Source organism: Lepisma saccharinum, chromosome 1, assembly GCF_977018435.1.
Source record: "Lepisma saccharinum chromosome 1, izLepSacc3.1, whole genome shotgun sequence".
In the NCBI taxonomy this organism is placed as follows: Eukaryota; Metazoa; Arthropoda; class Insecta; order Zygentoma; family Lepismatidae; genus Lepisma; species Lepisma saccharinum.
In genome coordinates, this window is record NC_139229.1 from 8,617,206 (window position 1) to 8,761,384 (window position 144,179).

The 144,179-nt window shown below is 39.8% G+C and overlaps 3 protein-coding genes across 5 annotated transcripts; 1 reads left to right on the forward strand and 2 right to left on the reverse strand.

The window, feature by feature from the left end:
* Positions 1–2,701: 2,701 nt before the first annotated feature.
* On the reverse strand, positions 2,702–93,826 carry LOC145983703 (uncharacterized). Of its 2 annotated transcripts, none has more exons than XM_083116777.1 (4): positions 93,736–93,826; positions 86,505–88,041; positions 84,441–84,730; positions 2,702–2,805 (listed from the first exon to the last, which is right to left on the reverse strand). In XM_083116777.1, exons 2-4 carry the CDS (start codon positions 87,958–87,960, stop codon positions 2,740–2,742), a joined length of 1,812 nt encoding a protein of 603 aa, XP_082972903.1. In that variant the 5' UTR covers positions 87,961–88,041; positions 93,736–93,826; the 3' UTR covers positions 2,702–2,739. The 2 variants fall into 2 exon arrangements, with proteins under 2 accessions (XP_082972903.1, XP_082972935.1); XM_083116809.1 differs by lacking the exon at positions 93,736–93,826 and adding an exon at positions 93,296–93,353.
* Positions 93,827–112,050: 18,224 nt separating this feature from the next.
* Positions 112,051–113,620, forward strand: LOC145982734 (uncharacterized). Its single transcript, XM_083116283.1, has one exon. It carries the CDS (start codon positions 112,123–112,125, stop codon positions 113,455–113,457), a length of 1,335 nt encoding a protein of 444 aa, XP_082972409.1. The 5' UTR covers positions 112,051–112,122; the 3' UTR covers positions 113,458–113,620.
* Positions 113,621–115,575: 1,955 nt separating this feature from the next.
* On the reverse strand, positions 115,576–137,459 carry LOC145992517 (putative acyl-CoA dehydrogenase 6). Of its 2 annotated transcripts, none has more exons than XM_083128886.1 (8): positions 137,231–137,459; positions 134,416–134,536; positions 132,202–132,331; positions 130,874–130,988; positions 127,354–127,513; positions 126,124–126,263; positions 122,105–122,297; positions 115,576–117,228 (listed from the first exon to the last, which is right to left on the reverse strand). In XM_083128886.1, the coding sequence occupies exons 1-8, from the start codon at positions 137,234–137,236 to the stop codon at positions 116,948–116,950; spliced, it is 1,146 nt and encodes a 381-aa protein (XP_082985012.1). In that variant the 5' UTR covers positions 137,237–137,459; the 3' UTR covers positions 115,576–116,947. The 2 variants fall into 2 exon arrangements, with proteins under 2 accessions (XP_082985012.1, XP_082985011.1); XM_083128885.1 differs by having other exon boundaries at positions 115,578–117,228; positions 137,235–137,459.
* Between the last annotated feature and the right edge of the window lie 6,720 nt (positions 137,460–144,179).

Here is a 144,179-nt window from a genome sequence, read left to right on the forward strand (position 1 = left end):
CTCACGGGGCAATAATGATAACACTGAAGCAAACGGGGGGAGCTTGGGGGATGTGTCTCCCGTAAACCTCCAGCACAGATTTGAGGTTAAGTAGCTGTAAATTCCTTTAAGCAAGTTGGAGCTAGGTTTAATAAATTATATCCGTAATATAAGTGGAACGAGTTGTAATGTACAGGGTGCGGCACGTAAAACCAGCCCGCTGTAATCCCGATGTAATTGCTTTGGTAATGAACATGTAAAACATCTAAATGAACATGTCAACAGAAGATGGCGTTGCATGAGTTACTAATTCTGTTTCTCACCAACAGGTGGCTTGTGAACCCGTGGTCGAGTGAAAGCAGTTGAGAATCAGGCCTTGTTGGGTGAAGCCGTGATAATGCCGTATTTGATTCCTGAGCGTGTTGCAATTGTTGAAGCTTTTGTGCGCACCGGATCCTTTGTGCAAACAAGGAAGTTGTTTCAGGAGAAATTTCCAGGACGTCCTGTCCCAGCAAAACGCACAATACAGGATTTGATTGGGAAATGGAGGCGTACAGGATCTGTTGCAAATGCTCCCAGGGACAGACGACCATCTGTCTGCACACCTGAATTACAGAGGCAGGTGCAGAACATAATGGCGAGAAGTCCTCGTAAATCAACGAGAAAATTAAGTCAACAGGTTCCAGCTAGTGAGCGAAGTTGTAGACGTGTGTTAAGGGCGCTGAAGTTAAAACCTTACCGGATAAGTGTAGTGCAACAACTGAGGGAGCTTGACCCGGGGAAGAGGGTGGAGTTTTGTTCATGGCTATTGACGAATGTTGCCAGTGGTGTTTTGGATCCATTGATGCTCATCATGAGTGACGAGGCGTGGTTTCACCTGTCGGGATACGTAAATTCCCAAAACAATCGCTATTGGTCGTCACAGAATCCACACGTAATCCACGAGCAGCCATTGCATGACGAAAAGATTGGTGTTTGGTGTGCCATTTCCGTACAACGCGTTATGGGGCCCGTATTTTTTGAAACCACAGTAGACAGTAGCGTGTATTTGGGAATTCTGGAAGAGTTTTATGAACAATTGACAGAAGAGGAGCGTCAGTTCTGTTACTTTCAGCAGGACGGATCAACAAGCCACACATCAAATGCTTCACTATCCCGTGCGCATGAAATGTTTACTCCAGAGAGGACAATTAGCAAAGGCCTGTGGCCTCCTCGGTCACCCGACTTGTCAACTTGTGACTTTTACTTGTGGGGAATGTTAAAGGGGAAAGTATTCGAAACAAATCCACACACAATTGAAGAACTCAAGACCTCCATCCAGAATATCATGAACAGCATCACCACTCAAGAATTAACAAAGGTGTACATGAATCTCCTGAAACGTGCTCAGACGTGTGTTGAAGTGGGTGGAGGACACTTTCAGCATCTATTGTGAAGGTGAGAAATCTTAACACACAACATTAAATTTCATTTGGTGTATTGCTTTTGTTTGATTTTGTTTTAATTTCACTTAATCATTCAAATTGTTCATCTAATGATATCTTATGAAGGGACGGGCTGGTTTTAAGTGCCGCACCCTGTATTTATCGGTCTACAATTAAAGTGTGTTTGGGTACGATCCCTGGAGGTGGCCCATTTTGAGGGTTCGGATCCTACTACAAGGTTTAGTTGCGATCAACCTGTCTGCATAAAGTGGCATGAAAACACATTATTTTGACATATTTGCTCGAATATTTAGAACAAGTTCTCTTCAAGTCCACATTATGTACATAAACGCTAATCGAAACTAAAGAAGTTTGAAATAAGATATGATTAGTCAAATGGAATCTAGAACACATTTGATTTCAAGGGAGTAGCGTTAACCGGTAAGCTATCAAGGAGGCCCTTGCACAGGCTGAAACATTACTAGTGATACTTTACACTATAATTTGCTAACGAATCCACCAAATTTTGTAGCAATAGTAGTAGTTATTGAATAGTCGATAGGTGTCTACAGTGGCGTGCCAAAGAAGGTTGGTGGGGGTCATAACCCTCTTCTTCGTTTGTCCCAGTAACGTCAAAGTCAGGAAAAGATGGCAAAATGAGGACTGACTTCTAAAAAGAAGTATATATATATATATATATATATATCCCCACGCCCCTTTCCGAAAATCCTGGGCACGCTACTGAGTCTCAATGATGTGACTATCGATTTTACTATCTGTAATGAACAATCAGTACCGATTATAAATATTAACTGTATTTTGAGTTTTATAAGTCCATGTACAGTTCATGTACAGATAGGCTAAACCGAAAAGGACCTCCAGTTTTAAAGTGCTATCTGATTAACCTTTCGCTTCCGTTAGGTATCGATCCAGGGAACCTTTGGTTACAAAGCACGATATTGCCAGATTGACGACAATGTTCTTATTAACACCCTTGGAGCAAATCGTGGTGGCGATTAGGTGGGGGAGTAGCCCCCCACTTTTCGCCACTATTGTCTCCGTACTATGCTAAACCTTATCTACAAAGGGAAATATACTGCCTTTGCCCCCCTCTCCACAGTTTTGGAACTTTGCCCCCCCCCCCCTGGTTTTGGAACCCAATCGCCGTCACTGGTAAGTAAACTAAGCTTCACCTTGTGTTGCAGATAGTTTCTCCGTTTACATGTAATTATACCTTAGATTATGAAGTAATGAAATTAAAGAAAATAGCAAACTGTTATAGTGTGTATATACACACACATTTATTAGTCCAGAAATTCTAGTTCTTTCTTGATATTTAACTGAACCTCCCTTTATCCGCTAATCTTCGTTTCTCGCCTTCAATTTGAAGTTTCTCACTCAACTGCAAAAGAAGAAAATTACGGATGTGAAACTAGTAAACACAATGTGATTACTTTAGAGTAACGTAAGAGCCGAGTTACAGCCGTGAGGAACATTGGTTGCGATTGGAAATGAGAAATAGATGTGTGTAGGCTTCCTGTGCTGGGAACTGTAGAACGGAAGATGCATGTACTTTGATTTGCAGTAGGAATGGAGAGAAAGTGTTGGTTAAAGCCATCTGAAAACCGAAGCTGTATTTAACAAGGGAATTAGACTTGCTTCATCTATTAATGCACGCTGGACTGCAATTGGCAGACTAGTGAGTCTCTGGCATCTGGATTCACAGTCAATATAATCTTATGTGGTGCTCGTGTTGTCGTCCTTATATATTAGTGATTATCCTTTCATCCATCTTATCTTTGCCACCGTTCATCCTCATATTCGCGATTAGTCAAAGGGACAAAAAAGTGAAGTAAAATAAACTAAATCAATGAAGCAGTCATTGTGATAGAAACATTCTTGACAAGAAGTATAATTTCTTGACGTCTTCACCTACATGTTGATTTCTTTACTTTCTCACGACTTTCACGACTGCTAGCAGTGGCGGCGATTGGGGGCAGTTGCCCCCACTTTTCGCCACTTTTTCCCCCGCACTATGCTAAACCTTATCTACAAAGAGAAATATACTCTCTTTGCCCCTCCAGTTTTGGTACCTTACACTTCTCCGGTTATGGAACCCAATCGCCGCCACTGACTGCTAGACACCCTGTGTGCATGTATACAGGGTGTATCATAAGTAATACCGCAAACTGACACAGTTGAAAGTACACGATAATAGAAGCAAAAAAGTCTCAGTAAACATTGGTCCGCAAACGAGCCATTTTCGAGATAATTGCGAATGTGTGTTTACAAGCCGCCACTGACCTCATTGTTTGTAAACGTCGTCCTAATGCTAATATGTGTGCGAATATGTGGTTGGAAGCCGTCACTGATTTCATTTTGTAAACACAGAGTGCTTTACTCCTTGCGCGTTCCGAGGTTTGCTCTTTGTTTACAAAACAGAAGATTTCCGAGAGGTGGCGTTGTAATCAAACAGGATGGATACAATCAGTACAGAGAATTGTACATGCTGAATGTTCAATAAAAGCAATGAGATCTTCAATGACTTTTCTTACTGTATTATTAGCATTTTACCAACTAGGAGGACGTTTACAAACAATGAAGCCAGTGGCGGCTTGTAACCACACATACGCAATTATCTCGAAAACGGCTCGTTTGCGGACTCATGTTTACTGAGACTTTTTTGCTTCTATTATCGTGTACTTTCAACTATGTCAGTTTGCGCTATTACTTATGATACACCCTGTATATGTATGTAAAAAATGGAAAATAACTTAGCATTGTTCGAGTTGCAAAGATAATACAAAGTAATTGTTTTTACCATAATATATGAGCATATGTATTTACATATAAATCCGTTCCTTGGACACAAGCTAAGGAAGGAGCATGTTGTGTGTGAGAGAGAGAAACAAAAGATAGAATAGAACAGGGAGGGGGAAATGAAGCAGAGGGGGGAAAGATTCATGAGTGATAAAGGGAGAATAGGTGAATCTTAGCAGTTATGCAAACCGAAGCAAAGCCCGTCTAGAAACAACTTGGATCCACACAAAATAAATTTCTACCTACACTGTTACGACAAATCGTCCTAGTGCAAGGTACTGCGAGTCTTAATGTTCAGGCAAAGAGCGTGCAAAGAACGAGCCAAGTGCCTGTTAGGATTTACTTCAGCGGACAAGAACACAAGAGTCCTGGAAGTGTTTTGTCGTTCAGTTGCCAAGGATACCACAAGTGCGGGAGGAACCGGGTCAAGCCTCTTCGAAGCTTGTTGGTGACCTTTGTGTGGCGGCAACGATATGAGGCGTCAAAGATATGAGCGCAATCTGTTCTCGTTATACTGCTTGCAGATCGAGGAGAGTAGGTATCCATTTACTAAGATTTTTACCTCCCAGGCTCTTATTATATTACGCCAATTCATTAAAGTTGCATAAAAAGTATAGTGATTTTTCATGCTTTTATTTCATCGACCTGCAAATTAAAAGTTAAATTCCTTTTAAAGAAATATGTTCCACATGCGTAAAGCAACTTACAAAACGCCTTCCACCCGACGTTAAGACAGAATACTCCTTCCTCGCATTTTTTGTTTTATTTTTTATACAACGTAATTGTCAAAGTAGCTTTTTTACATAAGGACGAAAAGTTGTAAGTTATACATCGTGATTGATTCCGTGCAAAATTGATTTTATACACAGTTTTACTACAACTCAACAGGCAAACTCTCAAGCAATTGCAGTAAAATATGGCGGAGGGGGAAGTCCACCAAGTCATACAGACGAAACGTGTGAGAATACTTAATTGGTTATTCGAATGTCAGGTTGAAACGTTCTTTAGTCAAAAGAACATGATTTAACTAAAAGAACAAATAATAAGTTCACATGAAAGACTCGAAAGCATACACGTGATGCCTCTCAGGGTATGGGGTAATATCTCTCTTCGTTCGTTGGTCAAAACAAATCAAAGTCAAGTTTTCGCTAAGAGAAAATAATTATATTTTACGTCTTAGCAAAATAAATACTTATGTGCATAAAATCCACTTCAGTCAAAGAAATAACAGCTTCTTACAATTAACTTAACCACTCTTTAAAACTCGAAGCCCGAACTCCTAAGTCAAGACAAAAGACACTCGTAATTCCCATGGCAACAGCTCTTAACAAGATAATTATATGCAGGTTAGTCACTATCCTGACATTATCAGTGATAGGTAAATTACAGAAATTAATATTAAAGAACAATAAACATTTGCACAAGAAAAGATAATTAATAACAATAAATATTAACAATAAATATTTGTGCAGTGGGAAAGGACGTGTCAATTGCCCCCTCCGAAGAAAAATCAAAATCGACGACGAACTGGAAAACTTTCAACAGTCTAGGAGATTTTGGTTTCAATCTCTGGAAAACAGTTTACAATTCTTCATGTATTTAGTTCACAAGTTCTGACATAAAACTGGACGTTTGAAGAAAGATTCATTTTTTTAGTACAGCATGGGACTTCTGGTCCATCATAAATAAACTATGACACTTCATACAACTAAGAAGACCAGATCAAATAAACATTCAGCAGCCTATTCAAATATGCTCTTGTTCTACAACATGTCGTAACCACAAACTCATAGAAAACGTTTCCAGTGCCAGGCCTTTCCAAAGACACCTTCCTATTGATCGTGAAGATTTCAACTTAAATCGGTACTTCGTTCCATTTTCAGTAATTTTACTGGAATAGTAGTGTAGTGTCCCCGGTTCACAGCCCGAAAATGGCGCTCGGTGGCGCTCGCAGTGTTACCAACTCCTCACTTGAAAAAATCACCAAGGTTTTTGTTTTTGGGTCTAACCTAACCTAAAGCAAGGAGCTGGCAATCTTGCTTGAGGTATTTTCTCGCAGTGTTGCCAGCTCCTCACTCGAAAAAATCACCAAGGTTTGTTTTTGGGTCTAACCTAACCTAAAGCAAGGAGCTGGCAATCTTGCTTGAGGCTTGCCTTACAGTGCATAAAGCAAGGTTGCCAACCTATTGGTACTTTTGCCATAGCCTTTTACAAGAAAAAAAAGAGAAAGGGAAGAGTTAAACAACTGACAGCTTACCCACAGCTTTTTTACTCTAACCTAACCTAAAGCAAGGAGCTGGCAACTTTGCTTGTGCAATCAACCCGGTTGACCGCCCTCAAGTAAAAATCAGCGTTGCCAACTCCTCACTCGAAAAAAAAATCACCAAGATTTTTTTGGTCTAACCTAACCTAAAGCAAGGAGCTGACAACTTTGCTTGTGCAATCAACCCGGTTGACCGCCCTCAAGTAAAAATCAACGTTGCCAACTCCTCACTCGAAAAAAAAATCACCAAGATTTTTTTTGGTCTAACCTAACCTAAAGCAAGGAGCTGGCAATTTTGCTTGAGGCTTGCCTTACAGCGCATAAAGCAATTTTTGCCAACCTACATATACTAAACAAGGAGAGCCGACACTGCTGTAAAAGAGAGAGAGATGGGTAGATGGCAAGTGTGTTGGCAATTTACTTACAACTAAAAAAAAAAATAGAGATGCCAACGTTGGTGTAAGATGAAGAGAGAGAGAGAGAGATTTATGGCTGGCAACAGTAACGAGCGAATGCGCCATATCGTAATTTTCCAACTCCGTATATCGCGACCTTTGTAAACCTCTCTCTCTCGGTGGAACGACGTGCCGCGCACACACACACACGCACGCACGCACACACATACACACGCGCGCGCGCACATATGTATTGTAACACAAACAAACAAACAAAATAATAATTGTTGTTTTTAGGATGCCTGGCCCCTATAACCTCGCCAGGGTGCGTGGTGCCCAACCAAAAATGTAAAAGTTTTCTAATGGCTGCGGTTATAGATTACCGCACCTCTGTAGAGTTTCACGTGTTTTTTTTTTCCCCCAAACTTCCATGAAACCCTACAGAGGACCTCCGTAATGCATGCAACGTGTACTAACGACTCTAGTGTTATTTGATGTTGTGATATTTTTGGATATAGAGTTTTATTGTGAGATATAGATAAAAATAATTATGTTTATTATAATATTTTCTTGATGAAGATGGAGAATGTATGTGTGTGTTACAAATAAAGTTGCATGCTTATTTTCTAGTGTGTGTGTATATGTTTTTGATGTTTCGACAGCATCTGAAACGATAAAAAAAATTTATTGTTAATTTTCACGTGTAAAAACAACAACAAATTTTTTTGTGCAAATTTTCTGATTGTCTCTCGTGCTATAGTGCAAAAAAGATATTGTGACTGATAACTAATGAAATTAACATTTGTAAGTGATCTGAACTAGTGAAATTCGTATTGTGCTATTGTAACTGATTGTGCTAGTGCAGAAAATTTCTTATTGTGCAAGAAAATAGATGTTAAAAAACTTGTTAAAACTGCTCTGTGACCCTCTCGTTCTTCACGTCGTAGGCGAAGGACTTCTCTGCAATCAGGATGACACTGCATAGGGTATCCTCGGGCAAGGCATCGTGGAACTCGCAGACGACCTTGATGTTGGTTCGATCGTTGACCACAACCTTCTTCCTCTTAGATGTGTTGATGACGGTCATGGGTCTCCGGGCTTTGAATTCGCTGGGCGTGTAGTACATGTCCACGCTTCCCTCGGTCACGCGTTTGTAAGCCGAAAACGCTTCGTAAAGTTTGAGGTAATCGTTTTTGGTCACGTCGAGGTTGTAATTCTCGCGCGGGAACACTTCGTTGCGTCCATTCTTCAGATAAACGTTCTTGATTTTGCAGTCGTCGAACTTGCTGGAATCTTTCTCCTGATTGTTATCGCGCCCGGTCTGAAAAAGCACTACGACGAAATCTGGCATGTCGAACTGTATGTTGTTGAACTGCGTCGTCACGTCGAATTCCATGTGACTTCCCGACGCCATCTTCTGCACGCACTGGTAACCGTGAAAGTGAATCAGCACCTGCGGACTTTTCAAGATCTCCGCTTTGTACTTGAGGGCGTAGTTTGTTTCGTATTCCACCACCGGCATTCTCAATTCCATGCTTCGGATGACGCATTTCGCCGCTTCGGGTAAAGTGTTGGCTATCGGCGTGGTGCCGTCCGGACCTAAAGTAGCGTATCGCATTAGTGCGTCGTTGTCGTTGGCTGCTCTTCGAAACGTGACCCTCAGTCCTCCCTTCCACATGATCTCCTTGTAGTCCGAGAAGAAACCAGGCAGCAGACGCATGGGAAAGAGCACCGTGTGACTTCTCGTCGATATTTTGGTCCCGGCTTCGAATCCCCCGGCCTGGTAGTACGCTGCGTCCGTTTTGGATAATTTCAACGTTCCCACTGCCGTCGACGTGATGCCTGGATAATCTATTCTGTCGATGACGGTGTTGTGTTTCCTCACCTCCACCTGGGAGAACAGGTGAGGCACGAAGTTGTCCACGAGTATCAAGTTTGCTGCTGCGGGAAACGCGTCTCCGCTTTCCTTCTTCACCACGTCGAATTGAAGGTAGAGGTCTGCTCTGTGAGGATGAACGAACCCATCGCCTACGTCCACGTCGTATTCGATCTCCCTGTTCGCTTCGTTCAGATTGGCGAACGTGCGACGGTTGGGAGGGAAAGATTGCAATTCGTAACTTTCGATTTGCTCCATTTTACATGTATGGTTATTTATTATACGTTGATCTCCACGATGGCCGTCGTAGTGGCACCTGCGAAATCCACCACGTCTCCTTTCTCGTTCGTCACCACCAACTCTATGTCGTCTATGCGGTTGCGACATACTGGAAAATAGATCGGCGAAGAGGGCGTGTAGATGATCGGTTCCATGAACTCGGAACTTGGTTTGAAAGTGGCTATGATTCCCGTCTGCTTGTGACTTCCTAACAATCCGTCCGAAGATTTTGTGATCATGCCTTCCGCCACGTTGCAGTGTACGTTCAGAGTCTCTATGGCCAAGAATTTAGGAATGTTGGTTGCCACGTGCTTGATGCCAGCTTCGAGTTTGGTGTCGTTCTCGAAACCTAAAAGTTCTCCCATGGTGCCCAGGTCCACGGTCTCCGTCGCGGATAGGATTTCCACTCTGTGCGTGACCGAATTTTGAGAAAGATATGTGCCTTTGGGTAATTGAGCTTGCAAAGTGGAAAGATTGTATTGTCCTGGCGTGACGACGATGTGTTCGCTTCCGACGCTAATTTTGTTGTTGTGCTGCGTAACATTGGGTATGAGGTACATGCTGTAGAATGCACGCAGAGCCACGGATTTAGGATAGACGATGTCGTCGTGCAGCGTGAGTTTCAAGATTGAAGATTCGCTCGTGAGATGGAACACGCCCATCCTAGTGATGCTGTTTGAGGTTCCACAATGCTTTCTGGAAATCCTCGATCGTAGGGTTATTTATTTTAGAGAGAAAAGCGAGCACGGAGAGGCAGAGATGACCGCAGTTCACGTCTCCGAAATCTTGAATGCGTTCGTCGTTGTAGTATATGGAGGTTTTGCTTGTTTTCAGATAATGAACTAAATTTGTAGGTGGAACACCTCCGAAAGAATCGAAAACGAATGCTTTATTATCGTTTTTGTGGTAACATATCCAATGCGTGCCTGGATTTTCTTGGTCGTCCAAGTTGACTACTCCGCATTCTCTTTTTTTCACGCTTGAAGGTAACGAGTCGGACATGAAAACTCCTCTGAAGTGTTTGATTTGTAACGGTTCAATCAGAGATTCAATGTCTCGGTTGGTGAGTGCTTCTGTTTCTTTTTTTTATATTTCTTCAAAGCATCGAGGTTGCTTTTTTGTTTTTTTTGTTATACCTTTCCCCTTCTTCTCCATGGCCAGGTTGTGACGTTTCTGTTCTTCCAATTCCGCCTTGTTCTTCTTCGAGTCGATGACGGTTTTCGCAATGGCGGCACTTCCGCCGGCCAAACTTCCAACGGCCCCCAATGCTGCCAGGATGGCCGGGATGCTGAATATGAAACCTCCGATTTTTTGCTGTTTCCGCGAACGCTGCAACCTTTTCAATTGAGGTGTACTGAGCAGCAATTTCATTCCATGTCCTTTCGACAAGCAAGAACGTTTCTTCTCGCGTTGTTTCTTGGTGAGTAACCCATCGATGGTACCTAGATTTTTTAGATTCGAATATGGTATCTGGTACACGACACCCTTGGGCTTCATGTTGATGCTCTATGTGTTATTTTCACGGTATGTTATTTATATATATATTCTGAGATTTTTTCTTGTGTAGTTTTTTACGGTATGTTATTTATATATTTTCAAGGCCTCGCAGTCGTTACACAAATTCTATTACGTGCTTTGTTTTCTTGCCAAGAAGTTCCTTTGTCCCCTTGTACACGATTCGAGTTTTGTTCTCGATTAAAATAGATAGCTTCTCGTCGGATAACATGTTAGCGTATCGATCTGGTAAAAATAGACTGTATTGTGCGTTGAGCAACAGGCGTACCTTGGGACCATACTGGGTAGAAACGATTGAACCGGAAGTTATCGTGTAAGATTTGTCGACTTCCAATTCCCGAATTTTTACATACTCAAATGACAAATTTAGCATTTGTTTTAATGCTTGGAGCTCACTTATTTTTTCAGTCGTCATATCAAAAAATTTCAGAGTGTTAGAGAGAAATTTAATTGTTTTTCACGATGTGTATTATTTATATATACCGAAGATTATTTTTTTCACGATGTGTGTTATTTATATATCAAGTTTTTTTGATACGTATATATCTTATTATTTTTTTAACACAGGAAGAAAGTTCGTGCTTCGGAAAACGCGAGGATGTGCGTAGTGATATCTTCCGTCTCCTGCATAGACTTGTACCAATCATCAGTATACCATCTTCTTCCCTGCCTTGCCTCGTGCAATTTGTCCAACCTCTCGTTTAATTTTTCCCCTGCAGCCGAAAGCAGAATGTTGAGATCACCATACCTCAGGCCGCTGATCTCCCGAAGAAGGTCCTTGAGAACCATTTCACAAGGGATGCGAAATTCCGGCGTCGTTCTTGCTATGATTACAAGTTTATTAACATCTCCGTTTACTATCTTTTTGAATATTTTAGATAGTAGCTCGGGTGGCAAATCAGTTATACGAGACATGTTTATTTTTTACGGTATGTTATTTATATACCCCACCCCAATTTTTGTTTCGTGTTCATGGCGATGGTGGTACCCAGTGCGGCGACCCGTTCACCCAGCGATGCGTCTCTGCTGACGAATCTTTCGAAAGCTGCGTGCTCTAACTTTCTGTCTGCTTCGTGACGTGCATCCAGATCCGTCTGCGTGGTGTTGTAGGCGATGTCGTGATCTTTGCATGCGGCGTCTAACGGATTCACACCCTTGTCTCCTCTCTCCAATCTTTTCTCGAGTTTGGTACCCGGTCCGCAGTACTGGTAGCCTGGTAAATGCATCTCGAAAGGTAACTTGTTGATGATGTCGTTTACGAGTCCCTTTCCTTCGGCCACGTTCCAGAATTTCGGAGGCAGCGTGTTGATGATTTTGATCAGGTAACCTATGCCCTTGTCGTCGTTCACGATGAAGTTGGAAAGTTTCGTGCTGATCATGTCCACGATGCCAACCTTCTCGTTGTAGAAATTACGGTTGCCTGCATTCTCTTCGCCGGCTATCACCAACAATCGGTCCACGAGTTTCCTCACGTCGTCCACCCAAACGAATTCTTTGGGTAACGTGTTGTAGCGTTTGACCCCGCTGCCTGTTTTGACCTGGTTCCAAATCGGTTTGATGAGATTCCTGTACTTCTCGCCGCTGCTCGATTTCACCCTATTCTGCGAGGCGTCGTTGTTCTGGTACAAGGCATCCGTCATGATCAGAATTTCCTTGTAACTTTGGTAATCTTCGTCGGTGTAATCTTTCGGCTGCTTTTTGGCGACGAGTTCCCACAGTCCCACCGTACCGGGATACCTGTTCCAACTATCCTTGTCGCCTAAATTGACTTTAATGTCGTTGCCTTCGAAGGTCACCTTCGATTTCCCAATCTTCCACACCACACCACCGCCTTCGTTGGTTTCCATGCTAGGATACAATCCGAACACTTCATCCTTGTCGAATTTCCCCGTGCTCAGGTAGTCTCGTGCCAAAGGTCCCAACTCGATTTTATCCGAAGACGACGACGTGCTGCCTATGGCTCGACGTCGTGCCGGTGCATCCTTCAGTTCGAACGGCGTCGAAGGAATGCTCGAAATGGGCGTGGGTACAGCGTAACTTTTAGCTGCGAGCGGTACGAGTTCATTGATCAAATTTTTATTTTGTTCCGTGACACTTTTAATTTCTTTACCTAGACCGCTGATGGCATCAATCACAGGTTGATCCTGACGTTTCTTCTCTTCGTAGAATCCGCGATTTTCGGATTTCCAACCTTTGAAGCGTTTCGCGAGGTAATCGCGAAGCTTGAGATTTTCGTCTTCAATTTTTCGTTTCCTCATGACGTTATTTATATACGTCGTTTCTCACAACGTTGCAACGTTTAGAAAGTCGTTGATTTTGTTTCTGTATTTTCCGTCGTTGGGTTTCCTCGTCATGTCGATCGTCACGAATCCGAAATCGTCAGCGTTCCAGCAAGAAGAGCAGCCTTCCGAAAATTGATTGTAGTTCATGTCTCCCCCTACGTAGTCATCGTACGCGTGCTTGAGGTTGGTGTGATCTTGACGAAACAAACATATGAAATTAGCATTGTCGCGTACTAACTGTTTTGGAATTTTGGAAAACGTTTGAGCTAGGTAGAAGCAATCCATTCCTTTGTGACGACCTTGCGTGAAAAAGTTGCGAATTTCATTTTGATTTTCCAGGATGGCGTCGTCGAACACAACGACTGAATTTTCACGACAATCGTCAAGTGGTTTTATTTCCGAGGCGAACGTTGCAATGTCCAGACCATCGTACAGTTTCATCAGTTGCTGGTATTTGGATTGCTCCAAACTTTTCGAGAACACGTACAGGTGCCTGTTCTTCCAATCTAACCAATTCGGTGCGAGGAGAAAATTGTCCACGAGCAGTGTCGTTTTCCCACACCCCGAAGGACCTACGATCAGACAGCGGATGCTGTCGGGAAGCAACTCGCCGTTCTTTTTCTTTGTTTGACTTTCCGGATCCGGTAGACGCTTCACCACGTTCCACGTACTCACAAGATCACTTCGTCCGCGTCGATCCAACTCTTTTCCGGAAGTCCCAGCCATTTGACAAACAGTTTGTCACCTTTCCTACGCAATACTTTCTCGATGAGGTACGTGTCGGGGTGTTTCGTTTTAGAGAGTTCCTCTTCGTAAAATCTTCCTTTCAAAATCTCGCCGCTACTATCTTTTATTATATACGTGTGTCGGTTTCCGGGTAGAACTCGAACCACCGTAAAGAGTTCCGTGCTCCAATTTTTTGTGAATCCCTTCTCGAAGGTGCGTTTGAATTTGCTGATCCTCACCTGGTCTCTAATTTTGTATTTAGCTTTTTTTGTCGTGGGTGTGTACTTTGGACAGTAAACTGTAGAAATTAAACGCTGCTCGTCGGACTTGGTAACGTCGGCTGGCTTCATGCCTATCGTTCTGTGTACCGTATCATTATAGGTGTCGACGAGTTCCGGCAGGATGTCGACCCATTTGTAATTTCCCCGAAGCGTGAATCGTTTCCACATGTGTGTTTTCAAGGTTCGATTGAATCTTTCCACGATGCTGGCTTTGATGTGACTGAAGCTCGAATAATGTCGAATCTTGTGTTTTTGAATAAACTTTTGGAATACGGCGTTGTAAAATTCTTTACCGTTGTCCGTTTGCAGAAACCGTGGTCGTCTGCCGCCGCTTTCGCGAAAAATTAATTTGAATGCTTCCGTGACGCATGTTCCTGTTTTCGCCTTCAAAGGTAGAGCCCATGCGAATTTCGAAAACGTGTCTATGACGGTGAGGAGGTACTTGTTGCCCTTGTTCAATTTATGTACGTTTTTCAAATTGCCGCTACTCATCTCCACGAGGTCACTTTGCCAGAGGTCGTCGATGCCCTTGGTTACCACAGCCAAACGTTCGTAGTTGCGGCGTGCAGGTTTATGCAATTCTTCGACGATGGCTTGCCTAGACATTTTTTTAGAGATTACGTTTCAAAAGAAGCACAAGCGTGATGGGATTCAAAGAGGGTGGCACTTCGCTCGTGTTTTGAATGATCAGCTTATCGCCGGCACTCACGTCGAAAACAGTGAGATCTTCGTCTTCGTGTATTTCATATATGTTGCGCGTTTCGTTCCAACGTGCCAGAGGAATGTTTCCTGCTTTCTGGACACCACGATTCGATATCAAAGTCATGGTGGGAACGCTAGCTTTTCTGCCGTGAGACCAGTACGAAAATTCGTTTATCTGAATCGTGCCATCGAGGAGAAACTTGTAGTACGGATGATAAGGATGTAACATGTACAGTTTGTTACCTTCGACGAACGTGGAGATTCTCTGTTGATTGGGTACGCTGTTGATTTCGATGGCATGCAGAGAATGCAGTTTAGCGAATTTAGTATCGACGCTAACGAGGTTGCTGTGAAGCTGTCCCAGTGTATTTTGTACGGGCAACAAATGTTCGACGATGGTATCCGTTACTGTAGAAAATGACGGTTTGATTTTCACTTCCACGTTCAACTGCTTGAAGTTTTCGTTGAGTTCTTGCAACTTGGCACCGAAAGAGGCCAGCGTCGATTCCTGCGTGGATTCCAGCACTCCAACTTGATCTCTGATGTTGACGACGATACTCTGAAGGTTCTCGACTTGATTCAATTTCGAGCTCTTCTCGGTAAGATCGTTCACGATGCTTCGCATCTCTGTAAACTGCGTGTGAAGGTCGGCGACGCTCTGCGAAGTGGGCAGCGTCGACACCAGCGAAGTAAGTTCGTCTCGAATCTGTTCCACGTTCGCCGTTTCCGTTTCTAGTCGTTTCAGCATTCGAGATATGTTCCTTTTCAAAGCGTGTAATTCTTTGGAGGTGGGGAGATTGGCCACTTTACTCTCGAGATCGCTCAATGAATTTTTGATGTCGTTCGAATCGGATAGTGCCGTCACCGCCGTTTTCAATTTTTCCAAATCTTCGCTCGAAGGCACGCTCGTCCGTAACGATTCCAAGTCACCCTGTATGTTGTCCAGTACGTGATGAAAATGAGCGAGATTCGTTTCGACGTTCAAATTTTCTAAATATTCGATCTTCTGCTGAACCGTGCTCAACGTGTCTTGAATGCTCGTCAACGCTCTCGCTTCAGCGTGAATATTTTTAATTTCTTCGTTGATCAATTCCAAGGACGCCTGAAGCGTAGCGATGGTGGTTTGAATGTGTTCGAAATCTTGATAGGCCTCCAATTGAATTTTTATGTTCGCGACGCTTTTACCGATGACCTGCAGTTCGTCCGACGATGGTAGGTTCGTCATTGTATCTTCCAAAGTCTGCAACTTGGATTTAATTTCTTCCAACGTGCTGGCGAATTCTTCTTGTAATTTGGAAACGACGACGTGCAAGCGTTCTACATCAATATCGCTCACGACGGTTTGAAGTTCAGAGAAATTCTTTTCTATTGCGGAAGTTCGTTCTTCGATTTCGAGTTTCAATTTTTCCAAATCTTCATTTTTCGATTGAAATTGCTGTAATTTGGCCAAATCATTTTGAAGCGAATCCACGCTCAACTGTATATTTTGAACGTTGTCGTAAGAAGGTACGTCGACATAATTTTTTATGAGCGTTTTCAGTTCGGAATCGATTTTCAGAATGGGGTCGAGACATTGCGTTTGGAGCGTAGCGATTTCCGACTCTAAACTTTTGTTTAAGGTCTCCTGCAAAGCAATCAAATCGGTCCTCAACTTCTTAACTCGAATGTCCAACATGAGAATCTCTTCTGCGTGGTCCACACGCTTGGTGTTGCCGAAAATGTCGTTAGGCATTTTTGGTTAACGGTTATTTATAATAGGATAGACGATTCGTAATTCTACAAAAAGAGGAATGAGTTTGTCGTAATCTCCGAGAAGTTCCACGTACAGGTAATCTCCTGCAGAAACATCGTACGTAATGTTAGAAAGCATCTTGTCGTGCTTGATTCGAAAAATATTCTTGCCGGTAGATATTTTGATTTCGCCTGCGTTTTCCGGATTCACGGTGATTTGAAGTTTCCCGTCGATCGGAATTTCGTAAAAATGTAAATTGTTGTTGAAAATGTAAAAAGTTTTGCCGACGTCTTCATCCAATTTCGTCCAAATGCTGTTGAGGTGAATGATCAACAGACCGTTGAGTTTAGTTAACATGGAAGGTAGAAATTCATGATCTGTCGTCGTGCGGTGTACAGTCTCCATGTTGCTTTGTTTTCGGAAACCAAAGAGATTCATATTATGCTGGTTATTTAAAATACGGTCAAAGTTTTTTGTAATGACTGTCAGTGTTTTTTTTTGTTTTTTTTTTTTTTTTGTTTTTTTTTTTGTTTGTTTTGTTTTTTTATGAATCTTCTGTTGAAGATGGGCACATGTTGCAGGTTTTGCTTTCTGCTAAGCGATAGTGCCCCCACGGCAGTGTGTGGATTCCACATTGGAGAACGCACCTCTTGTCGTCGTTGGGATCCAGGGCAATCTTCCTCACTTTGTTGGTGGTCAACACATGGTCGACGCTCTGGATGCGCTGTTCTGCTCTTAGAACCGACGACCCGGTCTTGAGGCAATCCACAAAGTCCTCGAATGTGAGATGCTCCCGAACCACCTGTCTGCCGACACCCTTGGCCTTCTTGGTAACGCTGCCCTCGGCTTTGATGGTATAGGCCTTGGCGCGAAGACCTGCAAACTCGAGAATCACGTCTCCGTCCTTCTCGTCTTTGAGTTTGCCAGGCACCTTTTTGTTGCGAGCCAGGATACTGTACCGGTTCGGCTGGGGGTAGCCCGAGGTGTCAAAGAGGTTAACAAAAGATGGATCTGTGGCTATATCCCCGTATGCGTTGGCTGTGCGAACGTGGTACACCAAGCTGTCCGTGTCCGTGTAGAGAAGCGAGATGTTGTGGCCATAGTGTGGACGTAATGTGTCGTAGTACGTCTCGAACATGTGGAGCTTGCTCAGATCCAGAACAGTGGCTCCAACGTAGATGGGCTTGTTGAGCTTCACCACGCCTTGCTTCATGTGAATCAGAGCCAGCTGCTCGTTGTAGATTGTTCGAGACTTGAACAATGGACTTGCAACAAGCTGACGACATCGCTCTTTCCTCGTCACCAATTTTATGTCCACGCGATTCCGTACATTCTCCATGGTCTTGCCAAACACCGCATTATTCATGAGCTTGAAGAAATCCTTATCAAGCTCGGACGTGGCTGCGGTGCGGCGTTCAGTGTTGAGCTCGATATATGGACGCAACCATGAAGAATGTTCGAACTTGAGGATGCGGTGAACTGCGTGGACGGTGACCCCTTGCCGCATCAACCACCGGAGATTCTGGTAGTGAAGAACGTATTTCTTCTTGGGTTCGAAATCCATGACGAGCTTCTTCTGGTTGGAATCGGGTGGACACTTGAACTCGGGTGCAGGGGGGAGATCGCAGAACAAATCCTGCAGCTCCTCGGAGAACTCAAGGTCCACCTCGGCGAAGAACCCATGTTCCGAATCGTCGAAGTTTTTGATGTCGAATTCAGAAGGATCAGCCCACTCGAACCCTCTAAAGGGGAGTCGCTGCATCATAGAGTGCCCGTACAAGTTATTTACGTCCGCGTACATGATGTAGCTTGACGGTTGGGTGGAGTCGTAGCCAGTAGCCATGTGATGGTTGTTGGCGCGCGCGTGCCGTTGCGACACCTGGACCATTCCACCCCGCTTGGCACGTTCCACAAACAGCATCATGTCCACGTCCGAAAGAAGCTCCAGCTTAATTTTCGTCACCAGAAACATGGCTGACCATGCCAGTCCGGGGAGACTATAGAAGTAGGCGGGATCCAGGTGGTAGATGTTCATTGCAGTCGCCCGGAACGTCTGGAACACGTCGGCGAGGAGCGTCACATCAAGTCTGAGGTACGCATCGTGGTAGTCCCCGAGATTTTGGCAATCCAGCTCGCGCCACATGGACTGAGCATGGTTATAGTCATCCTCAGAGATGCCCGAGCCTCGCAGCTTGCTATAGAAGTTTGCTCGAGGAGGAAGCGACGTCTCCGCAAACTTGGTAGAGTCGGTGACGTATTCGTAGGGGTAGACCCCTTTACGCCTGAAGAGACTGGCGTCCAAGTTTGGAAAATTCGCAGAGGTAATAAGCATTTGTTCGTTGCTCAGCTTCCCTGCAAGGGCATCGAGGCTAGCCGAGAGGAACCTCAGGGAGTCGAGGAAGCGAAGCTCGATGCTCCTGCTTTTTGAGTTGGGGATCGGCACCCACTTGCTGACGCTAATATAACGCTCCTCGTTTTGTGGCAGGACATTGATTCTTGCATTGTCGTATCCAAGATGCTTGATCAGGTGGTGAAAATCGTACCCCGAGCCATTGTGAAAAAATACAGGGATGAAGCGCGGGTCCCGGGCCAAGCGATTGCAGTCGTCGCACCAAGGACCAACGTACCTACCGTTAAAGTGATCGTGGTGATGGACTTTACGGTTGTTGATGCTAAACTCGCAGGTGCACACAGGACAGGTAGTAGCCTCCTCGTGTCTATGTTGATCGTCGGGGGACAGTGGGAGCATAGACTTGGGGGTCAACAGCACCTTCCCTATCTCGATGGCCTCGACAACCATCCTCTCAAGAAAGTGTTTGGCTGCGTCGGGACCACGGTACACATAGGGCTCGGGGTCGATGTGTTGATCTCGTCGCACCACAACATATGCGAAACTGGATGCCTCGTGGAGTTGGTAAGGGGTGGTGGAAGAAACTTCTGGATCGGGATCGCAAGTGGACAGGGGTTTGAGAAAAGCCTCGAAATCCGCGATGATAATAGCGGGGTGCTCCACCATGGCACCGTGCATGCGAAAACACTCTACGGCGCCAGGTTCGGGCAAGTCTGCCACCCCAGGCTCGTTGGCATTGCAGTAGAGCTTGTGGTTAGCGAGCTTTTCGGCAGCGATGTTGGGACCTCTGATGCGCTGGTAATCCTGCCGTTCTCGATTACGAAATATAGACAAGCACCTGGGACAAACTTCTATGTGGTGACTATCACTGCTCAGCTGGCTCGAAACAAGCCGAGAGAGGGAACGGATGAGGGTGTAATGGTGGTGGGTCTCATCCTTGATGAGCAGAAGATGAATTTCCTGCGCACCGTCGTCGTCTACGTCGCTCACCCGGATGGGGTACACCACATTTTCGTCGGTGAGGCCATAAACGTTGATGGCCAACCGAGGGTTGCGTGTACGGGCCTCGAACTTGCGAATGTCCGAGACCTCCACCGGGTAGTCAATCCCAGCCATCGCATCTTCCAGCTCTAACTCGTACTGCATGTAGTGGTTAACTCGGTATGGGTGGTTTTTCCAGTGGACAGCGTGTAACGCTGCAAGCACACACCATATGAAGCACTTGGCGTCACTGTTCTGAATATTCAGGATGGCCTTTTTATCCTCAATCGCTTCTGGTAAGCGAACATAGCTGGAGGCGGAGAGAGGCATAAACTTGGAAAGTTTGACGCGCAGTTCGTGAGGCTCGTCGCACAGCGAACCCCCCGAACCCTTAGCTTCATGCTCCTCTTGCTTTGCCAGCAGCTCCTCGACAAACTTGTTGTAGATTACCTCTAGGTTTTCGACATCCGCCAGATGCAACGTCTTCGCCTTGGTGTTGTGGCAGAAGCTGTAAATTTCATCAGACGGCTTCTTGTACCAGCAACATAGCGATGCGTAGAATTTAGTGGAGTGCGTTGCAAGCGCATCGCCGAGGACGGAAATAATTTGTGCTTGCACGTTCTCCAAAAAGCTACGCACGTCGCATGAGCCCTCCGAAATAAAAGGAAAATCCTCTAACGAACGCTGGAAAGCAGACTGGTCTGCTTTTATCGCAGGCTTGACGCGTTTGGCGAGTGGTGTATTGATGGAGGCTGCTTCTGCCTTCCTCTTGGTTGAGCTGGTCGACGGTTGAGCCCCAGATGTACTTTTGCTTAAACAAGTAAGCTTATGTTTTTTGGCATACGCAATTGTGATGTGTTTATTGCATCCAGAACATAATTCGGTGGCAGCCAAATGCCTGCCTGGCACGCAGGTGCGACAATGTCTTGCAAAATGTTCGCTTGATATAGTTTTTTCGCACACAGGGCAACTTTTCATGGAGCGCATTTTTTTGGGGTATGTTTATTTATATATGTGTGGTGTTGCCTTCCTCAAATATATGCTTTAATCAACTCTATAAAAAAAAATATATAAGAAAAATATGATTGTAGATAGAAAAAATACAATAAATATTGTATGCATGTGTAATTCTATTTAGCTTATTTTTTGCTAGACACGAATTTTCTTCAGATTTTATTGCCCATTAGTATAGCTATTTTGAAATTCTAAAACTTTCAGGTATACTTATTTTTACATGCAAACATACATCATAAAAAATTACACAATCGTATTTTTTTCTATACGCACATTTTTTTATTTTTTTGGAAAACAAAATTATTTTCGATCTCCATTTTTTAAATCAAACAATAAACATTATTTGTGTTTATAGTATTTGTCGGGCAATAGTAGATAAAACAAAAATAGGTTTTCTACGACCTATAGTTTTTGAGTTACAAAACAACTTAGAAATTATATCTTGAAATTTTAATTTAAAATAACTCAAAAACAGTAAGCACTAATTATTATGTTTCCAATAGGTTGCAGAGTACCTTCAATTTTTTATCAAATATCATTAAAATTTTCGAATTAGAGTAAAAACTAGGCCGGCAAATCAAGTTTCTCAAAAAATAAAAAAATTGTCTGTATTTCCAAAACTTGAGGGGGTGGAATCGATTTTATTTGCTAGTCGAATAGTTTTCGTCAAATCCTATCCAACAAACCTAAAATCATCATCCTAGCTCAATTAGGAGCCGAGAAAATCAATGTCTTGGAAAACGTCTTAAGATAATTGTCTTAAGAAAATTTTCTTGACAGACCGGAAGTAACATCTTGAGATACCGGAAGTCGACTTTCTTAAAAATTAAGATATTTGTCTTAAGACGTTTTCCAAGACATTGATTTTCTCGACTCCTATGGGGGGCTAGAACCATGTAACTTTGGTTTATGTATATACCAGTACTTGCCCGACCCCGTGGCCGAGTGGTTAGCACATCGCGCTACAACGCCAAGGGTCTCGGGTTCAAATCCCGGTCAGGTATGGTTGTTTGTGAATATCCATTTTCATCAATTTCATCACTCATCCCCATCTTCGCAAATTAGCTAAGAGGCACAAAATGCGAAGTTAAAATAAACTAAATCAATCAATCATTAAGTTCGTGTTGTAATCATGAAATTAAATTTTAATTAATTTCTTCCTATCCATCTCTCAAATCTATATAGCCTGTTCATATTTGGCATGTCGACCATTTTGTTTACGTAGCAAAAAAAATCTCAAGCCATTTTTTGCGAATGCTCGTTGTAGCCATAAGTATATTTGGATATAATTGTCGGATTTTATTTAACATTAGGTTTAAAAATCAATAAGCCTGCATAAAAAAAAAAACTAAATATTTTAAATAAATTAGATTCGAATAACTATGTACTTCCATTAGTTTTTGCAATAGTGTAGTGGTAGCATTGTAATCAAAAGTTTGATATCCGCACAAGTGGTTTTTGAAACTGTAGGTCCAGTCCCGATTAACCTTACGTGCATAAAATAGACTTAAAACATCAAATCTATCAGTACTTCCACTAGCCTCTGCAATAGTACTGTAATAGTTTTGTAATTGAAAGTTTGATATCCGCACAAGTGGTTTTTGAAACTGTAGGTCCAGTCCCGATTAACCTTACGTGCATAAAATAGACTTAAAACATCAAATCTATCAGTACTTCCACTAGCCTCTGCAATAGTACTGTAATAGTTTTGTAATTGAAAGTTTGATATCCGCACAAGTGGTTTTTTGAAACTGTAGGTCCAGTCCCGATTAACCTTACGTGCATAAAAATAGACTTAAAACATCAAATCTATCAGTACTTCCACTAGCCTCTGCAATAGTACTGTAATAGTTTTGTAATTGAAAGTTTGATATCCGCACAAGTGGTTTTTGAAACTGTAGGTCCAGTCCCGATTAACCTTACGTGCATAAAATAGACTTAAAACATCAAATCTATCAGTACTTCCACTAGCCTCTGCAATAGTACTGTAATAGTTTTGTAATTGAAAGTTTGATATCCGCACAAGTGGTTTTTGAAACTGTAGGTCCAGTCCCGATTAACCTTACGTGCATAAAATGGACTTAAAACATCAAATCTATCAGTACTTCCACTAGCCTCTGCAATAGTACTGTAATAGTTTTGTAATTGAAAGTTTAATATCCGTATAAGTGGTTTTTGAAACTGTAGGTCCAGTCCCGATTAACCTTACGTGCATAAAATAGACTTAAAACATCAAATCCAACCCAGTGTACACGCGTCAATACTATCCACTATAAGTAAACTAACATGATCATAACTAACAGTTATGTTATTCGCAATGAAGAATAGTTTTTTTAAGCGCATGTTATATATGCTCATATTTTTTGTTTAGCATAATTTCGTTGTTTAATGAAGACAACACTTTCTGTTCACTGACACCACTTGCAATTATTATTAACACACACACATGTAAAAAATAATAAAAAAAAACAAAACTTACCTACAAAAAGCTGCTATCAATTTAACACACACGAAACAGTAGTATAATTGCGTAAATTTTAGTTTTATAGCTGGTCAAGCTACTTGTGTGTATATAACTTATGCTGATATGGTACTCACCTGACAGACCAAACTAATTCGGTTTCTATTACACTTGATATTCCACTTGATATAGCAAACACTTTTATACGACTATCTAGTAGCAATACTCGACTGCAACTGATGTGCGCGAGGTTTCTAATAGAAACTTATACCTGCCGGCAGCTAAACTTTCAAGGTTGGTTCGAGCTATGCGTGAACGCCCTTTCCTAGAAAAAATATCGTTGACGCCCAGCTGTATTCTACCGGAAACAAGTAGAACTTGTTTCGTGCAGAATTTATGACAGCTGTGTGAGTGATTGCTTCCTGTAGTCACCCAGTAGATTTGAATCTTGTGTGCCCTTTAGTGCAATCCAGGAAAAAAATATCGTTGAGTTTATCGCACAGTCTGGGTGCGACTGCAGGAAGCTGTCAATCACATAGCCGTCGCAAAAGCTGAGAATTTGCACAGTTTCCGGCAGTAACAAATAATCTTGATTTTTGTCGAGTAATAATACCATCAACTCGATGGACAGCTTCCTGCAGTCACACCCCAGGCGATTGACAGCTTCCTGTTGTGTGATTGATGGTTTCCCATAGTTACCCGCCCAAGTTTCCACACAACACAGTTGAGTTGACCACAGATTTTCAGCTTATCCTGTCAGTCACCCCCAACAGTCGATGAAAATTGTAGATAGGCTGTGATTGATGGCTTCCCGCAGTCACCCACCCAAAGTTTTTACATGGTTGAGTTGACTACAGATTTTCAGCTTGCCCTTCAGTCACTTCAGTAGATGAAAATACAGAAATAAAGAGAAGTACGTACGTGTGTGTGTGGCGCATCGTTGCCGCGAGAGAGGTTTGCAAAAATCATGATATACATTGGCGCTCGGGACTTGGAAATAATACGTATTCGCTCACCACTGTTGCCAGCTTAGTCTCTCTCTTTATCTTACAGCAACATTGGCATCTCTATTTTTTAGTTATAAGCGAGTTGCCAACACACTCTAGTTAATAATGCTACATATTATACACACACACACGCACACACATACTGTGCTACCATCCATCCATCCCTCTCTCTCTTTTACGGCAGTATATATTTGTTGCCGGCTCTCTTGCCCAGTGTATGTTACGCCAGTATATAAATTTGGCTAAGCCCTTGCCATGTAAAAAAAGCTGTAGGTAAATATTAGCAACACTATCGGTTGTTTAACTCTTCCCTCTCTCTCTTCTCTTTTTTTTTTTGTAAAAAGCTATGGCAAAAGTACCAGTAGGTTGGCAAATTGTTTTATGCACTGTAAAGCCTCAAGCAGTGTTGCCAGCTCCTTGCTTTAGGTTAGATTAGACCCAAAAAACAAAAACCTTGGTGACTTTTCAAATAAGATGTTGGCTACGCTGCAAGGCAAGCCTCAAGCAGCGTTGCCAGCTCCTTGCTTTAGGTTAGGTTAGACCAAATAAAAACCATAGTGATTTTTCAAATAAGATGTTGGCTACGCTGCAAGACAAGCCTCAAGCAAGATTGCCAGCTCCTTGCTTTAGGTTAGGTTAGACCCAAAAACAAACCTTGGTGATTTTTTCGAGTGAGGAGCTGGCAACACTGCGAGAAAATACCTCAAGCAAGATTGCCAGCTCCTTGCTTTAGGTTAGGTTAGACCCAAAAACAAAAACCTTGGTGATTTTTTCAAGTGAGGAGTTGGTAACACTGCGAGCGCCACCGAGCGCCATTTTCGGGCTGTGAACCGGGGACACTACACTACTTGGAATCAATCTTCTTTTTCATATCTCTTGGTGAAGGAATCCATTTCTAATGGCTAGCTTTAAATTTCCGGACCCTTATTTACTTGTCTACGGAATTATTCTCTTCTAGCTCCTTTTAAATCGACACTCCGTCCACCATTAAATATAATATTCTATGTATAAGACTGATTTCAGTTTTATACTTTCGCAGAAACGATTAACCAACAGCAGATCTTATTGTAAATCTTTTATAATTAAGATTTCCATAAGAATGGTGCTTTCAGTAGTTTCGAACACTGAGTTACGCTTGCCTACAAATTCAAGTTCTGAATTCTAGTTCTAGCTCACTGAATTTTTATACTTAACGATCTGCCTTAATTACACATAAATTCTGATTTGTTACGAATATCAGCATAATATCTTTGTCACCAGACTGTAAAATCTCTCTTCTTGCCACCAGTTCCCTCCAAGACTGCCTAACATAAGGAACGTTTCTATGTCAAGCGAGGGGTGAAATCCTGCACCTGGTCCAGATTAGATCCGGTGTCCCAACAGAAGTTCCTCGTTACTGCCACACTTCGCTGTTGCTCAACGCTGGGATATGGTTCAACAATGTCTGTCTGCACGCGACTGCTCGTCATTTGAGTTCCAGGAGCATTATTGCTATCTCTCGGTGGAGATAAACGTTGTTGACTTGGAGAAGAAAACCCGCTGTTAGGATACGGTCTATCGTAAGGATTACCTCTGGAAGCTGGATATTCTCGTCGTGATCTAAACTGACGCTGTTGACGGTAATTATTTCCATTTCTAGGGTATGGACTCTCAGCTGGGTTATTCCTATTTTGTTGCTGAACTAAGCGAATTCTAGACGTTCTTTGAACATCTCTGCTGTTTTGTTGAGAGTCAGTTTCTCGTCTCCATGTAGACCGCCAAGCATCTTGTTCCTCTGCTTGCTCATATCTCTTAACAAAATCCGCTAAGAGATCCACGGTGTTCGGAGCATGAGCCAAGCACAATTGCTTTACTCTAAAAGGTAGCTGTCCGATGATTAGGTTAACTACTTCCTGCTCGGTGTAATGATTACTCAGATTCCTATAGGCAGAGTACACAGACCAAACGTATTCCTCCACATTGTTATCATTCTGCTTATTGTACCGCCTAGTCCTCACAGACGCCAATTCTCTCTCTTTCGCTTCTGTTGAAGCAAAACGCTTCTTGAACTCTCTGCAGAAATCGGAGTAAGTGCGGAAATCGTTCTTATGCGAATAAAACCAGTGATAGGCCTTTCCAGTTAACAAACGTGGAATGATTTCAAGCCTATAATGTTGAGGAATCTGTAGAATTTCAAGGTTTGTATTCAATTCCTTTAAATATATTTCAGCTGAAGTAGCGATAATATTGCCGTCGAACTTTCTCATAGAATTGATGTCTGCCATTCTAGGAGTTACCCCAGTGTGTACCATGCGTGAAGCAGGCTCTCTTCTGTTTCTTCTGCTGCGAGCAGTTGATTCACTGTCTGAGGAGCTGGATTCGTTCATCTTCTTGTACCTCTTTTTCCGTGAGGTTTTTCCTTGTAGGTTTGAAGCTTCATCTGAACAGATGGGATAAAATGTCGATCTTCCAGAACCTTCATCAACACGGTGGATTTTAGGATGATCAGTGTTCGTCTGGATCTGTAACCTATTCAGCTGATCAGAAATATGAACAATTTCACTACAGATATGACCAACATCTGAGGAAAATTTGTCTTGTTTAGTTTCAACTGTTTTCCTCCATTCTTCGTCAGCTTTTCGGTATCCCTCGGTTTCATTTATATTCTCAGCAAGTTTCTCTGCCACTTTGTGATTAATGGTATCTTCTAACTTGTCTGTGATAACAGTTACCTGGTGATTCACATTTTCAAACACTTCCTTTCTGAAACTGGTCTGTTCTTCAGCGATTTCCTTACCAAAGTTACCCTGAGATTGTTCAACCTCTTCTCTCAACAAGGCAATTTCTTGTTGCACATTTGATTCCACTTGTAGAGAGTTTGCTTCACATGTCTGACGTAAGTTAACGATCTCTATTTGAATGCTTTCTTTTATCTTCTGTTGATTTTCTTCCATTTTTACAGTCAAATTGTCCAGTCTCCGTCCCATCTCCAAAGCAGATTCTGTGAGTTTCGAATAACCCTGTGAAAACTTCTCTTCTAAGCGCCTTTCTGATTCCACCAGATTTCTACCACTTTCCTCTAACTTTAAGTTTAAACTGCATTCCAACATGGCTACATTCTCCTGAAACTTAGCTTCCAGATTGCTGGAACTTTCTCTAATGTTTTCCTTAATTTTAGTTTCCATAGCCCTTGTACTTTCCTCCAACATAATCCGTATTGAAGAAAGCAGGTCTGCTGTAACTGGAACTGACTGCACTGGAGATTCATTTTCCTCAGCCGACGATTTACTTGCACTTCTCAACATCTTCTTATCCATATTTTTCTAGCACAGAATTTCCATCACAGTCACAAATCAATTACTCTTCACGAACACACAAAAATGAACACCACTAACGAAACAACAGATTTCGAGCCCCGCGTTGTTGCGCCAAAATATTGAAACGTTCTTTAGTCAAAAGAACATGATTTAACTAAAAGAACAAATAATAAGTTCACATGAAAGACTCGAAAGCATACACGTGATGCCTCTCAGGGTATGGGGTAATATCTCTCTTCGTTCGTTGGTCAAAACAAATCAAAGTCAAGTTTTCGCTAAGAGAAAATAATTATATTTTACGTCTTAGCAAAATAAATACTTATGTGCATAAAATCCACTTCAGTCAAAGAAATAACAGCTTCTTACAATTAACTTAACCACTCTTTAAAACTCGAAGCCCGAACTCCTAAGTCAAGACAAAAGACACTCGTAATTCCCATGGCAACAGCTCTTAACAAGATAATTATATGCAGGTTAGTCACTATCCTGACATTATCAGTGATAGGTAAATTACAGAAATTAATATTAAAGAACAATAAACATTTGCACAAGAAAAGATAATTAATAACAATAAATATTAACAATAAATATTTGTGCAGTGGGAAAGGACGTGTCAAGGTGGGCAGTTGTGCATGAATATTTCCAGTAGGAATCTAAAGTATGTGATAATGCCACATTACTCAACGTAGCTGCGACATTAAAGTTGTGGAACAGTGATTAATGCACACGGTTCCAACACATTCCTAACACCCCCTCCCAAAATTGCCTCAATACCCCATGGGGTATTCCACGAAAAGTGGTCCTAATCATGTAAATAACAAAACGGACCAATCTGGAAATTATTGGTTTTAATTTCATTGAGGTTTATACGTTTGTGAATGAATACAATTTGCATATTTCACCAACAAAAATTCTTACCATCTGGTAAGTAACGTACATACCCCACGTACTAATGAAGTCAAACTTGGACATTTTAAAGCGTCACATATGTAACACATTTTCGTTGAAACTTGTTTATGCTTTCAGACTATGTCATCATACTCAAGTTCTTTTCGTTTGTTAGCAGAAACCACAAAGCGCTTCATAATTCTATGAAATCGGTTAATTATGAACATTTTAATCCAAGTCCATGTCAGGAACCTTACATTTTCTGCGTGAATGTTATGCACGTAACGCTGGAATCCCCCTTATTTTTTTCACAAAGACGCAATTTTTGAGCATTTTGGCTTTAAATTTACACTTACATCCCTAAATACAAACTTATAGCCCCACCCCCAATTGAAAATTCTGGATAAACCCTTGGGATCTTATATTATTGAATGTACAGTCAAGCACACTTAAGGGTTACGACCCTATTGAAATATATTATTACAACCAAGAAGTGTCCGTGACTGTACAGCTACACCAACAAATAGAAAAGAACTATTTCTTAGACCAACCGCAAACCGGATCCAACACGACGCGACACGTTGCGGCAAGAGAAGTCAATTTGTTGGCTAAAATCTGATAGCAGATTTCGTCCAAGTACGCAGTAGGTCTAGCTCTGTCTTTTATAATTTGAGAAGCTGAAAACGAAACATTATAAGTGTAGCAGTTTACAGCAGAATCAATGTATCAATGTGTATGTAGAATTAATGTATCAGGTTATATGTTGTGAATTAAATATATTACTAGAAAATAATTGGTTATATAATTCTGTATTAACCATTTATTGTAAGATTCAATGACTGGCTGCAAGTTGCCCCCGTTTCTAGTCTGTGATTAGATGTCTGTGCCTGAAGTGAATGGGTTGGCGCATGCGCAGATCGTTTTTCCGCAAGCTGCTCCACGCGAGACCAAATTCCACGAGCCTTCGTTGTTTAGTCGTAAACCGTCGCAACGTGATTCGAGTCAAATGTTTCGTCTGGTGTAGGGATGGCCAGTTCCGGATCCTAGCGGATCCGAAATCCGGATCCGGTTGGTTCCGGATCCTAAAATTTTTCGGATCCGGATCCGCGGATCCGGAATTTTCAGATCGGGATCCAGAACTTTCGGATCCGGATTCAGAACTTTCGGATCCGGATTCAGAACTTTCGGATCCGGATCCGGTACTTTCGGATCCGGATCCATTACTTTCGGATCCGGATCCATTACTTTCGGATCCGGATCCAGAACTTTCGGATCCGGATCCAGAACTTTCGGATCCGGATCCAGAATTTTCGGATCCGGATCCAGAATTTTCGGATCCGGATCCAGAATTTTCGGATTCGGATCCGGTACTTTCGGATCCGCATTCGGTGCTTTTGGATCCGGATCCGGATCCGTTTTGCCATCCCACATGCGCTTCTTTGGAAAGTAAGAATGTGCTTATAAGTAGTGTATATTAGTTGTTTCTACGCAGTACTTAGTAGGTATCTCTTTTTTTTATCAATTGAATATCACTTTTTGACATATTTTGACAATTTTTTGTCGATGTTTTAGCGTTTAGCAATGTTTTTAGTACAATTTTCACTATACTCATTTTTCCCCCACTCGTACTTGGTAGGTATATTATGATCTTACGTGATACAACTTAACCTATCCTTTTTTTTACGATTATTTAATTTTTTTACGATCCTAAGTGATATAACTTAACCTATCATTTTTTTTTATTTATGCACTGTTTGAACGTCATCATTTGAGGATCATATTTTGTAGGTATTTTTTTTTATCAATCGAATATAAGTTTTTGACATATTTTGACAATTTTTTGTCGATGTTATAGCGTTTAACGATGTTTTAGTACAAATTTTTACTGCACTCATTTTTTCCATTTATACTTGGTAGGTATATCACGATCTTACGTGATACAACTTAACCTATCTTTTTTTTTTTACGATTTTTTAATTTTTTTTACGATCCTAAGTGATATAACTTAACCTATCATTTTTTTATTTACCTTTATGACCCTCTCGTTCTTCACGTCGTAGGCGAAGGACTTCTCCGCAATTAGGATGACACTGCATAGGGTATCCTCGGGCAAGGCATCGTGGAACTCGCAAACATCCCACTCTACAAAAATTCTACTATATGATCTTTCACTGGCTAAGCTAACCTACAAATAGGAATTGGCAGCACTGACTTATAAACCCACCGGGTCTTCTTGGCATGTTTTTTCATGATGTGTTGCCAGGCTATTGGGCATCTTGGCGTATACAATGTATATATTTTGAGAGGGGGGTTATAGTTTTTTATGCTGTACGAATACTAAAAACTTGACAGTGACAACCAACAGAGTAAATAAACCTACATGCAGAAACTAACAACACTAGTTTCTGACAGTGAATTTGAAATAAAATATTAAACAAAATACATGAGTAAGCACTGTGATTACAAATAATACCAGTGTTATGCCCCCAACTTTAACTGGGCAACTGAGGGAAATAATTGTACAACAATTTGTACCTAATTGTACAATACTTGTACCTAATTGTACAACATATACACAGACATAAAAGAAAGAGTCTTCCCGTAACTTACTTCATGTACAATTTAATATGATTTTACAACTGTGAAAAGAAAGCATATGTGTTCTGTATGCACACATTCATTCTTATTTTTCGTAGTTGAATGGAAGCACATGTTTTTACGCTCTCGTAATACTGACCTTGCCCCACTGATTTTAAATTGCTTCCATCCGTTTTTTTTTTTCTGTGTTATTTCCGCATGCACGCAACATTCGCTTTCAATAGACAGAAGGAGTGTTAGTATAGCAGGTTTTGAGTTTACAATTTATTAAATTAAACAATAATTTATGTAAGAATATACTTGTACTTACCGAACACAAAATAATAAAAGCACATGTGAATGTTTGCGTGTGTTCATGTTATATGACGACTGAGTACAAAATAATGTTGACTCCCCGAAAGATAAAAGTTCCCGGTTCGACATCAGATGCATGCAAATTTTATGTTTTGCTCTCCAAAATCTTGATTTTTATGTTTGTGCTATTTGTCATACAGCAGAGGAGAAGAGGGGAGAGGGGAGGGGAGGGGGTACTATTAGCGCCATCTATTAGCAAACAATAGAAATAAAAAGTAGGGTCAAACTTTTTCAACACCCAAAAATTTTAAACGTCCTCGCGTAGTAATACGATCTAGCTGAAGATGTTTGAAGGAGTACTCTTAGTCGACGAAGCTAATTGCTAGGGCCCTTATATTACTAAAATATCCTTTAATTTACATATTTCTCATACCGCCATATGTTGTTCTAGTTGACTTCTTCCAAAAAAATGCTAATTAGCGAGAGTTAATTAAGCAAGGCAAGTAAAAGAAGCAAATAGGACAATATGTGGCGGCGTGGAAATATGTAAAAAATTCGATTCAGAGGTGGATCGAATTAAAGTTGGGGGATATTTTGCATTTTTTCCTATAATGTACAAAACATTTACCGTACATAATCTTTTCCATTTACAACAGTATAAAATAAAAGCAATGTGTGACAATATCCATATTAATTAGGAAGGTATGTTGTATGCTAGGTTAGCTAATTGTGTTTTTTACAGTTTTACTGTATAGAGGGAAGATGGAAAAAGAGAGCTCTACAAAAACTAACGCTCTTAACAATATTGTACGCCCGTGAAAATTATATATAAATAAGGCATAAGCGTATTATCTGCTTTCATGTCAGATTTTCCCGACCTGTGAGCTGTAGTGTTTAGGTGACAAGCGACCTGCTCAAATATAATACCGTTGACAATATTGTACGCCCCGTGAAAATTATATATAAATAAGGCATAAGCGTATTATCTGCTTTCATGTCAGATTTTCCCGACCTGTGAGCTGTAGTGTTTAGGCGACAAGCGACGCGCTCAAATATAATACCGTTGACAATATTGTACGCCCCGTGAAAATTATATATAAATAAGGCATAAGCGTATTATCTGCTTTCATGTCAGATTTTACCGACCTGTGAGCTGTAGTGTTTAGGTGACAAGCGACCTGCTCAAATATAATACCGTTGACAATATTGTACGCCCCGTGAAAATTATATATAAATAAGGCATAAGCGTATTATCTGCTTTCATGTCAGATTTTCCCGACCTGTGAGCTGTAGTGTTTAGGCGACAACCGACCTGTTCAAATATAATACTGTTGACAATATTGTACGCCCCGTGAAAATTATATATAAATAAGGCATAAGCGTATTATCTGCTTTCATGTCAGATTTTCCCGACCTGTGAGCTGTAGTGTTTAGGCGACAACCGACCTGTTCAAATATAATACTGTTGACAATATTGTACGCCCCGTGAAAATTATATATAAATAAGGCATAAGCGTATTATCTGCTTTCATGTCAGATTTTCCCGACCTGTGAGCTGTAGTGTTTAGGCGACAAGCGGCCCGCTCAAATATGATACCGTTGACAATATATTGTACGTATATTGTATTGTATAGGAGACTAGAAGCATATAATTTGGCGAAAAAAAAAACCCAAAGTAAGGTCATAGAAAATAGTTAAAAAAAAGTGAGCAATTATATTTTGCATTGCACAGCATTTGGTATTAAATAACATACCCCCAAAAAATCTCTGCATTATGCGTTCTGAAAAAAATTGCCCTACGTGCCAAATTACTGTGTCAAGTAAACATTTTCAAAGGCACTGTCGTACTTGTGTGCCGGGAAAGCGAATATGTGCGACCAAACTGTGCTCTAAGTGTGGAAACAATTTTTCTATTGACTACTTCAAGCGACACCAGCTTACTTGCAAGAGCACTGGAACATCGCTACCGCAACCTTCCAAGCGAAAGGTAGAAGTAACCTCCCTCGATGCATCGCCACCTACCAAATGCGTCAAGCTGACGAAGAAAGCAGACCGAATTGCGTTTGAGTATTTATTAGAAGACTTTAACATAACATCAGACAGCTTCTGCGATGTGCGTAGTTTTCTGGAGAGCGAGCGAGCTAAGATAATATCCATCCTCAACGATGCATTGGCTACATACTCCACTAAATTCTATGCCGTGCTATGCTGCAAGTATAAGAAACCGTCTGATGAAATACCGGTCTTTTTTCACAATGGCTCGGGATATGATTTCCATCACTTGGTTACACATCTAGGGTACGACAATGCGAGAATCAATGTCCTGGTGTAGAACGAGGAGCGTTATATTAGCATCAGCAAGTGGGTGCCGATCCCAAACTCAAGCAACAGCATCGAGCTTCGGTTCCTCGACTCTCTGAGGTTCCTCCAGGCAAGCCTCGATGCTCTTGCTGGGAAGCTCACAGACGACCAACTAGCCATTACCACATCAAGTTTCCCGAACTTAGATGTCGCACTCATCAGGCGTAAAGGGGTCTACCCCTACGAATACGTCACAGACCCTTCCAAGTTCGAAGAAGAGTTGCTGCCTCCCCAGGATAAGTTCTACAGCCAGCTGAGAGGTTCAGGTATTACCGACGAGGAGTACAAGCATGCTCAGTCTATGTGGGTCGAGTTGGGTTGCCGAACTTTCGGTGATTACCACGATGCATACCTGAAGTTTGATGTGACGCTTCTAGCATGTGCGACGTTTGTTGTGGTGGGATCATTGGGGGAAATGTGATTCTCCCAATATGTCATCTGACTTACTAGCATATGCGATACGAAGAACAGGTGTGTATGTGACTTACTAGGATTAGGCTCATGGTAATGAGGTCCTAGTAGCTGAAACGTTGTTGGGGGATTTTGCAATTTTTTTCAAATATGAACACGTTAAACTGGACTGTCTCGGATTTTGAGTTTTCTATTCGCCCCCGAGAAAATTCTATATAAAATAACATACCTGAAAATTATATTCACAGTAGATTCATTTTTTGAGTTTTGTAATTACCCCAAGAAATTCTATATAAAATAACATACCTGAAAATTGTATTTACAGTAGATTGAATTCTTGAGTTTTTGTATTCGCACACAAGAAATTCTATATAAATAACATACCTGAAATTCTATTTACAGTAGATTGAATTTTTGAGTTTTGTAATCACTCCAAGAAATTTTATATAAAATAACATACCTGAAAATTGTGTCGCCATATACTAGACTTTTTGATTTCTGTGATTTTGGAGAAAGCAATGGCATCCACCACCAGTTTCAATCGTAAAAATGATAAAACTGAATGTGTTACTTGTGGGAAGCCAATCTCAAGGAACAATTTATCGGTACACAGGGCAAGATGTAGCGAAACAGGTTCGAGAATTAATCGTTCGTTACCTTCTAAGCCCTGTGCTCGATGCGGAAAGACGATCAGCATTACAAATTTAAGTAAACATCTCAAAATTTGCAAACCATCGATCGAACAAGCATCGAAAAGGAAAATCGATAATTTAGAAACGGAAGCTTCCACTTCCAAGCAAATTAAATTATCTAATAAAGGCAAACCAATTAGATCTGCATTTAACGACCAACTCCAGGATTTTTCAATTAAGTCAGAATCAGGTCGTGACATCCTTAGTTTCTTGGATGAAACGAAAACATCTGTACTAAATATTTTAAAAGATAAACTTGAAAACAACTCTATAAAAGTATACGTTGTTCTGTTTTCTGAATACGAGAAAGTTGATGGCACAACGAGTATTTTTTATCATCGTACAAAAAACCAGACTCTTTATTTGGCGGACGTCGAAAATTTGGACAACTTCTATTATAAAGTTTCCAACGAGCTGGTTAAGAAACATGACGATTTCGAGGCTAAAGGGTCGGGATGGTCTCTGTGTGGAAGTCCTCACACGTTAACCGTTTACGTGAACCGATTCTCGCCTCTTTGTGCATCCAGCTACGTTCCTCTTCCAGTGGATATTAAAAATAAAAAAGCTGTGCTGAATATTCAAAATATAGATGATAAATGTTTTCTTTGGTGTGTGTTGGCGGAACTTCACCCGATTCATTGGTCAAATCATCCAGAACAGGTTTATCATTACAAGCAGCATGAACCTGAACTGGAAAATGCAATGGCTGGCATCGAATACCCGGTGACCATTTCTGATATATCAAAATTCGAAACACGAGCACGAGATGCAGAAGGAAAACGCTTAATCATCAACGTGTATTCCTATACGTTGGATAAACATGTCGTGCATCCCGTCAGGATAAGCGATATCGACGATGATGATGCTCGTGTGATTAATCTCCTTCTCATTTCAAACGAGGATGTTCATCACTACACGCTAATTCGTTCACTATCACGTTTGGTCAGAAGTCAATCAACCAAGCATGCAAACAACATCGAAGTTTGTCCGAGATGCCTAACCACGTTCGACGATCAAAAACAACTCGATTATCGAAAATACACCGGACGTCAAATTGCTATCGAGAAACTTGCCGAACATAAATTTTACTGCGGCGACAACAGACCGGCTAGAATGTTGATGCCCGAAACGAACGAAGTCGAAGAATTCAAAATGCACAAGGCATTGTTGGAACATCCTGCAATCATCGTCGCAGATTTCGAGGCGTTCCTCAAACCACTCTACTACTGCGAACCGGATCCCGAACTTTCCTCCACAACGCCGTACCAGCTTCATCAACCTAATAGTTTCGGCTATGTTGTTGTGCGACGTGATAAAATAAATGAAGCATATATATACCGCGGGCCAAATGTAATCGAACACTTCCTGGAAAAAATGGTGGAGGAGGTTGAGGTAATTGGTAGCGTACTGCTTACATCAAAACCGATGGCACCTTTAACTGAAAATGAACTTCAAAATTACAATTCCACTGAGGTGTGTCCGGTATGTGATCAAAGTTTCACTGATGAGAACAAAAAAATATTCCACCACGATCATTTCAGCGGAAACTACATAGGTGGAATTTGCAACACGTGCAATCTTAAAATCCAGAAACCTAAATTCATCCCCATATTCTTTCACAACGGAAGCGGATATGATTTTCACCACCTTGTGAGACATCTTGGCTACGATCCGAAACGTATAGGTGTCTTGGCCGAGAATGAAGAACGCTACATTAGTCTCAGCAAGCAAGTGTCGATTCCGGGAACGAAAAATACAATCGAGATGCGCTTCCTGGATTCGTATAGATTTCTCTCTGCAAGTCTGGATGCTTTAGCGAACAAACTCACCGACGATCAATTTAAAATAACTAGAGCTAGTTTTCCCAACGTAGACGTAGAACTCGTTAGACGTAAAGGGATTTATCCTTACGAATATGTCAGTGATGGTTCTAAATTTAACGACGACGCTCTTCCACATCCAAGAGAATTTTACAGCAGACTCAGAGAGAAAGGAATCACGGACGAAGAATACCAACACGCGCAACTCATGTGGGAGAAATTAGAATGTAGGACACTCGGAGACTACCACGACGCATACTTAAAATTAGACGTGACGATACTCGCGGATGTTTTTCAAGCGTTCAGGAAAACGGCAACGAATATTTACAAATTAGATCCAGCGTATTTCTACAGTCTACCGGGATTAGCGTGGTCGGCAATGTTATTCCAGACAAAGGTCAAGCTGGAACTGATATCGGACGTTGACATGTTGCTATTCATCGAAAGAGGGATACGAGGTGGAATGGTGCAATGCGTACAGAGACATGCAAAAGCTAATAACGTACACATGAAAGAAGATTACGATTCAAATCGAGCATCGAATTACATCTTCTACGCCGACGTTAATAATCTCTACGGACATGCCATGGTTCAGAAACTTCCTTACGGGGGATTCGAATGGTTAGATCCCACTTCGATAGACATTATTCATTTCGACGATAGCGAGTGTGGTTTCTTCGCAGAGGTAGATCTCCAATTCTCCGACCACCTGCACGACACGTTTTCGGATTTGCCTCCGACTCCCGAAATCAAATGTCCACCCGACTCAGTTCAAGACAAGCTTTTGTTAACATTGGACCCTAAACAGAGATACGTCGTCCACTACAAGAATCTCCGGTTTTTGATTGGGAAGGGTGTTCAGATAGTAAATGTTAGAAGAATACTAAAGTTTAAACATTCCACGTGGTTAAGACCTTACATAGAAACTAACACACAACATAGAACAGCTGCCACTTCCGATTTAGACAAGGACTTCTTTAAATTAATGAACAATGCGGTGTACGGAAAGACCATGGAGAATGTTAGAAAGCACGTAGACGTGAAATTAATTTCCGATAAGAATAAATGTCGGAAGTGGATAGCCGATCCTAGATTCAAGTCGAGAAAAATTTACAACGAGAATTTAGCACTTTTCAATCTACATATAAAATCGGTGAAATTCAGAAAACCAATTTACGTTGGCGCAACGGTTCTCGACTTGTCGAAACTTTACATGTTCGAATTTCATTATGACGTGATGAAACCCTTCTACAATGATAAAATATCACTTTTGTACACGGACACCGACAGCTTCATTTACAGCATACAAACACCTAACCTATACAAAGACATAAAAAATCCTTCCATGCTTGAGTATTTCGATACTTCTGCGTACCCTCAACCCAACAGATTTGGAATTCCATCCCTCAACAAAAAAGTCCTAGGTAAACTGAAAAATGAATGTAACGGTGATATTATTGTTGAGTTCGCGGGTTTGCGTTCGAAGATGTATGCCATGAGAACAGAGAGTAGCGTCACGAAGAAAGCAAAAGGTGTGGGCAAAAATACGGTGGAGAACAAACTCACCTTCCACGATTACATCGATTGCCTTTACTCACAATCGACGATACTAAGCATAGAACAAAGAATCAAAAGTGTAGACCACGTGATTACAACAAACAAAGTTAGGAAAGTAGCATTAGATCCGCATGACGATAAAAGATGTATTTTGTCTTGTGGAATCCACACGTTGCCTTGGGGACACTATCGTTTAGAAATTAGTAAAAATTGTAGGCAATGCAAATGAAAAAAATAAACTTAAATAACTATAACTAAAATAAAAAAAATTAACTATCTCACATACACAATAAATAACTAGCAAGGACAATGAATCACTTTGGTTTCCGAAAGCAAACAATGGAGACTGTACACCGCACGGCAGATCATGAATTTCTACCTTCCATGTTATCTAAACTCAACGGTCTGTTGATCAATCAATTTTCGGAACGCTGCTCTTCTTGCTGGAACAGTGACGATTTCGGATTCGCGACGATCGACGTGACGAGGAAACCCAACGACGGAAAATACAGAAACAAAATCAACGACTTTCTAAACGTTGCAACGTTGTGAGAATAAATAACCAGCATGCCTATGAATTTGTTCGGTTTCAAAAAACAGATCATTATGGAAACCATACCAGATCATGAAGTCTTACCTTCCGTGTTACCTAAACTCAACGGTCTGTTGATCATTCACCTCAACAGCATTTGGACGAAACTGAATGACGATGTGGGCAAGATGTTTTATGTTTTTAATAACAATTTACATTTCTACGAAATTCCGATCGACGGGAAACTTCAAATCACCGTGAATCCGGAAAACGCAGGCGAAATCAAAATTTCTACCGGCAAGAACATTTTTCGAATCAAGCACGACAAGATGCTTTCTAACATTACGTACGATGTGTCTGCAGGAGATTATCTTTACGTGGAACTCCTCGGAGACTACGACAAACTTATTCCTCTTTTTGTAGAATTACGAATCGTCTATCCTATTATAAATAACCGTTAACCAAAAATGCCTAACGACATTTTCGGCAACACCAAGCGTGTAGACCATGCAGAAGAGATTCTCATGTTGGACATTCGAGTTAAGAAGTTAAGGACCGATTTGATCGCTTTGCAGGAAACCTTAAACAAAAGTTTAGAGTCGGAAATCGCTACGCTCCAAACGCAATGTCTCGACCCCATTCTGAAAATCGATTCCGAACTGAAAACGCTCATAAAAAATTATGTCGACGTACCTTCTTACGACAACGTTCAAAATATACAGTTGAGCGTGGATTCGCTTCAAAATGATTTGGCCAAATTACAACAATTTCAATCGAAAAATGAAGATTTGGAAAAATTGAAACTCGAAATCGAAGAACGAACTTCCGCAATAGAAAAGAATTTCTCTGAACTTCAAACTGTGGTGAACGATATAGACGCAGAACGCTTGCATGTCGTCGTTTCCAAATTACAAGAAGAATTCACCAGCACGTTGGAAGAAATTAAATCCAAGTTGCAGACTTTGGAAGATACAATGACGAACCTACCATCGTCGGACGAACTGCAGGTCATCGGTAAAAGCGTCGCGAACATAAAAATTCAATTGGAGGCCTATCGAGATTTCGAACACATTCAAACCACCATCGCTACGCTTCAGGCGTCCTTGGAATTGATCAACGAAGAAATTAAAAATATTCACGCTGAAGCAAGTATGTTGACGAGTATTCAGGACACGTTGAGCACGGTTCAGCAGAAGATCGAATATTTAGAAAATTTGAACGTCGAATCCAATCTTGCTCATTTTCATCACGTACTCGACAACATACAGGGTGACTTGGAATCGTTACGGACGAGCGTGCCTTCGAACGAAGATTTGGAAAAATTGAAAACGGCGGTGACGGCACTATCCGATTCGAGTGACATCAAAAGTTCGTTGAGCGATCTCGAGAGTAAAGTGGCCAATCTCCCTACCTCCAAAGAATTGCACGCTTTGAAAAGGAACATATCTCGAATGCTGAAACGACTGGAAACGGAAACGACGAACGTGGAACAGATTCGAGACGAACTTGCTTCGCTGGTGTCGACGCTACCCACTTCGCAGAGCGTCGCCGACCTTCACACGCAGTTTACAGAGATGCGAAGCATCGTGAACGATCTTACCGAGAAGAGCTCGAAATTGAATCAAGTCGAGAACCTTCAGAACATTGTGGTCAACATCAGAGATCAAGTCGGAGTGCTGGAATCCACGCAGGAATCAACGCTGGCTTCTTTCGGTGCCAAGTTACAAGAACTCAACGAAAACTACAAGCAGTTGAACGTGGAAGTGAAAATCAAACCGTCGTTGTCTGCCGTAACGGATACCATAGTCGAGCATTTGCTGCCCATCGAAAATAAACTCGGACACGTTCACAGTAATCTGCTCGGCGTCGACACTAAATTTGCTAAACTGCATTCTCTGCAAGCCATCGAAATCAACAGCGTACCCAATCAACAGAGAATCTCCACGTTCGTCGAAGGTAACAAACTGTACATGTTGCATCCTTATCATCCGTACTACAAGTTTCTCCTCGATGGCACGATTCAGATAAACGAATTTTCGTACTGGTCTCACGGTAGAAAAGCTAGCGTTCCCACCATGACTTTGATATCGAATCGTGGTGTCCAGAAAGCAGGAAACATTCCTCTGGCACGTTGGAACGAAACGCGCAACATATATGAAATACACGAAGACGAAGATCTCACCGTTTTCGACGTGAGTGCCGGCGATAAGCTGATCATTCAAAACACGAGCGAAGTGCCACCCTCTTTGAATCCCATCACGCTTGTGCTTCTCTTGAAACGTAATCTCTAAAAAAAAATGTCTAGGCAAGCCATCGTCGAAGAATTGCATAAACCTGCACGCCGTAACTACGAACGTTTGGCTGTGGTAACCAAGGGCATCGACGACCTCTGGCAAAGTGACCTCGTGGAGATGAGTAGCGGCAATTTGAAAAACGTGCATAAATTGAACAAGGGCAACAAGTACCTCCTCACCGTCATAGACACGTTTTCGAAATTCGCATGGGCTCTACCTTTGAAGGCGAAAACGGGAACATGCGTCACGGAAGCATTCAAGACAATTTTTCGCGAAAGCGGTGGGAGACAACCACGGTTTCTGCAAACGGACAACGGTAAAGAATTTTACAACGCCGTATTCCAAAAGTTTATTCAAAAACACAAGATTCGACATTATTCGAGCTTCAGTCACATCAAAGCCAGCATCGTGGAAAGATTCAATCGAACCTTGAAAACACACATGTGGAAACGATTCACGCTTCGGGGAAATTACAAATGGGTCGACATCCTGCCGGAACTCGTCGACACCTATAATGATACTGTACACAGAACGATAGGCATGAAGCCAGCCGACGTTACCAAGTCCGACGAGCAGCGTTTAATTTCTACAGTTTACTGTCCAAAGTACACACCCACGACAAAAAAAGCTAAATACAAAATTAGAGACCAGGTGAGGATCAGCAAATTCAAACGCACCTTCGAGAAGGGGTTCACAAAAAATTGGAGCACGGAACTTTTTACGGTGGTTCGAGTTTTACCTGGAAACCGACACACGTATATAATAAAAGATAGTAGCGGCGAGATTTTGAAAGGAAGATTTTACGAAGAGGAACTCTCTAAAACGAAACACCCCGACACGTACCTCATCGAGAAAGTATTGCGTAGGAAAGGTGACAAACTGTTTGTCAAATGGCTGGGACTTCCGGAAAAGAGTTGGATCGACGCGGACGAAGTGATCTTGTGAGTACGTGGAACGTGGTGAAGCGTCTACCGGATCCGGAAAGTCAAACGAAGAAAAAGAACGGCGAGTTGCTTCCCGACAGCATCCGCTGTCTGATCGTAGGTCCTTCGGGGTGTGGGAAAACGACACTGCTCGTGGACAATTTTCTCCTCGCACCGAATTGGTTAGATTGGAAGAACAGGCACCTGTACGTGTTCTCGAAAAGTTTGGAGCAATCCAAATACCAGCAACTGATGAAACTGTACGATGGCCTGGACATTGCAACGTTCGCCTCGGAAATAAAACCACTCGACGATTGTCGTGAAAATTCAGTCGTCGTGTTCGACGACGCCATCCTGGAAAATCAAAATGAAATTTGCAACTTTTTCACGCAAGGTCGTCACAAAGGAATGGATTGCTTCTACCTAGCTCAAACGTTTTCCAAAATTCCAAAACAGTTAGTACGCGACAACGCTAATTTCATATGTTTGTTTCGTCAAGATCACACCAACCTCAAGCACGCGTACGATGACTACGTAGGCGGAGACATGAACTACAATCAATTTTCGGAAGGCTGCTCTACTTGCTGGAACGGTGACGATTTCGGATTCGTGACGATCGACATGACGAGGAAACCCAACGACGGAAAATACAGAAACAAAATCAACGACTTTCTAAACGTTGCAACGTTGTGAGAAACGACGTATATAAATAACGTCATGACGAAACGAAAAATTGAAGACGAAAATCTCAAGTTGCGAGATTACCTCGCGAAACGCTTCAAAGGTTGGAAATCCGAGAATCGCGGATTCTACGAAGAGAAGAAACGTCAGGATCAACCTGTGATCGATGCCATCAGCAGTCTAGGTAAAGAAATTAAAAGTGTCACGGAACAAAATAAAAATTTGATTAATGAACTCGTACCGCTCGCAGCTAAAAGTTACGCCGTACCCACACCCATTTCGAGCATTCCTTCGACACCGTTCGAACTGAAGGATGCACCGGCACGACGTCGAGCCATAGGCAGCACGTCGTCGTCTTCGGATAAAATCGAGTTGGGACCTTTGGCACGAGACTACCTGAGCACGGGGAAATTCGACAAGGATGAAGTGTTCGGATTGTATCCCAGCATGGAAACCAGCGAAGGCGGCGGTGTGGTGTGGAAGATTGGGAAATCGAAGGTGACCTTCGAAGGCAACGACATTAAAGTCAATTTAGGCGACAAGGATAGTTGGAACAGGTATCCGGGTACGGTGGGACTGTGGGAACTCGTCGCCAAAAAGCAGCCGAAAGATTACACCGACGAAGATTACCAAAGTTACAAGGAAATTCTGATCATGACGGATGCCTTGTACCAGAACAACGACGCCTCGCAGAATAGGGTGAAATCGAGCAGCGGCGAGAAGTACAGGAATCTCATCAAACCGATTTGGAACCAGGTCAAAACGGGCAGCGGCGTCAAACGCTACAACACGTTACCCAAAGAATTCGTTTGGGTGGACGACGTTAGGAAACTCGTGGACCGATTGTTGGTGATAGCCGGCGAAGAGAATGCAGGCAACCGTAATTTCTACAACGAGAAGGTTGGCATCGTGGACATGATCAGCACGAAACTTTCCAACTTCATCGTGAACGACGACAAGGGCATAGGTTACCTGATCAAAATCATCAACACGCTGCCTCCGAAATTTTGGAACGTGGCCGAAGGAAAGGGACTCGTGAACGACATCATCAACAAGTTACCTTTCGAGATGCATCTACCTGGCTACCAGTACTGCGGACCGGGTACCAAACTCGAGAAAAGATTGGAGAGAGGAGACAAGGGTGTGAATCCGTTGGACGCGGCATGCAAAGATCACGACATCGCCTACAACACCACGCAGACGGATCTGGATGCACGTCACGAAGCAGACAGAAAGTTAGAGCACGCAGCTTTCGAAAGGTTCGTGAGCAGAGACGCATCGCTGGGTGAACGGGTCGCCGCACTAGGCACCACCATCGCCATGAACACGAAACAAAAATTGGGGTGGGGTATATAAATAACATACAGTAAAAAAAACAACATGGCTTGCATAACTGATTTGCCACCCGAGCTACTATGTAAAATATTCAAAAAAGTAGTAAACGGAGATGTTAATAAACTTGTAATCATAGCAAAAACGATGCCGGAATTTCGCATCCCTTGTGAAATGGTTCTCAAGGACCTTCTTCGGGAGATCAGCGGCCTGAGGTGCGGTGATCTCAACATTCTGCTTTCGGCTGCAGGGGAAAAATTGGAGGAGAGGTCGGACGAACTGAACGAGGCGATGCAGGGAAGAAGATGGTATACTGATGATTGGTACAAGTCTATGCAGGAGAAGGAAGATATCACTACGCACATCCTCGCGTTTTCCGAAGCACGAACTTTCTTCCTCTGTTAAAAAATAATAATATATATACGTGTCAAAAAAACTTGATATATAAATAACACACATCGTGAAAAAAATAATCTTCAGTATATATAAATAACACACATCGTGAAAAACAATTAAATTTCTTTTTAACACTTTGAAATTTTTCTTTGATATGACGACCGAAAAAATGAGTGATCTCCAAGCATTAAAACAAATGCTAAATTTGTCAGTCGAGTATGTAAAAATTCAGGAATTGGAAGTCGACAAACCTTACACGATAACTTCCGGTTCAATCGTTTCTACCCAGTATGGCCCCAAGGTACGCCTGTTGCTCAACGCACAATACAGTCTATTTTTACCAGATCGATACGCTAACATGTTATCCGACGAGAAGCTATCTATTTTAATCGAGAACAAAACTCGAATCGTGTACAAGGGGACAAAGGAACTTCTTGGCAAGAAAACGATGCACATAATAGAATTTGTGTAACGACTGCGAGGCCTTGAAAATATATAAATAACATACCGTAAAAAAACTACACAAGAAAAAATCTCAGAATATATATATAAATAACATACCGTGAAAATAACACATAGAGCATCAACATGAAGCCCAAGGGTGTCGTGTATCAGATACCATACTCCAATCTAAAAAATCTAGGTGCTCTCGATGGGTTACTCACCAAGAAACAACGCGAGAAGAAACGTTCTTGCTTGTCGAAAGGACACGGAATGAAATTGCTGCTCAGCACACCTCAATTGAAAAGGTTGCAGCGTTCGCGGAAACAGCAAAAGATCGGAGGTTTCATATTCAGCATCCCGGCCATCCTGGCAGCATTGGGGGCCGTTGGAAGTTTGGCCGGCGGAAGTGCCGCCATCGCGAAAACCGTCATCGACTCGAAGAAGAACAAGGCGGAATTGGAAGAACAGAAACGTCACAACCTGGCCATGGAGAAGAAGGGGAAAGGTATAACCAAAAAACAAAAAAGCAACCTCGATGCTTTGAAGAAGTTTAAAAAAAAGAAACAGAAGCACTCACCAACCGAGACATTGAATCTCTGATCGAACCGTTACAAATCAAACACTTCAGAGGAGTTTTCATGTCCGACTCGTTACCTTCAAGCGTTAAAAAAAGAGAATGCGGAGTAGTCAACTTGGACGGTCAAGAAAATCCAGGCACGCATTGGATATGTTACCACAAAAATGATGATAAAGCATTCGTTTTCGATTCTTTCGGAGGTGTTCCACCTACAAATTTAATTCATTATCTGAAAACGAGCAAAACCTCTATATACTACAACGACGAACGCATTCAAGATTTCGGAGACGTGAACTGCGGTCATCTCTGCCTCTCCGTGCTCGCGTTTCTCTCTAAAATAAATAACCCTACGGTCGAAGATTTCCAGAAAGCATTGTGGAACCTCAAACAGCATCACTAGGATGGGCGTGTTCCATCTCACGAGCGAATCTTCAATCTTGAAACTCACGCTGCACGACGACATCGTCTATCCTAAATCCGTGGCTCTGCGTGCATTCTACAGCATGTACCTCATACCTAACGTCACCCAGCACAACAACAAAATTAGCGTCGGAAGCGAACACATCGTCGTCACGCCAGGCCAATACAATCTTTCCACTTTGCAAGCTCAATTACCCAAAGGCGCGTACCTTTCTCAAAATTCGGTCACGCACAGAGTGGAAATCCTATCCGCGACGGAGACCGTGGACCTGGGCACCATGGGAGAACTTTTAGGTTTCGAGAACAACACAAAACTCGAAGCTGGCATCAAGCACGTAGCAACCAACATTCCTAAATTCTTGGCCATAGAGACTCTGAACGTACACTGCAACGTGGCGGAAGGTATGATCACGAAATCCTCGGACGGATTGTTAGGAAGTCACAAGCAGACGGGAATCATAGCCACTTTCAAACCAAGTTCCGAGTTCATGGAACCGATCATCTACACGCCCTCTTCGCCGATCTATTTTCCGGTATGTCGCAACCGCATAGACGACATAGAGTTGGTGGTGACGAACGAGAAAGGAGACGTGGTGGATTTTGCAGGTGCCACTACGACGGCCATCGTGGAGATCAACGTATAATAAATAACCATACATGTAAAATGGAGCAAATCGAAAGTTACGAATTGCAATCTTTCCCTCCCAACCGTCGCACGTTCGCCAATCTCAACGAGGCGAACAGGGAGATCGAATACGACGTGGACGTAGGCGATGGGTTCGTTCATCCTCACAGAGCGGACCTCTACCTTCAATTCGACGTGGTGAAGAAGGAAAGCGGAGACGCGTTTCCCGCAGCAGCAAACTTGATACTCGTGGACAACTTCGTGCCTCACCTGTTCTCGCAGGTGGAGGTGAGGAAACACAACACCGTCATCGACAGAATAGATTATCCAGGCATCACGTCGACGGCAGTGGGAACGTTGAAATTATCCAAAACGGACGCAGCGTACTACCAGGCCGGGGGATTCGAAGCCGGGACCAAAATATCGACGAAAAGTCACACGGTGCTCTTTCCCATGCGTCTGCTGCCTGGTTTCTTCTCGGACTACAAGGAGATCATGTGGAAGGGGGGACTGAGGGTCACGTTTCGAAGAGCGGCCAACGACAACGACGCACTGATGCGATACGCTACTTTGGGTCCGGACGGCACCACGCCGATAGCCAACACTTTACCCGAAGCGGCGAAATGCGTCATCCGGAGCATGGAATTGAGAATGCCGGTGGTGGAATACGAAACGAACTACGCCCTCAAGTACAAAGCGGAGATCTTGAAAAGTCCGCAGGTGTTGATTCACTTTCACGGTTACCAGTGTGTGCAGAAGATGGCGTCGGGAAGTCACATGGAATTCGACGTGACGACGCAGTTCAACAACATACAGTTCGACATGCCAGATTTCGTCGTAGTGCTTTTTCAGACCGGGCGCGATAACAATCAGGAGAAAGATTCCAGCAAGTTCGACGACTGCAAAATCAAGAACGTTTATCTGAAGAATGGACGCAACGAAGTGTTCCCGCGCGAGAATTACAACCTCGACGTGACCAAAAACGATTACCTCAAACTTTACGAAGCGTTTTCGGCTTACAAACGCGTGACCGAGGGAAGCGTGGACATGTACTACACGCCCAGCGAATTCAAAGCCCGGAGACCCATGACCGTCATCAACACATCTAAGAGGAAGAAGGTTGTGGTCAACGATCGAACCAACATCAAGGTCGTCTGCGAGTTCCACGATGCCTTGCCCGAGGATACCCTATGCAGTGTCATCCTGATTGCAGATAAGTCCTTCGCCTACGACGTGAAGAACGAGAGGGTCACGGAGCAGTTTTAAAATTCATAAAAAATTGTCACATACTAAAAATCAACATCCAACACATTTTAGGTTACATAAAATTTGTGAAAACCTTATAATACTGAAATATTAAAACAAACAGAGTCCCTTGTAGGTTAGTTCGGTGCGTAAATAAAAAAATGATAGGTTAAGTTATATCACTTAGGATCGTAAAAAAAATTAAAAAATCGTAAAAAAAAAAAGATAGGTTAAGTTGTATCACGTAAGATCGTGATATACCTACCAAGTATAAATGGAAAAAATGAGTGCAGTAAAAATTTGTACTAAAACATCGCTAAACGCTATAACATCGACAAAAAATTGTCAAAATATGTCAAAAACTTATATTCGATTGATAAAAAAAATACCTACAAAATATGATCCTCAAATGATGACGTTCAAACAGTGCATAAATAAAAAAAAATGATAGGTTAAGTTATATCACTTAGGATCGTAAAAAAATTAAATAATCGTAAAAAAAAAGGATAGGTTAAGTTGTATCACGTAAGATCATAATATACCTACCAAGTACGAGTGGGGGAAAAATGAGTATAGTGAAAATTGTACTAAAAACATTGCTAAACGCTAAAACATCGACAAAAAATTGTCAAAATATGTCAAAAAGTGATATTCAATTGATAAAAAAAAGAGATACCTACTAAGTACTGCGTAGAAACAACTAATATACACTACTCTTATAACATATTGTTACCTGCTAATATACATATATATATAATATACATACACACGTATATATATAGTGTGTGTGCGCGCGTGCGCAGTAGTGGGGTTGACTGTATTACCAGGACAACTTACAAGTGTAGAAAAGGCGAGGCTATTTGATTGAACAATCAGATTTGCTTACACTTAAAACAAAGCCAAGAGAGGCCTATACCCCAATTTTTCAGGTGTGATATGCTCTGATTTTTAAGAAATTCTGAATTTCTAGTGTAGAAAAGGCGAGGGCTCAACAGATAGATTTACCCATACTTAAGACAATGGCAAGAGGGGCCTATACCCCAATTTTTCAGGTGTGGAGGTTCGGGTTTAAGTCCTCATAAAATGTGAAGCCTCTCTTGATGGCAAAATGATAATATTGTTGCCTTGTAAACAAAAGGCTCAGGGTTCGAGTCCTGATAAAATATTTAAGATTGAAATACATGTGGCAAAATAATATGTCCACAAGTGAGATTTTGAGAATAATTACTGCTAGTTGATAGCCCCCAGATCTGAAAACCTGGTAAAAAATGTTTTACAACAATATATTGTGTAAGTGGGTAGGCATAATTAATTGCCTCCATGCCTTGCCGGCACGCAAGAGATAAAATCTACATGCTAGAAGGGAATAATAATGATTTTTCTGTGCGATTCACTGAAGAGGCCATTAATCTTTCTGTGCGTGTAACATGTCTGTAACAAGGAAAATGTAACAAAGATTGAGAGACAAAGATACATATTTTCTGACCCAGTGGCAATGAACTGCTTCTCTTCATGTTGAATGCAATTCTCTTCTGATAATATGAGCCTAGGCAGAGACTTGGAAAATATTATGACAGAAACAAAATCCAATTTTGTCTGTATTAAGGTCTTCAGAAGCCGGTAAAATGTGGGCATATTCCATTTGGAGACGTGCTAATATTGTGGCATTGTAATCAGGGGCTTTGGGTTCGAGTCCTGTATAAGATTGAAATATATACAACTGCCCACACATAAGATATTCACTGCTAGCTGATATACAGCTGAGGTTTGTGTGTTGTACAACAGGACAATAGAGCAAATATCTTCTAGAATTGCTCCGTGACCCTCTCATTTCTTACGTCATAAATATACGATTTTTCACCTATAAGAATAACACTACATATGGTGTCATCAGGTAAAGCCTCATGGAATTCACAGATAATTTTAATGTTTGTCCTGTCATTCACCACAACCTGTTTTCTTTTTGAAGTGTTGATGACAAACATGGGTCTCTGTGCTTTGAATTCATCTGGTGTGTAATACATATCAGTATTGCCCGTAGTGACACGTTTGAAGGAAGAAAAGGCTTCATATAATTTGAGAAAATCATCCTTGGAAATGTCTAAATTGTAATTTTCTCTAGGAAAGACCTCATTTCTGCCATTTTTAAGATATATGTTCTTGATGTTGCAGTTATCAAATCTGCTTGAATTTTTTTCCTGATTGTTGTGTCTTCCAGTCTGAAACAGTACCACCACAAAATCAGGCATGTCATATTGAATGCTGGAGAATGAATTTGTGGCATCAAACTCATAATAAGTACCAGATGCGGGCTTCTGTACGCATTGATATGTATAAAATTGCAGAGGAATCTGTGGATTTTTTATTATATCAGCTTTGTATTTAAGAGCATAACTGGCCTCATATTCAACAACAGGGATTCTTAGCTCCATAGTCTGAATAATGCATTTGCCTGCATCTGGTAAGGTATTAGGCAGAGCTTCCCCTGTAGGGTTTATTGTGCTGTACCTCATCAGAGCATTATTATCATTGGCAGCTCTTCTAAATGTAATTCTTAAACCACCCTTCCACATAATATCTTTGTAATCCGAGAAGAATCCTGGCAACAGGCGCATGGGAAACAGCACTGTGTGGTTCTTAGATAATATCTTATCACCAGCTTCGAATCCAGCTATTTTGTAGTAAGAAGCTTCGGTTTTGGATAATTTCAGTGTGGCCAAAGCTGTGGAGGTAATGCCGGGATAATCTATTCTGTTTATAACAACACCATGCTTTCTGATCTCAATTTCAGAGAATAGATGCGGCACAAAATTGTCCACCAATCTTATATTTGAATTTGCCGGGTAATCTGTTCCATCGAGCTTTACAACATCAAATTTGATGTATAGATCTGCTCTGTGGGGGTGTATAAAGCCATCCCCTACATCAAGATCAACCTCAATTTCTGTGTTGGGTTGATTTAAATTTGCAAATGTCCTCCTGTTTGGAGGGAATGATTGTAGCTCATAACTCTCAATATTTTCCATTGTATGTATTTTTATTTAAATGTTAATCTCTATGATAGCAGTTGTTGTGGCTCCAGCAAAATCAACTAATTCTTCTTTTTCATTAGTGACCATCAATTCAATGTAATCTATTCTGTTATGGCACACAGGAAAATATAACGTTGGGGATGGATTGTAGATGATTGGCTCCATGAATTCGGAATTAGGTTTGAATGTTGCAATGATGCCGGTTTGTTTGTGAGTGCCTATGCCATTTGATTTGGTGATCATACCCTCGGCCACATTACAGTGAATATTCAGAGTCTCTATGGCTAAGAATTTGGGTATATTCATAGCAGTGTGTTTGATGGCTGGTTCAAGTTTTGTGTTGTTCTCAAAGCCTAACAGCTCTCCTATAGTACCCAGATCCACTGTTTCTGTAGCAGATACAATCTCTACTCTGTGAGTGACAGAATTTTGACTTAACACTACACCTCTGGGTAATTGAGCATTTAGAGTGGATAGATTATATTGTCCTGGAGTGATGACAATTTTTTGATCCCCTACTGCAATTTTGTTGTTGTGGTGCGTAATATTAGGGATCAGGTACATGCCGTAAAATGCTCTGAGAGCTATTGTTTTGGGATACACTATGTCATCATGCAATTTGAGTTTCAATATTGAATTTTGGCTGGTGAGATGGAATACCCCCATGATGTTTCAGATACCACAAGGCCTTTTGAAAATTTTCAATTGATGGTTTATTTATTTGAGACATATATCTGAGAACAGATAAACACAAATGTCCGCAATTAACATCTTTGAAGTTTTGAACACGGGCATTATTGTAATAAAGATTAGCTGATTTTAGATATTTTACTAAATTTTCAGGTGGAACACCTCCAAATGAATCAAACACAAATGCCTTATTGTTTAAATATTTAAGATAACAGATCCAGTGAGTGCCCTGATTTTTGTACTCATCCAAATTAACAATGCCACACTCTTTGTTGAGTGGTTGTTCTGGCAAAGAATCAGACATGTACACACCTCTAAAATTTTTGATGCCCAGTGGCTTGATTAAAGCTTCAATATCTTGGTTTGTAAGCGGCTCTTGTTTTTTTTAAACTTATTCATGGCTCTCTTAACACCTTTGCCTTTTTTCTCCATGGCCAGGTTATGGCGCCTCTGCTCATCTAATTCTGCCCTATTCTTCTTGGCATCTATTACTGTTTTTGCTATGGCAGCTGATCCCCCGGCCAAGCTCCCCACAGCCCCGAGAGCAGCTAAGATGGCCGGGATGGTAAATATAAATCCCCCCACATGTGATTTTTTTCTTGATTGTTGTAATTTTTTTAATTGGGGGGTACTAAGCAACAATTTCATACCATGGCCTTTTGCAAGACAAGAACTTTTTTTCTTGCGCTGCTTTTTGGTCAAAAGACTGTCAATAGTTTTAAGAGATTTGAGACCTGCATAAGGTATTTGATACATAACACCCTTGGCCTTCATCGTAGGTTTATTATATACATATTCACAAACCCCACCCCAGTTTTTGTTTGGTGCTCATAGCTATGGTGGTTCCCAATGCTGCTATTTTCTCACTTAAAGAAGCATCTTTGCTTACAAATCTACCAAATGCAGCCTCTTCTAATTTCTTGTCTGCAACATGTCTCTTGTCAAGATCAGAATGTGTGTTGTATGCTATGTCATGGTCTCTACAAGCAGCATCTAGGGGATTAACACCAGGATCACCTCTGTTTAATCTATGGTCCAATTTTGTGCCTGGACCACAATACTGATAGCCTGGAATGTGTAGTTCAAATGGCAGCTTGTTTATAATGTCATTAACCAACCCCCGGCCCTCAGAAATATTCCAAAATTTAGGGGGTAGAGTATTAATAATTTTTATGAGATATCCAATCCCCTTAGGGTCATTCACTATAAAATTAGACAATTTTGTGCTTATCATGTCCATAATTCCAACCTTTTCATTGTAAAAATTGTGGTTGCCAGCATTTTCCTCCCCAGCTATCACCAGCAACCTATCTACAAGTTTCCTGACATCATCAACCCAGACAAATTCTTTAGGCAGGGTGTTGTATTGTTTGATCCCACTACCTGTCTTGATCTGTGACCATATGGGCTTGATTAAATTATTGTATTTTGCCCCACTGCTAGACTTGACCCTTTTTTGTGTGGGATCATTGTTCTGGTATAGAGCATCTGATTTTATTAATATTTCTTTGTAATCCTCATAATCTTGATCTGTATAGCTGCCAGGTCTCTTCCTAGTCATCAGTTCCCACAACCCAGGTGTGCCGAGATACTTAACAAAAGCACCTTTTTCTCCGAGACGAGATTCTGAATAAACAATTATATCATCTCCCATAAATGTTACTCTGAAATTGCCAATTCTATGTATGATGCTACCATCAAGCTCTGTGACAGCATATAAGCCAAAGACCTCATCTTTGTTGTCTTTAGGTGTGGTTAAATATTTTTGAGCAAGAAGACCCAATTCAAAAGGATCCTGAGTAGCTTCAATTCTTCGAGGAGCAACAGGACTAGGTGTATGAATACTGGAAAGTGGGGTGAATGGATAATCTAAAATGTTCCTTGCAGCTACAGGTACAAGCTCTGTGATCAAATCTTGATTTTGCTCTGTAACAGTTTTGATATTCTTACCTAAATTATTAATAGCATCAATTACAGGCTGTTCCGTTTGTTTGTGTTTTTCATAAATTCCCCGGTTCTCTGATTTCCATCCCTTAAATCTTTTTACAAGATAATCTCTTAATTTAAGATCATCAATAATTGGCCTTTTCATGGTTATTTATTTATGTCTCAATGTCTAGAAAATTGTTGATTTTATTTCTGTATTTGCCACTACTGGGTTTTCTTGTCATATCAATTGAGACAAACCCATAACTGTCCTGGTTCCAGCACCTACTGCAAAACTTGGAAAAATCATTGTAGCTCAAGTCCCCACCTACATATTCATCATGTATGTGTTTGAGGTTGGTATGATCTTGATGAAACACACATATAAAATTGCTGTTGTCTCGGATCAACTGCTTCGGAATTTTAGAAAAAGTCTGTGCCAGGTAGAAGCAATCAATGTTTTTGTGCCGCCCCTGTGTAAAGAAATTTCTAACCTTGTTTTGATTATCCTGTATAATGTCATCAAACACAACAACAGAATTATCGAGACAGTCATGGAGTGGCTTAACATCTGGTTCAAAAGTGGCAATATCCAATCCATCATATAGCTTCATCAGCTGCTGATATTTTAATTGTTCCAAGCTCTTAGAAAAGACATACAAGTGCCTGTTTTTCCAGTCTAACCAGTTGGGTGCCAATAAAAAATTATCAACCATTAGTGTAGTTTTACCACAAGCTGATGGCCCAACAATAAGACATCTAATATTTTCAGGCAGCAACTTGCCATTTCTCTTATTCTGTTGTTCAGGTTCTGGCAGCCTTTTTATAACATCCCAGGTGCTCATATTATTATTTTGTTTGCATCGATCCAGCTGTTTTCCGGATGACCCAGCCATTTGACAAATAACTTGTTGCCTTTTCTGCGGATGATTTTTTCTATGAGATATGTGTCAGGCTGTTTAGTTTTGCTGAGCTCTTGTTCATAGAACCTGCCTTTGAGAATTTCTCCTCGATGATCTTTTATTATATATGTGTTAAGGGTCCCGGGTTTAACTTGAACCACTGTAAATAATTCAGTGCTCCAGTTTCTCGTAAAGCCTCTTTTGAATAAGTCCTTATATTTACTGATTCTTACTTGATCACCCACCCTGTATTTGGCCTTTCTTGTTGTTGGCTGGTATCTAGGATAATAAACAGTCCTGATCAATTTTTGCTCATCAGATGAAGTTACTTCAGAGGGTTTCATGTTGATTGTGGAATGGACCGAGTTGTTATATTTATGTAGAAGTTCTGGTAGGATTGTAAGCCATTTATAATTACCTTGGAGGGTAAATTGTTTATACATAAGATTTTTTAAGGTTCTGTTGAATCTCTCTACAATTGAGGCTTTGAGATCACTGTAACTCGAGTAATGTTTTATTGCCTGGCTTTTAATAAATTGTTGGAACACTGAATTATAAAATTCTTTGCCATTATCTGTTTGCAAATAGCGCGGGGATCTTCCACTCTGATTGATGATTGTCCTGATGGCTTCTGTAACACATGTTCCAGTCTTGGATTTGAGTGGCACAGCCCAGGCAAATTTTGAAAATGTGTCTATCACAGTGAGTAGATACTTGTAGCCCTTGTTGATTTTGTCTAAGTTTTTCAACTGTCCACTTGCCAATTCAATCAAGTCGCTCTGCCATAAATCATCTATGCCTTTTGTGACTACTGGGAGTCTCTTATAATTATGTCTGGCTTGTCTGTGTAATTCATCAACAATAATTTGTCTAGACATAATATGAAAACAAGAATATTGCAACTATGGGGTGTTCAGCAGCTGATACTGCAGGATTTTCTAAATACAGTTTGTCTCCTATTTGTATATGAAATTCCAGAGAGCCATCATCTTCAACATATGCTGTTTCTAATGTATTGGGATCTGTAAAATCCTCTAACTCTACACTGGTGATTTTTGGTTTGTTGTCAGCATTTGTTATTGATAAGGTGGGGTAGTGGTGTGCCTGTGGTTGTAGCCAATATTTGATCTTGATTGGTCTCAATGTGCCCCCAACAAAAAACTGGTAATAAAATTGTGCAGGGGACAGCATATATATTTTGCCACCTGGTGTAAATGGTGAGTCATATTCTTTGTTGGGGATGCTGTACAATTCAAGAATTACTGAATGTTTTGGATTCTCGATTATGCCTGTTATTTCCTTTTCTGCTGTGAGCAATCTGCTTGTTACAGATTCAAGGTGCTCATTGATGGTCCTAACAATCTCATCGTGCCCAGGCTTGATTCTTATGTCCACAATAAGTTTCTTGTATTGTTGCACAATTTCTTGAAGCTGGGTGGCAAAAACAGACAGAGCATTTGCTTGATTGGATTCCATGGTCCCTAGCTGTTGCTTGATATTAGCTACAATTTGCTGTAAATTTTCAACAACTGCCAATTTTGAATTTTGAGCAGTAAGATCATGGACCTGTCTTCTGATATCCTCAAACAGGGCATGCAGTTCATTAATATGTTGATTGGTTGGTAGAGTGGCCACTGTCTGAGTGAGATGTTTGATCTCTGTCTGGATATTCTTGATATCTTCTGATTTCAATATCCTATTCACTGCTCTCTTAATATTTTTAAGTTCCTGTGATGTGGGAAGATTTGATACTGTATTTTGCAAAGATTCAAGTGCCAATTTCACATTGTTTAATTCAGAAGCATCAGCCACATTTTGCATAGCATTTTGGAGCAGGGCTATATCTGCCTGAGAGGGTGTGGATTGTTGTAAAATTTCAAGTTTTGTTTGGATATCATCGATCAAGTGATGAAAATGAGATAGCTCAGATTCAGTGTTGAGGTTTTCAAGCTTTGTGATCTGTTCCTGGACACTAACAAGAGTATCTACAATACCGGGCAGGCGGGATTCTAGTACATTTGCCAAATCACTTTGCACTGCTGCTATTGTACCTTCAAGATGGGTTATGGTACTTTGAATTTTTCCAAAATCTTCATATGTTTCAAGTTGCAGCTTAATATTTGCTACACTCCGAGTTATTGCATTCAAAGCATCAGAAGATGGCAAATTGTTCATAAAATTTTCAAGTGTCTCAATTTTTTCTTTAACCTCGGCTATGGCATTGTGCAGAGGGTCCAGATTAGGTATTTGGAGTGATTGAATCTGTTCTTTTAGAGTGGAAATCACTAGATCAAAATCTTCTTGTGATTTTATGCTTTTGACAATTGTTTGGAACTGTGCCTGGACATTATTTATCTGCTCTTCCAATTGCTGCTTCAATTGCTCAGAGTTGGTGGCCTGGGTCTTAAATTTGGCTTGAAGAGCTGCTACAGCTTCTTCTAAACTTTGAAAATTATCCAATGTTGCCAGATCAGTATATTTCTGAAGCAGCAATTTGATTTCTGAGTCAATTTTAAGAAGAGGATCCATGCATTGTGATTGTAAATTTGTAATTTCTAGTTGAAGACTGGCATTGAGTGTGGTTTGTAAAGCTTGTAAATCACTTCTTAATTTCTTGACTCTGACATCAAGCATCAGAATCTCATCACTGTGATCTTCATGTCTTGTATGGCCAAATATATCATTAGGCATTTTTGTTTTAATGGTTATTTATTATAGAGTATCTGATTCTTAATTCTATAAAAAAGGGTATAAGCTTGTCATAGGATCCAGGGACCTCAATATATAAGCAGTCACCAGCAGAAACAGTATATACAGTGCCAGAAATCATGTTTGAGTGCTTAATTCTATAAATATTTCTCCCTACTGAAATCTTGACATCACCCTCAGGGGTTGTAATAAATTGTAATTGCCCACCTACAGGTAATTGGTAATGATTTAAATTATTGTTAAATATGTACAATGTTTTGCCTGTTTCATCATCATTATCTGTAAATATGCTGTTCAGATGAATAATTAACAAGCCACTCAGTTTAGATATCATATCAGAAGAGGGTTGTGGTGTTGGCAGGTCCATAATAGCCTGTTTTTTGAACCCAAATAAGTTCATAGGCATGTTTATTTATTTCAAATAATGCTCTGTAATTGGGCATTGATTGCCATTTTTCAAATCACAATGCCCCCATGGTAAAGTATGTATGCCACATGATAAAATGCATCTCTTGTCATCATGTGGGTCCAGGGCCACTTTTCTTACAATATTTGAAGTCAACAAGTGATCCTCACTCTGAATTCTATTTTCTGATGTTTTTATTGAACTCTGGGATTTGATGCAATTTTCATAATCTTCAAATTGGAGATCTTTTTCAACAGTAACTCTGCCAATGCCCTTGGCTTTTTTGGCAACAGCGCCACCACATGTTTGAAAAGTGTACATCTTGGCACTTAACCCAGCAAATTTCACAATAACATCACCAAGTGTCTCATCTTTTAACTTGCCAGGCACCTTTTTGTTGTGGGGTTGAATTTTTGTATGTTCACTGGTATCAAAGTATTGAAACAATTCAGGCTGTGACATATCTTGATAAACATCTTCTGTCTGAATGTCAAGAATAAAACTATCCGTGTCCATGTACAATAATTTTATATTATCACCATAAAAAGGTTTCAGCACATCATAATACAATGTTAACATATGTAATTTGGACGATTCCAATATCACAGCCCCTACATAAATAGGTTTATCAAACTTGATCTTTGTTTTTCTCATGTTGAAAAGTGCCATATTCTCATCATAAATTCTTCTGTAATTGAAATTAGGCTTTGCAACCAATTTTTTGCTCCGGCTGGGGTCGGTAATTATTTTAACATCGGTATGTTTTCTGACATTTTCAATAGTTTTGCCATAAACAGAATTCACCATCAATTTAAACAAGCCCTTATCAAATTGGCTCTTTGCAGATGTTCGAAGCTCTGTATTTGTATCAATATATGGTTTCAACCATTCTGAGTGCCTGAACCTTAAGACTTTTCCAACTTTGGTCACTTGAACACCATGATGCATCAGGAACTGGAGGTTTTTGTAATATATGACATATCCCTGTTTCGGCTCCAGAGTCATCATGAGCTTCTTCTGTTTAGAGCCAGGTGAGCACTGAACCTCGGGAATTGGGGGCAGATCAGAAAATTTATTGTGCAAATCTTCAGGAATTGTCAGATCAACCTCTAAGAAGAGGCCATAGTCACTGTCATCAAAGTCCTGAAGATCCTCAATATTGAAATCTTCAACCCATTCAAGCCCTGCATATGGCAGTTTTTGCATCATGGCATGACCATAGAGGCTGTTTGCATCTACATACACTATATAATTTGATGGCCGTGCTGGATCATAATTGGGAATATGCTTGTTATTTGCTCTGGCATATCTCTGAGAACATTGCACCATCCCTCCTCTTATACATTTCTCCATAAACAGATACGTATCTTGATCGTGGATCAGATCCAATGGCTTTTTGGTATTGAAAAACATTGCGGCCCATGCTAGACCTGGGGCACTGTAAAAATACACTGGGTCCAGTCCATAATTTTGCATGCAAGATTTTCTGAATGCCTGGAATATATCAGCTAAGAGGGTGACATCAAGTTTCGAATATGCCATGTGATAATCACCAAATGTCTTGCATTTTAAATTGTTCCACGTCAATTGGGCATGGTGATAATCTTCATCAGTGATTCCAGATCCTCTGATTTTGCTGTAAAACTCTTCTTGTGGTGGCAGGGAACACTCATCAAGTTTAGAAAAATCTGTAACATAGTCATATGGATATACACCCTTCCGCCTAATTAATTTCAGGTCCTGATTTGGAAACGAAGCACGTGTAATTTTCAATTGATCATCAGATAATTGAGTGGTCAGTGTGGCCAGGCTAGCAGATAAAAATCTGTAAGAATCAAGAAATCTTATGTGAATAGGAACACCATCAACTTTAATTATCTTGCTAATAGATATATATTTCTCATCATTTTCAGCTAAAATATTTAAATTCTGCTTCTCAAACCCCTCGTACCTGATCAGATGATGGAAATCATAATTGGATGCTCCATGGCAAAATATGGGGACAAATCTTGGTCTCTTGATCTGAATATTACAGCTATTACACAGGGCCTCTTTATATCGACCATCTGTATGAGAATGGTGTTTCACCTTGATATTTGTATCTGAAAATTCACAATCACATACCGGGCATTTTTCTGCATTGTTGAAATCTTCAATCTGTTCCTCTGTTAAAGGCAACATGGGTTTTGATTTTAATAAGACATTAGATGTTATGTTATGGCACACATTTTCCATTTTATCTGCAAATATTTTGATGGCATTTGGTCCCATGTATAAGTATGGCTCACTAGCTACACCATCCTGTATAACTGTATAACAAAAACTGGAAGGTTCATGTAACTGGTATGGTGTAGTTGCAGATTCTTCAGGATCTGGATTGCAGAATGCAAGAGGTTTGAGATTCGATTCAAAATCACAGACAATATATGCTGGGTGTTCCAACAAGGCTTCAAATTTTTTGAATTTGCAATTTTCACTTGGATTGGGCATCACCATATGAACAGGTTTATGGTTGCCACAGTATTTCAGATGCTCAATTAACTTGTATTTGGCAATTTCTGCATTCTCTTCCCGAACCCCTTTTACCATTTTTTGACCATAAAATACAGTTAAGCATCTTCTGCACAACTTGAATATTGTATTGGATTTGTCTAGTTGTTTTCTGACTAAAGCTTGAAGATTATGTATCAGAGTATAATGGTATGTATCATCCCCTTCAATTAAGAGCAGATCAATCGGAACAGCAGAATCATCATCAAGTGTACTGATTCTGAGAGGTGCTATCAAGCAATTGCCACGGCCAGTAGAACAAATAAAAACATTAATAGATAATTGTTTGCCATTGATGTGCCTGGCCTTTTTTTCAAATTTATCAATATTCTGAACAGACATTGGATATTCCAAACCCTCCATTGCATCGTCAAAATCATGTTCATGCTGTTTGTAATAACTTATTCTCTCAGGATGGCTTGAAACTGGATACAAAGCAGCTAAAATACACCACAAGAAGCATTTCTGGTCATTATTTTTTATGTTAACCACGGCTGTTTTGTTTTTGATATTGGCAGGTAATGGCACATATGTAGATCCTTGTAATGAGCTGAATTCAGAAAAATTAACATATAACTTGTGTGATGAGCCGCATAGGCTCCATCCTGACTCTTTTGCTGCAAATTCAGAGTGTTTGATATTCAATTGATTTATCAATCTGCTTATTATTCTGTCCGAATTTGCATTTGAATATACAGGTACAGTTTCTGTTATGTGGGGGTGTATAAATTTTGTGCCGTTTGGTTTCTTATATTCAGTATACAATTTAAGGGATAGCTTATAAGAGCCATTTTGTGCATTAAGAATTGCCTGGAGATCAGAATTTATACTGTTCAAAAAATTCTCAATGCCACATCTTGGCTCTGATACAAACCGATAATCTCTTAATTGGCCTTTAAAACTGCTACGGATAGGTTCATGGCGTGGCTGCTTTGCTGCTCTAGCATTAAGAGGGGCTTCATGCCTTCTTTTCAGACCAGATGTAGATGGTTGTGAGGGCAATGCTGATGACTGTACATAAGAATTACACTTATGCCATTTGTAATATGCCTTGCTTAATATTTTATGGCATCTTGGGCACAATTTAGTAGCTTTTCTGCATTTCTTAGAATTACAAATACGGCAATGCCTAGCCCAATGAGAACTAGATATATTTTTATTACACTGATTGCAATATTTTTGTTTTGGCATTTTTTTCTTGTTGTTTATTATATAAGATTTTCTGGGCTTCAATTCAAAACTTTATACTTAATAAAAATATCAGTTGGGTTCAGCAGTTAATGGCTGAGCTGGTGCTTTTATACCCAAACAACAGCAGTAACTAGGTTTTTGGTGATAGTTTTGCTGATGTGCAACACACTTCACCAGGTTTAAAACCTCATCTCTATATCAACTAAATACAATTCAAAATTGGATTTTGAACTGTACAATAAATAATCTGTAAGTCTCACTTGTGTTTATATTAACAGAACAAGACAAAACCAGAATTGTATTCAGGTTTGCATGTTTTCATACAAAAAAACCATATTTTTGACAAGTTTATAAACAACAATCATACAGATATAACTTTTACACACATGGCCGAATCTGTCTGAGCAGAGGAGAAAAAAAATTTTCAGATCTGGGGGCTATCAACTAGCAGTAATTATTCTCAAAATCTCACTTGTGGACATATTATTTTGCCACATGTATTTCAATCTTAAATATTTTATCAGGACTCGAACCCTGAGCCTTTTGTTTACAAGGCAACAATATTATCATTTTGCCATCAAGGGAGGCTTCACATTTTATGAGGACTTAAACCCGAACCTCCACACCTGAAAAATTGGGGTATAGGCCCCTCTTGCCATTGTCTTAAGTATGGGTAAATCTATCTGTTGAGCCCTCGCCTTTTCTACACTAGAAATTCAGAATTTCTTAAAAATCAGAGCATATCACACCTGAAAAATTGGGGTATAGGCCTCTCTTGGCTTTGTTTTAAGTGTAAGCAAATCTGATTGTTCAATCAAATAGCCTCGCCTTTTCTACACTTGTAAGTTGTCCTGGTAATACAGTCAACCCCACTACTGTGCGCGATTTGTAATTAATTAATACACTTACAAGGGAGGTCTAAGTCTCCCCCTCCGATTTCCTTGAAACTTGCAGGGCCCAAATGAAGAAATACGTGTTTTTTTGTTTCGGCAAAAAATTTGTTCTAGGGGGCAACCACCTCTCAAATGTCAAGATGAGGACAAATTGAAGAGGGGATCTGACCCCTGTGTTCCCTCCGATTTCCATGAAACGTGGCAGGTGTATAGTAGGGATGGTCAGATCCGGATCCTAGCGGATCCGAAATCCAGAACTTTTTTTATTTTAATTTGTAGAACTGTAACTGTAGAACAATTGTATAATTTTTGTATAACATTTCTATCTTGTTATATGTGTTAAAGGTTTCATCCTGGAATGGAATGTCTCACATTTATGTGTGTTTTCATTCCCCCCCCTCAAATGTCAAGTTGAGGAGAAATTGAAGTGGGGATCTGACCCCGAAACCACGTAAATATGGCATAGTAAGAAACAGGGGGCATACGGACTGTCTATACACCTGTCAAATTTTATGAGAATCGGAGGGGGACACAGGGGTCAGATGATCCTCACGTCAATTTGTCCTCATCTTGACATTTGAGGGGATTTTGCGCCCTAAAACAGTTTTTAGCTGAAACAAAAAAAACACGAAATTCTTCCTTTGGGCCCCTCTATACACCTGCCACGTTTCATGGAAATCGGAGGGGAACACAGGGGTCAGATCCCCACTTCAATTTGTCCTCATCTTGACAATTGAGTGGGTTTCGCCCTGTAAAACCGTTTTTTAGCTGAAACAAAAAAAAAACACGTATTTCTTCCTTTGGGCCCCACTATACACCTGCCAAGTTTCATGGAAATCGGACGGGGACACACAAGTCAAATGCCCACTTAAATTTGTCCTCATATTGACATTTGAGGGGGGGGGGGGGTTGCCCCCTAAAACAGTTTTTTAGCCGAAACAAAAAAAAAACACGAATTTCTTCATTTGGGCCCGTTTATACACACACCTGCCAAGTATCATGGAAATCGGAGGGGGACACAGGGGTCCGATCCTCACTTCAATTTGTCCTCATCTTGACATTTGAGGGGGTTTTGCCCCCTAAACCCGTTTTTTAGCTGAAACAAAGAAACACGTATTTCTTCCATTGGGCCCCACTATACACCTGCCAAGTTTTATGGAAATCGGAGGGACACAGGGGTCAGATCCTCACTTCAATTTGTCCTCATCTTGACATTTGAGGGGGTTTTGCCCCCTAAAACCGTTTTTTAGCTGAAACAAAAAAACACGTATTTCTTCATTTGGGCCCGTTTATACTCACACCTGCCAAGTATCATGGAAATCGGAGGGGGACACAGGGGTCAGATCCTCACTTCAATTTGTCCTCATCTTGACATTTGAGGGGGTTTTGCCCCCTAAAACTGTTTTTTTTAGCTGAAACAAAAAAACACGTATTTCTTCCATTGGGCCCCACTATACACCTGGCAAGTATCATGGAAATCGGAGGGGGACACAGGGGTCAGATCCTCACTTCAATTTGTCTTCATCTTGACATTTGAGGTGGTTTTGCCCCCTAAAACAGTTTTTTAGCTGAAACAAAAAAAACACGTAATTCTTCCTTTGGGCCCCACTATACACTTGGCAAGTATCATGGAAATCGGAAGGCGATACTTAGATAACCTCCCTTGTAATTATATAACACTGCATATATTATAATGTTTTATTTTAATTTGTAGAACTGTAACTGTAGAACAATTGTATAATTTTTGTATAACATTTCTATCTTGTTATATGTGTTAAAGGTTTCATCCTGGAATGGAATGTCTCACATTTATGTGTGTTTTCATTTCCAATACATTCGAATTAATACATATTCGTTTCAATGGCATTTACAAAATCACCTCTGACATTTTATGTTAAACAAGTAAGATTATTTTTTGCACGAGTGTGTTAGCCGATGCGTATCAAAGTATTTTAGGAATAACACTTGAAAAAAATTCTTGTAGGACTAACGAAAAATTTCTTTGTAATCGAAGATCATAATACCTTTTAAGGTGTGGTAATATTATAATGGGATTGAGATACGAAACTCTCGGATCCGGATCCGCATTTTAGGATCCGGATCCGGATCCAGATCCGAATCTTTCGGACCCGGATCCAGATCCGTAACTTTTGGATCCGGATCCGGATTTTTCGGATCCGGATCCGTTTGGCCATCCCTAGTCTGGTGTGCGGCCTCCCTTAGAAGTCATCTGCTAACTTCTTTATTCCAATAGATAAAGAATAGTAAGTATTTTGTTCTACTTTCCAGCTGGTGGTCACCCATAATTTGAATACCAATTGCTTACACTGTTGAAACCCTGTCCGATTTGCCTAGTGACAGACACTTTAAATTTGCTTTCCAACCTTGTATGAACAAACCGGGAGAGAGGGCGGGGAGAACTGTTCGTAGCACGCTCGTAACCGCTTAAATATCTCGCTCATGAGCATGATAGAACAGGAAGTTAGTTTACGTTATCACCGCAATGTATTATGGGTACTTTAGGCTCTAATTCGTTCTCTCTGCGCTTCGTATGCATTGATTCGTCGAATTGGCCGTTGCGAAGCGAGAAAAATATTATCATCATTTCCATAATGAGGTTTCAGGAACTGCCATTATACGTCAAGGTTGTGCTTTTATGCAATACCTTTTAATATATTTACGCAAGGCTGGCGGTATGCAGTGGAGCATCAATAGAGGAAGAGAACCACGAACGAATGAATACTTTGTTTAATATTTTTTCAAGTACATTTTCCTTGCAGTGTTGCCTTATATGCAGAGCTAGGAATTTTAGGTGCTGCACCTTAAATTTTTTTGTGTGAAAATTGGTAAAAAAGTGACTCATCCCCAAAATAAGCACGTATTGAACTTTACTCATGGTGTTTCGGTTGCACCTTTTTCACAATCTCAGAACCTTTTGCACCTTTTCGCCCTTTTTGCATCTTTATCATTTTTTTAAATACAACTCGAGCGCTGTTTAACCCCACCCACATTCGAGTCATGGCTTCTTGGCACGCGATTTTTGTTTACCGCACAACAATGAATCGGCTTTCTACAGTTCTTGGACGTTAATGTAGTAAGCACGCGCACTTTAAAGAGTGCCAACAATGACGCGTTACAATTGCTAGAAGTTGTGCTCTTTTTATCCTATGCTGTATTGTTTACGAATTGTTGTATGAAAGCTGTTTTGTTTTCGTTTCCTTCTCCCGTCTCATCGAGCAAGGTAACTGCAGTCTGTGATCGACTGATCGATGCATCGGATTTGCTTGTTCACCGTGCCAAAACATAAAGTAAATGTTGGGAAACTGCAGGACATTGTTAAACAGTTTAGCGGTGACGGCATTCAGAGTGATGGATCTGTTCTGAGGTGTGATGTGTGTGATATTTCTATTGCTGTTGATGACAAACACCAACGCATTCGGGTTGTGCAGCATCTACAAAGTAGGAAGCACGTCAGGAATAAAGAACTACGAAATGGTAAAGGTGGGAAGCGACAGCAATTCATTGGTGAGGCGCTTGCATCTTCGAGTTCCAGAAATAAAAATGAATTTTTCAGTGAGACAGCAAGGACATTGATAGCGTGTGGAATACCTCTTTCGAAACTTAACAATCCTATCATGAAAACATATTTGCAAAAATATACTGGGAAGTCAGTTCCAGATGAGACCACCTTAAGGAAATCTTACCTTCAACCTCTTTATGAAGCTAAATCTCGCAGATCAGGCAAGTAGTAGCTGACCATCCAGTCTATTTCATACTAGATGAAACCACAGATAGGCAAAACAGGTGCGTTTTGAACATTTTAGTAGCACCTCTCAATGGACATCAAGTGAAACCCATGCTTTTAAAAACTTATTTTCTCGGCAAAACAGATAATGCAAGTGTAATGCAAAGTTTCAATGATGCATGTTTTGTATTGTCACCGGAGGGCGTAAAATATGATAGTGTGGTTAGTTCTTACAGACCAAGCATCTTACATGTTAGCTGCATTTTCTAATCTGAAGAATATGTATCGTAACTTAAAACATGTGACCTGCATTGTTCATGCTTTGCATCGAGTTTGTGAAGCTCTTAAAGATGAATATACATATGTGAACGAATTTGTTTCTAGCATTAAGAAAATACTGAAAAAGGCTTCTTCTAGAATACAGAAGTACGTAGAAATTACGAAACTTCCACTACCACCCTCTCCCATCCTCACTAGATGGGGTACATGGTTAAAAGCTGCAGTGTTTATTTGCAATCATTTCCATACAATATCGAAATTTTTATATGCTTTGCCTAGTAATTCCTCAGCTGTAGAAAAAACAAAAAACTTGCACTTAAACAGGAATTGGACTCTATATTGTACATGGCTTCTCTTTCCTTACTACTGCAATCACAAAACTGGAGGAGCAGTGTCCTGAAAAGGAAGTACAGTGGGCTGTTTTGATGGATGTGCAACGAGAGCTGCAAGGGGTCGGGAAAGAGAAGTTAGAACAAAGTTTAGCCAAAAACTCTGATGTTCAAGAAGTCGCAACCAACAAGGATGTGGATTACCGGTTGAAAACAAAATACGCACCACTTGTGTCTGTTGACGTTGAACGTTCTTTTTCAACTTACAAGTATCTGCTTAGTGACCGCTGATGTAGCCTCTCTCAGAAGAACATAGAAATTTTGAATGTAATCTATTTTAACAGTTTTCTAGATGACTAATTCTAAGCAAGTAAGAAGAAGCATGTTTTCCTTTAAGTCGCTTTCTAATGTATCAGAGAATTTTCTTTGCTTAGTTATATTAAACGATTTAAAACCAGAGAGTACTCTATGTGTTTATCCAGACAAGTTGAATCATATATGTATGCACTACTCACAATAAATTGTACATCTGAAAATTAGCACTTATTTTAGCTCTTTTTTGTACAACAATTGGCACCTTTTTTGCACCTAAAATTCCTAGCTCTGCTTATATGTAATGTGACAATGACTAAGCCAAGCGTCAGGTTAACCTTGCAGCAGGTTTTATGTATCAATCCGCGCGAGAACTGAGCTCAGAATCTTCCGTGCCAGTCTTTCCTCAACCGCCGAGCTGCTTCCATCGGAGACACTGAGAAAATCTACAGTATTGCCAACCGCACAACACATCAAAACCCGCATGCATGTCAAGTGGATTGTATTTTTGCTTCTCTTTGTCTCCTGAAACATAACATTTTAAAAGTACTTTCTGCGCATATATTATTTAATAAATGTGTCATTAATATAAGAGCGAAACAACTTCTAAACATGAGAGCATGTGTGTATATTTCGAGCACGCAAAAATAAAAATAAACAAAGATAAAAGTAAACAACGATAGGCCCCTCTTGAATTTAATGACAAATTATTGTTTTTGGTTTAGAAAGAAATAGATTTATGAAAAATTTGGTTGCTTCGTTCGCAATACATCCGTTACTGTAAGACACACGCACTTCAAGTTGTACCACCAAAAAAGCATGATTTGTTATTGGTGATATATACAATCAGGTGCATTGTCTGTCGCTATTACTCTGGTTTCAATTTATGAATCACTTCACTAAACCAGGATTCAAATCTTGGTCTGTCTATTTGTTGCTGATAATCACCCTTCCCTTTCTTTGCGCGGAACAGTAAATATGCGCCTTCAACAAAGCTTTCATTGCCGCCAGTGGGTGAAACAATAAGCCTCCCTCTTCCCCTCATCGTCGGTTTCTTCAGCCCTGGCGGTGGTTTTGCATGGTGGTATCCTTCCATGGTTTATTCCCCCTTCCCCCACTCACCGAGTTGAAGGACGTCTCGTCCAAATAATAAACATGTTTCTTCTCACTGCGATATATTTTAATACCGCGGAGATTCTTTTGTCGTCAAACAACAAACAATCGTTTCCTCTTGCTAAACTCAAACCGCAAATCATTCAACACCCGTGATACAATTCGTGTGCACATTGACGGCAAATCACCTCACGCCCTGTTTTACTTTGATCTTGTTGCTGCAAGGAGGATTATGCATTTAAAACAATAATGGGGGAACCCCCGAATGTATCCTAACCTCCACCCGCATACATTCGAGGGTATGCGCATGTCCCAGTGCCTCTGATATAAACTGGGACGGCAGTTGCTCGTATTACGGTTCACCCATTATTGTTGCACACACTACCTTTATTTAAATTATCCTTTACTACAGTACACATATATATATATAAAACAAATATAAGAAGAGAAAAAAAAAATAACAGTAAAGAAAATATATAAGACACATACATATACATGGTTCCCAATACAGTGATTTGATTATTATATGTAAATTACAAGTCACAAATTACACATTACAGTATCTTTACTGGTCTTCACAGATACCAGCACATAGTTATATTTTAGTATAATTGGGTCATTTTTATTTAGTTATGTTTATTTTATTTCTTTTCACATTCTTTCTCTTGTTTTATGTATGCACTGTGATCCGGATTCCGGACTCCCGGAATCTATAGTATGCTTGATCCATGCCGCAAGACGAACCGCCAAGGACAGATCGCAATAGGTTGAGGACCTTTAGTTATTTGAATTTATTGTTTGGGAGATTGCTCACCCCAGAGGCTAGGTGTTCTTATCCCTGTCGGTTCGTCCTACTCCTCCTATTTCAGTCCATGACTTATGTAGCTTGAGTTGCGTTTGAAATATTTTAAAGTTAATATTAATTGTACAAAAGAGGAAATAAGGTATGAGTTGGCGAATCTGCGGTTCTAAGTTCGTCTGCACAGTGATTGCAACCAATTAAGTCCATACCTGCTAATCAATGTATTATTTTGTCTGTATATTACAAATTAAATAACTGTTTTCTTGCAAGTATGCAGTTGTGTCGGAATAGAACCCGTCTCAGTGGAACTATATTCTTGCGCGCACGTTTGGATCTACATATGCTAAAACCTGCTGCAAGGTTGACCTGACGCTTGGCTTATGCTTTTCGTGCTTAATGGAAAATATACCGTGTTGAATTTACTGTTCCTTTTTCCTGTAGCCTTTTCTCTCTCTCTCTCCTCCCTCCTTCTCTCCCTCCCTCTCTCTCCCCTTTGTTGCCACGTCAGAGCACAACCCAGTGTGTTCGGAGGTTTAAGATAATAAAGATCTCTTTGTAGAGTTGGTATTTGTAATCCATGCGATACAAACTGACAGTATTTGCTCGAAAAGTCAGGGATGACACAAAAGTGCCCCGGAAAGAGGTCGGTCTGACGATCGAACTAGGCAACGCAGCCCGCTTGACGTCTCCACACAATGCGCGGGAACCAGCGACTTTCGTCCAGGGAGTCGTAACGTAACGAAATGGAACGGTATTTTCAATTTTTTTTTTTTTGTATGTACGCATTGCTTGCATCATCTTTAAAATTTAATGTAACAGAAAACATCAAGAGACTTTGTGAAAACAATGATGAATTTGAATTACCTGATGATATTTGGGATTCATAATTTTAAAAAAATCTGAAATAAAAATAAAACAGACTGCTTTTTTCACAGTTAAGTTGCTATATTACAACAATGTAACATTGACAACATCCATTATATAACAGATTCTTTTTGTTTAAAAAATTACTAACCATTGTTATAACTGTATCTTTAGTCAAAATGAAAATAAATGTCTGATGAAAGGAGCGTGTGTTCTGAAACGTCACAAAGAAAAACTGTTTTCTTATGCTTGTAATAACCGTAAACTACAGAAAAATAACAGGATAACTTTTTTCGTGAACAGAAACGTTACCTCAGGTATATGAACATTACGTTACAGGTGTTCATAACAGTACCGAACCATAACTGATCACTAAAGGAGTAGGTCTTCTCGTGACACTTTAACGTTACATCCATTGCGGACAACCAGTAACGTTACAGGATAAGAAAGAGGTTCGTCACGTATTGACTAGTAACTTTAGTGTATGTGGAAAGTGATAGTAACGTTACAATTAACCATTAACTTAATTGAGGTCACGACTGTAAAAACGTTACACTCCTTTTTTCAAAGCAACAACGTTATTTATAGCTGGTATCATACAGACGTTCCGATGTGCAATACCGTGTCCGATGCCGTGTTCCGGAGAGAATAACATAGGTCTCTCGTATAATTGTGCTCGTTACTTTTGTAACGTTACAGTTCTTTTCCTCCACAAAAGTCTGTTGCGAAAAAGTGATACACATATCCGTTACGAATAGTAAATACCGTTATCGAAGGCGTTTTCGAAGAAGCCTCATAATTATGATCGGCAGCATACTAACATTACAGTATTTTGACCCCTTGAAAGTCACTAAGTTATAATACGTATTTTCGTTCTGGATGTCAGTGAAAAAAATAAATTGTAAAACAAAACGTTTGAAAACATCCGTAAACAAGATTTGGCGTGACAAAAGTTCTGGTTATTGGAATTTACTGATTAACTATGTATTTATCACAAATATATTTCTTTTCTGCATACTTAATCGCTTTATGTGAATTTGTTCTGATTTGATTATTTATGCAAAATGAATTTTAACATGTGCGTTCACTTTATACGATAGCAAAACAATCGTTTCTTGAGGGAAAACGTTTATATCTATCTATCTATCTCTCTCTCTCTCTCTCTCTCTCTGTTTACATGTGTTACATCATTTTTTTTTAAAAAAATACAGTTGTTTGGCGATGAGAATGATTCGTGCTTAGATTAAGTTGCTGAAGGACGAAACATAAAGGACCAACCATGGTCGAGCCAAAAAATCATCCGTGCCACGCGTTCGTCCACCTAAGCGAGAGGCAAGCTTTCTTCTATCGGAAGACGAAAAATAATTGCTTGCTGCGCGACCTTGAGAAGGCGAACAGAACTGATAGCAGCAACACCACGGAAAATCTGAATCCTGAAACTTTGTACACGTGACCTTCGATCACGAAGCATCCGAGTAGACAACGCCTTCGGGCGATATGAAAGGCACTTTTGGCAAGTAGAAAATACGTAGAAACGAAATGTTAGATGGAATTGTTGTACGAAACAAATAAAGCGAATAAAAGGACAGTATATTTTATCGTTTACAAGGGCCCTCATCCGCTTACAATTTTGAAAATTACTTTCAGTAATTCTTGTCTTCTTGGACAGGAGGTGCATTAAACTTTTTGGTGTAGAAACAGACAGAACGCCCGCCTACCTACCACGTTTGAAAGAAGAGCATAGACAGACAAGAAAGTAATTTTCAAGAACACAAGAATGGCAGTCGACATGGACATTTGGCAACGTGTGACTGAGAATTACAATCGGAACAAAGGACAAGATTCTTCAAGAAACAGTAATTTTATAAAACTTCCTATCATTAACTCAGTTCATCCTTTTATCCTCTTTTGTTTGTTATACTGTTGTATTATTCATGTTTTATATCGCTTTTCTGCCACTTGTAGATAATCGCGACGATAAAGATGAATGATGATCATATTAAATCTATGAAGGGATGCTTACAAAAAAAAATAGCCATGCCCAGATGTCTACTCGAACTTGAAATGTATGGTACCGAGTGTATGAGTGGATCACTAAACGACTTCGGCCTTCGAGGCTACGGTTTCAGTTGCAACATGCAGTATAATTACGTTTCTACTACTCTGAATTGACCAAAGCATGTGGTATGTATCCTTCATTTTTCTTAAAAATCCCCCTTGATACATGAGATACTACGAATAATTTCAGGCATACCCTCGAATTCTGATTGCCTGGCACTTTTTTTTTTTTTTAACTAAGTAATGAAGTGAGGTTTATATTCATATTAGGCCTACGACTAGCTCGAACTAAAAACTCTTGTGAAATACTGTGTATATGTTATCCTTGTGAAGTGAGGAACTTCATATTTTGCTAAGAAAATATGTATGAAAAATTATATTTGTAGCTACTACTTGAAGAATTCAAATTATTATTATGATGGAATTTCAACTTACGTATACTCTGCATATAATGTGGTACATAGTTATCGGAGAGGAGTTTTTGTCTCGCAGTCAATTTATTTTTAGTTGAGGAACTCGAGAGTAAGTTGGAAATATTTAATGACCCACGTTGTAGTGTGCTGTTCGATTAATCAGAATTGGAGTGAGAGAAATCTGTAGGTAAGTTCATTCAACATGTCAATTTGTAACTGTGAATGCAAGTTTTTTCGATTTAGCAGGAAATCAGTCTGCTATTGTTGTAAGTAATAAATGGAAATGTATATATTTTCTGCTCGAGTAGGAATCCGCAGCCGTTATCCAATCAATCAGTTTCTGTGTGTGAAACTTCTGTCTAGGAAAGCTACATACAATTTGCTTTTAATAACAGCAGCTTCAAAATAACCTATCTATTCTTGTCATGCCAAGTAATGTTTGATTTTGATTTGTTATATTTAACTTTGGTTTTCTGCCACTTTTGGCTAATCGCGAAGACGAGGATGGGTGATGAAATGACAAAATTGATGAAAGGACATCACAATGAAAGTAATGCACAGGCTGGGATCCGAACTCGTGACCTGTGGCGTCGTATTGCACTATGCTAACCACTCCGCCACGGAGCTCTGCAAAGTAATGTTTGACCATACATTATTCATGAAATAAAAACATAACATATACAGTGGCTCACATTAGTAATCGAATACTGAGCATTTTGCTCCATTTCTTCACAATATTTGAAAATTAACAACATGTACATAAATACAAGTATAAACGATGGTGAAATATTTATACGCATTTCTTAAAGTTATATGTAACTTTTTTTTTAATTTTGGGTGCGTCACGTTATACGGGGTGCAGCCCCTTACCATAACAAATAACATAACTGTAATGTCGCATAACTGAAATATTAAAATATTCTGACTTAGGTTAAAAGCTGAGGCTGTAAAGAGGCACTCAGCGCATATGACAGAAAGCAGGAGAACACACAGAATTATACTGGCCATAGGGCCAGTCGCCAGAGTCTCGTTAGTCTGCAAAGAGCAGTCCAGGGTGTACTACGTGGAATGAAGTTGAGGATTGGGTGTACTACGTGGAATGAAGTGGAGGATTGGGTGTAATACGTGGAAGGTCACCCCTTACACCCCTGTTACGTTTTCAAATCTGAAAATAGTTATTTATGTTTGGATGTGAAAAAAGAGATCTTTAATATTCACACAAATCGTGAAAGCCTTCTGTTTCTGTTAATCTACGTTTCCATTCTGCCAAGTTCCAGACCCATGACGCGCAACATGTGCCGGCGCATGTTGCGCATCATTTAGTGCACTGTTTCCAATTCAAAACTACTTCTGCAAAATACGCCCGCAACAACACCGGAGTGCAGGACTTGATTGTAGCGTTGTTCCATTGTGCTTTAGAGTAGTCAGTGTTTCTTCTCTTGTATTGCAATAATTTGGTGGTGATTTAACTTGTGTAAAGATGAACAATACAACTATGGCGGGTTTTGTGGTTATGGCAGGCGCGTACCATGAACTTCTAAAAAAAAGAGGCGAAAACGACCTAGATGGTGGATTAGAAGTTTTCTAGCGAAAAGAAATTCGGAAGGAGCGTATAACTCGTTGATGAGAGACTTACGTCTTCAAAGTGGATACGAAAACTTTGTAAGAATGACTGTAAGTGATTTGCATTGTTATTAAATCTTGTTCGACCGCAGATTGTAGTCGCGTCGTCTGTTTCTACTCTAGTGCGCATGCCCCAGGAACTTGCTGCAGGCTGTTTCCATTGTCCGCGGCGCATGTTGTGCGTCTTAATCGTTTGGGGCAATTTTGTCCCCGGCACTTGCGCCGCGGCATGTTGCAGACAGTTTCCATTTCAACAAACGCTTGGCACATGCAGCGTCGCATGCCGCGCGTCATGTTGCTCGGCAAATTTGTGGTAATGGAAACGGAGCTTTACATAGTTTTTTACCGGTCAACTACAGTGCGGGGAAGGAATAATTGATGCTACTTCCTGACTACATCAGCTGCATTGATCCCTGACTGAAGTACGAGAAAAATGGGTAACAAAATAAAAAATACAACATTTGACGAACGGCAGCTATTTATTTTTATCGTACCTAACCAAAGGGTACGGGGAAATTGAAAATGTTAAGTACATGTAAGCGTACCGTGGGTGACGCAATAAAACGTAATGAAAAGGAAAATGAGGTAGATTCCGTATCTCAGAAAATTCAACCAACAGAAATAGGAGAACGAAATAAACGAGCTTCAGTATAAAAAATCAAGACCCTTTCCTCATCCCCACCCCCTTTCCAAACCAAGGGCTCCGAAAGCAGCTGTGCAACTTGGAGTAGGCATTGGGACTGCTGTACGGTTCAGTAGCGTTTCGTCCGAGTTGTAGTTTGTCCGAAAGCGAAATTCGTAGAAACATGCTACAGTTCGTCCGCGACGGTTTCATAAGCTGCGTTTCGTCCGAGCCTGGCTGATAATGAGACCTTGACTAACCGGTGGCAGCGGTGGAATTGGTGACCAGGATACCTCACTTCACAACTTTTAAAACTACATTGCATAGACAGCGGAGTGCAACGCAGGGAGTGCAACGCAGGGAGTGCAGACTGAGACAAATTGTCGAGAGAGAGAGGTCCCGGGTTCGATACCCGGTAGAGGCACAAGTGGTTCGGATCCCACTTTAAACTGTAGGTCCAATCCTGATTAGCCTTAATGTGCATAAAGTGGACTTAAAACAACAAATCAAATCAAAGCAAATCGTCGAGAGGAAGTGAACTTGGATCTAGAAATTTTAGTCATGGCAGATGGCAACACTTCCTTACTATCTGACAACTATGAAGGTGAGATTTGCAATTTCCGGAGGGAAAGAAATATTAAAACAACAAAAAAATATTTTCTTGGATGGAGCATTTAAGAGTGTTAGCAAGAGTTTGCTTCATTAAACACTATTAGGATGGTAGCCCTCGGACGAAACGCTACTTGGTCAGGTAACCGTAAACTGCCTGTTCCTGAAATTCGGACGCGAAACGCTACGCCATGTGTTGTACACCCGAAATGGCAATCTGGTGGTTCAGAAAGCGAAGATGAGAATGAGCGACGAATGCTGAAACTGATGAAGGGACACTCACAGAGAACACCCATGCGCAGGTCGGGATTCGAAACCTGGACCCCTGGCGTCGTAGCGCGCTGTGCTAACCACTCTGCCACGTAATATTTTTTATTTACTCATATTTAGCTACTTCCTTTTAAACTAACTAACTAACTAACTCTCTAGCCTTCTTAAACCCGAAGGTTCATGGCTGCAGCAACACAGGTCTTCCATCTGTCCCTATCTTGAGCAAGATCTATATACTCTTTTCCATCCCTACCGATTTCCCTTAGGTCCATCTCAACGTTGTCCCTCCATCTTCGTCTTGGCCTTCCTATAGGTCTCTTACCATCAGGTTTCCCAACAAGAATCCTGTGAACTCCTCTTTCCTCTCCAATTCGTGCCACATGGCCTGCCCACCTAAGTCTTCTTGATTTAATTATTCTAATAACATCTGCACATGAATACAAATTATGTAGTTCTAAATTATGTAACCTTCTCCACTTACCTGTCTCCTCATCCCTTTTAGGTCCAAAGATTTTCCTAAGAATCTTATTTTCAAATACTCTCAATTTATGTTCCTCTTTCAATGTAAGGGACCAAGTTTCACACCCATATAATACTACAGGCAAAATTACTTTTTTTTAACTTTTAGTTTCTTAGTTATTAAACTAGAAGACAAAAGTTTATGAAGAGAGAAGTAACATGCATTTCCTGAATTAAGCCTACTTTTTATTATATTAATATAATTTTCATTTGTTAATATTACTCCTAAGTATTGGAAATTGGAAACTGGTTCAAACGAGTTGTTATCAATAATTAGATTTTGATTATTACCTAACACTTGGTTTCGGCCTGTAAGCATATATTTATTTTTCTCTTTGTTAACTTCCAAACCTATGTCTTTAGCAGTTTTCGAAAATATTTGAGCATTATTCTTAATTGTATTTATATCATCCCCTAATAAGTCTACATCATCTGCATATGCTATCAACTGAGTCACAACATTTAATTTTAGTCCTTCGTTAGTTTCTTTTACCTCCCTAACAGCGTATTCTAATGCAAAATTAAAGAGCAATGGATATAATGCATCTGCTTGTTTTAACCCATCATGAATTGTAAATTTGTCAGACACATTAATACCCACACGAATTTTACTTTCTGTTTCACTGGTGCATACTTTTATCATATTAACAAGCTTCTTAGGTATTCCAAACTCTTCTAATATATTATATAATTTATCTCTTTTGACCGAATCATATGCTTTTTTGAAATCAATGAATAGCTGATGGACATTTTGATTATATTCCCACTTTTTTTCAAGTGACTTTCCTTTTACCTACGCTAAAAAAGAAATTTAAAAAATGAATATTAGTCTTTTTTTTCAACATGTCCATTGAGAATGTAAATGATCTGTCCGTTTTTCATTTTGTCAGGAAACCTTTAAAGTTTGACATTATAGTTATTGGACCTTTGTCGCCATTGCACTGAAAGTTTACATCATTGCAAAGGCTGATATATCTATCTACCAGATAGAACACTGGAATTGAATGAGATTAGGTAGTTGTTCTGTAATGGAGATAACACAATTCCATTATAACTTTGTCATTCGGTAAAATAATCGATTACTTTGATTTCACTATTATTCAAAATGTATCTATCTGTTAAAAGCAAAAGTAAGACCCGAAGTCCACCATGCCAGCAACACTACTACTTCTAACCAGCTCCCACAAGTGCCTGAGGTTAGAATGAAAGTTTTTCTTGTTTTAAGTTCACTTGTATGCACAGATAGGCTAATTGGGAGTGGACCTACAGTTTAAAGTGGGAAATGAACCACTGTGCCTCCAGCAGGAATGGAACCCGGCTAGAATGCAAGTGGTTTCTCATACTCAGATAGTAATTGTAGTTGGTTGAGGGAAATTGTAGGCTGCAATTGTTTCATCTCTTATCGTCTGATGTCTACATACAAGCAATTTTGGTATATTGAGTGCGTTTTTCTTTCATCTACGCAATATGGCAGCAGTCACGAGAATGCAAACTCAAGACAGGCACACAAATTTTGAAGTAGTAAATACTGTATAGATGAATGAACAGGGCAAAATTTAAATTAACACACAAGTATTGCTTTCGAATATCTTAGCATGCTGTGGAGCAAATTGTGGTTTTGCATTAAAGGGAAGACACGCGAATACCACTACTCACTCGTGCAAGCAGTGATCGAAGTGGTAGTTTGTAGCTAGGGTGGAACGAGCCTTGGAAATCGGTCGGGAAGTTGTTTGTTATTGTTTCACATAATTTGTAGGTAGTCACACGTAGTCTGAGAAACAGAAAAGTCACACATACAAGAACCTTGCTTGCAGGCCACGGATATTAATCCTCATGGGTAAAAAAGTGTAGCTTTCCTGGCGAAGTGTTCTCGGCTTGCGAGCCAGCTTAAATCGGCGTTAGCGTCCAATGTTTCTAGCGCATACATTGCTCCCATCATAAGGTAGAGAGCATCCTGCTTAGAGCAATGTATGCGCTCCAAACGTTGGACGCTAACGCCGATATAACCTGGCTCGCAAGCCGAGAACACTGTTCGAATCTCCACAGGCATATAATAAAAATGTATCATACCCAAAAGACACATCTGGCGTAATACCTAACGTGCCAAATTTTGGAAAATAGGAGCAGATAGCGTGTGTGAGAAACAGAGGGACTTAACTCCAATTTATCAAATTTATAGGAGAGGAAATAATGTATTCTTAGGAATATGACTCTTAAACGTGACTCCGCCTTACAGATAAGAATTAGAAGTGGAAAAATGTCGATTTACTCCAAATACTCTTCAGAGGATTTTTTCTAACAAAACTGAAAACAGCATTATTGTAGATACGTTCCTCTGATTCCCGTAGGACGATAGGTGAAATACATTTCATGAGCGATGTTTGAAAGAAGTTGTGTTAAGATGTGAAACATGTAGCCCACAGCCATGCTGTATGAAGAAAGCATAGAGGATAAGCTCCAGTCACACTTAATCTAGGCTCACAACAAAGATAGCGGCTGAGTGACCTAGCGTAATGAAAGGCAAAGAGAAGAGTTAATCATTGGAAGAAACAATGAGTTTCATGTTTAAGATCATTCTGCCATATGTATAATTAATGCAGTTGCTTATACAAATAAAAATAGTCCAAAATGCTTCAAACTAATTTAAAATATGAGGCGTTGCGGATACGAAGGGCGAACTCAACAAAGTGCATTGAGAGGGAAATGAATTTCAAATTGCCAGACACAGTGTGAACTCCATAAAAACTTCGAAAATCACGCATGAAACATTCCGATCTACTGTTACCAAGTTTTTGTGGAGCTCGAACTGTGCCTGACAACTTGAAACGCATTTCCCTCACAATGTACGTTTGTTGAGTTCGCCCTTGGTATCCGCAACGCCTCATATCGTCTCTAGGAAAAACCATTCAAACTAAAAACCACGATTTTCATACTAAATAGAAGGCATTTTCACCACATACTTCAAATTAGTTTGAGAAAATCTAAAATAAGAGGAATTCCTATTCCTGTTCTCGTGTTGATATTTCCTGGCAAATAAGAGGCTGTCGCGGTCTATTGCCGCGCTATACATTGTACTTTGAAGTCGATACCAAAGGTTCATGGACGTCTGCAGGTTTTTTTTTCAGGGAGGGGCAAGCAAGGTATACATATAATTTTTGGTTGACTTTCATTTTCCAGGTGGGTCGTGCCTTTGTCTCTCTTTCGGACATTCATGCAAAGGTTCTCTTTTTATATCGCGTCTACCACTTTCGGTTAATCGCGATGATAAAGGATGTGATAGGTTATGGAAGTGGTATAAAGACAAATGACCCATCCATATTTGCTAATCCGACATTAGACTTCGCAGTGTATTACGCTAACTAATTTGCCACGGGATCGGCTTCTTCGTGTTTGTCTGCTCATCAAATTATTGATTAGTTATTCAAACTATATAGGTAGCAAAGCTATATAAAATAACGAAACAGAAAAAAATCCACTTGACGTCTTGTAGTACTATCATCAACCTACAATTTCATGCTCTCAAATCCACACAGAAAACTTCTTGTGGCATTAGTTTTACGGAATGGCCTTGGGGAATAAACATCGCCCATTTCCTGGTTCAGCTCGAAACAATTCAGGTGCCTTATCGAAGCTGCTCTTGAGCACGCAGGGTTTCTAACCTACTTCGCCGTAATTCAGTTGTTGTATCTTGTTTAATATGCTGTATTGTACAGCCAACCGCAGATTAAATAGGAGGAAAAAGATTTTTCCGACGGAAAATAAGTTGGCAATGCTGCGAACACCGAGGCATTCTTGATAAGACGCTTGAGGAGGGTCGAGAAAACTTTCCTGAAAAAGCGCAACCCGAGTATCGAAGGTCATGCTACACGTGGATTGGCAACTTTCGGGAGCATGCAGTCTGTCTACACAATTCTACCCAAATACCTGTTTGAAAATGAATCTTCTGCTCGCATTTTATTTTTCAAATGTAGTTCTGACATTGTAGTCATTTTGCAATTACTTTTTCTTGTTCTTATTTTGCTTTGCTTTTATGTCACTTTTATAATTAATCGAAACTATGAAGATGGATGATAAATAGATTAAATTGATGAAGAGACACCTAAAAAATATATTTACAGACCAGGACTCGAACCCGGAACCTAAAGCGGATAGGTTGGGGGGGGGAAGACCGTCAATAACTCCCGGCCACGAACTGGCTTATAATTTTTGTAATTTCTCAGGAGTATTTTTTGTTCTGTTCATGCATAATGCCTGCTTTCGGAAACTTAATTTATAAGTGACACACTTCGTTCGGTGGGGACAAGCCACGTATTGTTTGAGAGGAGGGATACATCTCGTTCATATACTAGATACAATCATGGACTATACTTCAAATGGCCTCCCCGATGGCGCAGTGGTTGCGTCGTCGCCTAGTAATCAAGGGGTCCCGGGTTCGATACCCGGTGGAGGCACAAGTGGTTCGGATTCCACTTCAAACTGTAGGTCCAGTCCCGATTAGCCTTACTGTGCATAAAGTGGACTCAAAACACCAAATCAATCAATCATATACTTGAAATGTGACGTGCTAAACACTACTTTCGGAGATCAGATAAGCATGGCAATTTTGATATACAAGTTGCATTTTCTCTACTTAGATTATTTATGTCCAAATTTTATCCTAATAGATAATCTCGCAACAACGCAAAATGTTTAAATTGACTGGAATTCACAATGACTCATATACAGTGTGTTTATAAATGAACGGTGCGGCTTCAAGAAATAATAATAAATCTATTTATTACCTTACACGGGCAAAACTTACACCGTAATCAGCAGAAACTGTCCAAGTTTATATAACTTTATTTAAATTTGTATAAAGATAGAAATCGAGACGGGGCTATTGCCCCTCTGTGCCCCCTTGCAGGTGCTCTTGGCCGTCTGGAAGAAATAGTGCACGAAAGACGTGAAAACTAAATCCATCTTGAGTATCCTTTTGTCTTGCTACTCTTAGATTCTGCAACCTTTCTTTCTATATAGTCCAATGTTTGCCTTCCTTACCTCCTAGAATTGATTTCTGTACAAGTTTGAGGGCTAATCTCCCCTGCGCCCTGTGGTTGTGCCACTGCACCTTCTTCTGCCGTTGTTCCTTTGTGAACTTTCATCGGCTTCAAAATACTTCATTTTCTTCAAGAGCACAATATCGTTTAATAACCGGCGATATGATTCCTCTACCCTAAATTTGTGGATTAAAGTATATTGATATAGGGGCATGGAAATCTGGAAGGGGGGGGCGAGGATGGCCACCTCTCCCCTTTAGAAAACGAATGTCAGCTAAAATTACATATTTCACACGTATAATTTGATTTGTAATAGTAATTTACATTAATTATTATAATGGGGATGCAGGAATGAGATAATTTCGAATACAAGCGGTGTTTCTTGAGGGGGCAACACTATTATCGGGTTAATATGCCCCATGGCAAATTTCCCTGCTTCTAAAATATCGACAGATGTCCATGCTTAGGGGGGGGGCATTGCCCCCCCCCTTGCACCCCGTTCGCACGCCTATTGCTACTCATTTCTACACTAGTTGGAAGCTTTATTCAATTTTGAGCCAAAAATGTAATTTAATATCAAATCAGGGTTGTTAAACGTCCTCGAACCCATAAATTCTAATGGGTTCTATTGGGTTCCGCAACAAGACCGGAATCTTTTTTATCGCACAGTTTAAATTCGGTCCAAGTTGCGTATTCTTTCATTTCAATATGGAACTTAGACAGTCATTAAATTGATCCGGAAAGAAGGTCCCTGTGCCGTATTTCAATTGATCCGGAGAAAAGGTTCGTGGAACGAATTGAAATATTTTAAACATAAAAAGGTTCTTTACTGTCCAGATCCATTTATGCTTGCTAATATGCCCTGCTGAACCGGAATTGAATTGATTTAAAATTCCTGACCTTTTAACAACCCTGGTTGAAATTCATTTTTTACCAGCAACCATATTTTTAACGGCTATTTCACATTATTCCCATACGATATACTGAGTTATTTTTCGCAATGTTCAAAAGAAAGGTAAGAGATTTTGGCTTTTTCTTCCTTGATGTTAAATAGATTATATTTGTCAAGCGCCTATAACGTTACTAGCTAACATTTGTGAATTGTTCTTTCCTTGTAACGTTAACATCTACAATACTGAATTTATTTACGTTCCTTATGCAGATGGTATGTACCCAACTGCATTTTGTTCCGTTCCGCTACAGTGGTTTACATTTTGTTACATTCCTATGTAACGTTAATTAACCATATTGCCTTTCACTTCATTCCGTTACGGAGGATTGCATTCATTACGTTCCTATGTACCGTTATTTACTACCATGTTGCATTTCGTTACGTTTTTGTAACGCTAGTATATACCATATTGCATATCGTTACTACGCTCCTTGTAACGGTAGTATATACCATATTGCATATTACGTTATGTTCCAATGTGCTCATTTCGTTCCGTTCCTTTATAACGTTAATATCTACCATAATACATTTTGTTACGTTCCTTGTAACGTCAATCTATAACATATTGCATTTCGTTACGTTACATGGGTACCAACAGTGGAACCATACTCTTCCTCCTACAAAATGGAACGTACCGTGTAACGCAAATTGGGTACGTTACGACTCCCTGCTTTCGTCCCTCTCTCGCTTTGTGTTTCCCACATGTGGCACCAGCGCAATTCCGCGCAGATGCCTATTTTCATGGCCATGCGTTTAGACAAATATTTCCTGTTCTCTTCAATTCTTTACCTTATTCTTAATATTGTCCGTTCTCTCTTGCTTGCTTCTGGGTGAAGCATTGTATCGGCAGCAATGTTCACGTGATTCGGCACGAACAAGCGGGAAGACGGTACAGTTTTGCCTTTTGCCCTCCAGTGCAAAGGTCTCGTCTGACGTGGCAGAGCACGCTCCTCCTACTCGACGTTCTTAGCCTTGACGCGCACGCGCAGAGAGCAGCAGCGCACGCTCCTCCTACTCGACGTTATTTGCCTTGACGCGCACGCGCAGAGAGCAGCAGCGCACGCTCCTCCTACTCGACGTTCTTTGCCTTGACGCGCACGCGCAGAGAGCAGCAGCGCATGTCACGGCGCAATGTTTTCCGCAGCAGGTTATAGAGTTGAGTTTGGTTTGAGTTGCTGTTTTAAGTCCACTTTATGCACAGTAAGGCTAATCGGGACTGGACCTACAGTTTAAAGTGGAATCCGAAGCACTTGTGCCTCCACCGGGTATCGAACCCGGACCCCTTGATTACAAGGCAATGACGCTACCGCTACGCCATGGGGGAGGCCAGCAGGTTATAGACTACGATCATGACCTACATCGGGACGAAATGGACAGATGTTACGAGTATCGGAGAACGCCACCGCAATGTATTCCCAGAGTACAACACATAATAATAAAAGTTATGTAATTAATTCCCATGCCTGTACTTCGCTCTTATCTCTACTGCGCTCGCGGTTCTCATGCATTTTGACATGGCCATTCAATTAGTCCCACAATATAACCATGATAATTTGACATCCGTTCGTTTGAATTTTGAAAGGGCGTGCCCAGATGGGGATATGGGGTGTTGAAGCCCCTCCCCAAAACACTCTCGCAATAAAAATAATAAATCATTGAAAGTAGTAATATTTAAATTGCAAACTGCCCCTTACATGCACACTGACATTTTATACTATTGTGTATAATACCATAGTTTATGTGCTGTATTAGGTTTACGTCGCTTTTCTACCAGTTTTGCATAATTGCAACGATGAGGGCGCGTGGTGACTGGATGCCCAGGCTAGGACACGGCCCCGGAAACTTCGGTCCCCAGATCGAGAGTCAACCATGCGACGGCAGTCATCAGCCAGCACTACCATCTGCTGGTTTTCCAACAGTGGCGTATTTAAGAAAGAGCCAATAAGTTGGAACACCCCCACCCGCGTTAGCAATGTATTTGTATGGAAAAATTTCTTGGTTATACCGCATATCATCACTTGTTTACTGCTAATATCCTCGTACAGTGCTACCTATCTCGGTGGAGGAGTCATCAGCACAGCGTACTGCGACACCCATGGTTCCGGGTTCGAATCGAGGCCTGTGTGTTCTTTGTGAGTGTTTCTTCATTAATATGATGAAATTATTACTTCACTCATCCTCATCGTCACGATCAGCCAAAAGTGACAGAAAATCTATGTAAAATAAACTAATTCAGAAAAATATTCTATAGTGTACAATTGCAATGCAATTATGCAGTGTCCAGACTGAAAGCATAATAATTGACACAGAGGAAATGTTAACGTCCCCTCCTTTCCACCGCGAGATGTTAATACACCAGTATTCAGAATGGAGACTTTAGCTACAAGATACGAGGGCTGGGGTAAAAGTCATGGCAACTATGTTTTCTCAAAAGTTAAACTGTGATACCACAATATGATAGCATGTTCCTGTGAACGTGGTACCTGTATGTGAACACGTCACTAGATGGCAGTGTGATGAATGGTCATCGTACAGAGGGCAGTGGTAATTCATTGTTGAGTCAACCGCCGTGCCACGGCGAGAACAGCGTACGTGTATCAAAATAGCCATTCTTCCGGGAAGAAATGCCACAGGGAGTTGGTGGAAACTGAGGGAATAGCGTCCTACCAAAATATGCTCCTCTTTTGTTTTTGCAATGCTAATATATGCTTTCTGACTTGTAAACACATGTGGCACGATGCTTCTCTAAGGATTTTTTGCTCGCTTCCCTATCCTACACATGGTACACATGATCTGTATCTATGCATTCCACAGTACCCCATATGCATACCACATCGTGCATTCTCGCGGGAAAAAAATAGTTGCCATGACTTATGCTCCAAACCTCGTATTTACACGTAGAATCCAAAAGTGTCAATTTACACATATATGTTGATTCCAATGACACATTAACGTGCATACACTGCAAATGATGCACCATTTGGCGTGTCAAAATACAGACAAATGTATAAATGGTGCCATGTGCAGTTTATGCACGTTAATGTGTCATTGGAATCAACATATATGTGTGAATTGACACGTTTTGAGTTCTGCGTGTGTTAAAAGAAAGGAATACAGCCTACCTCACCAAATAGTTTCAACGCGGCATAGTAATCTTTGGATTTGGGATCTGCGAGAATCTCTTCCAGTTGCTTTTCTTCAACAGATGGCTCTGCTGTCGCTCTCTCGAGCTCCGCCCTGAAAAACTGCTTCACCGAGATAGTCGTTGTCTTCTTTTTCTTTGGCTTCTCTGGGGGTTTTGGCGTTGGTAGTTTGTAGCGTTTCTTCAGCTGTTCCATGGTGTACCTTTCCCACCTGAAGGTCACCTCGTGATCCAGAGCATACCGCAAAGCCCGTAGTTTTCCTAGGTAACCTAAAAAAGAAATTCACTACTTGAAAACTTGGCATTGCTAAAGTTGAAGTCCTGATTCGAACGACACTTCAAAGAAAGTTCCGAAAGATCCGTTTCCCTCTGACAACTATATGTTAAGTTCAGTATATTCTCCCCTCAAATATTTTAAATGAGATGTTGCCAATTCAGTTTCTTTAGAGATTTCATAACCTGAGATTGCGGTTATCTTTCCTAGGTTGTGTTAGTATGCTGTGCTACTTTTCTTTACACAATGTGGCAACAGCCCTTCTCAGAAAAACAGGTACTGGCACGAAACAAAATACGCGTCCGGTCGGCTTCCTCTCGAGTTATGGCAAAGATATCGGACTGGCGTTCGAATCAGGTCCTCAACTATACGCCAAAAAAGTTCTTCGTCATGTGCCATCAAATTGCAATTCCAATTATTTACGTTGCTTTTTCTGTAGGCAGTGGTGTCGATTAAGGGAGGCGTGGGGGCAATTCCCCCAACGTTTTGACCCCGCACTATGGGGGCGTTTGGCGTAGCGCGCGAGATAGCTTGTGTCGGTCTCTGATATCGACTTAGCGGTCGCTATGGATGGTATTTGGGTATCGATTTTAGAGATGATCGTACTCAAACTAACGTGGCATCTAATAAGCATTTTCTGACTTGCTGTGCTTTTTTAACGTTTTAAATTTTTATTGTTAAGGATTTGTAGAACACCCGGACATTTTTACTCTGAAAATAAAACCCACCAGGCCGCCATTTTTATTTTCTAAGAAGAGGGGAAAAGAGGACGTATGCTAACCCTGAGTGCAGCATTTTTTTTTTCAGACAGAGCATGTACGAAAGTGACCTGATGTTAATAGCCTAAAAGGTTGGTATACAAAGTGAAAAGCGATGGATTGAGAGGGTTGGTGCGATATCCTGGCCACCCAAGTCACCTGATCCAACCCTGTGGACTCCTCCGTGTAGGGTTAGAAACATCCGTCGGCGATATCACAACATTAAAAACAAGGATCGGGGATGCTGTGGGAACGGCTACCGAAGACGTGTTCAAGAATACTTGGAGCCATAGCTAAGTCCATATTAATTTATATAGGTTTACCTAATACGAGGGCTAGTCGAAAAATAAGTTTCCTTAGTCTGCCATCTGCAGAGAGTTTTCTTCTGGTGAAAGAACATGACATAAGCAGAAAGAGGCATCATTATACTATTTTCCCACATAATCCCCAGCGACATTCAGGCACTTGTCATAACACTTCACAAGTTTCAAGAAACCCTGTTCGTAAAATTGCGTGCCCTGTTTACGGATGGAGACTTTGGTTCAATGTTGAGAGAAATCAACATTTTCATTTTCATTTCATTTATTTATCCATCACACGAAGTACTGAAAGTCCCACCCATTCGTAGCGAACAGCAGCTCGCACTTAATCCTTTGCTCACGATTGCAGCACACCTCTGTCCTCCATGCCGGCCGGGCACACACTTCTCAACTCTTTCTGTCTTCACCGTAGCAGTACGCTGGCGCCATCTGCAAGGAAAAGGTCGTGCGTCAGGCAACAAAAGAAGGATCATGCCCGTACAACCACAACATATTACCAACCCAAAATTTCCACGCTTTCCGGAAATACACATGCGGGAATCTTTTTTTTCGACTATCCCTCGTATATGCAAGACAAATCATTGTCCTAGCTCTTATTGCTGTACGTTATCTTTATCAGGGAAAGACTCTACGACTACGCTTTAGTGCCGTAACCATCTGCATACTGACGACATAATAGAAAAAAGACTTACTAGTTTCAACTGCTGCCTCAACTTCCTCCTCTCCATCCGGTTCCTGTTGTAGCAGATTAAGCAGTGCCTCATAAGGATCTTCAACCTTATGATACACATCTTCTCTCACTTCCGTTAGGTATATTTTGTCTCCTCTCTCTTGTTCTGATTCATCTTTCTTCACTGTTCGTTCTGACGGGTGCCCTTCCTCCATCCGCTCTTCCACCTTGACCACCGCAGTTCCTTGCATCGTCACTTCTCTCGAACCGTCTTTTTCCTTCTGCTTCTCAGGGTCCTTGATCAGAGCCACTGCTTTGATGTAGGACTCGTCTTCCAGCCACGGTCTGTCGTTGAGGTACTTTCGAGGAATCCTGATAACTCCGTGAGCTATCTTCTCACTTGAGGAGCTTCCTTCTTCACGGTACTTAACTGTCACGTGGTGGAGGTCGAAGTACTTCAGAAGGGTCGACTGGTCTCTTTTGGAAGGCATTGTCATCCGGTTGCCACTGACGTGGACGTTCTTCAAGCCAGGCCAGGACATCAGAGACCACAGGTGTCTCTCCTCTTTGATCCTGTTCCGGCACATGTGGATGTTCTCTAGTTCCGAGAAGGGGACATGGTCAATCAGGTAGGTCTGGATTCCTTGCAGCAGAATAAGCTTGGCGTCGTTGGACTTCCTTGACTTCAAATCTTGGATCTTTGAAGATCGTGCCTCAGTCGTTTCAGGTTCTTCCTTGTGAAACGTCATCAGCCTCTTTGTCCCGCTTGCTGAGAAGACACTCCTTGTCTTTGCAGACCTTGCCGCCTCCCCCTGTTCGCAGAGCGACTCGCACAGTGATTTAGCACTTGCCATCGCATCCGTGGTGCAATCGGGAGCTCCGGGGAATTCCCTTCTTATCAAGCATGGTACGGCAGAGACCTTGTTGTCGTTCAAGTTCAGACTCTTCAACCTTGGCAAGCGGGACAGGACGAGAAACAGTTCCGGAGAACTGAGCAAATTCCGATCCAGCTCCAGCGTCTTCAGCTTCTGGAACAGTCCCGGAGCTGCCATCTCTGCTGGAATCCTCTTCAGACCGTTCTCCGATAACCTGAGCACTTCCAGACTCTGCAAACCGCCCAGGTTGGCTATCTCCCGGTACTGCAGACGATTGAAGGACAAGTCCAGCATCTTCAACTTCTGAAACCCCTTGCACTTATCGGAAAGATTGACTATTCCGCTGAAACACAGAGAAAGCTCTTGCAAACTGGAGAAGCAAGCAAGGTCGTGGAGTTGCAGCCCGTTTTCGCTCACGTTCAAAACGGTAAGGTTGCGGAATGGGGTGAAGTCCCCGTCGCAAGATGCGAACTCATAGCTAGACAGATCAGCTACCGCTAGATCTTCCGGGTTGAGGATGTGATATATGTCCAGGAGACGCTGCGGAGTCAGTATCGAAGCAGGGGTCTTCTCTCTCTCAGTTACGGAAATTTTGGTGCGCATATCACGTCAGCAGGATTTCCCAACGAGCGTCAGCCAATTGAATAAGGACTGTGTTAATTTTAATTTTAAGACATGCAGTTCCTGAAAGAAAGTACATAGGAATGAATATCCAACTGTTGTCAACAAACCAGCCAAAATTTAGTAGCTAAGCGGCTAATGAAAGACCAATTACAAGGGAGAGACAAATGGAGACCTTTAAAAGTCCGACAAAAATTATAGGACAGACTGTAAATAGTTCAAATGGTATCGACTGTTATTTACGAAACGACATCAAGGCTGCAACACTGATCAAGTGAGTTTCACAACACCAGTGAGGAGCAGTGGTTTCTTGCCCTCTGGAAGCCTAATACTTATAAGACATTCTACGGCAAATGAAAATTCATTGTCTCTGTGCGTGCTTACGACGCCAGCAAGTTTTCAAATAGAGGAGGAAGTTTGACAATGGCCTCAGTTCAAAGGCAGATGGGTGGAAAGACCTTCGCGGTAACTCACACATGACTGCGCATAGATTCCGAATATTCTTCTTATTGAGGTATACAGGCGCTAACTCAGACTAGAAATATATGTGCATAAGCAATGAGTCTATCCTAAATTACCGCACCTTTGTGAAACTCTACATGCAGAAGCCTTCTAGTTAAAAAAACAAAGCAAATTAAGGTTTTAATCTGGCTCATGTGATATATTCAGTACTCTTGTCAATCAAATCCCAAGTGAAATTTCTGCATGTGGGTTCGTTTAAAATAGTCAAGGAATACGTGGCAGTACATACATTTCTGAAGAAGGCTAATAATAGATATAAATTAAACTGTTGGTGTTAATAATTGTGCTAATTTTCGTCGAATTATTCTTAGAAACTCCAATTTTAAAAAAGACGTTCCAGAATTATCGTTTCGTGTAAATTCGTCTTGTACTTGTGTCGCACGAAATTTACAGGACCCGAAAAAGTGTCTGGCGGGATAACCTGTATGCATTCCACTTTTATCAAGAGATAATCAACACGTGTCTGCAATGCTTGGCTATGTTACTGCGCATTTTTGTTTTTTGTTTTTCTTTTGGAATCACCATTCATATCTATACTTAATAATAGTTGATCGAGATGAGGGTGCATACAGGTTGGTCAATCAGGTACTTCATGCGTCTCAAGCATTCTGTTACACTGCTTCGTGAAGTATGTAGTATCTTCCAATGTTATTACTGTTTGAAATAGAAGCATTATTTATGTAAGATGACTAATTTTAGTATGATCTAAATACAAATTAAGCAAGACCATGATTATAAAAATACATTCACGTAAAGTGATATGTCCAGATTAAAACTTTGACTGATTACACTAGATTATTTCACGTTGCTTTACTTCTACTTTTGGCTAATCGCGACGACAAAAATGAGTGATTATATGATAATATTAATGAAGGAACAGCCATGCCCATGCCGAGCAGAAACGTTTGACATTTGAAATCAGTTGAATTTTTGGAAATAATTTTATTGAATCTTAACTTCTTATAAAAACAGTTAGGTACACTCAGTAATGTTGTCTATTGTTGTTCCAGGATTTGAAAACAGGAAGCATATTACGTACGGCGGTAGCGAGCAATGGCTGGAAGTAGGTCGTCTCTACAAGTAAGGTAAGTGTCTTTTAGTTGCTCAATAATCATATAATGTAGTTTGTAAGTTGTGTACAGTAGATCTCTGTATGATTCTCAGCCAGCCATCTCTTTTTAACAAGAAGGAACAGATAAACTATAGTTGAATACATAAACAATTTTTTAGACTTGTTTAAAGTACATTTTGATACTTGATATTTAATAGTCTGTGGCTATTTGCGTGTTTTGTAACATTGTATTTTTATTCAATCTGTGCTATTTTGTTTACTGAGTGCAGAAATCTGTTCAGTGGGTGAAAATGTGTATTCAACTAACAAAGAAACATATCGTGATGAATTTCCGTCGGCCTCGTTTAAAACACCTGGCTGTTTTTGTTTATTTTACAAGTATTCAAAACATTTTTAAAATTGGATACTAATTGGATAAACCAGTTTTGTTCCTGACTTAACATACTGTACTTTTTAATGTCAATATTGTGTTGCATTCACGATAAAATGTATTTCGGAAAACAGAGTAGCTAACACGTGTATAGAGTGGGGCCTGGCAATTGTGGATTAGTTGAACCTTCCCGAACAGCTTACATGCGAGATTAAAGAGTAACGTAAAGTATTTTAAGAAGTTAGTCAAGGGTTTACTTTATAACTACGAACACGGTCCTTCCTTGTATGATTAATATATTTCTTTTTAATCATTATTCTTACAAAATAAGTATTTTTGGCATTATGTTTTAAACGATTTGTTTCCTTTTTAAAAAAGCAACAAAACTATCACTGACGGTACGAATTCCAATGGGAATCGAGATCTCTGATTGGATAAAATTTTGTCAAATGAATTTCGTCCCCTGACCCACCCCACTGCTAGCGAGCAACGGAGTGTCCTTATCGAGGAGGAAACGAACTCGCTGAAGCATGGGTGAAGATGCTCGACGGCACTGAACTACACAAGGAGAAAAATATACCTGGCAAAGAGAAATGAATGAAGCGGAGGAGCCGTCTTCTTCCAAAAGGCAATTACGCTCCCTGCTTCTGTCTGAATGGGTAATCTGCGCGTCCTACCAGTTGCCGAACGTCACCAGGCGATCGTTTTCTAATTTGATCAAGAACAAACAAGAGCCGGTACGACTGGATTTCAGTGGATGATTTCTAAACGCGTACGCAAGCGATAATGAAAAACATTCGAGCAGAATGTTCTCGCTAAATGGGAAATATGTTTTCTTCTGAAATCTGAGTAATTATTCATTACTAGGGCTCGGATAGTTATGCGCTTAAAACACATAAAATAAGCACTAAAAAGATGCAAAACATGCAAGTAAATATGTACTTTAGAAAAACGCTTTGCCTTTTTAAATGCTTACTTTCAGTTACCACATAAACTCTAGATGTAAAGAGAGATTTGTATTATTTATCACCTCCTACAATTTAGTATGTAATAAATGTAAAGTTGTAGTTCTGAATTCTTACACACACTCTTGTTTACTTTACACTACTGCTTCATAAATAAAATATAAATTACATTCCTTACAGATCATCATTGAATTTGATTACAATATGATATCTCAAATTTTCAACCTTGAATTCCGGTTTTCCGCAAGAATATTTTTGTACTCAGAAAAAAAATCCTCGCTCTATTTCACAAGATACAATTGGACTATAATTTAAGGTAACTGTATCTGACACGTCAAGTTCAAGATCTTCTACAGACTGTCCATTGCATTGTTATTTCTCTCTTAAAGAGTAGTTGAGTGTTCCCACGGGGACGACGAAATATGTCGCATCTCCTTGTTTTGTAAAATAAAATTGAGAATAAACATCAGTGACAGAAGAAAATGGGAAGTTATTTCAGTACGAAGACAATACGCACAAGCCACAGACATAAAATACAATTTTAGTAGTGGTTCTTGGCTCTCAAATATGCAAGAACTTTATATGTGTGATTCATACATGCATTTACATGTACATAACTATCCAGGTCCTATAAATTACATATTGAAGAAAACTTGAAGTTTCAAAACTTTTAATATCTTCGGAAGGGAAATTGTCTATGTTCCATTTAATTTTGAATTAAGAATTTACCACATGCTGCATGCACATATCCAGAAGGGGCTGAAAACTGTTCCGAAGTAGTGAATAGTTTCCCAGCATTCCCTACTTTGTACAGTGCGGACGAAAAATTGTACATCCGCTGCAAGCCCCTTTGGGATTTTAATGGGTCAGTTAATATGAATTCTCTATTTACATTTCCTACATTTCAACCGTTAGAAAAGTGGAACCTCAAATAAGAGACACCAGGGACATAGATCTCATGGCTACCAGTGTCCATTATATTTCCCTATTTCATTAACCGTCGAACAATGGCGGATCCCACGTCCTCCGATATAAAAAATATATTCCGGAATTGCAACAACGTAGAGTTAACATGCTAGCTTTGCTGTGCGAGCGCGACACCCACCGAGTATTACATCCTAATGTTATCCTATTTTATGCGTGCATGCAGTAGGTTCGTCGGAGAAATTCGTTTTACACAGGTTTGAGGGACATTTTCATATTGACTCTCTCTCTTTTTCTGTTTTTCTATTTCTCTCCCCCTTTGTTTTTCTTCCATTGTTTTTATGTACGTATATGTTTCTTTCTCTCTACCTTTCTGTATCTCTCTTTCTTTCGTTGTTTTTCCTTTTCCATTTTTCTTCTAGTGTCTTTCTTTGTTTCTCTCTCACGCTATCTTTCTGCTTTCTTCTTTCTTTTGCTTTTCTTCCATTTTTCTTTCCTTCTTTGTTTCTCTTTCCTTATTTGTTTTCTCTTTCTTTCTTTCTCTCTCTCTCTCTCTTTCTGTTATTCTTTCTTTCTCCCTTTGTTTCTCTTCCATTGTTTCTATCTTTTTGTTTTTCGTTCTCCCTTTCTTTTTCTTCCATTGTTTTCATCTTTTTTTTCTATCTTTCTGTTTTTCTTTCTTTCTCCCTTTGTTTTCCTTCCATTGTTTTCATCTTTTTGTTTCTATCTTTCTGTTTTTCCTTCATTTTTATCTTTTTGTTTTCCTTTCTATTTTTTCTTTCTTCCATCGTTTTTCTTTTTGTTTCTCTCTTTCTGTTTTTCTTCCTCTCTCCCTTTGTTTTTCTTCCATTGTTTTTATATTTCTTTGATTCTCTCTTTCTTTCGTTGTTTTTGTTCCTTTATCTCTTTCTTCCTTCAATTCTTGATTCTTTCTTCCTCCTCTGCTTTCCTCTCATCTTTTCTATCGTGCTGTTTCTCTCTTTTTTAGTGCTCGGTCAGCGAGGTGGATGCTAAATCTGACTAACGCAGAATTATAAAATAAATATCTCTTAAAGTAATCTTCCAGAAAAACAAGTAATTCGCACGCTGTAACGAATCATAAGTTGAGGATTGAAATTCGCCTGTCAACCTATACATTATCAATATTATGAGCCACAGTTAACACAAATCTGCAATATGGATAAATATTTACTATTGAAGTAATTACATAAGATATTAGAATTACATCAAATTATCAATTTTCCAAATTTTGTAATATAACATTGGAAATGAAAATTCTAGAGGCCAAAGTTCTGAATGTGTGATATATCCATACGTGAATAGATTAGTCGGAACATTTCTTATAATATTAACACTACCATTTATCCTAAATGCTTCTGTTGTTGCCATTTAAACTTTTTAAGTAGGTTAGAGATTGCCTTAGTATATACGCGTTAAAAAAAGGTTCATATAGCGAGAACTTACGAGTTGCTACTCACTGCCTAATTTCTTAAAAAAAAATAATACTTTCTGAGACTTCAAGGTCCAAATTTGTCTTCGAAACTCGTTTCCAGTATTCTAAACGCCCACACCCTCCTATATAATTTGTAAAAATTATTACACAAACTCGTGGCGAAGTGGTTAGCACATCACGCTACGACGCCAGGGGTCCCGGATCGAATCCCGGCCTAGGCATGGATGTTTGTGAGTGTCCATTCATCAATTTCATCATGTCATCACTTATTCCCAGCAAATCAATCAATCAGTAATCTGAACACGGACCAATCGTATTCTTGAAGGTTACTCAATCGTAAAGACTCGTGCATCTGGAAACGTATACATCTCATGCATTATAGACACGTATTTTGCATTTTCAATGAATGTATGAATTCAATTTTTACTAATAATTAAATTAATCTACTTACCCCTATTGGAAAGCACACAGCGAGAGCAAGAGAGTTAATACATGTCAATAAAATACTGATTATTCCAGATTCCTTGACAAGCTGTTTCAGCCCATGGCTATTGTCTATGGTCAACGTTGCACGTTTAGCTCATTGAAAGGAATTTTAGTGAAAGTGTGTGTTCATGAAATCACGTGCTCGATTAGATGTGAACAAAACAATGAATGTATTCGATAAATGTGACCAATGTGGAGTACACAAAGCCTGTCTTTCTTCTCTTTTTGCCTTCTGGAATAGCCTATGCGGATATCGTAGGTTGGTGATCCTCGGAAATGTTCAAAAACAGACTTTTCTGAATTGACATTATTTCAGTTAAAGCTTTCCACGTAATAATCAATGTAGGCGGAACCATAACTAGACATTGGCAACTATAGCCGTGTCCCAGTTTGTAGTCGCTTCGACTTTCTGTAGCTCTACGCTTGGCAGCCATGTTTCAACTTTCCCATTGTAGAAACGACCTTCATTGTCTAGAACAGGACATGTACGTACACCAGCACATTTAGCAAAAATAAATATTAAAACTCAAGAAAATTGTAAATGTGGCAATAATAATCCTGATGCTCAACATTTATTTCTAGAATGTCCAATTTTTTCAGATCAACAAATCACACTCTACGAAGGTTTACAACGTTTAAAAATTCCATTTCCAGTATCACTTTCATCCATCCTAACAGATTTATCCCCTTCATTAATATGGATGCTGTATGTATATTCTCGGAAATGTAGACTCGAAATATAAAGTGATTTATATATATGAAACAGCAAAAGGACAAAAAAGTGAATTATTCATAATAATCGTTTTATGTTTGTGATTCTGATTAATTTGAGAGACTATCAATTTTAGAAGAAAACATTAAAACAAATACAAAACAATAACAATGTCCAAAGTCGACGAAATAATGCTGACATGGACAGTTAAAAAGAAGAAGAATCATTGTCTAGATCAGTGGTTCTCAAACTGTGGTAGGCGTACCCCCAGGGGTACATGAACTACTTGAAGGGTGTACGCAATCAGATCGGAGATCAGTTTTTCATCCATGGTGTATCTACCTAAACAAACAACTATTGAAATTGCCTAAATTTGTAGCTGACTCTCTGCTTGAAAGTTCCAAGTGCAAAACCAGACATCAAGAAACTGTGTCAGGCTACGCAGCCACATTCTTCTCGCTAGAAACTCTGAGGATTTACAATAAGAACTCCAAAACTGTGCTTGACAGTTTGTTTACAAACTTATTTTTTTAATAGCTCTGAATAAAATATGTGTACTTTTTACCATACATGTGTTTCACATTTTTATTTTTGTAACTAATCATAAAGATTGTAAACGTAGGAACACCCGATAAAATAATAAACGTACGATTCTAATATTTACTTGTTTACCATCTTTCCACAAACAGCCCGAATGCCATTTTGCTCTATCATAGATACACGTCTCCAACATATCAAAAACCACAATCAAACAGCCAAAAAAAATCCCCAAAACCCACTATTCGCAGAAAACCTAAGGTTGAGGTACATTAAACGTTTAGTTACAGCTAAAGGGTACAATGAGAAAAAGAGTTCGAGAACCGCTGGTCTAGATGATCACGTCAATTACGAGAAATTATAAAAGAAGAACTCGAATTAAACGCTTTCAATTTAGTACAGCTTCCTCCGTAGTATGCACCTGCGTCCCACAGCGCTGTGCGTGACTTTCGGAACTGACACCTGGCGGGAAAAGCGGCAACTGTGATAATCTGGAGCCCTCTATTCGGATGGCACAGAAACGTGACAAGAACGAACGTAACCATGCGCTGCGGATTCAGACACGTAGTAGGACATTTCTCTTCCCTTTCCCCTTAGTCATGGGAAAGCATCCCGAAAAAATAATAAGCATGTTTTGAATATTTTCGGTTTTCAGAATCAATGCGGATTCTCAAGAGATCAACTGTTATGTTATGAGCAGGGAGTCGTAACGTACCCAATTTGCGTTACACGGTACGTTCCATTTTGTAGGAGGAAGAGTATGGTTCAACTGCTGGTACCCATGTAACGTAACGAAATGCAATATCTTATAGAGTGACGTTACAAGGAACGTAACAAAATGTATTATGGTAGATATTAACGTTATAAAGGAACGGAACGAAATGAGCACATTGGAACATAACGTAATATGCAATATGGTATATACTACCGTTACAAGGATACAAGGAACGTAGTAACGAAATGCATTGTGGTATATACTAGCGTTACAAAAAAACGTAACGAAATGCAACATGGTAGTAAATAACGGTACATAGGAACGTAATGAATGCAATCCTCCGTAACGGAACGAAGTGAAAGGCAATATGGTTAATTAACGTTACATAGGAATGTAACAAAATGTAAACCACTGTAGCGGAACGGAACAAAATGCAGTTGGGTACATACCATCTGCATAAGGAACGTAAATAAATTCAGTATGGTAGATGTTAACGTTACAAGGAAAGAACAATTCACAAATGTTTGCTAGTAACGTTATAGGTGCGTGACAAATATAATCTATTAAACATCAAGGAAGAAAAAGGAATAGCCCAAATCTCTTGCCATTCATTGGAACATTGCGAAAAATAACTCAGTATATTGTGTGGGATTAATGTTTCGTTAAAAATATGGTTGTTTGTAAATTAATGAATTTCCACCAGGGTTGTTAAAGGATCAGGAATTTTAAATCAATTCAATTCAGGTTCAGCAGGGAATATTAGCAAGCATAAATGGATCTGGACCGTAAAGAGCCTTTTTATGTTTAAGGTATTTAAATAAGTTCCAGGAACCTTTTTTCTGGATCAATTGAAATACGGCACAGGGTCCTTCGTTCCGGATCAATTTAAAGACGGTCTAAGTTCCATATTTGAAATGAAACAATACGCAACTTGGACCGAATTTACACTGTGATAGAACAGGTTCCGGTCTTGTTGCGGAACCCAATAGAACCCATTAGAATTTATGGGTTCGTGGACGTTTAACAATCCTGATTTGAAAATTACATTTTTGGCTCGAAATTGAATAAAGCTTCCAACTAGTGTAGAAATGAGTAGTCATAGACTACTCTTGAGGAATCTTATCGCCGGATTAAACGATATTATGCTCTTGAAGAAAATGAAGTATTACGAAGCCGATGAAAGTTCACAAAGCAACAACGGCGGAAGAAGGTGCAGTGGCGCAACCACAGGGGGCAGGGGAGATTAGCCCTCAAACTTGTACGGAAATCAATTCTAGGAGGTAAGGAAGGCAAACATTGGACTATAGAAAGAAAGGTTGCAGAATCTAAGAGTAGCAAGACAAAGGGATACTGAAGATGGATTTAGTTTTCACGTCTGTCGTGCACTATTTCTTCCAGACGGTCAAGAGCACCTGCAAGGAGGCACAGAGGGGCAATTGCCCCCTCTTGATTTCTATCTTTATACAAATATAAATAAAGTTATATAAACTTGGACAGTTGCTGCTGCTTACGGTGTACGTTTTGCCCGTGTAAGGTAATAAATAGATGTATTATTAATTTTTGAAACCCCACCGTTCATTTATAAACACACTGTATATGAGTCATTGTGAATTCGAGTCAATTAAAACATTTTGCGTTGTTGGGAGATTATATATTAGGATAAAATTTGGACATAATGAATCTAAGTAGAGAAAATGCAACTTGTATATCAAAATTGCCATGTCCAACTGATCTCCGAAAGTAGTGTTTAGCACGTCACATTTCAAGTATATTGTAATAATCTTCAATTAGGCCAAACGTTAACGAACAAAACAACATTTATTTAACTTATAACTTCATGTTATATAAACTACATGAAATACATTTAACAAAGACAAAAGACAAAATACAATCTCTCTCCAATTCGACTTGTTCACAGTATCTCTTCTAAAATTTTTATCTTTTTCTTAACTTCCATCATATATGATTGATTGATTTGAGTCCACTTTATGCACAGTTAGGCTAATCAGGACTGGACCTACAGTTTAAAGTGAAATCCCAATCACTTGTGCCTCCACCGGGTATCGAACCCGGGACCCCTTCATTACAAGGCGATGACGCTACCTTGCGCCATCGGGGAGGCCATTTCAAGTATAGTCCATGATTGTATCTAGTAGTATATGAACGAGATGTGTCCCTCCATTCAAACAATACGTGGCTTGTCCCTATAAGTGTGTCACTTATAAATTAAGTTTCCGAAAGCAGGTATTATGCATGGACAGAACAAAATATACTCGTGAGAAATTACAAAAATTATAAGTAAGTTCGTGGCGGGAGTCATTGACGGTTTTCCCCACAACCTATCCGCTTTAGGTTCCGGGTTCGAGTCCTGGTCTGTAAATATCTTTTTTAGGTGTCTCTTCATTAATTTAATCTAATTATCATCCATCTTCATAGTTTCGATTAATTATAAAAGTCACATAAAAGCGAAGCAAAATAAGAACAAATAAAAATAATTGCAAAATGATTACAATGTCAGAAGTACGTTTGAAAAATAAAATGCGGACAGAAGATTCATTTTCAAACAGGTATTTGGGTAGAATTGTGTAGACAGACAGCATGCTCCCGAAAGTTGCCAATCCACGTGTGGCATGACCTTCGATACTGGGGTTGTGCTTTTTCAGGAAAGTTTGCTCGACGCTCCTCAAGCGTCTTATCAAGAATGCCTCGGTGTTTGCAGCATTACCAACTTATTTTCCGTCGGGAAAATCTTTTTTCTCCTATTTAATCTGCGGTTGACTCTACAATACAGCATATTAATCAAGATACAACAACTGAATTACGGCGAAGTAGGTTAGAAACCCTGCGTGCTCAAGAGCAGCTTCGATAAGGCACCTGAATTGTTTCGAGCTGAACCAGGAAATGGGCGATGTTTATTCCCCAAGGCCATTCTGTAAAACTAATGCCACAAGAAGTTTTCTGTGTGGATTTGTGAGCATGAAATTGTAGGTTAATTATAGTACTACAAGACGTCAAGTGGATTTATTTTTCTGTTTCGTTATTTTATATAGCTTTCCTACCTATATAGTTTGAATAACTAATTAATCATTTCATAAGCAGACAAACACGAAGAAGCCGATCCCGTGGCAAATTGGTTAGCGTAATAAACTGCGAAGTCTAATGTCGGATTAGATTGATTGATTTAGTTTATTTTACTTCGCGTTTTGTGCCTCTAGGCTAATTTGCGAAGATGGGGATGAGTGATGAAATGATGAAATTGATGAATGGACATTCACAAACAACCAAGCCCGACCGGGATTCGAACCCGGGAGATGTCGGATTAGAGCCTGGACTAGAAAATATGGATGGGTTGGGTCATTGTCTTTATACCACTTTCATCACCTATCACATCCTTTATCATCGCGATTAACCGAAAGTGGTAGACGCGAAATAAAAATAGAACCTTTGCATGGAAGTCCGAAAGAGAGGCAAGGGGGGGGGGGTGCACGACCCACCTGGAAAATGAAAGTCAACCAAAAATTATATATATATCTCACACAATTCCATTTCAGCTGCAATAATATATGTTAATTATTGCATGAACATAACTAGCTAACTAACTAACTCTCTAGCCTTCTTAAACCCGAAGGTTCATGGCTGCAGAACACAGGCCTTCCATCTGTCCCTATCCTGAGCAAGATCTATATACTCTTTTCCATCCATCTTCGTCTTAACCTTCCTAAAGGTCTCTTACCATCAGGTTTCCCAACAAGAATCCTATAAACTCCTCTTTCCTCTCCCATTCGTGCCACATGGCCTACCCACCTAAGTCTTCTTGATTTAATTATTCTAATTATCTCCTCATCCCTTTTAGGTCCAAATATTTTCCTAAGGATCTTATTTTCAAATAAGATGAATATGATAACTTCAAATTAAAGCAATGTTTTTTGAGGAGACAACACTGTTATGCACCTTGTTTGCCTCCCTCCCCCCGGAAAAACTACCTTGCTTGCGCCTCTTTGGAAAAAATCCTGCAGACGTTCATGAACCTTTAGTATCGACTTCGGAGTATAAAGCATTGATTCTTCAATGTATAGAGCGGCAATATACCGCGACAGCCTCTTACAGAGTATTTGCCAGGAAATATCAACACGAGAACAGGGATAGGAATTCCTCTTATTTTAGATTTTCTCAAACTAATTTCAAGTATCTGGTGAAAATTCTTTCTATTTAGTATGCAAATAAAGGTTTTAAATTTGAATGGGCGTATTAATTTTCTGGGTTTTTCCTAGAGACGATATGAAGCACTGCGGATACGAAGGGCGAACTCAACAAAGTGCATTGTGAGGGAAATGCGTTTCAAGTTGTCAGGCACAATTCGAGCTCCACAAAAACTTGGTAACTGTAGATCGGAATGTTTCATGCGTGATTTTCAAAGATTTTATGGAGTTTGCACTGTGCCTGGCAACTTGAAACGCATTTCCATCACAATGCACTTTGTTGAGTTCGCCCTTCGTATCCGCAATGCCTCATATTTTCAATTACTTTGAAGCATTTTGGACCATTTTTTATTTTTATAAGCAACTGCATTAATTGATAGAATGATCTTAAACATGAAACTAATTGTTTTTTCCAATGATTGACTGTTTTCTTTGCCTTTCATTACGCTAGGTCACTCAGCCGCTATCTTTGTTGTGAGCCTAGATTAAGTGTGATTGGAGCTTATCCTATATGCTCTCTTCATACAACATGGCTGTCGGCTACATGTTTGACATCTTAACACAACTTCTTTGAAACATCGCTCATGAAATGTATTTCACCTATCGTCCTACGGGAATCAGAGGAACGTAACTACAAAAATTCTGTCTTCAGTTTCGTTAAAAAAAAAAATCCTCTGAATAGTATTTGGAGAAAATCGACATTTTCCACTTCTAATTCTTATCTGTAAGGCGGAGTCACGTTTAAGAGTCATATTCCTAAGAATACATTATTTCCTCTCCTATTAATTTGATAAATTAGAGTTAAGTCGCTCTGGTTCTCACACACGCTATCAGCCCCTATTTTCCAAAATTTGGCACGTTAGGTATTACGCCAGATGTGTCATTGGGTATGATGCATTTTTGTTATATGCCTGTGGAGATTCGAACAGTGTTCTCGGCTTGCGAGCCAGGTTATATCGGCGTCAGCGTCCAACGTTTGGAGCGCATACATTGCTCTAAGCAGGATGCTCTCTACCTTATGATGGGACACTTTTTTACCCATGAAAGTTATTGTCCGTGGCCTGCAAGCAAAGTTCTTGCAACAAACTGCCTCGAGAGAATTATGCGTAGGCTATGTGTGACTTTTCTGTTTCTCAGACCACGTGTGACTACCTACAAATTATGTGAAACAATAACATAAACAACTTCCCATGTGAGTATGAGAAAACACTTGCATTCTAGCCGGGTTCGATTCCTGGTGAAGGCACAGTGATTCGAATTCCACTTTAAACTGTAGGCCCACTCCCAATTAGCCTATCTGTGCATACAAGTGAACTTAAAACAAGACAAACTTTCATTCTAACCTCAGTCACTTATGGGAGCTGCTTAGAAGTAGTAGTGTTGACTGCCATGACTAAAATTTCTGGATCCAAGTTCACTTCCTCTCAACGATTTTATTTGTTGTTTTAAGTCCCCTTTATGCACAGTAAGGCTAATCGGGACTGGACCTACAATTTAAAGTGGGATCCGAACCACTTGTGCCTCCACCGGGTATCGAACCCGGGACCCCTCTCTCGACGATTTGACTGAGTCTGCACTCCTGCGCTACACTCCGCTGTCTATGCAATGTAGTTTTAAAAGTTGTTAACTGAGGTATCCTAGTCACTAATTCCACCGTGCCACCGGTTAGTCAAGGTATGACTCATCATCAGCCAGGCTCGGGCGAAATGCAACTCATTAAACCGTCGCGGACGAACTGTGGCATTTTTCTAGGAATTTCGCTTTCGGACCAAACGCTACTGAACGTACAGCAGTCCCAGTGCCTGCTCCAAGTTGCACAGCTGCTTTCGGAGCCCTTGGTTTTGGAAGGGGATGGGGGTGAGGAAAGGGTCTTTATTTTTCATACTGAAGCTCGTTCATTTCGTTCTCCTATTTCTCTTGGTTGAATTTTCTGAGATACGGAATCTACCTCATTTTCCTTTTCATTTTGTTTTATTGCGTCACCCACGGTACTCTTACATGTACTTAACATTTTTAATTTCCCTGTACCTGCACCCTTTGGTTAGGTAAAAATAAATAGCTGCAGTTCGTCAAATGTTGTATTTTTGTTTTTGTTACCCATTTTTCTCGTACTTCAGTCAGGGGCAATGGAGCTACTGGTAACAGACGTAGTTAGGAAATAGCATGAATTGTTTCTTCCCCGCACTGTAGTTGACCGATAAAAGAACTATGTAAAGTCTCGTTTCTATTACCACAAATTTTACCGCGCAACATGACACGCGGCATGCGACGCTGCATGTGCCAAGCATTTGTTGAAATGGAAACTGTCTGCAACATGCCGCGGCGCAAGTGCCGGGGACAAAATTGCCCCAAACGATTAAGACGCACAACGTGCGCGGCGGACAATGGAAACAGCCTGCAGCAAGTTCCTGGGGCATACGAACTAGAGTAGGAACAGACGACGCGACTACAATCTGTGGTCCAACAAAATTTAATAACAATGCAAAATCACTTGCAGTCATTCTTACAAAGTTTTCGTATCCACTTTGAAGACGTAAGTCTCTCATCAACGAGTTAATTTTTTGCTAGAAAACTTCTAATCCACCATCTAGGTTGTTTTCGCCTCTTTTTTTAGAAATTCATGATACGCGCCTGCCATAACCACAAAACCCGCCATAGCTTTATTGTTCATCTTTACCCAAGTTAAATCACCACCAAATTATTACAATACAAGAGAAGGAACACTGACTACTCTAAAGCACTGCACAACGCTACACTGCGATCCTGCACTCCAGTGTTGTTGCGGACGTATTTTGAAGAAGTAGTTTTGAATTGGAAGCAGTACGAGTACACTAAATGACGCGCAACATGCGCCGGCACATGTTGCACGTCATGAGTCTGGAACTTGTCTGAATGGAAACGTAGCTTAACAGAAACAGAAGGCTTTCACGATTTGTCTGAATATTAAAGTGATCTCTTCTTTCACACCAAAACATAAATAACTATTCTCAGATTTGAAAACGTAACAGGGGTGTAAGGGGTGACCTTCCACGTATTACACCCAATCGTCAACTTCATTCCACGTAGTACACCCTGGACTGCTCTTTGCAGACTAACGAGGCTCTGGCGACTGACCCTATGGCCAGTATAATTCTGTGTGTTCTGTTTTTTGTCATGTGTGCTGAGTGCCCCTTTAGAGCCTCAGCTTTTTACCTAAGTCAGAATATTTTAATATTTCAGTTATTCGATATTACAGTTACGTTATTTGTTATGGTAAGGGGCTGGACCCCGTATAACGTGGCGGTTGCAAAATAGCCTAAGTGCTGACGCACCCAAAATTAAAAAAGAAAAAAATGTAACAGGGAATATAGCTTTAATAAATGCCTATAAATATTTCACTATCGTTTATATTTATGTACATGTTGTTAATTTCGAAATATTGTGAAGAAATGCAGCAAAATGCTACATATTCGATTACTAATTTGAGCCACTATACATGTTATGTTTTTATTTCATGAACAATGCGACACCACAGGTCCCGAGTTCAGATCCCAGCCTGTGTATTGTTTTCATTATTTTCTTCGTGATGTCCTTTCATCAATTTTGTCATTGCATCACCCATCCTCGTCTTCGCGATTAGCCAAAAGTGGCAGAAAACCAAAGTTAAATATAACAAATCAAATCAAACATTACTTGCAAGACAAGAATGGATAGGTTATTTTGAAGCTTCTGTTATTAAAAGCAAATTGTGTGTAGCTTTCCTAGACAGAAGTTTCAAACACAGAAAGTGATTGATTGGATAAGGGCTGTGGATTCCTACTCGAGCAGAAAATATATATGTTTCAATTTATTACTTACAACAATAGCAAACTGGTTTCCCGCTAAATCAAAGAAAACTTGCATTCACAGTTACAAATTGACGTGTTGAATGACCTTAACTACAGATTTCTCTCACTCCAATTCTGATTAATCGAACAGCACACCACAACGTGGGTCATTAAATATTTCCAACTTACTCTCGAGTTCCTCAACTAAAAATAAATTGACTGCGAGACAAAAACTCCTCTCCGATAACACATTATATGCAGAGTATACGTAAGTTGAAATTCCATCATAATAATTTGAATTCTTCAAGTAGTAGCTACAAATATAATTTTTCATGCATATTTTCTTAGCAGAATATGAAGTTTCTCACTTCAGATGGATAACATATACACAGTATTTCACAAGCGTTTTTAGTTCGAGCTAGTCGTAGGCCTAATATGAATATAAACGTGACTTCATTACTTAGTTTAAAAAAGTGCCAGGCAATCAAAATTCGAGGGTATGCCTGAAATTATTTGTAGTATCTCATGTGTCAAGGGGGCTTTATAAGTAGTAGTAGTAGAAACTTAATTATACTGCATGTTGCAACTGAAACCGTAGCCTCGAAGACCGAAGTCGTTGAGTGGTCCACTCATACACTCGGTACCAAACATTCCAAGTTCGAGTAGACACCTGGGCATGGCTGTTTTTTTTTTGTAAGCATCCCTTCATAGATTTAATATGATCATCATTCATCTTCATCGTCGCGATTATCTACAAGTGGCAGAAAAGCGATATAAAACAAGAATAATACAAAAGTATAACAAACAAAAGAGGATAAAAGGATGAACTGAGTTAATGATAGGAAGTTTTATGAAATTACTGTTTCTTGAAGAATCCTGTCCTTTGTTACGATTGTATTTCTCAGTCACACGTTGCTCAATGTTCACGTCGACTGTCGTCCTTACGTACTTGAAAATTACTTTCATGTCTGCCTATGCTCTTCTTTCAAACGTGGTAGGTTGGCGCTCTGTCTGTTTCTACACCAAAAAAGTTTAATGAACCTCCTGTCCAAGAAGACAAGAATTACTGAAAGTAATTTTCAAAATTGTAAGCGGATGAGGGCCCTTGTAAATGATAAAATATACTGTCCTTTTATTCGCTTAGTTTTGAGAATCACTTCCCATACAATTCTTGCCTTCTTGAGAGTCCAATGGCCCTGTCTAGCCACAAACCAGTTGCACAAACGCGGTTTCGTTTGTTTCGTACAACAATTCCATCTAACGTTTCGTTTCTACGTAGTTTCTACTTGCTAAAAGTGCCTTTCATATCGCCCCAGGGCGTTGTCTACTCGGCTGCTTCGTGACCGAAGGTCACGTGTACAAAGTTTGAGGATTCACATTTTCCGATTTTGCGTGGTGCTGCTGCTGCTACGAGCGAACACAAGTGAAAAAACCTTGGACGAAAAGTCCGCGCACAGCTCTTCTACTCTTCAGCTCGGCCCATAAGGAAGAACGGTCAACTCTCCCCCTCCCCTCCACGTGGTAGTACAGTGCACAGGAGTTGCGGGTCTGCACAGGTTTCTTTCCTTGTGGTTCAGTTCGTCTTATCAAGGTCGTGCAGCAAATAATTATTTTTCGTCTTCCGATAGGAAAAAGCTTGCCTCTCGCTTACGTGGATGAACGCGTAGCACAGATGATTCCTTGGTTGGTCCTTTATGTTTCGTCCTTCAGCAATTTAATCTAAGCATGAATCATTCTCATCGCCAAACATACTGTATTTTTTAATTGATGTAACACATGTAAACTGAAAGAGAGAGACAGAGAGAGAGAGAGAGAGAGAGAGAGAGAGAAAGATATACATAAACGTTTTCTTACAACAAACGTTTGTTTTCTATCGTATAAAGTGAACGCACATGTTAAAATTCATCTTGCATACATAATCAAATTAGAACAAATCCACGTAAAGTGATTTAGTATGCAGAAAATAAATATATTTGTGATAAATACATAGTTAATCAGTAAATTCCAATAACCAGAACTTCTGTCACGCTGAATCTTGTTTACGGATGTTTTCAAACGTTTTGTTTTACAATTTCATTTTTTCACTGACATCCAAAACGAAAATACGTATTATAATTTAATGACTTTCAAAATGTCAAATGCTGTAATGTTAGTATGCTGCCGATCATAATTGTGAGGCTTCTTCGAAAACGCCTTCGATAACGGTATTTACTATTCGTAACGGATATGTGTATCACTTTTTTGAAACAGACTTTTGTGAAGGGAAAGAACTGTAACGTTACAAAAGTAACGAGCACAATTATACGAGAGACCTATGTTATTCTCTCCGGAACACGGCATCGGACACGTTATTGCACATCGGAACGTCTGTATGATACCAGCTATAAATAACGTTGTTGCTTTGAAGCAAAGAGTGTAACGTTTTTACAGTCGTGACCTCAATTAAGTTACTGGTTAATTGTAACGTTACTATCACTTTCCACACACACTAAAGTTACTAGTCAATCGTGACGAACTTGTTTCTTACCCTGTAACGTTACTGGTTGCCGGCAATGGATGGAACGTTAAAGCGTCACCTAACGACCTACTGATTTACAGATCAGTTATGGTTCGGTACCGTTATGCACACCTGTAACGTAATGTTCATATACCTGAGGTAACGTTTCTGTTCACGAAAAAAGTTATTCAGTTTCTGGTTGTAACGTAACGGAAACCGTAATTGAAAATACCGTTCCATTTCGTTACGTTACGACTCCCTGGTTATGAGAATAATTCCTTCTCTCTGTGCTCGGATCCCAGAGCTGTAAATATCATACCTGCAATGCACAAAGTACTTTTGTTATTATTTCGGACATCTTTTCTTGAAAGCGGTTTGTAGAAAAATATAATTGTTGAATAGTTATTGTTGATATTTTATTTTTAGTAATTTTTTTTCTGTGACGTAGGGTCTGTTTGGACCCCATGTGAAAAAAGTTCGATTTAAGAATAGCATCGAGCATATCAAGAACACGAGACAGTGCGTCCGACAAAGTTCATCTTGTATTTCTCTTTGACTTTACTGCTCAATGCACCGATATGTATGCCCGTGAATGGTATAGAAGCTGCAGAATTGTAGTGTTAGTTGGGTTGTCTATGCACCAGGCGCTTGGCGGTCAGACATCAAGGGCTTACTTAAAAGCTTTTTCAATACGGTCGTTACAACGCAGAAGTGTCGCAGACTGAACGTATCCTTCCAGTTGGAGTAGATGCACGAGTTTAGAAAGAATTTATAACTTCTGAGTTGAAATAGTTTACTTTTCATCTGTATATTATGAACAAATTTCGGCAAGTCCGAATTTCTACGGCTTTCATAGCATTATCGAATTTTTCTCTATACAAGGCAGAAAAGCTTCGGTAGATAACGTATTTAACTTGCTTTGTGGGTTGTCTTAAGCCAATGAAACATATGTGAGGCAGTGGCAGGAAGTTCATACAGGGACCCTCACAAAAAAGGTGACCAACTTTCGAAATTGAATTTAAAGGAGATTTACTCGCTACAAATTTTACGTATTTTTAGCAACGCGCCTCACTCCAACAAAGTTCATGGAATTGATAATATTAAACAAAAGAACATACATTTTATATAGCATGTAGGCCACAATACAGGATAAAAATTTACAAATTTTCACTTTCTTAGTCCTAACCTATATGTATTTATTCACTGTGCTGCAGAACCAAGCATTTTTTTTAAATATTTTGTGCAAATTTCAAAAATTCTTTACAACTATACTCAATTAATTGCTACCGTTACTTCTAAATTAATTAGTTATAAACTGCTTTGATTTTTCTCTAATCAGTCCATTTATTCCTCACCAGCGAAAAAAATATTTCAGTTGGGCATTTGAGGCTGGGATGCTCAAAAGAAAGTCAAGATCTTCCTACGGTTTGACATCTCGATTTGTTTGTTCTTCTTAAATTACTGAAAATACAGTATTGACCCCATTGCTGTTTTTATCAGATTCACAATCACAGCACTTTTTGCACTAGAAAATTCTTCATGCAGGCAGGCTGTCTTCATTTATGAAATTAAGATCAAATTCCTTTACAATTGAGACCTAGCCTTTGTCTAATTCCAAATTACCTTTTTGTTAAGTTCCAAGATTGCACAAATAAAAATTTGACACGTAATAACTTCGAATATTTAACTATATTCACACATTTGTACAATCATCATGTTAGCATTCATTTAACATGTTCAACTTTTGTCAACAACTTTTGAACAAAAGAAATGTCTCGCATTATTTTTTGCATTAAGTTCATAATAATTGTGAATGTCAATCTTGGAGTCACACAATGGTTTGCGAATGTCTGAAAGTTCAGATGTACAAACTTTTGTAGTCGAGTTGAGTTTTGTAAGGTTTGCAGAACTCTTTTTATATCGGAATGAAGTAAATTTCACAATCTTGATTGTTAATTAAATATACGGGAGAATAGAATGTCAATAAAGGAGCCTGGAGGATTATAAAAAGCTCCCAGGAAATATGGAACTATCTGTAGCATCATCGTGAATCGAGAACTTGACGCTCTCGGCCAATAAGTCAGCTCAACTTACAAGTTCACAACAGATTACAGGTTCTCCCTAATAGTAGTGATTAACACTACAGTCTTGCACTCAAGGAATCTTGGATTTTATTTGCTGTGAGGGGACATGTATCGAGTGGTCAGAATTTTATTTTAAACTGTAGGATTAGTTCTGATTAACTTCCTTGAGCGTTAAATTGGCTTTAAAAAACTTGGACCTTCTTCTTCTTCTTCTTTTTTTTTTTTAAAAAAAGGGTCAAATTACGAACAAGGATGAATGAAGGCACAGCAGGTCTTGAAGAAACCATCTTATTGCCAAACAGAAAGTGATAGGTTTGTATACTCAGTCCCATCTTATCTCTGGAGCAAGGATGCGCATATCGGCAGAGAAGGGAGAGGGAAGCAGAAAAACGCTGCTGTGAAGGCTGGTAACTGCAGTCGCTTCCCCCTCCATGCAATCCCGTTCCTCTCATGTGTTAATTTGGTGGAGTCGTCTCACGCCACTACTTGTGCAGAGACTTGTTTTTATTCCCTTGCTCCAGAGATCTGGACAGAGTGTAGTCGGGCAGCTCAGATGTGACCGAAGCCGAAAGAAGGCATTGACACTCATTTAGAATTAGGACTGTCTCCTGAATTAATCAGTTGCACATTATATGCATGTGAAACCTTCGAGGATTGGTGTGCTATACTTGCAAGCCATCGATTAACATATTTCAATATGGTGAATCATATATATATATATATATATATATACACAGGGTGTTAATTTTAACTTGACATATCAAAATAGCGGGAGTGATATGCATGTGAGGAAAATTTGGTCCAAACAAACCATGATCCTTGTCGGGGGGAAAAGTTAATGGCGTACAAATGAGCCCCCCCCCCACAGGGCCCCCCTGGGGGGCACGTTGTGTTTTAAATAGGAACCCCCGAATTTTGTTTCATTTTGGGATTCGTGGAGTCAAAATAAATAATAATTATGCTTGACATGGGTGCAACAACATGCGAAATAAAAAAGATATGGCCATGTGTATGTTTGGAAACACGTAAATGTCGTGCATGGAAAAACGGTAACAGGCCCCCACGAAAATACGAAGAATGGCGTGTGCAGAGGAAAATTTCATTTCTGTCGATGGTGTCATTGAAGAGTGGAAGAAGTACCAAAAGAAGAGTGCGGAGGGGATAGGGGGAGGGGGCAGCATGCAACGAACAAAGTGGAAATACATCTGCTGGATTAATGCAGATGGCATGGAGATGAGGGAAACACAAAAACGTATTCAGGAATGCCAGAAAAGTGTACGAGATGGGAAGGATGGAATGCAAATACTATTACCCTCGAACCTGTGGGGTGCTTGTTTCACGTGAGTCTCCTTGCCTTTCACGTGTGGGGTGCTTGTTTCAAGTGAGTCCCCTTGCCTCTCACCTGTGGGGTGCTTTTTTCACGTGAGTCCCCTTGCCTCTCACCTGTGGGGGTGGGGTGGTGCGTGGGCATACATGCCTTACCCAAGCAAATGCTCGAAATGGTGACCATGAACGTCGATGCATTTATTTATTCTTGCATGAAATGACTGTTCACAACGCAAAAGTGTGGCGGCATCAATTTGTGTGCAAGCATTTCGTATTCGTTGCATCATGTCGTTGCGCGTTGTGGGTACAGTTTTATACACCATTCCTTTAAGAAAACCCCACAAAAAGAAATCTGGCGCAGTAAGGTCTGGTGATCTAGCCGGCCAATTGACAGGACCACGTCGTCCGATCCAGCGATGATGGAACTTGCGCGTTAATACTTCCCGAGCTATGGCAGCATAATGCGCCGGACAACCATCATGCTGATACCACATGGCCTGTCGCTGTGCAAGGCTTAGATCCTCCAGCAATATCGGTAGTTCGTCCTGCAAGAAATAGCGATACTTTCGCCCATTCAATGTACCGTCAATGAAAAACGGACCAATGAGTTTGTCACCCATGATGCCACACCATACGTTCACTGACCACGGGCGTTGATGTTCAACTTCACGCAACCAGTGTGGGTTGTCGGCACTCCAGTAGTGCATGTTGTGCCGGTTAACCTGGCCATGGTTTGTGAATGTTGCTTCGTCGGAGAACAGAACGTCCCGAAAGAATGCCGAATTTCGATGTATTTGTCCACGTGCCCATTCACAAAACACCATCCGTGCACGGAAATCATCACCATGAAGTTCCTGGTGCAAGGACACATGGTACGGGTGAAACTTGTGCCTCTTGAGTATGTTCCAAACACTGATATGGGACATCCCACTCTGGCGAGCTATGTTACGCGTGCTGGAATGGGGATCATACGCCACTGCAGCTAATACAGCGATTTCATTATTTTCCCCAGTGACAGTTCTTCGACGCCGTCTTTGTTGCGGACACACGCTTCCTACTGTTGCAAATTTCTTGACAACCCTGGCGAAAGTCGACCGCGAACGCACTCTGTTCGGATAGCGTCTGGCATATTCGGTGACAGCATTGTCCACATTCCGTCGACATTCACCATACATAAATATCATTTCAATTCTGTCTTCCACAGATACACGCTCCATCGTCCTAGGTATACCTGCACTTTTACCCTGCACTCACTTCGAACACGGGCACGTCAACTAACCTTCTGAAGCACTCACGCCCAATAACCACCTATTTCCCCAAGCAAACACGGGTACAGAGAGCTGACTTCAGCGCAAGGTCAAATGGCCTAGTTTGTACCTTACGTGTGGCTGGCGTCTGATAACACAGCTGATCCGACAACGTTGGGGGCGATAACATACTCTTCGCGTGAGTTCTGGAAACACGATTTACATCCCCTACCCCTTCACTTTTCTGGCACAGGCACAGGTCGTTATTTTGTTTCCCTCATATCCTTGGCATCTGCATTAATCCAGCAGATGTATTTCCACTTTGTTCGTTGCATGCTTCCCCCTCCCCCTAACCCCTCCGCACTCTTCTTTTGGTACTTCTTCCACTCTTCAATGACACCATCGACAGGAATGAAATTTTCCTCTGCACACGCCATTCTTCGTATTTTCGTGGGGGCCTGTTACCGTTTTTCCATGCACGACATTTACGTGTTTCCAAACATACACATGGCCATATCTTTTTTATTTCGCATGTTGTTGCACCCATGTCAAGCATAATTATTATTTATTTTGACTCCACGAATCCCAAAATGAAACAAAATTCAGGGGTTCCTATTTGAAAAACACAACGTGCCCCCTGCCCCCCAGGGGGGCCCTGTGGGGGGGCTCATTTGTACGCCATTAACTTTTCCCCCCGACAAGGATCATGGTTTGTTTGGACCAAATTTTCCTCACATGCCCCCACATGTCCCGCTATTTTGATATGTCAAGTTAAAATTAACACCCTGTATATATATATATATATATATATATATATATATATATATATATATATATATATATATATATATATATATATATATATATATATATAAATATTTAAAAATCCCAATTTTGCATTCCAAATTCCGAGATGATGTTTTTTCTGCATGTGACAGCTAGATCGTTTACTGATCCACTAAGCCGCTTGGTATATACCTGCGACTTTCATGTTTTGATTAGACGATCCTTTTTATAGGGTTGCTTGCCTAATGAAGTAACGAGCCTGCTGGTAACATATTTCCCATCAGAAAAAAAGTATATATTTCAGTGCTCACTATTCTTGTTAGTCTAACAATTATTTGTTGGAACTACAATATTACTATGGATATGGAGAACCAAACCTGACCTGAATTAACACAATTTCTACTTAGAAGTATAAGACTTTTTGGAGGACAAAACTAGAAACCATGGCTGACAACGGACAACAGGTTGCAAGCGAGCAAGGAAGATTCCAAATCATTGATACCATCTGGAATTACATTTTTCGCCCATCATCCAATGATGGGAATGTGCCTGGAAACACGGAGAATCTAAATCCTCCACCGGCCTCCTCTAAAAGAATTACAATATTACATTTGAATGATGCTTGCTTGAAAAGTATATTCGCTTACTTTGATTACCAGTCCATTGCAGAGTTGAGATTGGTGTGTTCAAGATTCTTTGTGGTGGGTTCAGGCATGCTGAATGCATCTTTTAGGGCATTTTGCATGCAACTACCACGTGAAGTCCAGTTTGCTGAGAATGAGATAAAGGAAGCTGAATCTGAGGATGAATCAGCGTTACTGATCAAAATGTACGACGTTGTTGACATACTGAAGTCCATTGTTCTTGTCCTGTACGCTACATTCGAGAGGCATATCCTAGTGCAGAAAGGAACCTTTTTTGCTGGAAAATTCCTTGATGAGATGTTGAAGGTCCTTGACCACATCCATTCGAAAGCTCCCTTCGACGACCCAGTGGATCTTACCAGGAACATCCGTGAGATGGCGTGCAAAGCCATGGACCACTTCGAGCTTAAAATAAACAACGAGCTGGATCCTTTAGCGTCCGATGGAGCTAAGGCATTGGAGTTGGTGGGTAGTTACTTCGAAGGGTCGGGTGGAGACATAGTGAAGGTTTTTCACAAGAATCTGGGGAAGATCGTGCCTACCTTGCTCACCCCACTGCCTCGAGATGGTCGGGAGTGGATCTGTGAGCTGAGAAAGCGTGTCTTGTCCTTAATGATCTCAACGAGATACCACGATAAGGCTACACATCCAGAGAATGTGGCAGAAGAAGCAGAAGGGACCGATGAGTTGCAGGCTGGTTCTAGCAGCAGTATGGAAACTGCAGAGGATGAACCTGCTGAGAATCCAGGTCAGCTGACACAAAACGATGGCAATGCCCAATCAGAAGCAGGTGAAGATTTGAAGACTCGCGGTGATATGAAAATTACAGAAGCTCAACCTGAGAAGATGTGTCAAAACAATAATGGTAAAACCCAACCAGAATTCCTATCTACAAACGGAGATGAAAACGTGTTGCCTGATAGTTCCAGTTCCAGCAGTGCCATGGAAACTGTGGATGCCCAACCCGAGAGTTCAAATCCTGGCACTGCTACAGGTGAACAGAAGTCGCACGATGAAGAGAATGAGAATCATCGTGTTCCAGATCCTAAGGCAAAGAACAAAGAAAATCGTAAGAGAAAACATGTGCACCCAATAGATAAAAATTCTGACGAGAAAGTCCAGCGTACATCTTAAACTTTGGAAGAGAAAATTCTTCACAGAGTTAAGAGGAAGTTATTGGAAATGAATGTTTAAAATAGAAACAAATAAACCCCAAAATGCAGTAACTAGAGAAAGCTACGTTCAGATTTCATAATTATTGAGAGTAAAGATGAATAAATTCACAGGCAAAAGTTCATTTCATTTCTTGTTTATTTGAGAAGATCAGCCACAATTTAAGGAAACAACAAAACATTTTTCCATTTGATTTATTTTCATATACTATCAGTTGTTACTGAAAAATTGTCATCACCACACGAGACTCCTACAAAAACCCTTTAATTCTTAAATGAGAAAAGTAATACAGAAGGTTGTTCGCTTTATATCCGACCATTTTTGACAGGTACTCACCTTAACAGATACAGTGCCGCCACCACCGATCATGTTCTATTGGACCCCCAGATTGTGGACTATTGCCCAGCATCACAGTTTCCATTGCAGCAAGCTCCGGTGCCGGACAGGCATGGGAATTCTGTCCCAACTCCTCCCTGCAAGCTTTCCATAGACCATCCACGGTACGCAGGCAGCACTGTTGAAGACGTCATTTCAACAGTCCAAATGCGCAAAAATCCATTGGACTGGCATTGGGGCTTTTCACAGGATGTCTTCAAACGGAATGACACGAATTCCTAATTCCTCTGCCATTTTCTGATAAAAACGTAGTGATGTTCTGGAGGTACGACTCGAAGCCTTGTCCATATGGATCATCACCTGGTTCGCGTCCATTCCATACAATTGTGGGATGTCTCTCCGATAGATAGGTATCAGAATGGAGTCTTGGAAGTATCTAGCATTCACCTTCACGTTTTTGTCCACCTTGCGTATCATCATATCCTCATATCTGAATGCCGTCACAACCATAAAGCCACGAGGGGAACTTTCCCTGCACTGACGAACAAAGTTGCTGCGCCCCTTGCCGTCAATGTCACAGTATGTGACACTTTGCTTGCAGCCCTTCTCCTGGTGGTTTTCGTGAGTGAATGTTTCGCAAGGAGAGCCTGTTGTGTGTAACGGGCCACAATAGCTTTCGCAGTAGTCACCCCGAGTGTTTCACAATGCGTACTTATGAAAACTTAGCATGGAAAAGGGCCATTACGTAACCCTCCCAATACCTGTTGATTTTCGGCACCATTTGATAACATTCACTACCAACACTCACGCACCTACAAGGTCAGACACAACACTGCTCGCGCCAGCAGACCCATAGTTCCAGCATGATATGCCAGGTAGCAGCACCGGATGGAAAATGGTCGGATATAAAGCGAACAACCTCTGTATACAATCTTTTTCTCTCCACATATCTGAATAATTACAATTTGGATTTTTAAGTAGAGAAATATTTTTTATTCACTTGGATATGAGATCATAACTCATGCAAATTATAACCAATTTACGTAGAGCAATTTATTTTACAAAAATATGTGTTCTAGTTCCTTTTATGTTAATAAATATGTCTAAATATTTGCTGAAGAGAATTTACTTAAAATTTTATATTTCGTACATTTACAAAATCTTTTCTATGGGTTTGCAATCAGGAAAGCAAAATATGTTTATATACTGGATTGACATCTGAAATAGAGATTGTTTATTTTAACAAAAACCAAGCACTGGATATGTTGTCATTGTAAATAAAACATCTCGAGACTCAGTGTTGTTCTGGGTTCAAGACTATGCGAGTAATGGGATATACAAAACTGAATAGCCGCTGCCTGCTGACTCTCGTCGTTTTTTCACATGGTGCACTGGCTGTTGACAAGACATTGTACTGCACATACGTATGAGCTCTGACTTCTATGTAGAAATTTCCACCATCTTAATGCACCTCCGAGCTCGTATGTGGACCTTTATGAAGGGTATTATCCCATGTTTGTGTAGACTTGAGAATAAATAGAAAAATGCAAGGCCCAACTATCCTACGAGAAGAAAAGTATTGAATTTGGCTTTCAAACTAGGTTTAACACGCTAATATCTATACTATAGAGCGACCACAAATAAAATAACCTTTCGCTAAAATCCTTCGTGCACCTTCCCCTTGATCCATTCAGCTCAAGCCACAAGGAAGCATGGTTCACCCTGCCCCTCCCTGCCTCGTGGAAGTAAGGTGCACAGGAGTCGAAGGTATGCGCAGGTTTATCTGCCTGTGGTTCCACTATACTTCTCACAATGAGTGGCTATTGAAGAATAAATGCTACGATGAACAGAGATTCAAACACAGAACCACTGGTATCTTGGCAAACAGGATGTATACCTCAGATCTCACCATGACTATACTCTCTCCCCGTTATCTCTGGAGCAAGGCCATGCATAGTGGCAGAGAAGGGGGGGGGAAATCGAGTGGGCAGAGCGAAGCAGTACACGCTGCTGTGAAGGCTGGTAACTGCAGTCACTTTTCCCACTCCATGCAATTCCGTTCCTCTCAATGTTCAACTAGAGAACCGTCTCGTGTCACTACTTGCGCAGACTTGTTTTCATTAGCTTGCTCCAGAGATCGCCGAGACAGAGTATAAGGGAACTAGCCAATCAAGGGCAGAATTTTATACCATAGCACCATCAGGCTGCACAAGCCTGCGTTTGATTGGTGAAACCTTCAAGCAACACATGTTGCATGTTGCTTGTGTGTGAAATCTCCCTGAGGCAATATTTTAATATCTTGATAAAGTGTTGCTATGACAACTAATATCAATTAATATGAACCAATATATATTTATTTCTCATAAAAACTTAAACAATAAATGTGTATAGCACGCATGCTTTGAATCATTTACATTAACACGTAGGATAAATGCATATAATTACCAGCATTCAATATCAGACTCTACCTGTATAAGGTTTGAAAAGACCCATGCTGTACTGCATGAGAATTCTTTTAATCACAGGTTTCCTGTCCAATAACAGAAAAAAGATATTTCCACAGCACCCTTTAGATGGCAAACACAAATTAACAACATACATAAATAAAAACCACACATTTTCCTGCAATGTTTATGAAAAATAACACATATCTTTAAAAAAGGTATCTCCCTATCGATGTTACAAAATATACAATATATGTACACATAAAATGTAATTATCCCCCTGGAAAAAATTAAACCAATAATTGGATGCTTTTATAATTGCCATCACTAAATTAAAACCAAAAGAAATATATAAAAATGATCTGAACAGAAATATTAGGATGGGTGCGATGTAACGTAAATGTTTTTTTTTATTTTATTTTAAAAAAAGAATTATCAAAAGAATCAGAAAACTTAAAAAATTGAAATAGGTGGAATAGAAGAACAAAACAATAAAGTCTTCTTCTTTACGTAATTTCTAATATACTCTTAATGAAGGGAACGGCACATTCATTGTGAAATTGGATGAAGACCATTCTAACATATCTCACAGTTTCAACGTGAGTGATGGCAAAAGTTGCCCATATCCACATGGCTTCCGAACAGCTTGGCACAAAATGACTAACGTTTTCTTAACTCAGTTTTGTTTTCGAGTCTGAATCTGCTTTCACGGTCGGCTTTGGTAGAATTCCCATGAGCTTACATATTATAGACAGCATGACCTCATCCGCTCCTCCACCAATTGAGAAGAGCCGCATGTCCCTATAGAACCGGCTGATGAGGACGTCATTTGTGTAGCCCATTCCTCCCCAGAACTGCAGGCAGGTGTCTGTAACTTCTCGTGACAAGCGACCAATTTTCAACTTGCACATGGAGGCCAGCTTCGTCACTCCATGCCCTTGATCATACAATTCTGAAAGACAAATATGGTATTTGATACAGAAGTTGTAATGTAGAAAAACTTCTCGACTTTTGCAAATATTATTACAAGCACTTGAATATTCATTTGTTTATGAGGTCATATGCTTTCATGATCATACCAAAAGGTTAGTTATACAACTTTACATGTTTTCCCAGGGTGTCTACTCACCGGGAATTGCTTGAATTCCGGGAATTATGCGTGAATTTTTCTCCGTATATGTGAAAAATTGCAACTTAAATTAATACAAAGAGTTCATATTAGGTTAGTCAAAAAGTAAATGCAATGTTTCTCTTTTCTTCCGTATGTTGGCTGTACAGCTTTCTGCGCTCGCAAGCCGATAGATAGTATCGTTGTCTTCGCCTGTGGCAGGTTACAGCGTTATCACTTCAGTTCGCCCTGCAGTGTTGCCAAGTAAACATGGCTGCGCCACTGCCCGTGTGCACCACAGAAGAACAGCGTCTGTTTTGTGGTCTGAAGGTGTACCAGGAGCTGAAATCCATAGAAGACTTTCAGCACAATACGGCGACAATGTTTTACCGCTGTGAAGTGTTTACCAGTGGATTGAAATGTTCAAAAGCGGTCGAACAAGTTCGGAAAAAAAAGTCAAGCATCAACATTCTGCAGGAAAGGTAATGCTCACACTTTTTTGGGACTCAGAAGGGGTAATTATGGAACATTTTGTGAAAAGGGAGACAACAATAAACAGTGAACGATACAGTGATATGCTTTCGAACAAGTTGAAGCCTGCAATTCGAAGCAAACGACGAGGTCGATTGTTGGAAGGCATTCTTTTGTTGCATGACAACGAGCGTCCTCATACCGCCGCCAACACCGCTCAAACTCTTCGGAATCTGGGCTTCGAGGTGTTAGAGCATCCTGCATACAGTCCCGATCTAGCTCCGTCGGATTACCATCTGTTCGGTCCACTTAAAGATGCTTTAAGAGGCCGGCGATTCAACAGGTGAAGGAAGCGGTGCATACGTGGCTTGCTGCTCAACTGAAAACCTTTTTTTTCTCAGGGTATCGGAAAGCTTGTGGAACGTTTGACCAAGTGTATTGAAGTTCAGGGGGACTATGTTGGAAAATGATATCATTGTAAGTTTTCTATTGTGGCTGTGAAAAATTTAAAAAAATGATTGCATTTACTTTTTGACTGACCTAATATATTTACAAATGCCCCGAGGCAAGTTTTCACAGCTTAGCTTTTATTTTTACCGAAGAAGGAAAGAGGAAGCTGCGCGTGTGTGTGTGTGGGGGGGGGGGTGAGAGGCGGTAATATGTAAGTTGACATAGAGAAAAAAACATGTGCTTGGACCCTTGAATTTTTGGAAAGTTTGGCTTGAAAACCGGGAATTATACTTGAATTTTATTTCCGGGCGATAACTGTTACTGTAACTGTTATTGCCCGGAAATATCAGACGACACGGACCCAAACGCACAGTTAACAAAAGTGCACCTAGCAGCAGCCGAAGAACTACAAACAAAAGACGCACGCCAAGCAACAGTACAGCAAGTTCCAGCGAGGATGGTGGCAGCGGCCACTGAAATTAATATAACGAAGAAGAAAAAACGGTTTTGTGGATAAAGTGAGTACTAATTTCTCCGTATTTACATGTTTATTGTAAAGAAACTACACAATATTTATGATAGAAGAAAATGTTGTGTATTAATGGATATGAAAACTCTCAAAGTTTACATACTTCACAAAGATTCTCAAATATTTGATGTAGGATTCGTGTCTCACAGTACATTGATGAGGACATCCATGGTGGAGTGGTTAGCACAGAATGATATGATGCCAGGGGTTCCGGGTTCAAATCCCAGCCTGGACATGGATGTTGTTTGTGTGTGTCCTGTCCCACCATCAATTCCATCACTCATTCTCATAATCACAATTAGCCAAAAATGGCAGAAAATACACGTAAAATAACATAATTCAATCAACCAAAACTAGGGTTACTAGACGTCTGGTTTTTCCCGGACATGTCCTACATTTTAGCCTTATGCCCGGCATCCGGGAGAAATTAAAAAAAATGTCATAAATGTCCTACATTTTGAGAGTCGCATAATATTAATTAGGACAATACGTGTTTCAGTTGAACAAAAATAAATCATGCAAGTTACTCCGAAACTCAATAGTGGAAGTTATTTTGATTCAATCATTGCCCAAAAAGGTAATAAAAGTTTATGCTAGAAGAACAACGGAAGCAATTAATGAATAAAGTTTTGAGGCCACACATTGATGATGTAACTGTTCAATGCATGAGGGTAATTTCTTGCCTTGGGGTTGATACCGATGGAACAAGATGTTTCCCCATTCTTATTTATTATTTGGATTGTAAAGCAGGGGTATAGAGAACAAAGTTATTTAGGGTGTCGACCAGTCATGATAGTCAAGAAGAAGTAAAGAAATAAACAAGTAGGTCCAGAAGTAAATAAATAGTCAAGAAATTTTACTTGTGGTCAAGAATTTTTGCTATCACAATGACTGATTAGTTAATTTAGTTTACCGTATTTACTAATGTATAATGCACACTTTTTTTCCAAAATTTTTGCCCCCAAAAACTGTTGTGCGTATTATGCACGGAATAATTCGGACAGCCAACATGAAACCGTACAGGGTCATTCCATCATTTTCTGAGAGCTGCATTGATTTTTCATGTTTAGGGAACCCTTATCATGTTATATACCATTAGAAAGCTTAAATCCTGCAGTTTCTGAATATGGCAACAGTATTCAATTCAAGATAGTGACACGAATGTGAAATGTGGTTAAAACAAGCTCATCACAAAATAAAGAAACATTTTGATTTTTGTGATACTTTGGATGAAAGAAAAGATAAGGAAAAAGAAAACAATAATTAAAATCTATTACTGGCCAAATAATATTATATATATGGAGTGCAAATGTCTTAATGGAAGAAATATTGTGCTCCTAACTGCTAGTTTGAGGGTCCTGAATGTGCCTCCTATAAATGTTACGTTGTGCCTCCTATAAATGTTACATTAGTCATGGAAAAAGTATAGATTTTGAAGGTTTTTTTTGGAAAAAGTAAAAAGTAAATGAGCAAAACCATGTATGAAAGTTTAAAGGCTGTGTCCACAATTTTTTACTTTGTAATGTAATGTTCTGGAACACAAAGAAAAGCAGTGGAATTAGGGAATTCACCTCCTGTCACATGGGATATGTATCAGCGGTATTTGTTGAGTGAGAAATAATAGAAAATAACTTCTTGAGCCCTGCAAATCCATACGGTAATCTTGATCTCACTTTCTACTATTACAGAATAAAGTCACACATAAAAACAAATGCAAGCTGCCTTTGAAGGTGGTCGTGGGTTTGAATCTCAGCCTGAACATGGGTGGTATTTCTGAGCACCCTTTCATCAATGTCATCTCTCATCCTCATCTTCATAATTAGCCACAAGTGGCAGAAAAGAGAAGTAAAATAAACCAAACCCTTTGAAGGCTTCTCTGATTTTGTCAACATTCGCATCTAATACATGTGGCCATCCTGTGCCCCTCTTTCTACACACAGAACCAGTCTCTTCAAACTGATGGTACAAACAGAAGAGGTTTTTCTGAGGTGGTTGGTCTTTACCAAAGTGTGTGTGTGGAAATGCAGTTTTACCACTGTGATGGAATTTGTCTTTGCTAGCTTGAACACAGCATACACATTCTCCCGCTTTTTGGCCATCTTGCTACAATAGTGAATAGCAACCCTGACCAAGCATCAAAATACATGTACGTAGAGTTGGAAAGTTTTCCTATCCATTGATGACCAACATGTTCTTCTATTATAAATAGTTTCTTTATAATAAACACATCAAGTTGTTTCATTCATTTATAATTATCCTTCATATATCAAAACCACAAGTGAGTAAAGTTGAAATAATGTAGATTGCTGAATTTTGTATACTCTTCCAAACGTAATCTTATGTCTCTGGTTTCGGTATATACATCTCCCAGAAGATAAGTAAATTAATATTTCAGTGTTTCTAATATATGCAGTTCAACAACAAGAATGTATAAATGGTGAAAAAAAAATAATTTGGTGGGGAAAATTTTGAAATAAGTATATAAAATTGATTTCACAAAAAAATACACAACACAGTATACATTTACATCACATACAACACATTCCTGAATTTATGTTATGTTAAAACAATTTACAGACTTTAGTAGCATAATGTAAATGACAGGAAGCTAATGAGAAACATTACTTTGTTCACAAAACAAGAAATGGTACATAGATTACCATGGTACTTCATTTACAAGAATATCCCATGCACCTAAACTTCGCTATTTTACTTGCATTTTCTTCAGTATATTTTTTGTTAAAATTTATTGCATTTGTGAAATGTTAGTTCAGACACGTTACACAGCAAAATCAATTGCTGAGTCTAGGTAATGTCATAATGACAAAAGTTTCCCACACAATAGAAAAAAAAGCATTTGAGATAAACATCGAAGATCTAAGGTATCAAATCATTAAAGGTAAAGCGACACCAGGAAGGCATGTGGAGCAGACATATCTGGAGTTAAGATTCCCACATTCACTCTCTCGGCCTTTTTTGGAGGTGGCATGATCAGCACCACGTTCTGGCTGCCTTTACCTCCCAGGGTTGCCCTACATATATATTGATTAGAGGAACCCCAGAACCGTTCTATGCAGACACACGGCTATGGAAATCCCATCCGAAATAACCAAACTTGGGTTTCTACCGTGGCAGTTAGACACCCTCCTGACTGGACCACCGTGCCTCTATTTCATATTAGAATGTCGAAATAAGAATACACAGACTTGGAAAACACACTACAGAAAATCCAACTGCATTAACATAAAGAAAATGTTCCCTTGTACTTACCAATAGTCCTATACATGAGGGATCGTAGACACTCGAGCTCGGTTGCTAGCTCAGCTAGTCGAAAATGTACATATTGGTAATCTAGAATGGACTGGCCGAATGCCTGCCTCTGCTTTGTGTACTCTATTGTCATCTTGATGCACTTCTCAAGGGCTCTCAATCCCATAACACATGCCAGCCGCTCTTCTTGGAACTGGAAAAAGAAAAGAACATCATTTTAATAGAGAATAACGGAATATTCTATGGCTGAGCTGATAATATTACATTGGTAACGGAAAGTAATTGTTGGAATTTAATCACCGATACTGGCTGATACTTAGTCCAGGTCTCCAAAAAAGGCCACGTGACAGTTTTGTAGTCTAATTATGCTCTGAGAAATGTGTTATGTGATTAACCCTGAAAGGACAGGCCATGTCACAGCAGGCATTTCCCTTAAGGATGGCTTGTGACACCGGTGTCACAAGCAGCATTTTTGCATAGTATGTTACTTTATTTAACATACTGTAACTTGGATAATGATCTGAAATACATGTTTTGAGTTCTGCACGCGTCTAGAGGTATGTAATTAACAATTAGTAAAGTATAATTTCATTGTTACTATTGGGGCGGGGGACGATGCCCTAAAAATGGATTTTTTTTTTCAGATTTATTTTCATTGGTTTCAGAAACTAGTTACTTTCCCTCTTTTTCTTCTTCATCTAACTAATTACGGAATTTTTCTTTTTTCCATCAGGCTTATAGCTAAAAGTATAAAGAACAAAACGAGGTATCATTTGTACCTCTAATGTTCTTAGTTCCGGAAATATATTTCCCGCTGAAAACACGTTCGGCGTTAGTGCAAATACCTGGAAAATCAGCCTCAGTGTTTAAGGATTAAATGATTCTCATGTGAAAATATGGACTTTTTAGAGCAAACTTTGGGTAGATTGATATGATGTAGTTGCAATGGAAACATACTGATCAATATTTATAAATATTCAGAACTATTTGTAATTGTTACAACTTTTTTATGCCAAATTTGCTCTATTTTGCAATTTCGAATACATGAAAAATTTATTCAAAATATGTTACAGTGCATACATAAATATTTTTTGCAGCAATTAACATTTTTCGTGGTTATGACAATTGCAAAAATAATTTATGTTCCTTTAGATGAGCCAGGTAATAGTAAAAAATCAAGACACAATATAAGAAGCAAGGTGGTCTGTCGGGATAAGGTGAGACTTCTAGGAATTTTGACTTCCTTTTCAATATGTCCCCACCAACAATAATAACATGCTATTGTGAAACTAACTCAACCTGACCTAATAGTTATAACCAAGGACATTTAGTTCTCACAAATGATGAGGAATCTTAAAATGCCATGCGCAAAATTTACGTATAAAGTATTAATGAAAATCATTCATAAGTAGTAAAGATGGAACTGTAGTTGTGGAAATTTTTAAATTAGTTTACAATATTTACACTTCAATTTAAAATTCTGCCAAGTCTTGTGTCTGGTTTCATTCAACACTTACAGGTGTGTGTATGAGACATTACTTGAAATGATGTAGATATGGCCTTTGGGTCTTCCTGACGGCTGACAGTGTAATCAAGGGGTCGTGAATTGATTGATTTTCTTTATATTACTTCGCTTTTTGTGCCACTGTTGGCTAATTGGCGAGGATGGGGATATGATGAATGGACCCCTACAAACATCCATGCCCAGGCCAGGATTCGAACCCGGGACCCCTGGCATCGTAGCATGCAGTAGCGTAGCGTTATAGTACGCCCGGCGTTCCCAGATTTAAAATTTCAAAAATACGTAAATGCTGTGAATATAAAGTAAAACTTGACTAATTCCATATATGTTTGACCTTCATGGCATTATAATAGCTATTTTTCGCGATCCGCTTGCAACGCTCCACTCTCAACACACGTTCTAGCATCTTTTTTCAATGCCTTTCCTGGCTGGACGCCGAGCAGGTTCGGCGTAAAAGACTCTATATTCCTTGCTGCCTTTCTGGAGGGAAAGCTTCAATTCCTACAGCACGCGCGTAAATACTGTCTCATACGCCAGCGTACGGAGCAGCAGAGGTCTACCGTGATTGGTTCATGTGACCGTTCCTGCCTTCTGAAGCAGACGACAACGGTAGAATTCCTACCTGGTTCTTCGCGCTCATGCAACTCGTGCTATGTGATGCTACAATACGCAATATTGACTAACGTAACTTTACCAATCTCAAATATACCGCTTCTTAATGACCACTGCATTGTATAATTTATCGCAAGAACAGCGATGTGCATTAGAAAATAAAAGATCAACACAGTTTTTGTCAAATAAGTTGAAGTCCTTGTGGTAGAAATTCAGCCTGTGGCTGCTCCACCACTTAACCTGCAAAACTATTATTTTTCTATTGTTATTATTTTTTCGTTATTATCTAACTGCTTAATATTGTGTCAATGGAAATGTTTACCATTCATTTGAAAACTCTTTAACATCGAATTGTATTTGGACAAAATTATTTTAAAATGTTTATCAGCATTCTCAAGATGTAATAAACAGTGGTCTGAATTACTAATCGGCACTGTTACGTCAGTAGAGTGTACGATATTTAGATCATCCACCTACCTCCGTGTCAGAGTGCTTTGCACAGTGCGCCAAGACGACAGAGGTCCCTGGTTCGAATCCCGGCGTGAGCACGGATGTTCTTTGTCAGTGTCCCTTCATCAATATCATCACTCATATTCATATTCGCAATTAACCAAAAGTGGTAGAAAAGCGAAGTAAAATAAACCAAATCAATCAGTAGTTGGATCATCCACAACAATGACGTCTACTGTTGTGCACAGGCGCTTGTGATTCAGGTAGGTTTTTAATGACTTGCGTCATGCAGAAAGGTATAAAAAAAGGTATAAAACAACAGAGTTCAAAACATTTGTGGCATAGTGAGGCATCTCATTTTCTAGCTAAAACATGCATGGATGATGTTTTATTGAAAACCCAGATGACTTCAGGCAAATAAACAATACATGTGGCGACTAATACCATAAGTAAATTATTAAGCAAGAAAGGGCTGACCCTTCCTTCGGACTTGGCGTTCCCACCCGAAATGTCCATGCTACGCCACTGGTAGCATGATGTGCTAACCACTCCGCCACGGGGGCCAGCTGGGAGGGGTGGTCCTGAATTCAAATTATGGTGAAGACACATGGTAGAGTGGGTCATACCCTACTTTAAACGAGGCCCTGTCCTGATTAGTCTATCTGAATTTCAGGTGGACTTAAAATTTGCAAATATGCCTTTCTTGGCTTCGAACTGACAGTTCCTTTGTACGTTCTAAATACGTTTATATGGTCAATCTGGAAGAACAGATTTTTTTATTCAAATTTACATTTGGATATTCTTCTCTCCTTCATCTCTATTGTTTCCTCCTTCCCTTATTTGTATTTTATTATCGGGATCTAAATGTAGGGTGAAGAAAAGGTACTAGCGAGAGGTTGTGTAAATAGGCTCAGACCTTTATAAGTTCAGAGTGACGCCTCCGTCCTCCAGGTACATACCTGCGCTCTTTCTTCCACGATGTTGACTCACTCAAACCAAATCCAAAACTGAATTCAAAATTTCCTTCCGATCTTCTCAGATCGGTTTGGTTGCTTCGTTATACAAATTCCAATACCTGTCGATTCATATCCGTCTGTCAGGCTGGTACCTTTCCACGGATGAGGCAAGTAATGGAATTTGTACGGTCTGCATTCCAAACTGACGAGAACATCCTGTCTCCGTAATGTTTCGTTTTCAAGTACACCTTCTAATTTTAACCTACAAGTCAACACTATTGTTGTTCATGCAGAATCACGTTACTTGCAGTCGGTAGGGGAGAGGCTGCACCATGTTGTTAGTCCTGGGCTTAATACTTTTGTCATTCAATGTTCGGATAATAAATCAATTTGAATTTAAGACTGCGCAAGAGGTGCAAGGATGAAATGGTGTAACCTGATCAAAAGGAAGAACTAAAACAACATGTTGCAACACCTACCTGCAACATTTGATAAATGAACCCCATGCCATCATCTCCAATGATGTGGCTCGCAGGTACCCGAACATCTTCAAAGAATATCTGGGCTGTATCCGAGGACCTCATCCCAAGCTTATCCAATTTTTTTACAAGGTGCACGCCTGAAATGCAAGGAGCACTGGTAAAGAATTAACCTCTCAAAGAATACATACATTTTATTGAAATAAGATATCTACAAATTCCATGCATATATTCTGCACTTATGCTGTTAGCCTTATACAAATTGTACTTTCACCAGGAAACTAGACAAGAGCATTTGAAATGGCTGTAGCTAGTGATAATTCAAATGAACCATTTCACTATAGCATACTCAACAATTTCCCCTCACCAAAATAAAAATGTTACCATAATGAGGAGGGGCAAATAGCCATAAGTTTTATTTCACTTTCTTGTAGCTAATTGCACTTGGCCCAAAGTTAAAGTTGAAGGAAAAGTTACGGACCAATGCTTGCATTTTCAAAAACAATTTTTTTTTAAATTTCTAACATAAATTGCACGCATTTGAAGACATTAAAAAATATTATGTTAATAATTGTTCGTTAAAAATACAAGTTAAAGATGTGTGTGTTTTGTGTATGTGTCTGTATGTAAGCCATTTCACAAAAAAAACTCACCAAATGGCAGGAAATTTTAAAGGGTTCTAATTTAAAACTAGAGCGAATATTCCAAAATGCAGAAATTAATTGAACAACAAAAACTACAAGGAAATACGATATTTTGCCAACACAATACTTGAACTGTGTTTACTGTGCCCAACCATGAACCAAAGGTGCCATGTACAAAATTTAATTCCAAATCTGAAGACTTGGGATGGACACCATTAACCATATATTAGATGTGTCTTACAAATCTTTTTTTTTCTGGTATCATTATTGAATAATGGCTAGCTAAAAAATAGTACTGAAAAACTGAAAAGCATTTATGAAATCCCAAAATGAACAGAAATATTAGCTATTGAGTTACAAGAGTTTGTTTCTATTTTTCTTATTTTATATGCAATTTTCTGCCTTCGTAGGCTAATAAAGAGGATGAGTGATGATTAGATGATTAGACAAATTCATGCTCATGTTGGAACTTTAAATCGGAACATCGTTGGCATGACCATGAGTCTACCACTTCTTGCCAATATAAGAACGTGAAACTAAAAAAAAATATATTACCTATTTTTAAAATGTATGTCTGGTAAAGTACCTGGGGATTTCATGTCCACACACACAAGTGACTTATTCTTGTGGGGAGCTCCTTTCCTTGTATTGACTAGCAGACATATCCAGTCAGCCTGGTGTCCGTTGGTTATCCACATCTTTTGGCCATTGATGATTAAGTCATCTCCTCTTCTCAGTGCTGATGTCTTAGTAAAAAAAAAATGTTTGAATGTAAAACAATCGCACTGTATAAAATTCAAACATGCACATATATAGAGTAGCAGATCTAGGGGGTTAATGGAGTTAAAGCTCCACATGGGCCTAAAACTTCATTTAAATCAAGTAAAAGGTCAAATACGTGAAAAGACAGGGTTGGCATGTTAAAAACACAAGTATTTAACTATATTTTTAGATGTATTTAAAACAATTTGTTATTGTATAGTATTTGGATAATCCTTTTTTTCATATCTTAATGCTTATTGTAAGATAGACAAGAACAGTTTAAAAAAAAGGTGAACATGGGTAGGAGGCATAAATATCACAAAAGACCACTATTTTATGGAAAACAAAACTAAAAATGGGGTACGGTCAAGAATTTCCCCAAAAATGTATTTTTAAATTTTGACTCACTTCTGCTTGCCCCCTAATTGGCACACATGTAAGAAAGCAGTTTTTATCTGTAGTACATACATACAACTGAACATTATTATCGTGTCAAATTCAAGATTCTACAATAATACTTGACTCGAAGTAATTGTTGGCACCAGTGGTCGGAAGTAGCATGCTACTTGTAGTAGCGCTACATTTTGAAAATTGTAGCTGTAGTGAAACTACAAAATTCCTGTAGTTGTAACGATTTTTTTGCTACAGCTAGATTTCTTCCCAGAATTTTGAATGTGGCATCAGCGTAAAAAAAATCGACAATAACGCTTACTTTTGCAGGAGGTTCATAAAGACAAAGTCTATTACATCGAAATACATATAATCTAAATTATGAATATCTTGATATCGAACGTTATAGGTATTCACGTAATTTATTTCATTAGTATCTGAATAATTCTAATATCCAGATAACTAACTGACAAATATGAATATATTCAGGCTAACAGCTACGGTTTTTTAAAACTGCATCGCTCAACATGCCTCGTTTGCGACACCTCCAGAACAAATCCTGTGGATATCCATGGTGTAAGAGACAGCAAAATGTCATTAATTACTGTGTAAAACACAACTTGCAGTGCAAAAGCAAGCGATCCATTCTCCACTACAATGACAAACCAATAGTGCCAGCAATCAATGACTCAGTACATTAACAGCATTGATCATTGTCAGTATCAGCAAGAAATTACTGTTACAAGAACAGTAGTCATACACTTTCTGGAATTATAATTATTTTCGTCGCAATATTTTTTTCACAAATTTTAAAATTACAATACATATTGAACACTTGGGCTTACATGTCAGTTTCCTCAACATATTTATTTATTCCAAGTTTCAGATACAGCACTTTTAAGGCCATTTTACACTGAAAACTCTATGATATTTTAAAAAGTATGTACGGTTATTGACTTTCCTACTTTTTCTTTGCTTTTCTGTAACTTTCACCAATCATGACACTGAGGATGAATGTAACTCAGAAAAGAAAGAGACCAAACCTTGCAGTGCAGGTGGAGAGCTAAATGCCCCCTTATATTGTTGGGTTTTGCATTACAGTCATTGAGGAACCTTTGTTCCATAATGCACAGAGCATACAAATTTACTCTTTATGTAAATTAAAGTGAAATATTAGTGACACTGTAATCGAAGAAACCATTCAATAATCAATGGATTCCTATTTGTCGAGTATCAAACAACTGTTTTCGACTCAAAAAAATTCAAACAATTTAAAAAATGTACACAGTAGTCTGCAGAATGTTCTACATAAACAGTACAATGTCTAAAGTGGAGCAGGAGTCTTCCTTTGTAGCAAGTAGTGTCCGAGCTGAGACTGAAAATGTCAGGACACGAATTAAAAGGAACGGACTCTCTGATAGCCTTGCATCAATGGTTATAAAATTAGAATTGCCAAATATTGCAGACTGGATACTTCTGGAACCTCTCTCTTCCCAGAAACAAGCCATTAATTTGTACAAGGACAAAATTGAAATTCTTGCAAAATTTGAAAAATCATGGGTATGGGCCTGCCATATGGTTATTTCAAGTTGTTTTTTTTTATGCAGAAGTAGCAGAAAAGCAGCAAGTAGCAGGCTACTTTTTGGTAAATGTAGCTGTAGCGAAGCTACATTCTTGCAAGAGTAGCTTTAGCTGTAGCAAAGCTACATTCTTGCAAGAGTAGCTTTAGATGTAGCAAAGCTACGAGGGATGATCGAAAAAAAAGGTTACAAAGCCTATTATGGCGTATGTGTTAGACGTAGCTGGAAGATCAACACACCTGATGATGGAGGGCACTCATCACTAGTCCTCGATGTAATCATCTTTTTTGTTCAAGCACTTGTCACAAAGGTAGATGAGGTTTTCCATACCAGTTGCACAGAAATCCACATCAAGGTCTCGTAGCCACCGTGAGGCAGCTCTTTTGACATCACATGTCAGATAATGGTGGCCAGCCAACCAAATGGTAGTCCCAGCTCAGCTGATATTGAGCGTAATGTTCTTCTTCTGTCCTCACGAATACACTCATCCACAAGAGCACAGTTCACGTCAGTGGTTGAGGTACTGGGCCTACCACTGTGTCCAGGGTTGTCATTAACAATAATGGTCCGTCCTTCTTTGAAGGCACGACACCACTTCGCTACATGTTGCCTTGAAATTGTCCCCTACCCATACACCTCCACAATCTGCCTATGAATGTCAGCAGGGGTAGTGTTTTTGGCCCACAGGAACCGCACCACTGCCCTCACTTCTACTGTTGACCAATTTTCTAGACGAGTCACCATTTTAAATGTCCACTTCTCGGGTATACATGGTCAGAATCCGAAGTCCTCAAACTCGCAACAAGATAAACATGTTATTAATTTACACATAAATTTTCGTTACGTTACAGTGAATAAAACAAAAGTTATATGCTTTCTAACCTTTTTTTCCGATCATCCCTCGTACTTTTAAAATGTAGTGTTCTAAACACTGGTTGGCACCAACTCTGCTTATTTTACTATTTTATTTTTACAATAAACAAGCGAACAGTGTTTAACAACAATGGGCACATAAAAGTGCCACATTTAGAATTCTTGTATTTTGTTCTCTTGGGTGAGAAGATGGCACAGGATTAACCAAAGAGAAATGCTTGCAAAAGAAAAGAAAAGAAAAAAAATGTCTTCCTAATCCTCAAATTGCAGTTGGTGTGAAGGGGATTCCAAACTTTCAGCTCTTAAAAGAGCCTGATTCTTCACTTTTATTAAAGAAGAACACTCCCTCTTTCCTTGCTTAGCATTTTTCCACTCAATTTTACACAATATAAGTTTCAAGTCTTAGTAAATTATGTTTTGAATGTTTATATTATTGTGGCAACAGTGAGACACACAATGTAATGTGGTGTACAAACACTTTTTTCAAAATATGGTGGTTACCTTTATATTTGCAACATCAGATCCTGCCCCAGGTTCACTAACTCCTAGACAGGACACCACATCTCCAGCAATTGTCGGTGCCAAGAACTCCCGTTTCAGTTTGTCACTGCCAAATCTACAAAATATAAGTAAAGGAAAAAATGTAATTTAACACTAGAACGTTACAATCTGAAATGGTATCAACAGTTCAAAATAATATACCTTTTTCACTATCTTTCCTTCATTCAACACCAGAAAATCCAATTCAGAGAGTTAGGTCCCCATATGCTCGGGCATAAGTCATGGCAACTATTTTTTTCTGAAAGTTAAATGGTGGTACCACAATATGATCGTATGTCCCTGAGAACATGACACCTGTAGTATGTGGACACATCACTAGATGGCACTGTGATGAACGCTTATTGTACAGAGGACAGTGGTAACTCATTGTTAAGTCAACCATCGTGCCACGGCGTGAACAGCATATGTGTATCAAAATAGCCATTCTTTGGGAAAGAAATGTCACAGGTAGCTGGTGGAAACTGTGGGAGAACAGTGTCGCATGACATACTGCAGTATGGACCTCTTTTGTTCCTGTGCTTTCAGACTTGTAAACACATGTGGCATGATGCTCTCTTTAATTATGTTTTCTCGCTTTCCTATCCAAAACCTGGTACACTAGATCTGCACTGTTCATACATTCTACAATACCATACACTGCTCCCTAACATTTATATACTTCAGATTTTCGTGCTGGTCCCGCATTCTCGCAAAAAAACATGTTGGCAAAACCCTCATATTCAGTGGCATATTATCCCATGTTATGTGGTTGACTGGGCACTGGTAAACCAACTTTGTCATTTTCATAGCAATTACCAGAAAATTTGAAGTTTTCGGACTTCTGCATCTGCTTTAGTTGCATGCCTGTATTGGTGCTTTGTTTCTATTATATGTAATTAATATATAATAAATAAGACTGAATTGATTAAATTGTCGTTTCGAGTCCACGTTATGCACAGATAGGCTAATCGAGACTGGACCTACAGTTTAAAGTGGGATCCGAACCACTATGTGCCTCAACCGGGTATCGAACCCAGGATCCTTGATTACAAAGCAACAACGTATATAATAAGAATTGTTGCAGTAAACAATTTTCAGAATACACCACTGTAAATACTTCTGTTTCTGCATTTCTTTTTTTGAGCGAAATTCCAAGAAAACTATTTTTCTCCAAACTGTACTGTTTCAGAGGGAAAAGAGTGCAGCTTATATATGTATATAGTCTACATTAACATATAAAAATTTAGTATGAGACTTTAATTGAATCATTAAACCGACCCACCCCTTACCTAATTAGAGCTGGTGTCGTAATATCTGTTTGAACTCCAATCGCCATGGGGATGCCACCACAGTTTATACCCCCCAGTTCCTCCAACATGGCAGCATGGTACTTGTAGCTCAGGCCCATTCCTCCATACTCTGAAAGTGAAAGCCACATATATACAGATATTCAGGTACAATATTAACATGTTTCTACTACAATTCTCTGACTTGGATTTTTATATATCACTTTGACTGCTTGCAATATGCTACAAGGAAACTGCACAACATTTCTTATCTATTCATAATATAATGGCTATTCTATGGTAGGTGTGCAAAGGCGAAAAAAAGAAAATGATGGTGTTCAATTTAGAAACTTCCTCATACATATCTCATTATCTTTGGACATTTTTAAAAATTTTGATTTGCTTTATATTACTTCACTTCTTATGACACTTTTTGCTAATTTGCAAAGATGGGGATGAGTGATGATGGACACTGACAAACATCCATGCCCAGGTTTGGATTTGAACCTCAGACCCCTGGAATCGTAGTACGATGTGCTAACCACTCTGGCATGGGGGCCAGCCTATCTGCCTGATGGTGTAGTGGCAGCGTCGTCACCCTGTAATCAAGGGGACCCGAGTTTGATACCGAATGCAGGCACATAGAGGTTCGTATCCCACTTTAAACTGTAAGCCACGTTCCGATTAGCCTTTCTGTGCATAAAGTGGACTTAAAACAACAATGAAATTAAATTCATGTCCACAAACACAGTACTGACACAGAATCTTACACACAGTTAATTATGGATTTCTTCCCTTGGAGTTCTGGAAAAAAAAACTAGGTTCGTCCCACCCCTCTCTGTACAACTGAAGCCAATACACAAGTATTAGCTAATTTTGACTATCATCATGATGTGTGTACTATGTGGAAGGGAGACTGATATATGAGTGCCTTACAAAAAGGTCACTCCTAACGCTTAAAAAAAATTCTTACACCAAAACTTTTTAAAATACAAAATACTCTGCAAAAATATGCAACTTTGGATGGGTCTAGTTCTCAATAGAGATGCGTTGTAAGAATAACAATGATTTTTGACAATTTGACGGTAAAGGGGTCTGAAAACCTTGCTATTATTCAGGCTTTTTAAGAAAACAAAAACAATAAAGCATATATATGATTATCCCTGTTTTTTATATTATAGAATAAGAGGAGGGATGTGGGAGCAAAACAAATTAATTCAGAAAGGTTGGCTTAGTGGTCAAGTATGTTGAGTGCTGGACTCAGTCACACACGAGGCTTCTCTTATGGCATTGTGATATACTGGTTGCATTTGCAGGTGGCGGCTGAAAAACAGTGAATTCGGCGATCAGTTGAATTTTGTTTGACTGACATCGGGTATTTTTGAGTCACAAGGCACCGAAAGCTGTGAGTGGGATGAAACAAACGAGTGTCGGATACCTCCACATGTTGCCAAACATACTGTAAAGCGAGAGAGTTCTAGACAACAATATTGGCGCCACCAGAAATCAACAGGCGTTAATGGTACAACTGCGCACGTGGTCCTGCAGAACGTCCACCTACAGGTCTGTATGCAACTGGCATAAACAGACGTACACTTGGCTTTGGTAGAGTGATGTTACCACTACAGCTTTTACTTCGCAACTGAGTTTGTTACCACCCATCGAGCCACACAGGCCCAAAGACGATTGGTGGACAGAAATAACAATGAAGGTCAGCTGCGAGTTGGAAATGGGACCACTATAGCATACTTACATTGTAATGAAGGGGTCCTGGGTTCAATGCCTGTGGAAGCACATACTGGTTCAGATTCTAGTCCCAATTAGCCTTACCGTGCATCACAAAGTGGACTTAAAAACAGATCCAATCCAGATCAGATTGTTTTGCATAAAGTGGACTTGTAAACTAAAACAAGTAATCACACAGGTTCAACCCTTGGCATGGGTATTTCTGTGCAAGTAGCCCTTCTCCGATTTCACCTAATCATCATTCATCCTCATGTAGTCATTAGCATAAATAGGCAGACACACAACATAAAATAAGAAAAAATAAAAGTACAGAAGAATAACACGTCATTTCAGAACCTCTATCCTCCACATACAAGTCCATCCAATATATATTTCAGTTTATGAAGGTTGAAAATAAGAAAGTACGTTTGAATAGCACTGAACAAGCTGCACCTTGAAACAAGAATAAGTTTCTCTACTTTAAGAACACACCAGTTGGTTTGTTGATGCCCAGGAATCCTCCCGTGCCTAGCTTCTTGAATATCTCATGAGCAGGAAACGACCCTTCTGCCTCCCATTCTTCAACATGTGGGTTTATATCACCTTCAATTATCTGAAAAATACAATGCATCACTTTAGATCAGTGCTGGAACTGGGAATTCTTAGCTCAGGGGGATGCTCAGTCAAGTTGGGGATAGGTGGAGGATGCTTGTATTATTCAGCACGGCAACAATGAAGCAAGTTTGGGCAGAGATGCCCCCTTCCCACAGCCACTGACATGTCATAATACCCATAAAGTATTTAATTATGACAGGGGGCGTACTTCTATGGGATTAGTGAAAGTTACTTTTTTAAGCTTTGCTGAACACTTTACCTCATCTGCCCCCAATAAATTCTTCTCTTTCTTCATCTAATGGATTAAATATGGTGCACCTAAGCTAAAGTTAATGAATTACACTGCACAACAAATTTGAAGACATTTTCTGTCCTTTAGATGAAATCATGTGATTTGGACTAAACAAAGGATACAGAATGGAAGTGTGAAAACTGTATGCTTCTATTGCGCATCATTTTCATTGGACAGCCACCTTATTCATTGCTACAAGTATGTGTGAAAGGCACATTACAATACAGCCAGTGTCTAGGGACAGCATGAGATAGACTTTATGCCACATAACATTTCCCCCCATGAATAAAATTTATCAAGCAGAGGGTGGAAATCCCCCTTACAGTAAGAAAACACAGTAACAATACCTACGAACATGACGTTTTGGAGCATTTTCGCTAGTACATATCTGTAGGGGTCTCCCTGATGATAGACCACGTTCCAACGTCTTGTGAAGCACTTTTCAAACACAGCAATGTCCTGGTGGAACCTTTCCCAATGTTATCACTGACTCATCCCAGGTTTTGCGGGAAAAAGCCCACACGTGAGTCCAGAAAGTGTAATTTGCATAGCAAATGTGGCACCCCATGACATGAAATCAGTGCACCATGTCACGAACAATGGCTTCATAATTTTGTGCTTTCAAATTACCCAGGAAATTAGTGCACACCAACTTGAATTCCTGCCATGCTGGGTCAGAAAGTGTAGAATCAAACGCACCATCATGAAGAACTGTTCTAATTTGTGTGTTAATAAACACACCTTCCATAACCTTTGCCTCACTTAAGCCAAGCGTGGGAATTTCGTTCAGAGGTACCTGAAAGCTTGGCCTTCCAGGCCTAGTGCTTTAACGAAGATTTTCATCAAACCAAGCTTGATGTGTAATGGGGCAGAACGAGTCTGATTGATTGATTTTATTAAAATTTTTTGGTTGCGTCGGCATGTGTGGCCATTTTGTACCCTTCAATATATGCAGGGAAATATCCCCTTATCTAAGATTCTTACTTAAAATGAGATGATCTGCATATATTTATGGTAATAATAAAGGAATTTTACGTATATATTTTCTGCATGAGAAAAATTAATAACTAACCTTTTTTGTAAAATCAGATCTCTTTCAACCTAACACGATGCTAGGGGCAAAATCAAAATTTAAAAATTATGCTAAATAGGCTACCTAGGTATAATACTACAATCTACATTGTCTGAAGTAATGAATATTGGGACATTCCATTTCAAATCAGGCAAGCAACCATCACCAATTTATATATACAGTGTTTATTTTTCAAGAAAATATTTGTGTCTCAAACCATTCCTAATATTAATTTCTTGTCATTGACATAAAGTAATGTTGTAGCTCTTTCAAATAAAAAAGACCAAAAGTGCTGGCCACTTGTCGTTTCAATAGTATAACTTTGAAAGTAAGCATTTTTCATATGACTTTGAAAATGTACACTTATCTCACTCTCTGAGGTATGTAACTTTGTACTAACAAGCTACAGGAAAAAGGTATTTTACATTTTAATATATGTCTGAACACTATGTTCCATTCTTTTCTTTCTTAAAAGAAATCTGAAATTATCGTGGCAGACACTATCTAATTGGAAATGAAATTGTCAATAGGAGTATGGTTCATTTACAACTTGCAATCACCTACTTGAAGACAATTTTAGTGACTTACGTTTAGCTTCTGTCTTTGATTATATTTGATCAGTAGTAGAATTCAAGAAAAGTGCACAATAGTATATTTCATTACTCTTCCAATAAATCTTTGCCATCGTTTTAAAAATGACAAAATGGCTTGTGTAAAACAGTACAAATTCTGGATAATGCAAGAAAGTTTTATTGTGTTTGTTTCTACATGCATTTCATAACTTCACCAATCATTCCCACCATCATGATTAACCTAGAGAGAAAGAAAGCAATAGAAGACAAACTCACAGTAATACAAAGAAATACAATGCACAATCGTATTACCATAACATAAAAATGCCTCTATAACTTTTTTTTTTTCAAATTCGGCGGCGAGAACACATGATTTGTAACAAGTGGCAAACTGATTCGAAATGACAAGAAACGCGAAAATACTGTTAGATAAAATAGAAATCAATGTAGTGGTGATATTTATATATTCCTATGCAAAGTTAAAATATAGAAAATATATGAACATGTTTATTATGCGATTTTAATGTGTCTCCGATCTATGAAACTGTCTGTTACCGTTTATGTTTCTATAATATCCAGCATTTTAACAATTATTGTGTAATGATTCGGTTTTAAAGTATTAAGTTGGTTCTAAAATTGTGTGTCATCTGAGCCGCCTGTTTTTCACTGAACTTTAGACTTGTTAACATTTTAAGTTCAATACACAGTTATCGCACACACATGATGCTACTAGCGTCATATTTGACCTTTGCTTACACACATGTCTCACTGATCGCTGAATTTCTCTCTGCTGTTCATTATAAAATGAATCTTCTTCATATGTTTCGATGGAACTGCTACACCACCGGTTTTGATAAAGTCCTATTAAACCAGTCTTCCTTATGCTTCCATTCACCATATAAAAACAACTTCGGCATATTTTAATATTTGTTGTAAAAGACTTCACTACGTTCTGCAACATCATTTCGGCTGCTAACCAAAACAATTCTCGCAAACACACAGACTACTAAAAGTTAATCGAAGGCAGTATTCGATAATCGAGTATGCTGAAATATATTTTTCGAGAGAAGTGCTTGCTGCTACAACTGTTTCAAACATTCCCATTGGCTGGTAGCTTTTTGGGTAAGTCGAGTGTCGCCGCGTCTCTCCCCCTCCTTGAAGCGATATGCAGCAGCAGTTTCCTATTCAACTATGGACCGTGTTAAAAATATAAACAAAGGGTCTTGGAGTGCGGTCTTCAAGTCGTGGACTGGAAGTACACGTCTTTCGAATTGCACTTCGACTGCAGCGCCAAATACGATCAGTAGATAAAACTGAGTACTCGTTGTTTTCCTCGCGATTTAAACACTTATTTTTCACCATAGAAATCACATAGCATTTTCAAATGTTCGTACCAGTAGCGTACGCAGGATTTCATCAAGGGGGGGGGGGTTATATCTAAAACTTTTTCCAAATTCACTTTACCATTGTTTTATTATACTTTAATTAATTAATAATATTCATAATTAATTAATTATACTGATAATTAATTAATTAGTTTAATTACTACTAATACTACTAATGCAGCTACTGTTACTACTAATATCACTACTATTATTAAGTAGTAGAGATCTACATAAATATATTTATGAAAGCAATAGGACAAAATTATTTTCTAGTCATTCGATTGTTAACAAATTCTTGGAGTTTTTTTGTTTCTTTGTTACGAAATAATTGTCTGGTCAATGGTTATTTATTTATGATAGTCCATAAAAACTATCAAATATATTAAATTAATTGAAATAATCAAAATATCAAACTCAGCCAAGGAGCCGGAGCATGGAGCCATGCTAGTCTAGTCTGACAACCTCGCGGGAGATCCCCGGAATTAGTTGGAATTTATCCAGCCTTGTCCCCGCACCCAGCATCATATCAATGGGTACCTGAGAGCAACCTTGGGGGGGGGGGATAAATGCTGCTGGAGCATGGTGCTGATCACATCACCCGCAAAATGGCCGAGATTGAGAATGTATGGAGCCCCACCACACCACTACACGTGCTTTCATGACACGGTGCTATATGCATGGGGGAATTTACATTACCTTTACCTATGGGAACTCACCCAGGATGATGATGAGGCAGGAGAATACATGTTGCTAAATTCCACTCCACTGAGTGTATGTTTTTGTTCAAAAGTAAGTTTATAGACATTCCAACACATTTATCACTTCTAGGTGATTCACAAAGCACTTCTTCAACATTATTGAACTTTGCGGCCGCTTAGATTGTTTAGACATATCGACGGATCCCAAACTACACTGTAAAGATTTATGAGAAACACGCCAATACCGCTCTCAAAATGTACTATGCACGGCCACTATAATTCACACCTGGTTGTCTCGTTGTTCTTACCAACAAAACATTTCACAATAGTTAAGCTTATTGTAGTTCGAATTCAGAAATTCAAATATACCGCGCAAACAATGGGAAGGTGGACTGGCGATCGTGTGTTCTTGTAGGCCTAGCATTTGTCTACATTAGCAGTTTACAACGAACCAAGATCTTTATTTAGTTAAAGCTCATTGTTCACAGAAAAAAAATGCATGTTCTTTGAACATTGTTGCAGCTGATATACAAAACAACTTTTTTCTTTTAAATCATAGTTGCCCTCAAATTTAATTTTCAAGAATTTGTGTTTATTTTCAAGGCATTCACTATTAAAGATGCGTGTGTTTGAAATGTGCTTTTCTCTATGCTGCATGGGAATAATAATTCAAATTATTATTAGTAGTATTGTTATTATTATTATTATTATTATTACTACTATTTTTATTTTTATTACTGTTGAAGATCTTTGACTGTGATAAATTAGCCATTTTTATTTTTTTTCTACAGCATTTTCCATAATATTTCAAAAGCTCAAGGGGGGGTTTAAACCCGGTAACCCCCCCCTTGCGTACGCCACTGGTTCGTACACATACATTTCCACACATTAGAAGAACTATAACCAACAACTTGCTGGCCCATAACGTATATCTATCTATCTACCTGTGTCGCTGGCTTTCTACCAAAGAGAATACCTTTCGGACAGAGCCTTAGTGCAGACTTGAAGTATGGTCTTGGCGGAAGTGATGTCACCTAGTGCAGTTCGAAAGCGCCAAGAACAGAAGGACGCAAGTACACAGCGCGCAGTATAGATGGTTGGTGACTAGGTCACGTGGTTTCCACACTCGTTGTTCATTTGTTTAAAATCACGGAGGTAGAAAGCCAGCGACACAGGCAGATAGATATACGTTATTGTCCAGCAAGTTGTTTGTTATAGTTCTTCTAATGTGTGGAAATGTATGTGTACGAGCATTTGAAAATGCTATGTGATTTATATTGTGAAAAACAAGTGTTTAAATCGCGAGGAAAACAACGAGTACTCAGTTTTATCTCCTGATCCTATTTGGCGCTGCAGTCAAAGTGCAATTCGAAAGACAACACTTCCAGTCAACGACTTGAAGACCGCACTCCAAGACCATACTCGGAGGATGCTCGCTTCAAGTACGGTCTTGCACATTTTGGACACGGCCATAAACATTGGTGAGGTCTTGCCCGGTCCCCCCGGAACTTCCGGTTTAGGCCAATTCCCGTTGTTTCCAGTACAGATTCACCGGCATACGAAGTAAGAAATGAGCGCTTGTTTTCATCAATTGTGCGACGATAGTCAAGAAAGGTGTTTGTTGAAGTTCTACTATGAAGAAGTGGACGTCAAGAACCCGTTGGATGATCAACTGCAGAGCAGATTATTAAAACATGACGTGTCTTTGTGGCCGCCAGTTGTATAGCATACTACCACTTTTCGTACGTATCTCATGTACACTGGCGAACTTTAAAAAAGGTCTCCCACTTCTTTGTTAGATTGGAAGTAACAAACAAAAACCGATATTGAATTGGAAACACTCCAGCGTCAATGCCGAAACTCTATGCAAGATAAGGAAGAGCTGCACAGCAGTCAGAAGAGCAACGTTAACCATGAGTCATCAAGGAATTAGCACAGCGTTTCTTTCTGTGGTCATTCGGCCTCGGAAGAAATATTTGTTGTCCATTTTGAGCTCTCAAGAAATCAGGTTCTGAGCTGGCGATTTATTTCCTTCATGAATGAAAATATGTTGTTCATTTTTTCGTTTCTTTTCTCTCTTTTGTCATTCTAAAACAAATATAAAAATAAAACGAGCAAAGAAGGTAGTTTCTTTCGGCACTTGACAGGCATATGTGGTAACTTTGCTATTTTTACGACCATATTATATCCCTCTTGTTTACTTTCAACGATAAGGACGAATGTTGGAGTGACCAGAAAAAATTAACGAACACAATAAGCTCTTAAATATTACCCACGCTTCGAAAATAGATTCCGGCCCCAGTGGCAGAGTAGTTATAACATCACGCTACGACGCCAGGCGTCATTCGAATCCTGTCCTGCGCATGGATTTGTGAGTGTCCATTCATCAATTTCATCATCGTCACTCATCCCCATATTTGATTGAGTTTGTTTTTGAAGTCCACTTTATGCACAGTAAGGCTAATCGGGACTGGACCTACAGTTTAAAGTGGGATCCGAACCACTATGTGCCTCCACCGGGTATCGAACCCGGGAACCCTTGATCACAAGGCGACGACGCTACCACTGCGCCATCGGGGAGGCCTCCCCCATATTTGCAAATGTGGCACAAGAAGCGAAGTAAAATAAAGCAAATCAATCAATCGAACATAGGGTCTCCGGTTTCATAGAGCAGTATGCAAAGCACTCGGTCATGAAGACCTCAAAATTGAAATAATAAGTGGAACAAAAAAAACTGATATTAGAGTATTTTAAGAGTTTAGGCAGATTAACAATTCACGTCAACCTACAACAATTTCACCTATATTGTGTGATATATGGTTCTGCTCTAATATAATTGAACGTGCTCTTGCGATAATAGTTACACATTTCCGTCTTGCAACACACAACCTCGACTCTGCACGATATGTGCATTTCCTTGCCCCTTTTCTGTATTCTTTTCTATTTAGGATATATTACGTTGCCTTCTTGCCTCTTGGTTAATCCGTGGCGATGAGAATGATTGACCAATTGATAACATGGATGTGATGGGGCAAACATGCCTTAATCATGGTTGGAACTTAAGACCTCTGTCTTCAAAGCACTTTACAATCTGCCACGTGCGTCTTTTCATCTCCAGTCACAATTAATTTGAAGAAGTAGAAAACGACGTTACTCGTACTCAAACAAATTGTATAAATAATTTCCATGAACATAAACATTTGTTGCACTTGTTGAGAGAAATCCATACCCTCGTAATGTTATAAGTAAACGTCAACCTAGTTGATGTCCCAGGAACCATTCCTTGCACGAAAATCACACTGTGTCCACAGGATTTACGACTGAACGCTTACTAAAGTAATACGAGTAGAGATGTGCATCATCATTTCCATTAATCGTTCACTCTTCGTACATTTTGAGGTCAGCTAATTCGAACATACGACCGTAAGACAGCCAAAAAACTGCAGTGTCAACAACGTAATTACTGTATATTTATATATTTTATTTTTGGTAATGGAATATTTTTCCCTTCAGCTTCTTATTTATGTTTGATTTGGTTTATTTTACTTCGATTTTCTTCCACTTTTGGCTAAACGCGACGATGAGGATGAGCGATGAAAAGATGAAATTGATGAAGGGACACTCACAATGAACACCGAACGAACACAATGCCAAGGCGGTGTTTAAGCAAGCTGTGTTAAGCACTCTACCACGGAGGCCGGAATCCTTTTTAGTTAGGAGAAATCGTTCCTTGACAGCGAACTAGGAACAGTTAATATGCGTTACGTCAGAGTTATAATATTTTAAATTTCTAACAATCAATTGGGATTTACTCTTAACCATTTTTTGCCTACATAAAAACTTCCACACAGTTAAGATCGTTTACACTAAGGACAACAGCGTTAAAGTCTATGCTTTAAGGAATGATTAAGCACACTATAATTGACGGAAAATAATAATTCACATGTCTATAGTGATGCATTACATCGGTGAAACATTAATTTTCGTTCAGGAAGAAATATTGAAAAACGCAGGGACACAATGACCAATTGATTTATTTATTTTACTTCGCTTTTCTTCCACTTTTGAGTAATCACATAGATAAGGATGAAAGGTGTATTAAGACGAAATTTGTGAAAGGTAATCACAAACGTAGGACACAGCCCGAACTTCACAGACCATTATACTGGCCTTGTGTCTAGACGCCAGATCCTCGTTAGTCCGCAAAATATACTCCATTGTCACAATGACGTAAGCATTCGTGGAAAAAATTTGTATATCATTCTCCCCCCTCCCCCTAAGAAATGTGAGCTAAACTAGTGCGCATTCTGTGATATGTTCATTACTTCTCAGGAACCACTCGCGGGCTTCAACTAGTTCATCCTGAATTAAACTGCGGGTTAGGATGTTAACAGATATTTCAGGGACAATATCCAAAGAATACTGTCACAAACGCAGAATGCAAAATATTTCTATTTTCTCATTTCTACTACAACCCTGGCGAAAAAAAGGCGGTTGGTCCAAAATGGCGAGCTCGAGAATATGCGGTGCCCTACTACCACATCCCTTAAATGTGCCTTCATGGCACGTTGCTATATGCACGAGGAACTTAACCTAACCTTTACTACTACTAACTACTCATGCCAGGAATTTTGGTATTTTTTATACTTTTTTATTTGCCCATTGCTAACCTGGTTCATTCCCAGCCATAACAGCAATTGCTCGATGCAATAAACATACGCCAAACTTAAAAAGAAACAGGTGTCGGCGTGCGCGCGCGCACACACACACACACACTCATACACAAACACACACACAGAAGGGTGGGGTAGGAACACAAGAATCTTCCACAAACTGCCCAGATCATGCCTGACAAGACTCCAACAGAAAGCTTTCAGGAAACAAGTTTACGTGTGCATAGGGTAGTGATGGCCTTGTCTGCAACTGCCTTCCCCCACTTTCTTATCCAATACAGGAGTAATGAAGTGTTTCCAACTACCTTCCAATCTAACTAAGAGGAGGGAGACCTTTTTTTAAAGTTCGCCAGTGTACACGCACGACGAACTGAAAACGTCGAAAGTTTAGATATATTAAATTATTTTGTAAATGGAAAAGTAAGGGAAAGGGAATTCTATAAAACTAGTGATACGCGTATTATTATATTATAAAGTGTGCTTAAGTGAATCTTCCCCAACAAATCTGCAGAAGTAATGACATGCAAATGCTAGTATGTGTGCTTTCAACTTCGCCGGGAGAACCTATGATATTGCATGCCATTTTCACTTGCACGAATTTACTTCAAACAACAAGGGAGTTTTCAATCTGAAGCGACAAGCGATATCGAGATTTCGCACAGAAGCATTCGATCTAAAGCAAACCATTCACCACGCTTGCGCAAATAACAGGCCGGTGCAACACAATGCACAGTATTGATAAAACGGCCCAGTCCGAGCGACATGAAAGCAAGAAGCGACACCTGCAATTTGTCGTGTCGCTTTAATTGGGAAGGTGTTGTTTATTTTTTTAATGTTGGGTTTGTTTCCAAGATACACGTATCGCTTCAGTCTGAAAGCTTCCTTTCGAACCAATTCACCACGAGAAAATGCACGTGTCGCTTGGACTGGTCTGTTTTCTCAGTACTAT

Excerpts from the sequence above, each read along its gene's own strand:
- LOC145983703 (XM_083116777.1), bottom strand. The coding sequence starts at position 87,960 with ATGCGCACCAAAATTTCCGTAACTGAGAGAGAGAAGACCCCTGCTTCG. Across the intron at positions 84,731-86,504 it reads TGAGGCAGCAGTTGAAACTA|GTTACCTAGGAAAACTACGG; the intron begins GTAAGTCTTTTT and ends TTTCTTTTTTAG. Across the intron at positions 2,806-84,440 it reads CGTTGAAACTATTTGGTGAG|TTGAGTGAGAAACTTCAAAT; the intron begins GTAGGCTGTATT and ends CTTCTTTTGCAG.
- LOC145982734 (XM_083116283.1), top strand. The coding sequence starts at position 112,123 with ATGGCTGACAACGGACAACAGGTTGCAAGCGAGCAAGGAAGATTCCAA.
- LOC145992517 (XM_083128885.1), bottom strand. The coding sequence starts at position 137,438 with ATGATGTTGCAGAACGTAGTGAAGTCTTTTACAACAAATATTAAAATA. Across the intron at positions 134,537-137,234 it reads TTCAGCGATCAGTGAGACAT|ATAATTGAAGGTGATATAAA; the intron begins GTGTGTAAGCAA and ends TGTATTTTTCAG. Across the intron at positions 122,298-126,123 it reads TCATTTATCAAATGTTGCAG|TTCCAAGAAGAGCGGCTGGC; the intron begins GTAGGTGTTGCA and ends TTCTTTTTCCAG.